The 113,650-nt window shown below is 52.0% G+C and overlaps 3 protein-coding genes across 5 annotated transcripts in view; 1 reads left to right on the forward strand and 2 right to left on the reverse strand.

Annotated features, from left to right (window-relative positions):
- Window positions 1-16,527, reverse strand: part of SYDE1 (synapse defective Rho GTPase activating protein 1) — an 18,721-nt gene extending 2,194 nt beyond the window's left edge. The window contains exons 1-6 of the mRNA XM_077838478.1: window positions 16,380-16,527; window positions 4,981-5,913; window positions 3,780-4,553; window positions 3,192-3,415; window positions 2,788-2,914; window positions 993-1,159 (exon numbers count right to left, since the gene is read on the reverse strand). Of these exons, the coding sequence (XP_077694604.1) occupies window positions 993-1,159; window positions 2,788-2,914; window positions 3,192-3,415; window positions 3,780-4,553; window positions 4,981-5,913; window positions 16,380-16,467 (2,313 nt within the window). The 5' untranslated portion in view covers window positions 16,468-16,527. The remainder of the gene's footprint in view (window positions 1-992; window positions 1,160-2,787; window positions 2,915-3,191; window positions 3,416-3,779; window positions 4,554-4,980; window positions 5,914-16,379) is intronic.
- Window positions 16,528-43,365: 26,838 nt separating this feature from the next.
- LOC144277587 (macrophage mannose receptor 1-like) lies at window positions 43,366-64,894 on the reverse strand. Of its 3 annotated transcripts, none has more exons than XR_013348465.1 (10): window positions 64,760-64,894; window positions 64,326-64,430; window positions 63,821-63,925; window positions 62,767-62,829; window positions 61,560-61,961; window positions 59,844-59,989; window positions 57,958-58,070; window positions 55,541-56,276; window positions 53,774-53,869; window positions 43,366-46,325 (listed from the first exon to the last, which is right to left on the reverse strand). XR_013348465.1 is itself a non-coding variant. In XM_077838479.1 (8 exons), the coding sequence occupies exons 1-8, from the start codon at window positions 64,845-64,847 to the stop codon at window positions 56,150-56,152; spliced, it is 1,149 nt and encodes a 382-aa protein (XP_077694605.1). In that variant the 5' UTR covers window positions 64,848-64,894; the 3' UTR covers window positions 53,873-56,149. The 3 variants fall into 3 exon arrangements, 1 of the variants encoding a protein (XP_077694605.1); XR_013348464.1 differs by lacking the exon at window positions 43,366-46,325 and adding an exon at window positions 47,989-50,788; XM_077838479.1 differs by lacking the exons at window positions 43,366-46,325; window positions 53,774-53,869 and having other exon boundaries at window positions 53,873-56,276.
- Window positions 64,895-77,157: 12,263 nt separating this feature from the next.
- Window positions 77,158-108,547, forward strand: LOC144277435 (mucolipin-1-like). The gene is made up of 14 exons (XM_077838181.1): window positions 77,158-77,196; window positions 79,743-79,960; window positions 85,971-86,138; window positions 86,439-86,598; window positions 87,452-87,563; window positions 91,427-91,523; window positions 92,342-92,441; window positions 93,032-93,138; window positions 93,811-93,960; window positions 95,580-95,681; window positions 96,659-96,781; window positions 97,845-98,051; window positions 99,327-99,457; window positions 101,959-108,547. The coding sequence occupies exons 1-14, from the start codon at window positions 77,169-77,171 to the stop codon at window positions 101,993-101,995; spliced, it is 1,740 nt and encodes a 579-aa protein (XP_077694307.1). The 5' UTR covers window positions 77,158-77,168; the 3' UTR covers window positions 101,996-108,547.
- The last annotated feature ends 5,103 nt before the right edge of the window (window positions 108,548-113,650 follow it).

A 113,650-nucleotide genomic window follows, 5' to 3' on the forward strand; every position in this document is an offset into this window, starting at 1 on the left:
CTGGGTGATCTAATGGTCCTTCCTGGCTGTAGAATCTGCGAATCTTGCTATTTTCTCTGATCTCACTGCGGTGAAATCCCTTGATCCCAAGGGGCAGCCAACCTGGAAAGCTGCCCAGGATCTTAGGTCCCTGCAGTGAGCAGCACTGGCTACATGCCTGGGGCTGTGCCAGGGGAGTACCCAGCCCCCATGTATCCAGCGCTGTCACAGACATGTGCAGCCCACGCGCACGGCAGGGGCAGCGCCGGCTCCGTGCCAGCGGCAGCGCCAGGCGTGCCCAGCCCCCACGCGCGCGGCAGGGGCAGGGGCAGCGCCGGCTCCGTGCCGGCGGCAGCGCCAGGCGTGCCCAGCCCCCACGCGCGCAGCAGGGGCAGCGCCGGCTCCGTGCCGGCGGCAGCGCCAGGCGTGCCCAGCCCCCACGCGCGCAGCAGGGGCAGCGCCGGCTCCGTGCCGGCGGCAGCGCCAGGCGTGCCCAGCCCCCACGCGCGCAGCAGGGGCAGCGCCGGCTCCGTGCCGGCGGCAGCGCCAGGCGTGCCCAGCCCCCACGCGCGCGGCAGGGGCAGCGCCGGCTCCGTGCCGGTGGCAGCACCCGGGGTGTCCAGCCCCCACGCGCGCGGCAGGGGCAGCGCCGGCTCCGTGCCGGCGGCAGCGCCAGGCGTGCCCAGCCCCCACGCGCGCGGCAGGGGCAGCGCCGGCTCCGTGCCGGCGGCAGCGCCAGGCGTGCCCAGCCCCCACGCGCACGGCAGGGGCAGCGCCGGCTCCATGCCGGTGGCAGCACCCGGGGTGTCCAGCCCCCACGCACGCGGCAGGGGCAGAGCTGACCACAGCCTCCCATCTAGGAGATGGGGATGTGCCAGTCTATGGGGACATTGTTGCAGCAGCATCAACCAGCCCCCCGGACAGCTCCAAGGGCACTGTGGCTTGGCTCCACAGCCAGGTCTCCTTTCCTACCTGCCCACACTCCCCTGCTCCGCCCACTGGCAGGCGCTCACCTTCTCAATCTCTGGCAGGCAGTCCAGCAGAGCGACCGTCTCCTCCGCATTCTGCCTGCTGAGCATGTCCTGGGGCGGGCGCTGGGCCATGGCCTCCAACACCACCTCATAAAGGGTCTTGGTGATGAGGGGCGTGGGCAGCTCCCGCAGATAGTCCTTCAGGATCCCTGCAGGAAAAGGCCAAATTCCTGTCAGCTCCTTGGCAGGCTCCTCTCCCAAACTGGTCTCTGCTGGGTCCCACGGCGGGGAGGGCACAGGACTCATGGCACTGAGCAGCCTATAGAAACTACAGGGAGTGCACAGAGAGCCCCGACTTCTGGGTTCTATCTCTGGGAGGCGAGTGGGGTCTAGTGGCTAGAGCAGAGGGACTAGGAGTCAGGACTCCTGGTTCTACCCCTAGCTCCAGGAGGGGAGTGAAGTCTAGTGGGTTCAGAGAGCCTAAGACCAGAAGGGACCATTATGATCATCTAGTCGGACCTCCTGTATAACAGGCCAGAGAACTTCCCAAAATAATTCTAAGAGCAGAGCTTTTAGAAAACCATCCAATCTGATTTAAAAAATCAGTGATGGAGAATCCACCACGACCCTTTTTCAAATGGTTAATTACTCTCACCACTAAAATATATGCCTTATTTCCAGTCTGAATTAGTCTGCTTCAACTCCCAGCCATTGGATGGGTGTTACAGTTTTCTCTGCTAGATTGAAGATCCCCTTATTAAATATTTCTTTCAAATGCAGGTATTTATAGACTGTGTAAGTCACCCTTTAACCTTCTCTTTGTTAAGCTAAATAAACTGAGCTCCTAAAGTCTATCTCTGTAAGACATATTTTCTAATCCTTCAGTCATTCTCATGGCTCTTCTCTGACCCCTCTCCAATTAATCAACATCCTTCTTGAATTGTGGGCCCCAGAACTGGACACAAGATTCCAGCAGGTTCGCAGTGCCGAATACGGAGGTAAAATAACCTCCCTACTCCGGCTCAAGATTCCCCTCTTTATGCATCCAAGGACTTTTTTGGCCACTGTTCAGCTGATTATCCACCAAGACAACTACCAGATCTTTTTTCAGAGTCCCTGCTTCCCAGGACAGCATCCCTCCATCCTGTGAGTGTGGCCTACAGTCCTTGTTCCTGATGTACACATTTACATTTAGCTAAATTAATACATACATTGTTTGCTTGTGCTGTTTGCCAAGCGATCCAGATCACTCTGTATCAGTGACCTGCCCTCTTCAGTATTTGCCACTCCCCCAACTTTTGTGTCATCTGCAAACTTTATTAGTGATGATTTTATGTTTTCTTTCACCAGGCCATTAATAAAAACATTAAATATCATAGAGCCAAGAACAAGTCCCTGTGGGACACCACTGGAACCACACCTGCTCGATGACAATTCCCCCTTTACAATTACATTTTGAAACTTATCTATCAGTGAGCCACTTTTTAATCCATTTAATGTGTGCTGTTATATTTATACTGTTCTAGCTTTTTAATCAAAATGTCAGGGGGTACCAAGTCAAATGCCTTGCAGAACTCTAAGTATATGACATGTACACTATTACCTTTATCAGCCAAACTTGTATCCTCATCACAAAAAGGTATCAAGTTAGTTGGACCGGATTAGAGTGGGGGGTCAGGAGACAGGACTCCTGGGTGCTTTACCTTGCTCTGGGAGACGAATGGGATCTAGTGGGTTGCGGTGAGCCTCCTACTGACTTGCCTGAGCACGTGTGTCGGGGGGCAATCCAGGAGCTGTGCTGGTGCTGCATGGGGGTGAGGAGTGGCTGGGCACTGACCTGTGATGACGTTGATGTCTGGGTACAGCTGTTCAGAGAGCATCACGGCTGCACTGTCCCTCTCGAAGGCATCACGCAGCTCCTTCTTCACGGCCGCCGAGCCACACAGCCGGTAAAGCCCTACAATCTGGGCACAGGAGGTGCTGTCAGTGGAAGAGCCCATTCCCCCCCGCCCCCCGCACTTGTCCCAGGACCCAAGGGGCTGCATGGGGAGGGGACAGGGACACAAAGAGGGAAGACAGCACGGAGCCCATGGCCTGCTGGGATCCGGCCTGCTCAGGAGCCGCGCTCCCCGGCTCCTCGCCATGTACCTGCTGTGCGTGTGTTAGCTGTGTGGCATGGGGCTGGAGTGCCAGGTGTCCTGCAGAGCCCACTCCCCCAGTATCGCCTCCCCCACCACTCACCTTCAGTCCCCGCTTCTCGATCTGGGAGACGCATTTCTGGATCAGCAGCGGCACCTTGGTGGCAGTGTTCTCCCTTTCGACCAAGTGACGCAGCTCCACGCCAAAGACCCGTGGCTCCCGGTCACTGGGGCTGCTGGGCATGTCCCACTGCTCCACCAATGTCAGCTTGCAGTAGAGCAGCCCGCGTGGCTCCAGCCGCACTGCCAGCTGCTGGGCCCTGCACCCTGAAGAGCAGAGGGCACCGGCATGTGTCAGACTGGAGCAAGATGTGGACGGTCAGCAAGGGCCAGCTGGGAAACCACAGCATCTGCCCCCTCTTTGTTCTGCCCTATGCCCCCCCCACACACACACACAGCTCTGTCCATCTGAGCACCATTGGACCCTGCCTTCTGCCCATTTGTATGTGTCCCCCAGAGTCCTGCCCAGCTAAACCCCATGGGGCACTGATCCCTGCCCATCTGTATGTGCCCCCCAGAGCCCTGTACATCTGAGCCCCATTGGACACTGCCCCCTGCCTGGGTGTCACTGCCCCCTCTCAGGCCCTCTCCCCATCACCAGGGCCCCCGTCTCACTGGCTGCTCCCGTTACCTCTGAAGACGTGGGGCAAGACAATGGTGCCATGGCAGCACACACGGTTCCGGCAGGTAGCCAGGTCCCAGGAGAAGACAATGACCTTGAGGTGTCGGGTGCCCTCCAATTCCAAGTTGAAGGTGTGGTTGAGGCTGAGGAAGGTGGCTGTCCAGGGCAGCAGGGCCGTGCGCGCCTTGGGGGCTGCATCCACCTGCAGGACGCAGAACACCTCCCTGGACTCAGCCTTTGGGGGCTTAAGGTCCCCCACACCGTACAGGTGGACACTGACTAGGCCCGAGATGGGCTGCACACAGCGCGGCTGTTCCAAGGAGCTGTAGGGCTGGAAGGCATCCACGTCCAGCCTGGCCCCAGGCTCATGCCCCTCTGGCCCGGGACAGGCACGCTTGTCCGCCTTGGCCAGCAGCTCAGGGGAGTCACCATCACTCAGGTAGCCGCCCTTGCTGGCTGCCTTGGCACGGTGCGGGCCCTGTTGGGATGCCACACTGCTGTCCAGGTGGTAGCGGCTGATTACATTCCCCGGCTCCTTGCGGGCATCCCTGGGTGAGGTGCTGCCACTGCCCTCAGGCTCCTGCCCCCGGGGCTGGGCACTACGCAGGCTCAGCTTTCTCCTCAGCTCCGGCAGCTTCTTCATCTTCAGGGACAGGCGGCGCACGGTGCCCGGGGACTTCACCCTGCCCAGGGAGCGCCCCTTCTTGGAGACGCTGGGGCTCAGCGGGGGGGATGGGCCAGCCAACCCCACAGCCGCGCTCAAACATGAAATCGGCAACTTCCCTGGGGGGAGAGACCTGATGAGACGCGCACCTCAGCCACAGTGGACACTGGCATGCATGGGGAAAGGGAGCCCCTTAATCTGGGGCATGGAAGGGAAGGGCCATTACAGGGAGGAGGGCCTGTGGGACCCAAAGCAGCCAAGACTGACTTGCTGGGGATGGAGAGAGTGGTTGATCCCACACAGGGAACCAGGCTGCAGTGGGGATGCGGACGCAGGGACAGGGACCTGGGGGGGGGGCTCTATGGAAAGAGGGGGACCCCACGGGATCAGGTGTCCCATGGGGGGGGGCATGAGAGGGGAGGGGCTCATGAGATCAGGGTGGGGCCGCCACCAGAAGATGGTGGGGCCACGTGGAAGCAGCTCTGTCTCATGTTTCTGCCATGCTGTTCAACCCAGAACACACCCTGTTAGCACCACACCCCTCACCATAGGCCAGTGTCCTGCCGGCACCCATCTCCTCGCCTCGGCCCACTGGCCCAGCTGGGGTAGGTGCATTCTGTGAGCTGGGGCTCTCCACTTGCCTGGCGATGCTCCTGGGGGGCCCTTCATCACCTGGCTCCGCCCTGCTGGGCCTGCCCTTGTCCCTGTCAGATTCCCGGCTCCCTGTGCCACTGCCCCACTTCCTCCAGGAGCTGCCAGGCTCGGTGCCTTGCCTGACACCTACAACGTCCTCATCTTCAGGGATGGGGTTGTACCAGATCTCCCCTTCGCTGCCCGCGGCGCCCACCTCCTTCAACTCTGTGCTGGTGCTGGGGGCCAACTCCTCCGGGCCCTGGGCCTTGCCAGAGGAGAGGATCCAGTGGCGGCTGCTCCTCTCCAGGTTCTGCAAGTAGGCGCCGTGACTGGCACACCTCACACCACTTCCAGAGGCGCAGAGCTCCACATAACTGCACATCGACTCAGCCTCCTCATCACCAGGGGCCAGGCTGGGCTGAGGGGCTGGGGTCGCCAGGGCCAGGCTGGGCAGAGGGGTGGGGGGCACTGGGGCTGGGGGGCTCTCCACAAGCCATGCCTCATCCTCAATGGCTGGCCCCCCTGTGTGGGTGGGTGAGAACAGCTCCTGGGGCCGCAGAGGGCACTGGGGGTCCTCATCAGTCTCTCGACCACAGGCAACTGGCCCTACGCCTTCACCCTCATCCTGCAGCTCTGCAGAGGCCGTGGGGCTGGCAGGCACCTTCCTGCTGTAAGAGCTACATGGCACATCCCGGATGCCACATGAGAACCTGGCCCAGCTCTGCTTCCTGGACACGGTAATGGCTGCCCCTCTCCGACAGCTCCCATCATGGTCATGAGATGCTGGCTCTGGCCCAAGGACTGGCTCCAGCTCCATGGGAGAGTCCAGCATCCTTGAGGGGCGCTCTGTGGGGAACAGGAAATGTGAGCTGAGGGTTAATATCAGAACATGCCCAGTGCACACACACGCCATACCTAGTGCACACCTAGTGCATACATCAAGTGTCCACCCAGCATATACACACACACACCATACGCAGTGCACACACAGCCAGTATGTACCCAACATATACACGCACCATAGCCAGCAAACACCCAGTGGTGCACACCTAGTACACCACACCACAAACCTCTTAATGCCAACGGACAAGGGGGTGCAGAGGGGTCACTGGACTCTCCTGATTCTGGTGTATACATTCTGGTTCACCAAAGCATATTGTGGGAGGTCTCAAATAAAAGCTGGTGTCACACTGGTCAGTAATATTGTTGTGAAATGTACCTACAGATACTATGTAAAGAGTTATGTAGATATACTGAAAATATACTCAAGACTGTGTCTAGAGACTTGGCACCAGCAAAGGAGAAGAACAGGTTTCTCTCCAACAAGAAATGTTTCTCTATCTGGAACTTTGCACATAAATTAAGTATTGTATGCTTCACAGCGGGTGCCTTATCACCAGTCTGGACTGAAAGCAAATGAAGGATTGTAAGAATTTCAAAAGAAACTAAATAGGAAGAACAAAGCAGCTGGGGGGTGAGAGACACCTTATCGGCAGGTAAACATCAAAGGGTTGAGCCACTGTGTTTTGGAGGCAAAGATACCAGGCAACCTTCACTGAGGAAGAAAAAGGACAACACTTTTGTTTCATGGAAAAGGGATAGGAGTGTGGTTGAGGCTGGTATGGGTTGGTGAGGGGGTAAGGCCATGCAGGCTGATGCTTGTGTGGGTTGTGTGGGATGGGAACATGGCAATGCGTTGTTGGGACTGGTGTGGGTTGTATGGGAACAAGCATGGGGCATGGCCTATGGGACCGGAGTGTGGCCACGCGGGCTGAGGCTGCTGTGGGCTGTAGAGGAGGAGGTGTGGCCTGTGGGATAGGGGCTCAGGCTGGCACAGGTGGTATGAGAGAGGGCATGACCCATGGGATAGGGTTGTGGCCATGCATTGCTGCGGGAGACAGTGTCTAAATTAGCTGTTACCACTTAAGAAAGAAATATTGGAGTCATCATTTATAGTTCTCTGAAAACATCTGCCCAAAGTGCAGAAGCAGTCAAAAAAGCGAACAGAGTATTTTGAACCATTAGGAAAGGGATAGATAATAAGACAGTAAATATCATAATGCCATTGGATAAATCCATTGTACGCCCACACCTTGTCACCACATCCCAAAAACATATATTAGAATTGGAAAAGGTACAGAGAAGGACAACAGATGACACAAATTTGTGGGAGTGGTAAGTAATGAAAAGGTCACTGATTCAGATCACTTGGTAAACTGGGCACAAACAAGCAAACAATACGTGTTTTAATACAATTAAGTGTAAATGGGTACAACTGGGAGCAAATACTGTAATACTCACAGGACAGGGGCTCTATCCTGGGAAGTAGTGACTCTGAAAAAGATGTGGGAGTCATGGTGGATAATCAGCAGAACATGCGCTCCCAGTGTGAGACTGGGGTCAAAAGAGCTAATGTGATCCTGGGCTGCATAAACTGGGGAATCTCACGTAGGAGCAGAGAGGTTGTTTAACCTCTGTATTTGGCACTGGTGCAACCACTGCTGGAATCCTGTGTCCAGTTCTGGTGCCCACAATTCATGAAGGATGTTTATAAACTGGAGCAGGTTCAGAGAAGATCCATGACCATGATTAAAGGATTAGAAGTATGCCTAATAGTGATAGACTCAAGGAGCTCAATCTATTTATCTTAACAAAGAGAAGATTAAGGGGTGACTTGATCACAGTCTATGAGCACCTACATGGGAAAGAAATATTTAATAATGGGATCTTCAATGTAGCAGAGAAATGTCTAACATGATCCAATGGCTGGAGGTTGAAGCGAGACAAATTCAGACTGGAAAATAAGGTGTAGATTTTTAACAGTGAGAGTTATTAACCATTGGAACAATTTTACCAAGGGTGGTGGGTTCTCCATCACTGACAATTTTTAAATCAGACTGAATGTTTTTCTAAAAGATCTGCTCTGGGAATTGTTTTGGGGAAGTCCTCTGGCCTGTGTCATACAGGAGGTGAGGCTAGATGATCACACTGGTCCCTTCTAGCCTTAGAATCTATGAAAAAACAAAATGATGAGGGGAATGGAACAGCTTCCAGACAAGGAGAGATTAAGAAGACTTGGACTGCTCAGCTTAGAAAAGAGACGACTAAGGGGGGATGTGACAGAGGTCTATAAAATCATGACTGGTGTGGAGAAAGCGAGTAAAGAAATATTATTGACCCCTTCACATAAGAGAAGAACCAGGGATCATCCAATGAAATTAATAGGCAGCAGGATTAAGACTAACGTAAGGCAGTACTTCACACCATGCACAGTCAATGTGTGGAACTCATTGCTATGGGTGTTGTGAAGGCCAAAAGTATAACTGGGTTCAAAAAAGAATGAGATAAATTCATGGAGGATACGTCTATCAATGGCTATTAGCCAAGATGGGCAGGGATGCAACCCCTTGTCCTGTGTCTCTAACCTTCTGTATGTCAGAAGCTGGGACTGGATGACAGGAATGGATCATTCGATAGTTGTCCTGTTCTGTTCATTTTCCACTGAAGCATCTGGCACCAACCGCTCAGACCAGACACTGAGCTGGATGGACCATTGGTCCGATCCAACATGGACGTTTTTATGTTATGGGGGAGGCAGCTCTGGACATTCCTTGCTCAGGATGTGCATTGCTGAGGGGAGGGATGGGCTGTCTGCGACCTCTGCTCGAGGGGGGCTGTTTCCTGCAGGGGCCTGAGCCCAACCCTTGCAAAGTGGAGTCCTCCCCCAAGTCCTTTGCCACAGCCTCAGCACTGGCCCTCAGCCTCCTGGGCCTGGCTGCCCCAGCATGTGCAGCAGGGCTGACAGAGGCGTCATTGTGGGAGCGCTGGCTGGGCAGGCGGGGAGCTCCCAGCACACACAGCTGCTCACAGCCCCTGCCAAGTTGGATTTCCTGTTGTTTACTGCCTGGCTGTCAGGGCAGCGCTCCCTCCTCCCAGCCTGGCCTAGCCTGGCCCCGCAGCGTAGGGACACAGGGCCCTTTGCAGAACGGGGCCCACCCGCTATGTACAGCCCCCGCCTCCCACAGCCTCCTCCTGGGAACGAGCCCATAGACCAGCATCACATGGGCACACCAAACGTGGGACTGCAGAGAAGTGGAGACCTCCACTGTTTCCCTCCCTACAAATGCACATACCCTGCTCCTCTCCCCCGCACACTCCATTGCCCCATACCTCCTTCCCACTCCTCGCTCCCTCCCACACACATTGCCCCCCCAACCCCCTGCTCCCCACACACACACCCTGCTCCCCTCACATGCACCCCGCTCCCGCCTCACACGCACCCCGCTCCCACCTCACACGCACATCCTCCCCGCTCCCCCCCACACGCACCCTGCTCCCCCCACACATGCACCCTACTCCCCATCTACACGCCACCCTGCTCCTCCCACACACGCACCCCTCTCTCCACTCACAGACACCCTGCTCCCCACTCACAGTCACCCTGCTCCTTCCACACACGCACCCCTCTCTCCACTCAGAGACACCCTGCTCCTCACTTCCTCCCACACATCCCCTACTCTACCCCACACTCCCTACTCCCCGTTTCCAACACACACACACCCTGTTGCTTGCTGGCCTCACACTGTGGCTTCTCCACACACCCCCACACTGACCCCGTTCCCCTACACACACACACCCAGCTCCTTGCTCCCCACCCACACCCTGCTCCCCCTACACATGCCAACGCTCCCCACTCCCCTGACACACAGACCCCACTGCCCCCTCACATCTTCCCCACTCCCCCACGCAGACACCCTCATCATAGAATATCAGGGTTGGAAGGGACCTCAGGAGGTCATCTAGTCCAACCCCCTGCTCAAAGCAGGACCAATCCCCAATTTTTGCCCCAGATCCCTAAATGGCCCCCTCAAGGATTGAGCTCACAACCCTGGGTTTAGCAGGCCAATGCTCAAACCACTGAGCTCTCCCCCCCTTGTTACCCTCCCCAACACACACCTCATTGCTCCCTTACACCATGTCTGCTCCTCGCTCACCACCACACCCCACTCCCCCCACAGACCACTGCCTCTCACATCTTCTCCGCTCCTTGCTCCCCCCGCCCCACTCCTTGCTACCCTCCCCTCCCACACACATGTGCACCACATTATTGTCCCCCCCACATCCTCCCTGCTCCTCACACACATGCACACCTGCCTCCCCCTCCCACACACACGTGTGCACCCCACTCCCGACACCCACACACCCCCATTCCTTGGCACACCTGCTGGAGCTGGGCGAGATCTCTACCCACAGATGCTGGGGAGCTGAGGGGCAGGATGAAGCTGGTTGAATCACAGGGGACCAGAGAGGGGGGAGTGGAGAACAAGAAGGAGCCAAGGGTGGGTTTACAGGGGGGCAGTGGAGACTGGCCAATTGCTGTGGCAGGAGGACGGCTTAACGGCCATTGGCTGGAGGGGTTGATGTGGGTGTCAAAATCCGACCCAGAATCCCCCCATTTGAGAGGTGGGAGATTTCCCCAGACTCCTAGAGCCCAGGACCCTACAAAAAGGGCAGTATGTGTGCCACACCCAGCATGGACCCCGCAGAAGGGCGGACCCATGCCAGTCAGGTTCAATCCCCCAGAGCTCCTGGGCAATGGGGCTGCTGGATCTGAGCGGGGGGACAGGTGGGGCGGGGGAAACGGGTTCTGGGGCTGCATGGGGGGAAGGGAGACCAGAGCTGGGTCTGCACAGAGGGGACAGGCGAGCCTGGAGCCACTGCATCTGTATGGGGAGATGGGAGGAGCTGGGGCCACTGGGATGGGGGGAGGCATGGGGTGATGGGTGGGGATGGAGCCATTGGGACCACACAGGAGACGGCTGAGGGCGGGGGCAGCTGGGTCTGCACGGGGGGATGGGCGGGACTGTGGCCGTTGGGTCTGAATGGGTGAGGAGCAGGTAGGACTGGGACGATGGGGTTGACGCCACTGGAGAGTACTGTGTAGTGTCAGGGGGATCGGAGCTGGGGCCTCTCATGGGAATGGGAGGGGCTCGGAAGCGGGGCTGGGGCCGCTCAGTGGGGTAGGTAAGTCTGGGACCATTGGGTCAGCGTGGAGTGGGGGGTGGACCTGGAGCAGGGCTACGGTCACTGGAGTGGGGGAAGCGGGTCTGGGACCATGGGGGATGAGTGGGGCTGGGGAAGGGGCTGCTGTGTCTTTACAGGGGGAGTGGGGCTGGGGCTGCTAGGTCTTTGCAGAGGGAGCAGGGCTGAGGCTGCTGAGAGGCCGGGGGGAGCAGGGCTGGGCCCACTGGGTGGCACCCCAGTGAGTTGACTCCACTAGCCCTGCAGAGGCACAAGGACCAACAGTCAATCAGGGAAAAGAATCATCACCATGTGACTGGGGTGACAGCACAGGAAATAATGCCCCGAATCTCCCGCTCACAGGGTTGACCCAGTGACTTGATCCTGAGAACGGCAGGGCTCCAGGATCAGGTTGGGCCAGAGGGCGTTGGCTAAGGGACACTCCCCAATGGCAGGGAGAGTGACCTGCCTTGAGGCAGCTCCTTGCCTCCTGACCTCACTGTGCCAGCGCCCCAAACCTGCCAACAGCAGGACACCCCCAGATCTCCAGAGTCCCAGCCCAGCACCTCATCCCCAAGGCCAGCCAGCCTCTCACATCAGCGCTTCTGAGCAGCCACCCTCCACTACTAACCCAATTCCATCCTTCCCGGTGCAAGAGCTACCTCCTCTGCAGCATTGTACCCTTGCCTACCAGGGCCCAGTCTGACCTTCCCTCCCTGGCCCACGGCCCTTCGTCCGTTCCCTTTGTGGCTGGACATGGTCATTGATTCACCCCAGTGGCCTCTCCCTGCTCTTCTCCAGGCTTGCCCTGCATCCTGCTGCCCTCTCTCCTGAGAGCTAATCTGTAGGAACACAGAGAGGAGTCCGGAGGAGGGGGCGTGGAGTCACTGGTGAGTGCCCCCTCACCTGTGCTGAGAGTGCAGGGACACAGGGACAGGCAAAAGACTGGCCCTTTGCCCCAGCCCCTGTTGCCTCACATGGGCCAGGATCACTGGAGGTGATACCCCGATGCACAACTGCAGGGCTGCCTGTGCACCAGGATGGCATCCAAGGGTACGTGTGGCCAAGCACCAGCAGCAAGGACGGGACACAGTCTCAGCCCATGGGAGGCGGCAGGAGACCTGGCTTGTGGATGCTGCTAGGTCAGAGATGAGAGCCAGCGTGGAGCCCTGAAGGCCTAGACCGTGGCTGTTCTGTGCCTCAGAGATGCTTGTCCTCAGGCCAGGCAAACCATGCCATGGCCACAAGCTCTCCTCCAGGTGAGGGAGCCCCACATACTGCTTTGCAACCCCTCCTCAGCCATGCACTGCTCACGGCCACACAGGGGGCTGGTGGGGACCGTACTGCTCCTGTGAGCTGTGGTGGGAGGAAAGAGCTGAGGACTCTCTGCATCATGCAGGACAGGCAGTCCAGGGAGCATCTTCCTTCTCCCAGTGGCTGCATGCAGAGAGTGAATGGAACCAGTGGACAACTGGACCTGGGTGGACTCTGCAGGAGATTTGCAATTTCCCATCACCACCCACAGAAGGCAGCCTGCTAAGGACCAATCAGCCCACATGGATGCATTTCCTTGGCCCTTGGCTGTCAGCATGGCCTTTTCTGCTGAACCACAAGGCTGCATAGCAAGGGCAGGACAATTCCGGGAGCTGATCTAGCAAAGGGAATTGCCAAATCATTGATTGCAGGCTGTTCTCCATCACAAACTCACCAGGAACCTACACCTGCTCTGACTGCAGGAAGCCACTCGTCCTGGACTCCTGTCAGAGGCTTCTTGCTGGGTCACTCTCTCACCCCTTTGCCGTCTCCTCACAGTCTTGGTGGGGGCTGGCTCTGGCATGAACAATTCCTGCCTCTGAATATTAAAGAAACTGGATCCTTGTGGGTGGAGGGGAAGAATTCTTTCTAGCATCTCCAGCCTCCTTGGTCACTAAGAACACATCACACTGGCTCTGTGCACACTATGGGCTGGAACACCTGGAACACACTATGGGCTGGTCCCTCTGGAACATCCTGCAGGTGCTCCCGGTAGCAGCGACAGCTCATCATGCAGCATACACTCTGTGCCACCCAGATCCTCTCAGATCAAGGGTGCAAAGTTTCAGTCCATCTGTCAGGTGCCGGGGCAATCCCCTGGGGCAGCCTCAGCCACAGAGCTACCAAATGGGGAGTGGAGGGGACGGAGTTTTGCCTTTCCCCTACTGAGCCAGACTGGCCCAAACTCACAGGGGATTGGTTTTGTTGCAGTGACCCAACTGCATGCCCAGGTGTCTGGGGTCAGAACTGGCTCCAGCCGAGCTCAGCTCTGGCTATGGCCCTTGGGGGCCTCAGGTGCTGTTTGTGCTCTGGCGGCACTGGGCCCCATTGCCATGTGACATATCCTGGTCCAGCACAACCCCGTCAGCTACAGCTGCTATGTCTAGGGCCCGACCAAATTCACGGCCGTGAAAAACACATCACAGACTGTGAAATCTGGTCTCCCCCATGAAATCTGGTCTTTTGTGCACTTTCACCCTACACTATACAGATTTCACAGGGGAAGACCAGCGTTTCTCAAAATGGGGGTCCTGACTCAAAAGTGGGTTATGGGGGGCAGGGGTCGCAAGGTTATTGTAGGGGGGTCATGGTATTGCCACCCTTACTTCTATGCTGTCTTCAGAGCGGGGTGGCCAGAGAGCAGCAGCTCCTGGCCAGGCACCCAGCTCTGAAGTCAGCGCCCTGCCAGGAGCGGCGCCGAAGTAAGAGTGGCAATCCCATACCACGCCACCCTCGCTTCTGTGCAGCTGCCTTCAGACCTGGGTCAGGACCCCTACAGATACAACTCTGCTACATTTCAGATTTAAATATCTGAAATCATATTTATGATTTTTAAAATCCTATGACTGTGAAATTGACCAAAATGGACGGTGAATTTGGTAGGGCCCTAGCTATGACTATCTGATTCCTGTCTGTCAGGCTGGTGTGGCTCTGTGGTCTCCTGGCTCCCCCTTCCTCTCTGATAGATCCTCAGGGAACTCTCCTCCTCCCCTTGAGGTGGGGATCCCTCCCAGCTCCATTCTTAGTCCCATCTCTCGGGGGGCTTCAGCTGCTTTGACTTTCTTCTCTGCTGGTGACTCACAGATTTGCCTCCCTCCAACTGCACTCCCCTCCCAGCCCTCCTGGATCCCTTTGGCAGGGTGCTGCCATGAGCTGAGACTCACTGTGGCCCAAACCCACCTCCTAAACCACTCCCACACTTTCCTCTGTCTGGGGGTGCCGCTCAAGCCCATCATCTAGTCCCTGTCTCTGAGCCGGCCACTCCCCTGACCCATCCATCCGGCCACTGCTTCTTCCTTCGCAGCCTCTCCCAGTCCCTGGCCTGTGCTTCCTGCCGGCACGGCCAGTGCTCCCATCCAGCCCTAATCATCACAACTCTGGCCACAAGGCTGGCACCCCAACCCCACCCCATTCAGAGAGTCTGTGACCAGAAGGGACCAGTGTGATCACCTAGTCTGACTTCCTGTAGAACACAGGCCGGAGACCCACAATAGTTCCTAGAGCAGATCTATTACAAAAACATCCAATCTGGATTCACAACAAGCTCATCGTCCCACAGCATCCCAAACCCCAGCGCTCAAAGTTTAGTGAGTTTGGCCCCAAAACTACGAGATCGGCTCCAAACTGATGGCAGCATCTCAGCCAGCCAGTGCAGGGGTGGAACATTTGCCTCCTGGACTTGGGTCCATTTGGGGTCATGGTTCCAGCCTTTCTCCCCCACCACCAGGGCCAGAAACTCCCTGTTTTTGTAATGAAAGCTGCCAATTTTCCCAAATCCCAGGACTCCAGGAGCTGAGGCTTTGGGACACTCAGCATAGTACAAGTGTAACCCACACACCTTCTGGGTGTGGTGTTCTGTCCCATCTAGTGGCACCAAGACCACTCAGAGAGAGGTCCCCAATTCAATCCTGCCTGCCGATGACAGGGGTCTGTTGGCGTTACAAGCGGGGGCTCATCCAGGATTCCAGCTGGGAAGCCTCTGAAGTTTGGGATGTGCTTCCTCAGCTAGGGGAAGTATGTAACCCACACACCTCCTGGGTGTGGTGTTCTGTCCCATCCAGTGGCACTGAGACCACTTAGCGAGAGAGATTAATGAGTCTGCTCTACAGCCTTAGCTAACATCCAGTTGGCTTTTAGCTCACACAGTAGAGGTTCATGCACTAAGCTCCAGAGGTCCTGGGTTACACAAGACTTCTGTCACACTGGGAGATTTGGCCTGGCTATTTGCCTCCCCATCCCTCCACTAGGTCCCCTCCTCCACCCATCCGCTCAGCCCCCACCACCCAACCTTTGCTCAGTGCCTCCAGCACTGCTGGGCCACGTCCCCCAGAACCCCCTTGGCACTCACACCCAGACCCCCCCCCGCCCCCAACAGCTCCCAGACAAAACCCACTCATCCCCCTCCTTACCCACTCACTTCCCAGGCCACAGCGCACAGAGACCTGCCAGCCCATAGCAGCCCAGACACACACACTGGGATCCTGACTCCTGATGGGCCACGGTCGGTGCTGGAGTCTGTGCTAAAACAAACCACAACCAAACCCCGGCGCAGCTGGGAGGAGGCAGCTCGCACTGCCCCGTGCTGGGGATTGCAGGGCAGCTGCGTGGCGGGGAGCGGCTGGGTCTGAGCCCTCCCCGCTGGGGTGGGAAGGGTCTGGGTTTGCCCAGGGAAGCCGGAGTCCCCGGGCAGTCTAGTCCTCTTGCCCCGGCGGGCGGCTGTGGGGGCGCTGGTTGGCTCCTGCCCCTTCCCCTCCCAGCCCTCCCCCCGCATTCTTTCCTTCCCTCCTTCTGCCTTTTTAGGAGCGAGGCGACTGGTGGGGCTCAGCGCCGCCCCCCTGCCCCTCCGATCCCAGCTCCCCTGGCGCCCCCAATGGCGGGGGGGCCCTGCAGCCCCAGCTCCGGGCGGCCCGACGAGGACTGGCCAGGACGGGACTGGACGCGCGAAGGGCGCTAGCCCCCCTCGGAGCCCCGCTGGCTCAGCCCCTGCTCGACGGGGCGCTCCGCTCCCCCCGAGCATCCTCGGGCTGGGCCCTTCTGCGCTGAGAGCCAAGACCCCGGCTGCAGCGGCGCCCCAACCCGCCCTGCCCGGGAGCCCCTCCTCGCCCCGGGGCTCCTGCAGCCCGGATCCGCGGCGGGCAGCCCCGGCCGCGACGCCGGACCAGCCGCCCCGCGCTCCTCAGCCTCAGGACGGTTCCACTTGGGCGCTCCCCCGGCGCTCTGAGCCGCGCATCCCTGCCCCGCCCGCGCCCCGAGCGTACCTCGCTCCTTCGCATCCGACTTCTTCCCGGGAAGCTTCTCTTTGCCCCGCAGCCTGGAGAACGTCCTCCGCAGCAGGAGCTCGGCCATGGCCCGGCCGGGGCGCACAGGACCGGCGGGAGGGGTTGGCTCCTCACGCTGCCAGGCGGCCCCCGCTGCCCAGGGGTCGCCCGCCGACGTCCGCCCGCTGCTGCCCCGCCATCCCGCGGCTCGGCCTCGGGCAGGAAGCCACAGGAAACGAATTCCAGGAATGCTTTCCCCAAACTCGGCCGGGCTCGGCCCCCAGCCGGAGCCAGAGCAGGAGCTGCTGGGAGCTGTAGTTTCCTGGCCCCGGAGCTCGCGCGAGCTCGCCACTTGGCTTCGTTCCCCGGGGTCCGAGCTGGGAAGAGCCCGCCAGAGTGATGCGTCCGCCCCCGGCCGAGCAACGGGCCATTCCCGAGGCAAAACACCACACGAGGATGGGGAGGGGGGCAGTGAGCGCCAGGCTACTGCCCTTCCGTGGGAGTGGGGGCTCTAGAATATGGGGTGGGGGCTCTGGAGGGGGCGGGCTTTGGGGAGCGCTGGGGGTGGAGCTCTGGAATACACGTGGGGGCTCTAGGGAGCGCACGAGGGGACTCTGGAATGTGGGTGGGGCTCCGGGGAGCATAGACGGGGTGGGGGCTCTGGAATATGAGGTGGGGGCTCTGGAATACAGAGATGGAGGCTCTGGGGAGCGCTGAAGGGGATGGGGGCTGTGCAATGCAGGTGTGGGTACTGGAGCACAGAGGGAGTGGGGGGCTCTCGAATATAGAGGTGGGGGCTCTGGGGATCTCTGCCACATAGGGGGCTGCTTTTGGTTGTTGTTGGGGGTTATTTTTTTACTCTTTTCTGCTTGTTTTAACTCAGCCATACACAGGACACCCAGCCCTCTGGGCACTAGCGAGCTCCTTGGAGGGCTCCAAGCTGCAGGCTCCCTCAGCCTGCCATTGCAGGGGGAAGGGGGATCTTTCCCGAGGAGAGTTCTGCTCCCAAGCGCAGAATTTTCTTTGAAGTAAATAGAAGTTGGCAAAAACAAACCCACACCAAAGTGTTTTAAACTGTAATGAAATAAATCTTTCCCCCACCATCCCAGGTCACCAACTCTCCCTCCAATGCAATCTGCCCACAGAGCCACATTCCTGCAGAGCATCCATCCCCCAGACAGGCCCTAGTGCCCAAAGGAGCCCTGTTCCTGCAGGGCACTCCCTGGCCAGGCCCCAGTACCCCACGGAGCCCTGTTCCTGAAGAGCATCCCCCAGTCAGGCCCAAGTTTATTGCCAGTTTGAATGACTCATTTCAGCTTCCAGCCATTGGATCTCATTATGCCTGATTAAAGACCCTCTAAAATCAGAGACTTTTTCCTCACATAGGTACTTCTAGATCTTGATTCAGTCATCCTTAACGTTCTCTTCGAGCAACTAAACAGACTGAGCTCCATTAATCTCACTGTACAGGCAGTTTTCCTGACCTCAGATTTTTCTGGTGCATTTTCCTAGAGCCCTTTCCCCCATTTCAAATCCCATGTTGCGATGGGGACTCCAGAACTGGGTGCACTATTCAGTAACGGCCTCTCTAGTGTTGTGTACGTCTAATGTTCCCAACTCCATGAGTGTGTGAGCCACTAGCGGGCACTAGTCCTACCATATTTCACCTGTTCACCCTGCTGACCTGATGCCAGATCTTTGCAAAAATCCCACTAATTTTGGAATTTCAGGATCCAGACCCCTGCCTGTTTTCGATAGGGAGGGATTGACCCAGATACTGCCTGCCTTGCTCCAGTGAGATCAGGACAGCAAACCCTACTGCTGCCTCAAGGGTCATCACTCTAAAGAGCAGAAATAACTGTCCACGCAGAGAAGGAGGTATTCTCTGTAGCTGAAGGGCGCCTGGACCTGGTGAGCTTCCTGACATAAGATGAGCCCTCCCCACAGTCTCTCTGACCAGCGTCCAGAACCACTGGCCAGCATGGGGGTTCATCACCTATTGATGCCCCAGCTGCCACCACTGCTCCGGCTCTGTACGAGGTGAGTGCACGCTCCTTAGCAAAGCACGTACGGCTTTCTCACAGCAACAGGCTGCTGCCAACATGTGCCCCACCACCTCCTGTGGCCTGCACCAGCCTCTTCTAGCCAAAATGAGAGTTACCTGAAAGGGCTGACAAGGGAGGGGGACAATTGTACTGGGAACCCGAGTTCAGGGACCCTCCAAAATGTCTGTACCTGGGGAGAAATGGGAGAGAGGCGCCACAGCAAAGATGATGTACTGGAGTCCCAAATTTCTCTCAACGGACCTCTGCACTAAGGACTGTGTTTGACACAGGTCCTGTTCTGTGTTGGATCCATGCCTCACCACTGGTTGGAAGAAAGGCTGTGCACTGAAATCTGGAGTATGCCGCACCAGAACCAATTCATTTGCCTGAATTCATTTGCTGAGCTAACACCACTGGTGGGCGGGGGGGCCAGAAAGGAGAGCCGAGCTCTCCCGCAGTGTTCACAGAGCGACTCTGCTTACTGCGGCAGTAGGACCCATGAGATGTGCTCCCAGATGTCTGCACAATACGCGTGGCAGCAGCGCAGGTGCCAGGTGTTATGGCAACTGGATGGTCTGCAGCATGGCCCCTCTCCCTCATGATTGGCTCATCCCAGGGATGTAATTGGGTGGGGCAGGGGTCACTCGAGTTAACACACCCCTAGAGTCACAAAGTCAGCATTCCCATCTGGGTCATACATTCATACATTCAGAGAGTCCAACGCCAGCAGGGACCATTGTGATCATCCAGCCTGACATCCTGTGTAACACAGGCCAGAGAACATCCCCAAATTAATTCCTAGAGCAGAGCTTTTAGAAAACCATCCAATCTTGATTTTAAAATTGCCAGTAATGGAGAATCCACCACAGTCCTTAGTAAACTGTTCCACTGGTTAATTACCCTCCTGGTTAAAAATTTACATCTTATTTCCAGTCTGAATTTGTCTAGTTTTAATTTCCAGCCATTGGGCCATATTATGCATTTCTCTGCAAGACTGAAGTGACCATTATTAAATATTTGTTCCCCACTTAGGTACTTATAGGCTGTGATCAAGTCACCCCTTAACCTTCTCTTTGTTAAACCATATAGGTTGAGCTCTTTGAGTCTATCACTATAAGGCATGTTTTCTAATCCTTTAATTATTCTCATGGCTCTTCTCTGAACCCTCCAATTTATCATCAAGGCTACGTTTTAGTCATGGGTATTTTTAGTAAAAGTCATGGACAGGTCATGGGCAGTAAAGAAAAATTCACAACTTCTGCTCTATACCCCTGTCTAAATCTTGGGAGGGGGCAGCCTGGGGCCAACATGGGCGCTGGGGGGATGGCCCAGGGGGTGATGTAGATGCTGGGGGGTGGTGGCCCGGGATCCCCGCTGCTGCTGGGGGGGGGGAGTGGGCAGCACCGCATGGCCCAGGACTCCCAGTGGTGCTGAGTCAGGACAGTTGGCGGGGCTGGCAGGCTCCCTATCTTGCGCCACACTTCCCTGAAAGCGGAGACATTCCCCTCCCTCAGATCCAAGGTGGAGTCGTGGCCAGGCAGTGCACAGGCCAGAGCTCTGTGCACTGCCTCCACCCCGAGCACCATGTCTGCAGCTCCCATTGGCCAGGCCACGCCTCCACCTAGGAGCTCAGAGATGTTGCCGCTTCCAGGGAGTCCCCCCCCTCCCCAAAGTAAGCACCTTCCAGAGCCTTCATCCCCTCCCGTGCCCCATTCCCCATCCCTGAGCCCCCTCCTAAACCCAAACTCCTCCTGCTGCTGGGGGGGTGGGGGCGCGGCAGTGGACTGAGACTGCCCCAGTAGTGGCCAGTGCGGCTGGCCCAGGGGGCCACCCAAGCTGCTTAGGTGGGCCCCGAGCCTGCCACACCAGCCGCAGGAGAAGTCATGGAGGTCCCGAAAAGTCACAACATCTGAGATTTCTATGATCAATGCCATCCACAGCCTCAGAAACAACTCTGACATCTTAATCAAAAAGGCTGACAAAGGAGGTGCTGTCGTCATCATGAATAGGTCGGAATATGAACAAGAGGCTGCTAGGCAGCTCTCCAACACCACTTTCCACAAGCCATTCCCCTCTGATCCCACTGAGGGTTACCAAAAGAAACTACAGCATTTGCTCAAGAAACTCCGTGAAAAAGCACAAGAACAAATCCACACAGACACACCCCTGGAACCCCGACCTGGGGTATTCTATCTGCTACCCAAGATCCATAAACCTGGAAATCCGGGACGCCCCATCATCTCAGGCATCGACAACCTGACAGCAAGATTGTTTGGCTATGTAGACTCCCTCCTCAGGCCCTACGCTACCAGCACTCCCAGCTATCTTCAAGACACCACTGACTTCCTGAGGAAACTACAATCCATCGGTGATCTTCCTGAAAACACCAGCCTGGCCACTATGGATGTAGAAGCCCTCTACACCAACATTCCACACAAAGATGGACTACAAGCCATCAAGAACACTATCCCCGATAATGTCACGGCAAACCTGGTGGCTGAACTTTGTGACTTTGTCCTCACCCATAACTATTTCACATTTGGAGGCAATGTATACCTTCAAATCAGCAGCACTGCTATGGGTACCCGCATGGCCCCACACTATGCCAACATTTTTATGGCTGACTTAGAACAACGCTTCCTCAGCTCTCGTCCCCTAATGCCCCTACTCTACTTGCGCTACATTGATGACATCTTCATCATCTGGACCCGTGGAAAAGAAGCCCTTGAGGAATTCCACCAGGATTTCAACAATTTCCATCCTAACAACAACCTCAGCCTGGACCAGTCCACACAAGAGATCCACTTCCTGGACACTACGGTGCTAATAAACGATGGTCACATAAACACCACCCTATACCAGAAACCTACTGACCGCTATTCCTACCTACATGCCTCCAAGCTTTCATCCAGACCACACCACACGATCCATTGTCTACAGCCAAGCTCTACGATACGACCGCATTTACTCCAACCCCTCAGACAGAGACAAATACCTACAAGATCTCTATCAAGCATTCTTACAACTACAATACCCACCTGGGGAAGTGAAGAAACAGATTGACAGAGCCAGAAGAGTACCCAGAAGTCACCTACTACAGGACAGGCCCAACAAAGAAAATAACAGAACGCCACTAGCCATCATCTTCAGCCTCCAACTAAAACCTCTCCAACGCATCATCAAGGATCTGCAGCCTATCCTGAAGGACGACCCATCACTCTCACAGATCTTGGGAGACAGGCCAGTCCTTGCTTACAGACAGCCCCCCAACCTGAAGCAAATACTCGCCAGCAACCACACACCACACAACAGAACCACTAACCCAGGAACCAACCCCTGCAACAAAGCCCGTTGCCAACTGTGTCCACATATCTATTCAGGGGACACCATCATAGGGCCTAATCACATCAGCCACACTATCAGAGGCTCGTTCACCTGCACATCTACCAATGTGATATATGCCATCATGTGCCAGCAATGCCCCTCTGCCATGTACATTGGTCAAACTGTAAGTCTCTACGTAAAAAAATAAATGAACACAAATCAGATATCAAGAATTATAACATTCAAAAACCAGTTGGAGAACACTTCAATCTCTTTGGTCACTCGATTACAGATCTAAAAGTTGCAATTCTTCAACAACAAAAACTTCAAAAACAGACTCCAACGAGAGACTGCTGAATTGGAATTAATTTGCAAACTGGATACAATTAACTTAGGCTTGAATAGAGACTGGGAGTGGATGGGTCATTAGACAAAGTAAAAAGAAAGGGAGTACTTGTGGCACCTTAGAGACTAACAAATTTATTTGAAAATAAGCTTTCGTGAGCTATAGCTCATTTCATCAGATGCATTCAGTGGAAAAACACAAAGTAAAACTATTTCCCCATGTTTTCTCCCCCCCCTCCAGCCCCCACTGTTCCTCAGACGTTCTTGTCCACTGCTGGAAATGGCAGTGATCACTCTCTTGTTACAGTGTGTATTGTAACACCCATTGTTTCATGTTCTCTATGTATATAAATCTCCCCACTGTATTTTCCACTGAATGCATCCGATGAAGTGAGCTGTAGCTCATGAAAGCTTATCCTCAAATAAATTTGTTAGTCTCTAAGGTGCCACAAGTACTCCTTTTCTTTTTCCCCTCTCCTAGTGCAGCTAGAGGAGCCGGACTTCCATCCTAGGTTGGTGACTGACACACACCCCCGCCCAAGTCCTTGATAGCCCCCATATCTTCCCCCCCCCCATTTTGGCACCCTCCTCCTCTGCCTGCAGCCTAGCGGGGAGGAGCGGTTGACCTGCTTCCCCTCTCACCCCTTTCTCCAGAGTTTTTCCCCTCCTTCCCCTCCCTCACAGCTCATCATGGCGGGAGAAATGACAGGTGGGATCCCTGGGGCGGACCCTGCCCCTCTCCTCCCCCTGCCCTCCTGATGCCCCCCATAGCCTCTACTTCAACCGCCGCTGCCGAACCACCGGCTATTTCCCCCGCTGGGGCACCGGCAGCGGCGGGCACCGGGGTGACCTCCGCTGCTGCCACGTCTCACCCCCTCCGATTCTGGGGGAGCTCCCCCAGCCAGCGGGAAGGGCCGGGGCAAAAGGAAAGGAAAGAGCCCCGCTAAAAAGACAAGGCCCTCTATGGCAGGGGCTGCCCTCACTGCCGCAGCCCTGCCATCAGCAGGGGGATGAACGTGGATGAACATCAGCCGTGGCGTCCCTCCCCTCTGTTCCCTCCACCAGCACCATGGGCACCTCCCCACCAGACTCCAAAGCATATGCCCAGGTGGCGGCAGCCCCCCCGCCACCTACTACGTCATCTCTCCCATCGCTGACCATCCCATCGTCATCGCTGCTGTTACCATCCCTAGTGGCCAGGGCCCCTTCCCCACCTTGACCAGGAAGCACAGCATCCGTTGCGTCCTGGTGCCCGCCTCGCCGCACATGGAGACCTACATGCGGGCGTTGGCAAGGGTGGTGGGGCCCACGGCCATTGTGGCTTCCTCCAGAATGTATGGCAAGGTCGTCGTCTTCTTCCTTGCCTCAGAGGCCGCCGCCCAGGTGGCGATGGAGAAGGGCCTGGTGGTGGGGGGCGTGTTCATCCCCCTGGAGCGGCTGGAGGACCTGGGTGCCTCCTGGTCCTGACGTCCGTCCCGCCTTTCCTCCCCAGTGCTGCCCTGTTACCCGCCCTCACTACCCTGGGGAAACCCATCTCCATTATCAGCCCTCTCCCACTGGGCAGTAAAGACCCCGCCCTCCGTCACATCCTTTCGTTCCCCCGGCAAGTGCAGATACAAGTGCCGCCGGCAGCGCAGGACGGAGAGGCGCTCAAGGGGTCTTTTCTGGTCCCCTACCAGGGGGCCCATTACCAGGTGCATTATTCCATGGAGGAGGCCCAGTGCTACCTCTGCCGGGCAATGGGGCACGTCCGGAGGATGGGGTGGGGTGCCGGCCCCGTCATCACCAGCGCCCTTGGCTGCCCAGCACCCGGAGTCGTCCCTCCTCCTTCTCAGCCCATCTCTGCTCCCGCTCGGGCCCAAGAGGTACTTCCCCCCAGTGCGCCCAGACGAGCGGGAGCAGTGCGGCTGCCTGCATGCTGACGGGGCCCGCAGAGCAGGGTGCGGTGGGGGCATCGCCGGGCGTGGGAGAGGGCCCGCCCCAGGGGCAATCTGCCTCCCTTCGTGCTACCCCACCGCTGCCTTCCCGAGTCATCCTCCCTGCCCCCAGATCCAACCCCTGTTACTCAGCCCGCAGACAATGCCATGGAGGGCTGGACCCTTGTACAGGGAAAGCGGGGCAAGCGGAAGGCTCGAGGTCCGCACCTGCCATCCAATGCGGAGGCCCCCTGGAAAAGCAGGAAGGGGGGCACCGCTGCCAAGCCTTCCGCCCTGCCCACGGCCACGTTCCATCCACTGGTGCCGGCCGGGGAAGACGTGGCAGCACGAAGGGGAACAGTGCCCCTCCGTCGGGGTCCCTCCCCACGGAGGCCTCCGATAGAGCCCCTCCCACCCCCTTAACATCCGAAGCCCCTGCGAGCCCCGAAGCGGGTGTCGCTCCGGGCACTGGCGGGGAGAGCCCCGGGGTGGTGGGAGGTGATCTCCCCTCCATCTATGAGGAGATCAAAGCCCTGGGTCTGACCCCGGTCACCCAGGGGGAGGATGACCCTCTGCCAGCGGGCCTCGACCTGAGCTACCTCACCCTGGCCCCCCCTTCCCTGTGCCCCCTCCCCATGACCACTGCTTCTGCTCCCGCCTCCGAGGGTCCCCTGGACTCTTCGACCTGCCCGGCCGCAGGTGGTACTCCGCTGACGGCCGCCAAGCCAGTTGAGGCGACAGCCAGTGCCTCGCAGCTGGGACCCAAGTCACCAGGGGTATCCCCCGTTGGCGTGGGGCAACCAACTTCCTTTCCGGGCGGGGGCCCCACTGAAAATTGCCCACCTCCTGATGCCATGGCTGTCACATCTGCCGTTGAGCCTGAGCCCGGCATCACTGGGGACCCCCTCCCCATCCCTCAGATCCCTGAGCCAGACCGAGGGGAATCACTTCCAGGCAGCCCTGTTACTGGGGCCCAGGATCCTGCCTCTGCCCCTCTCCCCGACCCTACTCCTGACCCCTGCCCTGCCCCTACTTTTGACCCTGTCCCTATCCTCTCCGCCTCCCACAATGCCATTGCGCCCCTGGGGCCATCCCCTTCCCTTTCCCGGAGGGTGACCCCCAGGGAGCGGCCTTTGTGTTTCCCCGTCCTGACCCATTAGGGGCTGCTATCTTCCCTTCGCCGCTCCCCATTGAGCCGGGGTCTGAGGCAGGCTGCGTGACGCCAGCCCATCGGACGCAACGTCAAGGGTCCGCCCCTTGCCTGCCTGTCTCGGTGGGCAGTGGGGCTGTGCCAGGGGCCCCACCGAGGACGACTGGGGGCCAGTGACCCCACCCCCCCATCGGCTGCGAGAGGAGCTGCGGGAGTTTCTAGAAGGCATCTGTGGCTCCTGCAATAAGGTGCAGCTCGCTCTGCAGCGATGGGGGGATTTTCATCAAGTCCTCCAGGCCGTGAGGGCCCTCATGGGGGAGGGTAAGAGGACTGGGAAGCAGGGCGCCACGGCTTACCAACAGACCTGCGGCTTCCGTGACTCCTTGCTCACCTTCGAGGTAGGTCACGGTTTGCTGCGTGTCCCACTGGGGGCCGTGAGCGTCCCTGCCTGCGAGGATCCCCCCCATCCCTCCTCATGGCACCTATCACCTTTGCAACACTGAATACCCGGGGCTGTAGGATGGGTCTCCGCAGGTGCCAGGTGCTCTCCTTCCTTCGGGAGGGGGCATACTCTGTGGTTTTTCTGCAGGAGACCCGTACGGATCCAGCCGCCGAAGACACCTCCATCTGCCCCTGGGGGAGGGAGGGCAGGGTATAAAGTACCTATGCACTCAGGTCCATGTCTTCCGCCTCCAGGCCCTGCAGAGGCTCCTTTATGGTGCAGGTAGTCCGACGTGGAGCGTACTGGTGCACGCCTTCCTGTGCCGCCTCCGAGGGCTCCGCTATGACCTGCAGCTCCTTTATCTTGATCCGAGAGGTCTTCAGCGAGACCTCTCCGGGCTGCCGGTCTTCTACCAGGACCTCCTCTTGACCTGGAAACTGTTCTCAGTGACCAGGTCCGTGGCGGCCACCGAGGGGGCAGATCTCCTCGCGGAGCCCCTGCTACACAATCCCCAGCTCTGTGTGCAGGTGGCTGAGTCCCCCTAGGTGCGCCAGAGGTTGGTTCTGGCAGAAGTCACCAGGGTCGGAGACCTCCTGGATTACGACCGGGGAGACTGGCTGGATCCCCTGACGCTTGCTCAGGAGGTGAAGGCCGCTCTGCTGCCTGCTGCTCGGGTTTACCTTGACCGGCTCCTGCTCGAGGGCACGCCCCGTCCACCCACTACCCCAGGCCTCTGGACCTTTTTATCAGGCCTCTGCCCCATGGACCTAACAGGTCCCCCCACCCCTTCTCCGTGAGCTGGCTGCACGACTTGCAGCCAGTTCGTTTCCAGATCGCACCAAGGAAACACCTAGACATGCTTGTGCTCCACACTCTTAACTTGCTCACCCTCGCGTCCTGCCCCGACACAAAGTGGTGGGACCTCCTGCCACCTTTACAGGGTGAGGAGCTCCGATGGGCCAGCCTCTATTCCACCCTGGTCCTGAGGCCCACTGGGGATATCAGCTGGCGTCTCCTTCAGGGGGCCGTGAGCACGGGCGTGTATTTGGTGCCTTTTACCCCTATCCCGGACACCTGTCCCTTCTGCGGCGTGAGGGAGACTCTGGCACACATTTACTTGGAGTGCGCCAGGTTGCAGCCCCTATTCCGGCTCCTCTCAAATATTCTGTTATGTTTCTGGCTGCACTTTTCCCCTCACCTCCTTCTCTATGCACTCTCTATCCGTGGCCCCACAAAGTCACGGGACCACCTGGTCAACCTCCTCCTGGCCCTGGCTAAAACGGCCATCTATAAAACCAGGGAAAGGAGGTTGGCCAGTGGAAATTCCTGTGACTGTGGGGCCTGTTTCCAAAACCAAAACCAAATCTAAAATGGCATGCCCTCTTGTCGGTTTAGCAACTACTTTGTAAAGGAATCCATCAGCTATCGCATCTAGGAAAATCTGAGCCCTATTATTATTACTAGCACTCGTCCTCCAGTCTATATCTGGGAAGTTAAAGTCTCCCATGATCACATAATTCCCATTAGTATTTACTTCCTTAAAAACATTAAAGAGGTCTCTATCCATATCCAAATTGGATCCCGGCGGTCTATAGCACACCCCAAGCACTATCCCAGGGGAGGCTCTAGTAGCTTTCTTCCCCAATGTGATTTTTGCCCAGACAGACTCAGTCTTATCCATTCCATCACTTCTTATTTCTTTACAGTCTACCTCATCATTGATATACAATGCTACTCCACCACCTTTGCCTTTATTTCTGTCTTTCCTAAACAGCACATACCCTTCAATACCTGTACTCCAGTCATGACTGCTATTCCACCAAGTTTCTGTTATCCCTAAAATATCTGGTTTCACTTCCTGCACCTGTAGCTCTAGTTCCTCCATTTTATTACCTAGGATCCTCGCATTAGTCTACAAACATCTTAATTTTTGCCGTTTGGCTTCGCTGACATTCTTTACCCAATTGGGCACAGACATTCTACCACCAATATTACCTATTAGACTGGTATGTACACTGCCCTTCCGCCTTACGTCCATTCTCCTACCCACAGCTGTATCCTTTCTTACTTCGTTTTCTTCCCTCTCAAAGAGAATAACTGGCATGGAGATTACCTGAACATCTCCCAACCGTCTCCCCTGAATTCCTGGTTTAAAGCTCTCTTGATCAGTTGTGCCATCCTCCATCCTAGAAGTCTATTTCCCTCCTTAGGCCTTCCTGCCAGGCCTCAGCCTAGGAGGTAGCCAGGCCGAGCTCCCCCACTCAGCCTGCATCTTCACCAGCACTGCTCTGTCGAAGGTACCCTATCTCTCCCGGACAGCTAGCTCCTTCTCACTCCAAGGCTGGAGTCCCACTCACAGCCCTCTTATCAGAGCCACCTGTGCCATGATTGAGCTGGCCACACCTGTGACCCACTACTCAGCCATTCTCCCTCAGCTGCTCTCACTCCTTTTATCCCAGGAGCAGGGTAACCACCCCACTACAGAGGGTAAACCCAAAATTATGCTGTCTTGCGCTGCACAGAGAATTGTTCACCATAAGCTAATGAAATTCACCCCCTCCCTCAATGTGGAGGAAGATATGCAATAGCTTTTTGCCCCCAGTTATGAATTCCACACACTGGGTTTTAGACAAAATAAACACAAGTTTATTAACTACCAAAGATAGATTTTAAGTGATTATAAGGGATAGCAAACAGATCAAAGCAGATTACCCAGAAAATAAAACAAAATGCAATCTAAGCTTAATACACTAAAGAAATTGGTTACACACAGCAAATTCTAACCCTAAATGATGTTTTAGGCAGATTGCAGAGACTTGCTTGCAGCTTAAAACTTCAGATATTCCATTCACAGGCTAGACAACCTTCTAGCCTGGGCTCAGTCCTTCTCTCCTGGTCCAATCTTTTTGTCAGATGTTTCCAGCTGTCCTCTTTCTTGGGCAGGGAGTCAATGAAGAACCAGCCACAATGATGTCACTCCCCTGTCTTAAATAGTTTTTGCATATGGCAGGAATCCTTTGTCTCCCAGTATAGTTCCCACCCCTGATTAGTGGAAAAATATTAGTATTATCAGGGAGTCCAGTACCAGGTGACTTGGTCACATGACCCTGCAGCCATAACTCAGAGACTGTTTGCAGCATCCCCAGGAAGACTTCTCAGTGGGTGATTAGCATCTTCTAAGACCTATTGTTTTCCCTAATGGCTCTTTCCAGCAAGACATCTAGACTGATTGCCTTCTGCCTAGTGGGCACATTTGTATTACACATTTGTAACAGATGCATAGTCAATATTCCTAACTTCAGATACCAAAATGATTCATGCATATAAATAGGATAATTATATGACCCTGAGGGGAGTGTTTGGGCCCCCCATCAAGGTGCCTGTAGCGAGGATACACCTGAAATGGGGGGCTAAGAAGGGACCCAAAGAGGTTGGGGTGCACGATCACCTGCCTACCAAGGTGCTAATGGTGCCCCTCGACTTGATGAGGGACGAGTGGGAGGGGAAGGCCTCCCCCAATGGGGTATGTACTGACCTTCCGGGAGAAGCTCGTGGAGCTCATCGGCTTGGCCAGGGGAAACCTAGCCAGGGCAAAGAGGAAGCAGAAGATCTGGTATGACCACTCAGCACATGCCTGCTCCTGTGCTACCAGGGACCAGGGAATGCTTCTCATTCCCGTGAGGAAGAAGAAGCTGCAAGCTGCCTGGGACAGCCCCTTCAAGGTCATCAGACAGGTAAATGAGGTGAAATATGTAGTGGAATTGTCCATCCGGGCACACCGCCACTGGGTGCACCATGTCAACATGATGAAGCCATATTGGGACAGGGAGAAGTTGGTGCTGGCTGTGTGTGGACAGTGGGAGGAGAAGGGAGAGGATCCCCTGGTGGGTCTCCTCCCTGAGGCTGGGGCTGACCCCTCGCTGGAATCAATTCCCCTCTCAGACCAGCTAACCCCTGCCCAGCAGGCAGAGATCAGAGAGGTCCTGCATTCATACCGGCAGCTGTTCTCCAACCGGCCTGGGCTTACAACCCTTCCATCAGGTGTTCCCCATTCAGGGTAACTGGAAAAACAGCCCAGGACCTGGAGAGAGAGGTTGGAGACATGTTGGCTTTAGGAGTGATCCAGCCATCCTCCAGCCCCTGAGTCTGTCCCGTGGTGCTGGTCCCCAAGAAGGATGGGTCAATCCGGTTCTGTGTGGACTATCAGAAGCTCAATGCCATCACCATGTCCGATGGGTACCCCGTGCCTAGGACCGATGAGATCCTAGACAAGTTGGGGGGTGCCCGATACCTCACTACCATGGATCTTACCAAAGGCTACTGGCAGGTGCCTTTGGACCCAGAGGCCAGGGCGAAGTCTGTCTTCACCACCCCAAAACGGCTCTTCAAGTTCCTGGTCCTGCCTTTTGGCCTCAAGGGGACACCTGCCACCTTCCAGCACCTGGTGGGCCAGTTACTGAGGGGGATGGAGGACTTTGCTCTAGCATATATTTATGATATCTGTGTCTTTAGCCAGACCTGGGAAGAACATGTGTCCCAGGTGAGGAGGGTGCTGGGTCACCTCCAGGATGCAGGACTAACCATAAAAGCTGGAAAGTGCAAAGTGGGGATGGCAGAGGTGTCATACCTGGGCCACAAGGTGCGGAGCGGCCACCTGAAGCTGGAGCCGGTCAAACTGGTGGCAGTCAAGGACTGGCCCGCTCCTCAGACTAAGAAGCAGGTCCAGGATTTCATTGGGATGGCAGGGTACTACCGGAGGTTTGTGCCCCACTTTAGCTCCCTGGCAGCTCCCTCACGGTGCTCTGTAGGAAGGGAAAGCCAGACAAGGTGGTCTGGCCCAAGAAGGGCCAGAGGGCCCTCTGTGCACTGAAGGGGGCACTTATTCAAAGCCCGGTGTTGGTAAACCTGGATTTTAACAAACCCTTCCGGGTGTTCACTGATGCCTCAGACACGGGGCTGGGTGCAGAGCTGTTGCAAACTGATACTAAGGGGGAGAGACACTATGCGGCCATAGAGAAGGAATGCCTGGCCATGGTGTGGGCCCTTAAAAAACTGCTTTATCATGGGGCGGGGGCCCTGAAGTTCCCCAGGTCACTGGCTAAGTGACCCCGCTCAGTTCAGACTCAAAGGGGGGAGAGATGTGACAAAGTGGGGGATTTACTTCATTTTTCCTTGTTTTTTCCAATGGTTTGCATGCAGAGGGGGTGGGACCCAGTTTCCCTGGGTGTTACAGGTTTAACAAGGTGATGGGAGAGGGAGTTTGTTGTCACAGAGGATCAGGAACAGAACTGCGGACCATGGCCAATGGCCTGGAGAATGGATACCCCAGTGACTGATGACCTGATGACCTGGTGACCAGGAGGCCCAGATCAGGAGTTACAGCCGGTTCTGGCCAATGGGAGGACAGTGGGGGTGACCCTGTTTACCAGGATAGAAGACAATGGACAGAGGCGGGACTTGGGGGAGGTGATAGCAGATGCCCAGATGGGAAGCAGTGGGGCTTGGGACTGGAGAGAGAGAGCAGGCAGAGCCCACCTGAATGCAGGGGAGACTTGGATGTGCTGTGCTGAGGGAGGCCAGACCTGAGGGCCCTGATAGTTTCCTATGCTGTGTTCAGACGCTCAATAAACCCTCCTATTTTACGCTGGCTGAGAGTTGCTCTGGTCTAGAGAACAAGGTTGCGTTATTCCCTCTGGGAGTGGAGGCCCCGGGGGTCCAGAGCGAGTGGACTCCCTGAGGGGGCCCACCACGAGAGACAGGTGTGCTAAGGCTCAGAGAGGTGCAGTTCCAGGAGGTGGAGGGGCTTAACCTCTGAGAGAGAGGGTGGACCCCCAAGAAGGGCTGTCACACTGAAGGGGGTTCCCCCCGGGGCCAAGAGCGGGCACGACCTGTGAGTCCGTGATAGGGAGACTCAGAGGATCCCACTCCCGGAGAGGCAGAGGCCCGAGGCCTGGCACCTAAGCTAGTGCACTGCGAGAAACCAGAGGGGGCAGTGGGGCAGCCGGCCCAGCACCCATGTCACAGCAGTGCCACAGACACACAGTCACAATGATGGAGGCAGGGATCGATGAGGTCTGGGCTCGATCCGTGACTTCTGACTATGCAAAGCTAAATCTTATCCTCCAAGTTTCTTAAAATCAAACCTCTCATCATTCCCCATGGGTGAGGAGGAAACCTTCGAACTGCCCCAAGTGTAGACACCCTGCCCTGTGTCCCACAGAAGACAGATGCCAACACCAATATCCCAATCATCAACATTGCTACCCAAAGCCAGAATGAGCAGAGAGTGGGGTCTGCACTAGGCAGACACTTGTCCGGTTTTAAATCGGACAGTCCTGCTTTTCTAGCGGTTGTCCCCATCTGGTTCCCAGAAAAAACTGGGCATGGTTTTGTCCAGTATCAGGAGGGGACAGGATGGCCCTTTTGAAGAGCATGCTGCTCCTCACACATAAGGTCACAACAGTGGGGGTAGAGAGGTGCATTCTTCAAAAGGGCATCCCCTGGGTGGCATGACCTCAGAAGCCCCATGTGTCCAAGGTCATGTCAGCGGGGGCGGAGTCACACCAGCTGGGGCAGGCCCATGCCCTTTCTGGAAGTATCAAAATGTCTGGAATTCTGGGATTGTGTGAGTGGCTATCCTAGGTCATCAGAGGAGTGAAGTTCTGGAACAGCCTCCCAAGGGAAGCAATGGGGCCAAAAAACCTAACTGGCTTTGTCAAGGCTGAATGTCAAGGAGTCGGTCTTGGGACCAGTTTTGTTCAATATCTTCATTAATGATCTGGAGGATGGGATGAATTGCAGCCTCAGCAAGTTCGCAGGTGACACTAAGCTGTGGGGAGAGGTAGATAAGCTCGAGGGTAGGGATAAGGTCCAGAGTGACCTTGACAAATTGGAGGATTGGGCCAAAATAAATCTGATGAGGTTCAACAGAGTCCTGCACTTAGGAAGGAAGAATCCCATGCACTGCTACAGGCTGGGGACCGACTGGCTAAGCAGCAGTTCTGCAGAAAAGGACCTGGGGATTACAGTGGATGAGAAGCTGGATATGAGTCAACAGTGTGCCCTTGTTGCCAAGAAGGCTAACGGCATATTGGGCTGTATTAGTAGGAGCATTGCCAGCAGATCGAGGGAAGTGATTATTCCCCTCTATTCAGCACTGGTGAGGCCACAGCTGGAGTATTGTGTCCAGTTTTGGGCCCCCCACTACAGAAGGGATGTGGACAAATTGGAGAGAGTCCAGCAGAGGGCAACGAAAATGACCAGGGGGCTGGGTCACATGACTTACAAGGAGAGGCTGAGGGAACAGGGGTTGTTTAGTCTGCAGAAGAGAAGAGTGAGGGGGGATTTGATAGCAGCTTTCAACTACCTGAAGAGGGGTTCCAAAGAAGATGGAGCTCGGCTGTTCTCAGTGGTGGCAGATGACAGAACAAGAAGCAGAGGTCTCAAGTTGCAGTGGAGGAGGTCTAGGTTAGATATTAGGAAACACTATTTCACTAGAAGGGTGGTGAAGCACTGGAATGGGTTACCTGGGAAGGTGGTGGAAACTCTATCCTTAGAGGTTTTTAAGGCCCAACTTGACAAAGCCCTGGCTGGGATGATTTAGTTGGTGTTGGTCCTGCTTTGAGCAGGGGGTTGGACTAGATGACCTCCTGAGGTCTCTTCCAACCCTGATATTCTATGATTCTATGATCATTTGGGCAAGCAATCCCATCATGCTGAGCACCTAGGCAGCATGGGTGTGTCCATGCAAACAAGATCAGCTCCTGAAGTCCTTTTCCACAGCTCACCACTAGATGTCAGGGGAGAGCTCATTCAAACACTACTTACACCGTAGATACCTCGGAGAAATGTGATTTATTAAATTGCATGTTTCCACCAAAGAATTCAAGGACCAGGGGAAAATGTTCAATGGTTTGTAAGAACTCTGCATACATTGGAAAACTGTGATTCTGGGAATGCAAAACATGAAAATATCAGAGGCTATTGGGTTAATAGATAACAATCTTTCATAGCAGCTACAGTTGAAGAGAGCTTTAACCCTAGCCACAGCTATACGGAGGGCAACGCTGTCTGAGCTGGTGAGACAGCAAAACCAAGAGCAACTTGACAAACCTGAAACTAGCTTAGAAACTTTAAGCAGACACTTGAGTGTTAAAAGTCTTTATAATAAATCCCTTGAGACAAGGAGATGTTGTGGATGCATACAGACCAGTGTCAGAAAAGAGAGGCTACTCCAGCTACACAAAGCAACCTCAACAGACAAGCAACTTCAGGAAGTTCTATGTTACATTAGGAGTGGCTGGAAAGTGACAAGACTCTACTTCCTAGTTTGTGGAGAATTAAGCAAGTCAAATGGACTCATGTCATCAAGGATTAACTAAATGCTGTGAACAGGCCAACCAGACACTGTGGTGATCAGACATCAGCAAGGACATAAAGAATAAAGTATCTGCATTCTACACTGCAGAACTAACAGACCAACACAACACAAAGAACCTTTAATAACACCTGTACCAGACAGACACTGGAAGAGACTAGCTACAGATTTATGCAGATTCAGGGGACATTGTTATCAGGTTGTCATAGACTATTTTTACAGGTATATGAAATAATGTACTTGAAATATATAAATATCATAGTGTTATTGAGAAAATGAAGTGCACTTTTACTCATTTTGTCATTCCAGAACAGCTAGTGATGGACAACAGACCACAATTCACTGCAGCACAATCTAAGTAATTGCAAAACACAATATGATTGTAGCCAAGAAAATCCTACTGCAGGAAGATCCATTCCTCTCTCTTCTGAGTTACAGATCAACACCAATACCAGCTACTGGATATAGTCTAGCACAGCTCCTGATGGAAAGACAACTCTGAATGTCTGTTTCAACTTTGGAAAAGAACCAATCGCCAAAGTGGCCAGACATGAAGAGAGTAGCCAAATCAGATAAAAAGGCTAAAAGAGCCTACAAACACTTTTACAACAGACATCAATCCGTTACAGAAATGTTGGGCCTAGAACCTGGTGACTATGTTCATGTCAAATTGGATGGAGAAAAAAGATACCCAATTCCAACTGTTGTAAAGAAAAGGAGTTCAGTGCCCAGATCACATGTGAGTGAGACCGACAGTGGAGAGTTCAACAGAAAGGGTCAACATCTACAGTTTGTTCCTCAGAAAGAACAATCAACAGAGAAAATTCTACAGAGGGCAGATGCAGAAGAAGAAGAAGAACTCAAGGATTCCATACTGATCACAGCCAGTCATTGCAACAAATGGACAACCAGATGACCAAGTTGTTACGCATTCAGGTCATGTATTTAGAAAACCAGTACGATTCAGAAACATGTAACAGACCAACACAGACTGAACTTCAAAGATAGCGTGATAGTGTAAACTTTGTAAATGGCAGGAATGTAGAACTTAAAGGGGGAGTTGCAATGTAACCTTATGTAAAACTAGCCATCTGGCAGAGCAATAAAGGATCTTATGAGGAACACATCAGGCACGTGTAAGCGAGCTCTGTCACCAGTCCACATCTGATACAGGAACATGACGCTTGGAGTGCAGGGGCAGAGGCCTGCCCTAGCAGGTTCCATGCCATCCATGGGGAGGGGGCCCACAATAGGGGGTTGACCCTGTCCCAGGGCAGCCTGTCCATATAGGCGAACTAGGCGGTCACCTAGTGTGCCAAGTTAAATGGAGTGCCAAATTTGAGGGGGAAAAATCAAATTTAAAAAGAAAAAAAGGAAAAAAATACAAACAAAATAATGAAGATGTCATTATTTCAATTCTCGTGCGTGTATGGAGGGAATATGAATTATAAGTCATTTCTCTACAATTCTGAGAATTTATTAATATGTCAAATCTTTTATTTAATGCAAAAATAAATATTTTAGCGAATTTTTTTTTCAATTTGTGACGTAGGGTCAAGATGACCCACTCCGCAATTTTGATAAGCAATAACTCAGCCACAATGAAACACTTCTGCCAGCCGCAAGAGCTGCAATGCTAGTGACACCTAACTCGAATATACATCAAGGTCGCATAGCTGGAAATTCATGTAGAGCGGAGATCTCGCGAGTTAATATATATCAAATGGTCATTTTAACACATGTTGCAGGAAGATGGTTAAGAATCGAACGAATACTGTGGAAAATTGTGTTTCCTGGTGCCGAAGAATAAAGAATAACATCTTTCAGCATTATAAATCCAAAATATGAGTATCTTTAAGAGTTATTAAACCTCAGCGTTATTATCGGGCTGTATAATTATGAACTTTTCTTTGTTATAACTGGTTCACATGTGATAAATAAGATCCATAAAAGAAAAGTAACAGCGTTAACACTTAATAGACTACGAAAGTGATGACGTCACACTCCAAGCGGCTAACCCTGAGGAAGGGGATTACTTTCCAAACAACCGGTGTCGGGTTATAACGTTGATAAAGATCATTTTGTTTCTGTGTAAACGCTGTAACTAACTGTTTTAACAGGTAAGTGAATTTATGTTACTAATCATTGAACCAGTGAAAAGTCATGTTGGGATGGTTGCAATGTAGTTAAATGGTCAACCATGTGTGGGGGTGTCAGCCATCCTTAACGCTATAATGCTTGCAGTCGGGAGCATTCAAATGCTCCATGGCAGAAAAAGGAAAAAGAAAACCCTCAGGAGCTGAGTATTGTAAACCAAAGGCTGAGAGGGAAAAGGACCAAGCAAAACAGCAGAGATCCTTTCAATTTCAATCAATTTCAGCAGGGATCCTTCCTGAAATATCTTCTCTTTAAGCCAAATAAAGATGGAAGCAGTTCAAAGCATCCAGATGAGGGAATTTTACTTGGAGAGGAGGTTAGCTCACAACTGCATGGAAGCAGTATGGAATATCAAGATGAAGGTATCAGAGTAACAGCCATGTTAGTCTGTATTCGCAAAAAGAAAAGGAGTACTTGTGGCACCTTGAGACTAACCAATTTATTTGAGCATAAGCTTTTGTGAGCTACAGCTCACTCATAAGCTCACAAAAGCTTATGCTCAAATAAATTGGTTAGTCTCTAAGGTGCCACAAGTACTCCTTTTCTTTTTAAGATGAAGGTATATTACTTTGAGATGAGGGTAGCTCACATCCACAAAAAAGCAGCTTGGAAACTCAAGATGATGGAAACTTACTTCTAGATGAAGGCAGCTCACAGCATCAGACTGATATGGAAGTGGAGAAAATGTATTCATCTTCAGAGACACATGCAGAAATTGAAGTGAGTGAAGTAGAAGGAAGAAAGAATGAGGAAGTTACAAACAAGTTACAGTATGGGGACCCAGCTTCATGGCCCAGAAGTGATGACAGTGTGAGACAAATTCTCGTGGAACACAGACCCGAACAAGTTCATGAATTTTCCTTCTTTAGGGATAGAAATAAAAGAAAATTCTCTGCTCAGCATTACAAGAGGAAACTCATTAATGGGGAAGGAATTCATTGAAACTGGTTACAATATTCAGTGTCGAAGGATTTTCACTTGCTTTTGCTGCAAGTTGTTTAGAAATCAAGCCAACTAGTACATCACTTACTGAAAATGGTTTGAAGAACTGGAAAAACATATCTTCAATTCTCTCTTCACATAAAAGAAGTACAGAACATTTGGAATATTTTCAAAATTGGAAAGAACTTGAATTACGATTGAAAAAAGGAAAAACTATCGATGAAGAAAATTTACGTGTGATCAAGGAAAAAGAAGAATATTGGCAACAAATATTAGAACGTCTGATTGCTTTAGTGAGAGTTCTCAGTGGGCGAAATTTAGCATTCCATGGCTGCAGTAGAAATGAAAAATTATACACGCCAGGTAATGGAAACCTTTTAAAATTTGTTGAATACCTCGCTTTGTTTGATACAGTGATGAAGGAGTATCTATGTAAAATAACTGATCATGAAACACAGGTTCATTACTTTGGAATAAATATGCAGAATGAACTGATTCAAATCCTAGCAAATGGCATTAAAAAGAAAATTGTAGAAGCTACCCATTCTGCAAAATACTTTTCAATAATACTGGACTGTATACCCGATGTGAGTCATGTTGAACAAATGACGATGATCATTCATTTTGTGGCTATGGAAAAGTCTACAGATGAAGAAAATCTTGAAGTGATCATAAAGGAACATGTTTTGGGTTTCATACCACTGAAGGAGACGACTGGAGCATTTATGACTGAAACTATTCTACAAGAGCTTGAAACAATGTCATTATCTGTTGAAAACTTATGCAGCCAAGGCTATGATAATGGGAGAAATATGAAGGGTAAAGACAATGGTGTGCAAAGGAGAATGATGGAAATCAATCCTAGGGCCTTTTTCGTTCCTTGCAGTGCGCATTCTCTGAATTTGGTTGTCAATGATGCTGTTAGATACTGTTTGGAGGCAAGCTGTTTCTTTGACCTGGTGCAAAGTGTCTGTTTGTTTTTCTCAGGCTCAACACGCCGTTGGGCAATTCTGACTCGCTATGTGAATTCTCTAACTGTGAAACCACTTAGACAGGATGGGAGAGTCGCACTGATGCTTTGAAGCCTCTTTGCTATGAACTTGGAAACATTTATGAGGCCCTAATTGAAACTTCTGATGATACTACCTTTACTGGATCATCTGGCAATACGGCACGTTCAGATGCAGAAGCTCTTTCCAAGTTCAAATTTGTGACTTCACTCATTTTGTGGTATAATATCCTTTTCAAGATTAACCTCACTAGTAAGCAGCTTCAGGAAAAGAACTTGAACGTACATTTGGTATTCAAAAACTGCAGCAAACTAAAAATATTCCTGAGGAATTCAGAAGTGATGAAGGGTTTGAAAGAACACTAGTAGATTCTCTCTAGCTTGCTGAAGAAATAGACTTTCCGACAGAATTTGAACCAGAGCCAGTTCGCATTCGGCAAAAGAAACAGCAGTTTTTGTATGAAGGACGAGGCACACCATTCAGAACCCAAAACAAAGGTTCAAAGTGAATTTCTACTTCACAGTCCTTGACACTGCTATTCACTCGGTTGATGAAAAATTTGAACAGATGCAGCAGCTAGAGTCAGTATTTGTCTTTCTATATGATATCCATAGCTTGCAAAAGAAAACAGCAAAACAGAAAAGAGAACTTTGTCTAAAACTGGAGTCAGCATTGACTGTGGGAGTGGGCTACAGGTTGAGGCAGGGGGTTGGAGTGTGGCAGGGGTGAGAGCTCTGGGCTGGAGATGTTGCCTCTGGGGTGAGGCCAGGAATGACGGGTTTGGGGTGCTGGGGTGGAGCTCCTGGCTGAGGGGTGGTGCCGAGGGATTCGGAATGCGGCAGGGGACTCTGGGCTGGGGTAGGGGTTTGAGGTGCAGGCGGGGTGAGGGCTCTGGGCTGGGGGTGTGGGTTCTGGGGTGCAGGAGGGGGCTCCAGGTTTGGGGGGGCTCAGGGCTGGGGCAGGAGGTAGGGGTGCAGGAGGATATACGGGCTCTGGGCTGGGGATGCAGGCTCTGGGGTGGGGCTGGGGATGAGGGGTTTGAGGTGTGGGAGAGGGATCCGGGTTAGGGGAGCCTCAGGGCTGGGGCAATGTGTTGGGGCTTGGGGTTGGGGGAAGCAGCAGGTCCGGCTCCTTGGCGGGGTCAGTCAGGAGGCTCCACAGCGCGCGCTGCTCTTGCCTGCAGGCATTGCCCCACCTAGCTCCCATTGGCCGTGCAGAGCCGGTGCTCAGGGCAGGGGCACTGCGCAGAGCCCCATGGCCCTCCCTCCTAGGAGCAGCACCTTCTGGCCACTTCCAGGGTTCAGCATGGAGCCAGGACAGGTAGGGACTAGCCTGCCTTAGGTCCGCAGCAGCGCCGCCCGGATTTTAATGGCCCGGTTGGCAGAGCTCACCAGGGCTGCCAGAGACCCTTTTCGACCGGGTGTTCCAGTCGAAAGCTGGACATCTGGTCACCCTAGAGTGGGGAGAGGGGCCTGCACTAAGAGGAAACACTCTGTTGATGGGGAGGAAGGACTGCACTATGGGGATCCACCCCATACATTTGGACTGGGGAAAGGGGCCCGCAGTAGGGGGAATCCACAGGGAAAGGGGCCCCTGCACTAGGGGGATCCATGCCATCCATTGGGAACAGGGTCCATGCTACAGGGATCTGTGCTGACCATGCGATGATGGGGACGCACTAGGGGATCCATGCCATTTGTGGTCACCCCATCTCAAAAAAGATATATGATGTCGGCACCATTTAGCACAGGGGCCGCTGAACTTAATTGGAAGTGTTCCAGCTGGGAAGATCCCGAGTTCTGCACCAACTCCCATGATGCCTTAGGGGAAAAGAGAGAGAGAGAGAGGGAGAGAGACTTCCTCTCCCAGGGAGTGCAGGGAGAGCATGCTCTGGGCTCCATTTTGGAGCAGCGCTGAGATTGTTTTGATGGAGCTCTGTCCATACCAGGAGCCATAGCCACTGACTCCGTGACTGCTCTAGGGCGGGAGCACCCATGGAAAAAAATAGCGGGTGCTCGGCACCCCCAGCCACCCCTGTTTGGCTGCCCTGCTGATCAGCTGTTGGGCAGCGCCCCCAATCAGTTAAGCTGGGCACCAGGTGGGGCAGAGTAAGGGTGGGGCTTTGGGGGAGGGGCGGAGCAAGGGCAGAGCCTTGGGGGTGGGAAGGAGCGGAGCAAAGGTGGGGTCTTGGAGGAAGGGGCCGAGTGGGGGCGGGTCCTCGGGGTGGAGCGGGGGGGGAGCAAAGTCAAAGTCGGTACCTATGGCAGGAGCTTCTGCTAAGCTGCTGCTAGGAATCCAGAAGCTGCTGCTGAGACCTGCTGGTGCTTTGATCGAGCAGGGAGCCTCAGAGGTGGTTGCAGGCTTCACTGGAGCCAGGGCAGAAACTGTGGTGGTGCCCAGAGCTGACTGAGGTGGGCCTGCAGCGACGGTAGTGGGAGTAACCACCACCCATATTTGGGAAAGTGCTAGCAAAGGAAGGGGGACAGCAAAGAGCCTCTAAGGGGTTATCTGAGAAGAGGCAGAGCGGGCTTGTCATCGAACCAAAACCCAGGGTTGCTGACATCTGGTCAGAACCACTCCAGTCTTCAGAGGGGGTATGCAGCTTGGCCTGATCCCAAATTAGAATTAGAAGGCTGGACTGATTCGCTGGACCAACAGAGTGCTGTCCCCAGCTTCAAGATCTCCAAGCGCTCCCGTGCAAGACAGTATTGAGAACTCTGCAATCCAGAGGAGTGCACACTCAGGGGTCAGGTAAAGGGTGGCACGTTAGATAAGTTTTCTTTATTACCGTAAACTGTATTTATGTATTTATTGAACTGCCCTCTGCTGATTTAAATTAGTAGTGACATTCAGTCTCAGTCTGTTGGGCCATGTTTCCTTAAATTGTTAACTAAAGGTGTGTTAACTCCAGTCTAAGTGTCTATGGGGTGTGTATTTATAGTTGATATTTTTGAGTTAGACCCATTGCACAGATTAAGTTAAGTTTATTCCTGGAGGCTCCCAAGGCACACCATTGAGTGTGTACATACAGGGCCCAGCCAGGAGGAGATACTGCCTATTTTAAATTTCCTTTACAAGTAAAAGGACTGCAGCAGAGGGGTGGAGAGAGGATTCCCACCTATCCAACATCACCACTGGGATACTCAGGCTCTCCTTTATTGTCAACAACATCAGGCACCCAGGCAAACAGTGAGTGTTGCCTTCTCCTGAGTAACCCAGGAGGGAAAGGGGAGTTACAATTAGAACTGGAAAAGGAAGAACGGCAACAAAAATGACTCGGAGTATTAAATAGCTTCAGTATGAGGAGAGATTAATAAGACTGGGACTTTTCAGTTTGGAAAAGAGACGACTAAGGGGGGATATGCCTGAGATCTATACAATCTTGACTGGCATGGAGAAAGTGAATAAGGAAGTGTTATTTACTCCTTCACATAACAAAGAACTAGGGGTCACCTAATGAAATTAATAAGCAGCAGGTTTGAAACAAACAAAAGGAAGTATTTCTTCACACAGCGTGCAGTCAACCTGTGGAACTCATTGCCAGAGGATGTTGTGAAGGCCAAAACTACAACAGAGTTTAAAAAAAGAACTAGATAATTTCCTGGAGGATAGGTCCATTAATGGCTATTAGCCAGGATGGACAGGGATGCAACCCCATGCACTGGGTGTCCCTAAGCCTGTGTTTGCCAGAAGCTGGGAGTGGATGACAGGGGATGGATCACTCAATGATTGTCTGGTCTGTTCATTCACTCTGAGGCACCTGGCACTGGCCACTGTCAGAAGACAGGACACTGGGCTAGATGGACCATTTGTCTGACCCAGTATGGGCGTTCTTATAGGGAGAGGGAGGCCAGCCCCTGGGGAATCTGTGCTGTCCATGGGGAGAGGAGCTCACACTAGGGAGATCTGCACCATCCATGGAGAATGGGGGCTGGCCCCAGGGGATCCACACCATCCATGGGAAGTGGGGGCAGCCCCAGGGGGATCTGGACTATCCCATGGGGAGACGGGGGCTGTCCCCAGGTGGAAATGCACCATGCATGGGGAAAGGGGGCTCCATTAGTGGGATCTGTGCCATCCATGGGGAGCAGCATCTCATTCTGGGGTAACTGGGAGAAGGCACCACTTTGTTCCGTTAGTCTGACCCCTGCTGCCAGTAGGCTAGAGAGGAAGAGCCAAAGCCAGTGGGCCACTGTACCTCCTGGTCTTTTCTGACGTTGGGGTCAGAGAGCTTCCCCCTGCCCAGCTCTAGCGGATGCTGCCCAGTCCCAGCTAGGTCTCTCTGCAGACTCAGGCAGCATCGCTGTGTCAGCTACACTCTGGCCAGCTCCCCCATTCACGGCAATGGACTCAGGCTCTGCAAATACAGGCAGCATTGCTGCATCGGCTACACTCAGGCCAGCTCCCCCACCTCAAAGCAATGGGCTCAGGCTCTCTGCAAACACAGGCAGCATTGCTGCATCGGCTACACTCAGGCCAGCTCCCTCCTCTCACAGCTGTGGGTTCTGGCTCTCTGCAGACTCAGGCAGCATTGCTGCATTGGTTACACCCACATCACTATTTCAACCTTTTGGTCACAACCCTGATTATTGTTTGTTTGTGTCACGACAGCAGCTGGAGGCACTAACTGATATTGGGGCCCAATCGTGCCACTCATTTCACAGACAGAGCGAGAGACGGTCCCTACCCCAATGAGCTCACAATCTTGCACAACAGACCAAAGTTGCGAGGGTAAACAGAGGCACAGACAGGGCCAGGGACTTGCCCAAGGCTCACCCAGCAGGTTGGCAACAGAGCTGGGACCAGAACCCAGCTCTGCTGGGTCCCAGGCTGTTGCTCTGCCCACCAGCCCCACCGCCTCTGGAAGATTTTGGGGTTCAATCCAGACCAGTAAGGGGTTGTGTCACTGCCAGCCCTGCACCTCTGGATGCCCTAAATGCTCTGCTGCTGTAGCTCATAGCCTGGACACCAACAGACAAGCATTCAGGTCAGACCCTGGCTTCCATGGCCCAGTGACTGTTTGCAGAGTGGCCCCAATGCCCTCCAAGTCCCGAATTCCCCCCCACCCTGTCTTCCACTCCAGGAACAATTCACAGAAGTTATTAAATTAATTGCTTCTTTATAGAGACAGAAACAGCCGCTTGTTAGCTCGCCTGGAGTTAACAAACACTTCAATTCCATCAAAGCACTGGGCTGGTTTAGATAAAAAGTAAAAAAGTTTATTAAATCAAAGAGAGAGAGAGCTGAAGTGTGTTCAAGTCTAAGGAATAAAGACAGGACACATTATGAACAACCAAAGTACAAATACGCTTTGTAATGGCTAAGACTTAACTTAGCAAGGCAGGTTCCTCACCGATCTTCCTTTCCCACCAAATGTTCTTTTCTTTGTCTTTGGTCCCACCTTGCTCCATTTACACAGGAGACACATTCAAGCAGGCGGAGCTGCAGCCCTTTGTCTGGAACAACCCTGTTAACTCCTGACATGCCTGCTTTCAACCCATTTTAGTCATGACTCCAGCACATCTGTATAATCCTTTGTGGGTTGACCGTACATACATCATGCATGAATATTAATGATCAGTAAGTTATTCATATGCCAGTGACGTGTTACATGACAGCTTTTAGATACAGACAATAACCCTAGTGTGTGGGGTGTTTGACGCTACGCCCCATATTCTTCATAGAGATATGCTTATGATATGAATATGGCATAACTAAAATATGTTCTATGCAAGATTGGTCATGTGAGGTATCATTGGAAACTTTATGATTTACTGAATGTGATTATCCAATTTGTATACCTGTATCATTTCTATATCTGAAGTTAGGAATATTGACTATGTAACAATTACAACTGTGTTTTCACCTGGGGAATGCTCACCAGACAGTATGCAAACAGCTTGGATGGGCCATTGGGGGAACAATAGGTATTTGAAGATGCTAATCTCCCTCCTTCCTGAGAAGTTTCCTGGGATGCTGCTTTGACACTGCAGGGTCTGGTGATCATGTCACCTGGTACTGGACACCATCTTGGACTTCTAGTGTTTTTCCATCAAGAGGGGGTGGGAGTCAAACTGGGAAACAAAGGATTCCTGCTATATGTAAATTCTATTTAAGGCAGGGTAGTGAGGTAATTCTTCTCCACTGCCTCCCTGCCCCAGAAGGAAGACTGCTGAAAACACCTGAAGAAACAAAGGAACTAAACTGGATGGGAGGGGCTGAGCCAAGGTGAGAAAGATCTAGCCTATGAAAGGAATACGTGGAGATTTAAGCTGCAAACTGTGCAGTTTACGTTCAAGAAACTCTGCAACCTGCTTGAAACAACACTTGGAGTGAGAATTTTCTACTATTAACCAGTTAATTTTGTGTATTAAGCTTAGTTTGTGTGTTTTGTTTTATTTGCTCAGGAATCTGCTTTGATCTGTTTGCTGTCCCCTATAATCACTTAAAATCTACCTTTTGTAGTTAATAAACTTGTTTTTGTTTATTCCAAAACTAGTTTGTGTAATTCAAACTGGGGGGGGGGGGCAAAAAGCTGTACGTATTTTCCTCCACACTGAGGGAGGGGGCAGATTTCATGAGCTGATGACGTATAGATTTCTGTGCAGTGCAAGACAATATAATTTTGGGTTTACACTCCAGAGAGAGTGTGCACTTGAGTGCTGGGCAATTCTCTAGCTGAAAGCCTTCCTATGCAGCACTGATTTCAGTATTGGTGTCATTCTGCAGCTGGGTGTGTCCCTACCTGTGTGTGTGTGCAGCAGGACAGGGTGAGGGAGCCCAGTCTGGTGGAACAGGTGGGCTCAGTGGAACCCCAGTACATAAAGTGGCACTGCGGAAGGGGGGACAACCCGTCACAGGGTACACTGAGCATGGCAGGCCTGACAAGAGTGGCTGACCCAGAGTAGTGAACCACAAGGCTGGACACATGTTTTTAAAGGATAGCTGAGATCCTGCTGTCACTGCAAGACCCTGGGGCCTGTGCAGAGCCCTGCAAGGCCTAATGTCAGCCCGGCCACAGGGAGCCCCAACTGAACATGACATGACAGAACCAATATCGGCACAACCTGCTGGGAGCAGCATCTCATGTAGGCAGAGCTTGGCAGAGGCGGAGTGTGGGATATACCAAACTCTGGATTTTTAAATGGGTGTTGGTGGCTCTCGTGGAGTCTGTGACATGCAACAGAAAAGTGAGCACCCCACCCCTATTCTGCATGGCGCATTAACCGCCCATCTTCCTCCACACTGCAGCCAGGAATAGCACTGAGCTCCAGCTGCCCCAACCAGGGGTAGGGTGCTCATGTTTGCTGAATTGCAGCCCAGTTGCATCCCCCGGCTCCCTCCACAGGAAAGTCACAACAGCTTTAGCAGGAGAACTGGGGGAGGGATAGACAGAGGATGGCCATGGGGTGGTGGAGCTGGGGCTGGGGATAGGTGTGAGACTCTGTGTGATTAGATTATAGGACTATGTGGTTCTGGGCTGCTGATGCTTCTGCACCACTGGAAGCTTCAACTGGGTTTCTGCTGGAGGACCCTATGAAACTAGGCTCTGCAGGAAGTAATGCCCAGCAGGGCCTGAGTGGCGGCCCCTCACAGCCCAAGCATTGGCTGATGCTAGTATTTAAACCAGGAAACCATCATGGGGAGCTGTCTAAGCAACCATACAGGCTGTGCTTGCTGTAGGCCCTAGACTCCAACTTCTGACCCTGCTTTGTCCCTGACTTTGTTATTTGCTTGCTGTCTATAGCCTAGCACCTGACCCCGACTTTCTGACCTGGCTTAATCCTGGCTCTGCTATTCATCTGCCGCCTGCAACTTGGGGCCTGACCCTGACTTCCTGGCGTTTTGACCCAGCTGGCTCCTGACCCCACTACTCATCTCCTCACTGCAACTTAACAGCTGACCCCTGTTGTGATGTTGCATTTCATATTTTTTGGGGAAATATGCTTATGAGTGTAAATATAATGTAACAGGAATATGCTTTATGCAAAAGGTCTCTTGTAAGATATCATTACAAAGCTTATAATCTACTGATTGTTTTCATCCTATGTGTATGAATGTATCATTCTTGTATCTGAAGCTAGAAATAGAAGTATTACTCTGAAGTCCCATTGTAACTATGCAAAGTGTAGGCCATTAATGGTGGCTTGGAATCTTGATGGCTGCCATCAACTGGAACAACTGGTTGTGAATGGCTCTGTTTACTTGCAAAGCTTCCTGGGTACGTGCAGGCCACCCCTGAAAGAATGGAGAATGAGGTCTTACAGTGATGTGATCATGTCACCTGTACTGGAATTCATCTGAAACCTGATGCTTTTCCATTTAGCAGGAAGGGTGGAAACCCAGAGAGACAAAAGATTCCTGCCTTGTGCCAAAGCTATAAAAGGGAGTGGAACAGAACAAAAGGGGCTGCCAGTCATGAGAAATCCCCTAATCCTGAGCTGGAACTAACAAGGTCTGCACCAGGGGGAAGGATTGGGCCTAGACTAGGAAGGAGTCCAGTCTGTAAAAGAAGCTTATTGGAACATCTCTGAGGGTGAGATTTACCTGTATTCAGTTTCTTAATGTATTAGGCTAAGACTTGCGTGTTTTGTTTTATTTTTCTTGATAACTTACTTTGTTCTGTCTGTTATTACTTGAAATCACTTAAATCCTACTTCTTATACTGAATAAAATCACTTGTTTATTAGTAAACCCAGAGTAAGTGATTAATACCGGGGGGAGCAAACAGCTATGCATATCTCTCTATCAGTGTTATAGAGGGCAGACTATTTATAAATTTACCCTGTATAAGCTTTATACGGAGTAAAACGGATTTATTTGGGATTTGGATCCCATTGGGAACTGGGTGTCTGGGTGCTGGAGATAAGTGACCTGCTGAGCAGTTTTTGGTGAAAGTCTGCAGCTTTGGGAATGTGGACCAGACCTGGGTCTGTGTTGCAGCAGGCTAGCATGTCTGGCTCAACAAGGCAGGGTTCTGGAGTCCCAAGCTGGCAGGGAAAACGGGCTCAGAGGTAATCTCAGCATATCAGGTGACAGTGCCAAGGTGGTCTCTGTGACGGAACCCATCACACCTGTACACAGGCTGCCCATGGCTCAGCCCTGACTGCTTGCTCAGACCAACCCTGGCCCCTCCCAAACATATCCAACCCCTCCACAGACGATGGAGTGGGCGGGCTGTCCTATATGACCAGTGGCTCCTCTGGGGCCCAGAACCTGCAAGACCAAGTCATCTGTTTGCAGGCAGAGTGCCTGGCACTACAGACCCAAGCCATCCTGGGTGCACTCAAAGCACAGACACAGCACGAGCGGTTAACCTGGTCGTAGACCCAGGTGGCGCAGCTCACTGCCGAAGGACAGACCCTGCGAGAGCACCGAGCATGCTCATGGGGAGAAGCAGCAACACTACATGCCAGAACAGAGCACCATCACCTGCACCAGCTCCTGCAGTGTCACTGCCCAAATGCTTCGAGGGGCAGCGAAGGAAATTTCAAGCGTTCCTGAACCAATGCAGGCTGCTGTTCCTGCTCCACCCCCGAACGTACCCCACACACAGGACTAAGGTGGGGCTAGTAGTCAGCCTACCCTCCAGAAAAGGGCTTGATTGGGCCTCCCCCATTGGAGCAGAACAATCCAGTGCTCTCTGACTGGGACACCTTCCTCCAAGCCTTTGTGACCATCTTTGATACCCACATCACATCCACTCTACAGAGGCTGCACTCTGGAAGTTTCGCCTCCTACACCACTCACTTCCAATGGCCTGTGGCTGATATTGAATGGAATGAGGCAGCCCAACTGTATCAGTTCCGGTAGGGACTCAATGAGGAGGTGAAAGATGATCTAAACCGCATTGAAAACCCCATACACCTAGACACCTTTATTGATCTCCCCCTGTGCATTGACTCTTGGCTGTGTGAGCAGGGGGAAATGCCCAATGTCCCCACACCTGCCCTCTATGCCAAAGTCTGTAGCAGGGCCACCCTTTGACATTGTGGTGCCCTATGCAACCCCCCCCACCCCGTGGGAAAGGGGGGCCTGACCCCAGGCCTCCATGGGAGGGGGCTGGGGGGTATAGCCTGGACACCATCAGAGCTCCAAGCTCCAGAACCTCTCCCTTACCCTCAAGTAGAACCCAACCTGGGAAGCAGGTGTCTCTCCACATTTCCAGTTACTGCTGGGGTTGCGGGTCTTGGGGCAGGCATAGCAGATCCCCCACACAGCTAGCTATGATAGAGTCTAGGTCTGCTGCCAACTTTATAGATGCTAAGGCAGCCCAAACCCTCCAGATCCCTCTCTGGCCAAAACTCACACTGGACCTGGTGGAGGCGACTGATGGGTCACTCCTATCTTCGTGATCGGTGACTCGAGACCATCCCATTAGAGACCATAGTGGAAGGGCAATAATATGCATTGATATGATCCACTCTCCATTCTTCCTGATCATTCCTGGCATTTCTTGGTTGGGGCAACGTGACTCCTGGTAGCAGAGAAGCATTAGCTTCTGCTCTGAATTCTATCAGAAAGCATGCCTTCAACAACATGACCAAGCCCCAAGTGGCCTACATCCAGGACCCCAGGATTGGAAAAGACCCTGGGAAGTGAAACCCCAGATGGTAGGGGCTAACCAGTCAGGAGGGGCTCCAGGCCAGAACTTCAGTCCTCCTGACAAGTACTGAGACTACCTGGATGTATTTGGAAAGAAAAACACGGATTCATTACCCCCACACAGGGACTAAAGTTGTCCAATAGACCTACAACCCAGAGCAAAGGTGTCCTATGGATGGATATACACCATGTCTGAACCAGAACTGGAGGCATTACATGTGTATATCCAGGAAAACCTCACCAAGGGCTTCATTCAGCAATACACCTCGCCTATTTATAGTGCAATCAAATGTGTCCAATGTGGCCCTTGGGGTAGCAACTGAGACATCAGTCAGTTCTGCATCCCTGTGCATTCTACTCTCCAAGTTACCCCAACCAAAATGAACTATGAAATAGCTGCTCACATTAAAAAGTGCATTTGAAGAATGGCATCACCACCTTGAGGGAGCTTGGCACCTGGTACAGGTGTTCACCAATCATAAGAACTTTGAGTACCTCTGTAAGGCCTGAGCATTGAACCTGAGGCAGTTAAGGTGGGCCTTGTTCTTTTCATGGTTCAAGTTGCAATCACCTACTGCCCAGAAAAATGAAACGGGGAAGCTGATGCTCTATTGCGGAAGGGGGAATACTACCGGGGAAACAAGGAACCAGCTTAGGAGCCCCCCCTTCCGTCTCAAGCCTAATAATTTTGCCAATGCCACAATTCATCCTGAGCTGCTCTTCCTAATCGGTCTGCTTCTAAAGAAGACCTGCTTGCCCAAGGAACACAGTCTATGCCATTGGGGGATAAGATGCACTGTTTTGTGTGGGATCGGATAACACAGTCTCTGGCCACCCAGCTCTGAAGGCAGCTCAGAAGTAAGGGTGGCAATACCACGACCCTCCTACAACTGGCTGGCAACCCCTTTTTGGGTCAGGACCCCCAGTTTGAGAAACGCTGCTCTAAGTGGTGCTATGCATTTTGACGGATTTCTGTTAAGCTTGCATAGCAGCATACAAAGTCACTGTCATCTGTATGTTAATCTGTCTGCTATGACACAGTGTGCACATGTAATTGTAAGCATCGACCACAATCGCAATTTTGCTTTCGCTCATCTTACAATTGCTCATTGGCTCATTCATGCACCTCAGGTGAAAAACAAAGAAGCCAAAACTGATTCAAGTGAAGCACCGCTGTGCCAGCTGAGATCTTGAGAAGTAAGCCACACAAACAGCGAAGTGTAGTACCGATAAGGCCGTGACACAGCATAAAGTCAAATGGAGGAAATATCAAGAGGAATACATACAATACAGATTCACCTACTTGATGATTGAAAAAGTGGAGCACCCACAGTGTGTTTTATGCTCAGAAGGGCTTGCACAAGATAGCTTAAAACCCGTAAAACTGAAGAGGCATCTGCAGCCGAAACATGCCATGCATGCTGATAAGCCAGCAGAGTGTTTTCAGGGGAAAGAACAAAAATTTAAAGGTGAAAGGGATATTATGAACAAACAAACAGTAACCCCATCAAAAGCACTAATGGCTTCCTACAAAGTTCCCTACCTAATTGCTAAATATAAAAAGCCATACACAATGGGCAAAATGCTCATTCTTCCTGCCACAGTCACAATGTGTTGCATTATGCATGGTGAAAAATTTGCAGCTCCACTTGTCCAATGAAACAGTTGCACAGCACATCGATGAAATTGCCAGCGACATAAAGGTTCAGCTGATCAAACGTGCTAAATATAGTCCCAAATACACCTTGCAACACAATGAGTCTAGAGACATATCTAATTCAGCTCAGCTACTTGTGTATGTGAGATACTGCTACGACAGGAAGCTACAAGAAGATTTATTGTTTTGCAATTCACTTCAAGGAAAGACAACAGGACAAGAAATATTTTGCAGTCTTGACAACTTCATGCAGGAAGAAGGGTTGGAGTGGTCATGCTGTGTATGTAAAGATTGGGCCAGTCCTATGATGGAGAAAAAAATTGGACTGAAAGCAAAAGTTCTTGAAGTGGTGCCAAATGTTGTTTTCATACAGTGTGTTATCACAGAGCAGCTCTGGCTTCCAAGACAGTCGAACAGGAATTTAACTGTGTCCTGCTAACTGCAATAAAAATAATGAACAGTGTTAAGTCTCATCCCCTGAATTCCAGATTGTTTTTGAGGTTATGTAGAGAGATGGAATCACAACAGGAATAGCTGCTTTCACATACAGAAGTCTGGTGGCTATCTCGAGGAAAAATCCTGATGCGTTTATTTGAGCTGAAAGATGAACTGCGCTTGTTCTTTCTTGACACCAGATCACCTTATGCAGAACATCTGTCAGATGAAAAATGGCTTTCAAAGCTACCGTATTTAGAAGACATTTTTGAGAAACTGAATGAGCTGTGTTTCACTTCAAGGTCCCAATACTAACATTCTGCTATTAAATTATAAAATTGATGGCTTCTTGAAGAAATTTAATTGCTGGAAGGAATGACTGGAAGGTGGGATTGTAAAAATATTTCCAGTGTTGGCAGAGTTTTTGGAGGATAATGAACTTGAAATGGTAAAACCAATGATTGCTCATCATCTCACTGGCCTCAATAGCTACTTAAAAAAATATTTTGAGGATTTGTCTCTTGATAAGTATGACTAGATTCAACAACCACTTGCGACCACCTCTGCCAGCAATCTGGTTGAGGCAAATGAAGCCCTCTTGGACTTTTCAAGTGACTGATCACTGAAAACAAAATTTGCTTCCACTCCACTGAGTTCTAGCTGTCAATTGCTATGAATTAATTACCCAGTGTTATCAATAGTTGCAATGAATATCTTAATTCCTTTTGCATCTGCCTACTTATGTGAAACAGCTTTGTCTGCCCTAGTTTACATCAAAAACAAACAATGATCTCATTGTCACACAAAACGGGATTTCTCGATAGCTGTCTCAAACCCTGGATAAAATTGCTCATCTTCAAAAAACAGGCACACCCATAACGCTAGTAACAGCCAATAAGCAGCATCTCACTTAAACTTTACATTGGTATATACTTAAATGGCCCTGTTTGAATCAATGCCTTACTGTTTTTAATATTTTGTGAGAGTTGCGTGTTGATTATTTTTCTATTGGTATATGTACTTGTGTGACAGGCAGGAGGGGGGACTAAACTACTACAAACATAAAGAAGTGCGGGGCATGATCAAATAAGTTTGAGATCCCCTATGCTAGATAGACCATTAGTCTGACCCAATATGGCCATTCTTATGATTAAACCCCTCGGCACCTTAGTACCACTGGAGTCTCCACGTAGGCCTTGATCTGCCATCAGCCTAGAATTCATTGTGGAACTCCCAGTGTCTGATGGCCACACAGTAGCCTTAATGGCCGTGGACTGCTTGACTTAAATGACCCACTTCATCCCCTGCAACCACCCGCCCTCTGCCAAGACTACCACCCAACTCCTGCTGCGCAACATGGTTCAGCTCCACGGACACCCAGACCATATAGTTTCCAGCCAAGGCCCACAGATCACCTCTCGCTTCTGGCATAAAGCATTCTGGCTACTGAACGTCTGCATATCCATCTCCACCACATACCACCCCCAAACAGATGGACAAACTGAATAGGTGAACCAAGTGCTGGAGCAGTAGTTGAGTGTTTCATAAATGATCACCAGGATAACTGGCTCATGCTCTGGCCATACGCAGCATTTTCATATAACAACACTGACCATGCCTCTACAGGTCAGAGCCCCTCCTTTGCTAATTACTGGTTCCACCCCCATTTTCACCTGATCTCCCCAAACCCTGCCACCACCAACAGGGGCCAACAGATCCACCTTATTCAGGAGGAACTCAGTAACCACCTAGAAAAGGTAAAGAAAGCTTACAAGAGGCACGTGGATCATGGGCAAAAAGAACGCTCAGTGTTAACATCTCCACAGCCAAACATCTCCAGACCAGTTGACCCTCCCGGAAATTGGACCACGAGTTCCTGGGACCCTTCCCAATATATCATCAGATCGGCCCAGTTATCTTTAAACTACAGCTTCCCCAGTCTCTCAAAATATACCCAGTTTTTCATGTTTCCCTTCTGAAGCCCTTCACCGACGAAACCACACCACTGCCCCAACCAGTGGAAAGCCAGGATCATGAGGAATATCAAGCGCATGCCATCCTAGATTCCCATTGGAGGCATGGCCACCTGTACTATCTGTTGGACAGGGAAGGCTACAGTCCCAAAGAGCACACTTGGCAGCCTGCCTCCCAGGTCCACACCCCTGACCTGGTGGGGAATTCCACAAGGCTCACCTGGACAAGCACCACCCTGAAGGGGGGCCAATGTAAGAACTTGCAGGACTAGAACCTGGGGGGTTCTGGGTCACTGACGCTTCTGCATCACCACTGGAAGCTTAGACTGGGTTTCCGGTGGAGGACCCTCTGAAGCTAGGCTCTGCAGGAAGTAACACCCAGCAGGGCCTGAGTAGCGGCGGCCCCTCACAGCCCAAGTATTGGCTGATGCTAGTATTTAAACCAGGAAGCCATCATGGGGAGCTGTCTGAGCAACCACACAGGCTGCTTCTGCTCCAGACCCTGCTTGCTGTAGGCCTTGGACTCCAACTTCTGACCCTGGTTTTTCCTTGACTTTGCTGTTTGCTTGATATCTATAACCTGGAGCGAGACCCCGACTTCCTGAACTCCTGACCTGACTCGACCCAGACTCTGCTAGCCGCCTGCCACCTGCAACTTGGTGTCTGACATTTTGACCCAGCTCACTCCTGACCCTGCTACTCACCTCCTGACTGAAACCTAACAGCTGACAAGTGCACACAGGTTTCCCACAGCCTGGTCCTAACAATAGGCTTGGGAGAGGGGTGAGGTGGGTGTGATGGTTCCCAAGGTCGTGAGGCACCTCACCACCACCTGCCCTTAGTGTGAGGAAGTGCCTGCCGAGGGTCAGCTCCCTGAATTCCCCAGCCTCTGGCAGCACAAGCACTGCCTTCCTGGTTGCCACAGACCTCCGTACAGGGAGTGATAGGCATACACCTACCCCCAACCCATCGGAGTGTCCCTGTGGAGTGACCAGCCCCAATCACCAAACACTCACAGAATTCTCAGGCCTGCTGCTTCCAAAGGAACAGGGTCCCCCAACTTCCTCGTTCAACCTTGGAACCCGCTCTGCTGAACACATAGCACTTTAGGTCTATTTATAGTAAACAGAAAAATAAGTTTATTAACAAAGCAAAGAGATTGGAGTGCTAAATCATAAGAATACTGGAAAACAAATGGCTAAGTGTAAACCAAAATCATAACACACTCTCTAGGGCCTTGTGACATTCTGTACTCCAAAGTAACACCATGGCATCCCCATATTCACCAGTGTTATATAATTGCAACAAATCTTGAACAAAATATGCCATGTAAGGTGTCAATGGAAAAGTTATGGTTTGCTGAATATAATTATCCTATTTGTATGCATGTATCATTTTTGTACCAGGAGTTTTGAATATTGACTATGCATCTGTATTTCAAATGTGCTTCTTCCTGGGTAACTCCCACAAGTTAGTTTACATCCAGTCTAGCCAGCACATTGTGAATGAACTATTTAAGGTAATAGCCCATCAACTCTAACAATGGGCCATGGGAAAAACTTATCCTCACCTGATGAGCTTTCCTGTGGATGCTTCAGCCAATGCATGGGTATTGCCTGCTGTGACTCATGGAAGCATTCAAGGGCATGTGACTAGATAATGTGATATTGGACTCCATCTTGTGCCTGTATTTTTCCACAAACTGTACTGGGGACTTTGTTTGGGACAATGAAGTTCCCTGCATGTGGAAGAAGCTATAAAAGGGGGAAGTGACATCATCATGGGGACTCACTCCCCTTACAACTCAACACCTGGAAACACCTTAGTTAAAAAGACTGAACTGGGAAAGGGGGTCCCAGGTGGGAAAGGAGAAAGCCCTGCCTATGTATAGAAGATTGGTGGACTGTTTGTACCATCAGGGTGAGACACTGCTTATTTCAAATCCTGTCTATAGAATTTAGATTACGATTTTGTTTATTTCTTAGGTAACCAATTTTGATCTGTACGCTATTACTTATAATCATTTAAAATCTATCTTTCTGTAGTTAATAAATCTGTTTTATATTTTTTACCTAAAACAGTGTGTTTTGCTTGAGTGCTTGGGGAATCTGCTCAGAAACAAAACTTGTGCATTGTCCTCTCCGACCTGGACTGGGTGATAAACTTACACTACTCAGACTTTTGACTAGGGCAAGACGGTACAGCTCTGGGGTGCTAGGCTGCACAGGCGCCAAATTTCCATTGTGCCAGGGAGTGCTTGACCAGCACTCCTGGGAAGTCCATCTGAGGCCTAAACTTAATTCTCAAGGCATTCTCCTGTCTCTTACAAGCTTACCCCAAGTTCTTTGTGTTTTCAACCAGTTTGGTTGAGACCCCTTCCCCTGCCCTGCCCTGCCCCCTGCTGACAGCTAGTCCTCACAGAGTGAAGGATACCAGGGGCTAATCCACACCCCTGATATAGTTTCAAAAGTTCCTTGTCTTACCCCTAAACAGGATAATGAGGAGAACCAAGGACTGGAGGTCACACAATGAAATTAATAGGCAGCAGATTTTAAACAGACAAAATGCATAGTCAACCTGTGGAACTCTTTGCCAGGGGATGTTGTGAAAGCCAAAACTATAACACAGTTCAAAAAAGAACTAGATACTTTCATGGAGGATAGGTCCATCAATGGCTATTAGCCAGGATGGGCAGGGACATAACCCCATGCTCTGAGTGTCCCTAGCCTCTGTTTGCCAGAAGCTGGTTGTGGAAGACAGCGGATGGATCATTTGATGATTACCTGTTCTGTTTATTCCCTCTGAAGCACCTGGCATAGACCACAGTCGGAAGACGGGATACTAGGCTAGATACACCATTGATCTGATCCAGTATGGTTGGTCTTATGTTCTTATCACTCCTGCTGTGTAACTCTTCCTGTTAATTTCCTCTCTTTGAAGATTTCACAATTCTTCATTAGCATTCAGCTCAGACTTCTGAGTGGATACCCATCGTGAACCATACAGTAGTTGATTTACATGCAAACAGGCAGAGAGATCAACATTTCTTGCATGAAAGAAAACCTGCTTTTTCCCTTTGCTAATGGCCAGTACCTAGACAGACACAGACCTTGAGAACATAATATTTGTGCAGATACACAACTCCTTAAATATCACTAGTCCATATAGCTTGCAATGATTAACTGTACTGGAATGACACAGGGTTTCATTACAGACATCACATGACCTCTTTTAGTGAACTCAGAGGAGATCTGTACCCCTAGTACCACTGTGCCCTCTGCTAGTTGGCATCAAGAGGTCCTTAGGTCACAGTGAGGGGGCAGAGGGGTGGGGCAGGGGCAAAGGGAGGGCCAGGGCCTCGCCAGGTTGCTCGGTGGCTAGTCTAAGCAGGCTCAGGGCTCCCCTTCACACACCCAGTGGTGCTGCTCCGTGCATGGGGCGTCATACCAGTGCCCATCCTGCCATACCAGGGCACAGTTCTCCTTCTGTCTGCCATTGGGCTCCCCTGTCTGCCAATAGCTGGAAACCAAAACAGGGAGAACAGGGTAGAGCAGAGCTGGTAATGCTGCAGCCCCTGTGACCCCACAGCCCCATGATCCCCACATCCATCAGACTGTGCAGTCCCCAGCCCATCACCCCCTGCAGTCACAAGCCCCCGTGACTCCCAGTCCCCATGTTCCCTGCAGCCCCTGTTGCCTCATGGCAGCCACCATCCCCTGCAAGTCCCAGTCCCCATGACACCTGTGGCCCCCTTCAATCCCCATGACCACCTGTGGCCCCCTGCAACTGCCTACCCTGCCCAATACCCCCACAGCGGGCGGGGAGTGCTGGGGGCCAAAGGTGTCAAAGGGACCGGGGCTCGTGGGGACTGGGGCTTGCAGGGACTGGTGGTTAGAGCAGGAGTGTGCAGAACTGAGGAGGGATCTTATGCTGGATTGAGCCCAGGCCACAGAGAAAATCCCCATCTCAGTCCTCCCCCAGAGCATGTCTCTGCATAGCCAGGTGCGGGTGCCAGAACTCCCCATGGCCTTGGCTCCTCCCCCACAAACATTGTCCCATACAACCAGTTTCCTGGAAGTCACTTCCTAACATCCCGCCCCAGGGACCAGGAACCAGAGGGACAATCGGGGGTGGGGGGGGTGTCAGTACCCAAAGTGGGACAGCAGAGAGGTGGGAGATATTGGGATCAACTACACTGGGCAAGTTAAAGCCTGGAGATGAGGGTTTGGACAGCAGGGAGCTGCAGGTCAAGACTGAGTGGCACTGGGAGATTTGGGGGAGGGAGGGAATCCCAGGTCTGGAATGAGAGGGGCTGTGGCTTGTGGTGGAGAGTGCAGATCCCAGGTCTGCGAGTTGGGACAGAGGGGCACTAGCAGAACGGAGGGTGTGGTGGGAGACCAGGGCTGGAACAGCAGTGGGCTGTGGGTTGGGACTGAGGGGTACCAGCAGACCATGGAGGGGGGTGGAAATCCCAGGTCTGGAATGGGGAAGGGGTTGTGTGTAGGGATTAAGGGGACAGATCAGGGAGGGGGGCAGAAATCCCAGGTGAGAATGTGGGAGGGGTTGTGGGTGGGGACTGAGAGGGCAGATTGGGAGGAGAACTAGAGCCATCCCTAGGGTAAAACAAATGGGGGCAACTGCCCCATGCCCCATGCTTTGGGGGGCCCCGCGGTTTGTGAGGCAGCAGGCAGGGAGGTGAGGCGGGAGGTGGGCAGGCGGGGGGGAGTGAGGAGGAGCCCCCCTACCAACCTATCCTCCCCCCAGTGCCTCCTGCCCGCTGGCGGGCCCCACCAATCAGCGCCTCCACCTCCCTCCCAGCGCCTACTGCCGATCAGCTGTTTCGCGGTGTCTGGAGACGCGGGGAGGGAGGAGCAAGGGTGCAGTGCGCTCAGGGGAGGGGCGGAACTGGATGAGGAAAAGGTGGGGTGGGGGTGGGAAGAGACAGGGTGGGGTGGGGCATTGGATGAAGGGGTGGAGTGGGGGCGGGGCCTGGAGGAGCCAGGGGGAGCACCCCCTGGCAGGTAGAAACTCGGCACCTATGTCCCGGGCCCTGCACACCGCTAGGAATGGGCCTGGGGAGGATCCAGGTCCAGAACAGCAGGGTGCTGCATGTCAGGATTGAGGGACATTTTCCCACTCTATGGCTTCAGCTATTCTGGGCTATTTCGGGGCCTCTCAGCCTAGACCCGGTCTCCAGTACCTGGCATTGGCTGCTGAGTGAGTCCCGTCCATCCACATCCAAGTCCCCTCGAGTGCCTGGTCAGTGAGGCCCATCCAGGAGGATGGTGCTTTCATGGACGCCATGATGTGAGCCTGAGGTCAGAGAGAATAGCGTTACTCTGGGGTTGGCATCCAATCCTCCAGTCACCCACGCAGCATGGGGGCTGCTGGACATGGACAGGCTCTGGTGCAGTCTGTGGGGTTTCAGCAGGAATAAATGGTGAAACAGGAGCTCAATATGACATGGTGCCACGGTTACACTAGCTCCCAGGAGCACTGAGCTGGGAGGGACCTACTGCTACTCATGACCATGCTAGGCATCTCTTTCCTTTACTTGTGGCAGCCCCACAATCCTCCCCACAGTGTAATAGCCTTCCCCTCCACAGCTCCTGCTGCCCAATGAGGTGAACTGGAGAGGGGCTGAGGGAGGGGGCACAGTGAGGGGGGATGGGCTGTGTGACGCTGGAAGACCAGGTGCCAGCTCTTGCCAAGGATACAGGCATCAGCTGAGCACGGACAAATACATAGCTGGAAATCAGACCAGCTCACCTGTATGTCAGTATTGTTCAAGACAGCTGTTAGACTTGTAAAGCTGTGTTTAGACTCTATGGAATGCTTGTAAGACCCTAACCTGCATTAATTTCACTTGTACTGTTTGTATCCCATGCTATAAGGTGATACGTAAGGGTTACTTAATAATTGTAAAAGTGGCAGCCCTGAACCTATGAACTCAGTCAGGCAGAATGGTTCCCTGCCCATCGAGAAGGACTGTCAAAATGAAATGGGCCATTGTGGAACATCATGATCCAAAGAGATGGCCATCTCACACCTATGAAGGTGCTATGTGTAAGAAAGCCAATCCCATCAGCTTGAATGCTGGAAGAGGGGAATAAAACAGGGACACAAGAAAATTTTTTATCTTTGCTGTTTGGACTCTCACAGGCCTGGAGCTAGGAAAAAGGAGCAGAGATCCCCAAGTCAAGCTGGGGTGGCCCTAAAAGACATTCAGTGGACAGATTACTACAGTTCTGCCACCTTTCGGAACCATAGACGGTAACTTATTTGTGTATATATGTATCCTGCTTTAACCTGTAAATATCTCTCATTTCCTTTTCCTAGTTAATAAATCCTTAGTTTACTATTGGATTGGCTAAAAGCATTGTCTTTGGTGTGAGATCTGATGTACAAATTGGTCTCTTGGAACTAAAAGCAACCTGAATCTTTTGTGATCTTTGGTGTATGGCCGCCAGCTATCACGAGCCCAGCTCAGCCGGCTGGCAATATAGATGGGAGCCCCAGGGGACTGTCTATGGTTCTGTGGTAAGGCTGGGGTAGTGCTTCAGGAGTTCACATTTGTTGCTGGGTTGATGATATCTAATTACAGAACCTACAGCTAGTTTGGGGGTGTATGCCCTGCATACTGACAGTCTGCCCTGAGCTTGGCACTCATGGTCGTGAGCCACTCCAGACAGTGTGACAGGAGGGACCCAGTGAGGGGGAAGGGCTGTTGCACTGGTGGGGGCAGGGATCATTGAAGCCAGTTGTTTCTCTGATCCGTGTCACTGATTGGGTGGCAATTTGGTCTCACACCTTGGCTGGGTCTCCAGTGAGAATGAGGGGCTCTCCTCCCTGGCCCAGTCTGGCTCTCTTCCCTTCTGGCCCCTCTAATTATTGCCTCCAACCCAGGCTCCCCTCCTTGTTGCTGAGTCACTTTGCAGGTTGCACTCATCCTGGCTACCCACTCCGCTCCTGGATCCCTTCCCCAGCTCCTCCCATCCGCCTTCCTCCCCCACATGCTTCCCCCTACACTCCAGTGCCTGCTAGCCCCCAGGACACCCTGTTGCCCCATGCATGGTCATCTCTCACCTGCTCAGCAAGACTGGTCACCTGGAGGAGCAGGGCACCTAGAGAGGCACAGGAGCGGTTGGCAACATCCCAGGTGCCCAGGGAGCGGGAGTGGAAGTAGCAACTGTCCTGGAAGAAAGTCCAACCCCTGCGACATGGGGTGCAGACTGGGGGGGAAGGGGAGGAGAGATCATGTTAGTCACTGGGGCAGGGGAATATCTGGGCAGCCTCAGGATCGAGGGCAGTCTGCAGCGACTAGCAGGGAAGCCCGGCAGTTAGAGGACTGGGAGCCTGAATTCCTGGGTCTGCCTCTGCTGCCCACCTCCTGGTGCTCGCCAGCAAGTCTCTGCTCCTCTTGGCACCTAAGACCAGAGCAAAGACCCTGCAAAGCCTTAATGTGGAGGTGCAGCCTAAAGAGACTAGAGGTCCCAGCATGCACGGCTCTCTGCCCCCTTCCTCTTGGGTTAAGATGGAGTCGCACAAGCTGGTACAGTCACAGAAGGCTGCAGCACCCCCAGCTCAGTGTTTCATGCCAACCAGATGCAGATCCCCGGACCTAAGGTAAGTCACTGGCATGGTCTTCAGTAGCTCTGGGGCCTGTTAGCCCTGTGCCAATACCCAGGTGAGACACCCATGCTCTGGATACAGACCCCCACCTCCAAACACCACCAAGTGCTGCCCGAGGGAGTTAACCCCAATGGGCTGAGCCACAGAAAGAAGCCGGATAGCTGGCAAATTCACCACAGGGGCCAGTGGCAGGGCCAACGTGAGCAGAGATCCTGTAGGCTGCTCAGCCAACGTGCAGCCACATGATTAATCGCAGCAGAGGGCTGGGAATTAGAGGGTAAGCAGCATGTGGGACTGGATGGGGTGGGGGTTTGGGCTACCCCCGTGGCTGCCCCCTGTGCTGCGTTTGACCCAAGTGGGGGGCCTGTCGGTTGGTGGCTCAGCTAGCACAACCCGCAGTCAGGATGGCAATGGGCACCAGGACGGAGCCCTGTGAGGGTGAACCAATTAAGGGCAATGTGGAAGGGTTGGCTTCAGCCAGTGAGCTCCACAGAAAGGCTCCCATGGACTTCAGCAAAGTCAGACCAGGCCTTACATGGCCTTAGATTTCAGAGTCATCTCCCCACTGAGATGCTGCAGGGGCAGCTCCCCCTGCCTCAGAGGCAACATCTCAGGCTCTCTGCAGACTCAGGCAGACATCTGTAACATCCGGATCACACTTACAATGAAGAATCGCTCTGTGGGGAGGATCCACAGCCCCAACTATTGGACATGAAGGCCCTGCCCATGGAAAAGGAGCTCCTGAGACAAGGCAACCATTAACGGAGACCGGACAGTCCTTGTCCTCATTTTCAGCAAAAGGAATCCCAGAACTCCATGGGGTGGGATGATCCCAGATGGGACTCCTGGGTTCTATTCCCAGCTTTGGGATGGGAGTGGGGGTCTGGTGGTTAGAATGCGGGTGGGACAGGTTCATAGCTGGTGGAACTAGGGATGCTGGGGATACGGCCGCACCCCTTGGGTTGAAGTGGTGTCTATTATATACAGGGCTTACAGTTTGCGTCAATGGCAGTCAGCACTCCCACTATACAAATTGATCTAGCACCGCTGGGCAGGTTTCAGCAGGTGCATGGGCAGCGCCATCATGGCTTGGAGCTAGGGCAGGGAGGGACACTGGCTGGAGTGTTTGAGGTGAAGGCCACAGAGCCAGGTGGGTCCTGCGGAACTCACCATGACAGGAGCAGGAGCAGAGGTCCTCATGGCTCCCATAGATGACCCAACGGCTCCAGGGCCCAACCCCTGAGTACAGCATCACCACGTGATTCTGATTGTTGCCATAGTTGAAGTAGAGGTTCTCCCTGGCGAGGGCCAGCAGTCCGTTTGCCCGGCACTCCCAGTGCTGCAGCTCTCTGTGCGCCTTGCAGGGCTCCAGGCGCACGGCCACCCGGCTGAGCCGCTTTGGCACAGCTACGCACTGCTGGTGGGCCACGCTCAGCAGCTGGCCCTGAGACAGCCACTGGAAGTGCTGGCTGAGGGCGCCAGGGGTGCAGGGCGTGGCTGTCAGGGAGCCACCAGCTGTCACATCCACGCACAGCTGGTGTGACTCACTGTAGATCAGGAAGGAACCGGAGGCTGGAGAGCATGGGTAGAAAGAGGGGGTAAGTGCTGGGGGCGGGGCAACACAAGCAATGGGAGCCTTGCTGCGAGGACAGAGCCCAGCCCCAAACCAACTCTCAAATTGCTGAAGACTGGATACCCCTGCCCCGCCTCTTCCCCCCAGGCCTTATCTCCTGCTCTGCATCCTCTCTCCCTCCAGTTGCTTGCCCTCTCCCTGCCCAGGACTTACCTGCTGCCTGCAGAGCAGGGATGGGAGGAGCTGCCAGGAAGCCTGCCCAATCTGGACACAGCAGTTGGGCTCTGGCTCAGAGAAAATCAGTCCTTGGAGCAAGGGGCCAGGGCAATCGTGCAACAGTGGGCATGGGGGGGTGCTGGTCCCCAAAGCGAGGGGCTGGGGGCAATTAGGGCACAGAAGGGTGGAGAGGGGGTGTTGAAAGAAATAGGGGCACAGTGGGATGGACTGTCCCCAGAGCCAGAGGCTGGAGCCGAGGATCTGGGAGCCAGTTCTCTCTGTCAGCAGCTGAGCAGCTGCTGTTCTTCCTGCCCTTTCAGCAGGGTGGTTGATTGCGGTTACTCTGGTAGGCAGACTTTTAGTGTCTGGTCAGCAGTACTGACCAGACAGTGACGGGTCCCCTTTTCGACAGGATACTCTACCCAGCAAAGGGAGTGAGGGGAGGGAGGAAGGGCCAGTCCACCCAACTCCGGAGCCTCAAGGTTTCAGGAAGGGTTGGGAGGCAGGGGCCACTGGGAGTGCAGCGGGTGGAGCCAGCAGGGCACAGACGTGGCCAAAGGTCTGGGATTTGCCACCACGGAAACTCACCCACATCCCGGAGCAGCTGGTTCTCCACTTGCATTCTCTCAAGGGCACTGGCCATGTCCATGTCTGCAGGAGATGGGAAACATCATCAGTGGCATCGGCCATGTCACAGCAGCTGTGTTGAGAAACACTGGGGAGACACGAGCCACCAGGCACCGGATCACCTTACCTCTGCCCTTGCCCTGGGCACACGGCCCAGCACTCTTTGCAGTGCCCATAGCCACTGTCTACTGGGAGCAGGCTGGACCTTTTGACTGTCCTTAGCTCATCCCCAGGGGCAGGGCCAGCTCATCCATAGCAGTCCCCTGCTCCTGAGCCTGTGACACAGCCCCTCCTGGCTGGCTGAAACACTCACCCTTCAGCAACCAGGAAAGCTCCCTCTAGCCCCATCCTGGAGGGATGAGGGGTCTAGTCAGATGAGACACAGGCCATTCTCAGCCTGGTCAGCCTTGGGGCCCAGCCTGGTGGGAAGCAGCACCATCCCCAGCGGGGGGAGGGGGAAGATGGTACTTTCATTGTATTCCAGTAGTGCCTCAGAGCCCATCATAGCCCAGGACCCCACTGTGCTGGGCATCAGGCCTTATTTATTAGGTGTATTATGGTGTCCCAGGCTCTAGCCCAGGACCCCATGGTGTTAGGTACTGTACAAACATAGAGCAGACAGATGGTCCCTGTTGCACAGAATTCACAATCTATATAAGACAAGGTCAAGGGATGGGAACAGACAGACACAGATGGGGACATACAAGGAAATAGTGAGACGATATTGGTCAGCCTAACGGGCAGTGGGCTCAGCGCATCAGCGGCCTGACTGTTGTCATGCTTTTGGTAGGCATTTTGGGAGAGGAGCGTTCTGCAGAGGGATGCAAAGGAGGATAATGGGTAGGTCCTCCCAGGCGTGGGGGGCAGCAAAGGAGAAAGCATGGAGGGCCTTGTTTGCCAGTGTACCAAGTGGGTGATAGAAGGTGCGTCCTGGGCAATCAGGGGCAGAGATGCCCTCTGGACAGTGGATAGGAAATGTCCATGCAAATGCAGGTGAAGGGAGGGAGGTACTTACATCGGACAACACCAAGTGTGAGGAGCAGCAGGTTCAGCAGCACAGAGACTCCCAGGACAGTCGCGCAGGCCAAAATCCACCTCTGGCCCCGTCTCCACTCCCACTCTAGGGAGATGGGAAATCAACATTGAAACAGCACATTGCCCTGACAGCCAGAGCATCCATTGGAGGGCATAGCCCTCTCCAGTAATGAATCCCCCACTCCTGGGAGCACAATCTTCACTCTATGGATGGGAAACTGAGGCACAGAGTGGCAAACAGATGGATCACATGGCAAGCCAGTGGCAGAAGTAGGAACCCAGGAGTCCTGACTCCCAGCTCCCCTGTCCCCATTTCTAGCCTCTCTAACCACTAGACCCCACTTCCCTCCCAGTGCTGGGGATGGAACCCCAGTAGTCCCGACTCCCAATCCCGCCCCCACCCACTAGATCACAGTCTCCTCCCAGAGCCAGGAACAGAACCCAGCACATCTGACTCTCCTGCCAGCGAGTCCCAAACTCATTACCTGGAGCCCGAGCATCCTGCTGCTCCATCTGCCTCCTCCTTGCTCCAACAGCCGGGTCGACAGCCTCATATTGGCTCTCCTCTTCGGTGTACACATCGCTGACAGCTAGAGAGGGAAGTACAGGGTGACAGCTCCCCCACCGGCTCAGTCAGCACCCACAGCCCCCGCCCGTGGCTCTGTGAGTGTCCCTGGCACCGACTTACAGACTGCAAGGGGACAGAGCCCCGTACTGAACCTCACCCTCTTCCTCCAGCACAGCACCCTCTAGCACTGCACAGGGGCCAGCACTGATTGTGAAGGGAAAGCACCCCCTTTTGAGTGCTGTCCCACTCCCTGCAGCACCCTAGGTGTTCCTGTGAGGGCTCCTTGCAGGTACTGGCCAGGCCAGGAGCTCCTTAGTCAGAGACATGTGGAGAGTGCCGGCTCCTCCATACCTGCCTTCGCCTTTGGCTCAGAACCCCATGGGTCCTCCTGTCCTGGTTCAACAATGTCGACGTTGCTGTATGTTGCCTTGCAGGCCATGGGGCCAGACTGTGCAGCTGGGAGTCCCGTGCAGTCACAGCCCTGCCAATTGTCTGGGCTGCTCACATGTGTTTGCCAACTGATAAGTCCCCCAAGAGGAAGGGAGAAAAGCAGCAGGGAGCCTAAAGAGGCAGTCCCTTGATGGGAATGCTGCAGAGCTCAGGCACTCCTCCCAGCTGGGGCTGGAGGACCAGTCTGTGCAGCCTCCGCCTGCTCCCAGATTCATCGAGGCCAAGGCCAGAGGGACCACTGTGATCATCCGTATAACACTGGCCAAGACCAGCCCCAAAATAATCCCGAGAACAGAGCTTTTAGAAAAACCTCATACTTGCTTTGAAACTTGTCAGTGATGGAGAATCCACCCTCACTCTTGGTAAATTGTTCCGATGGTTAATTATTCTCACTGCCAAAAATGTACCCCTTATTTCCAGTCTGAATTTGTGTAGCTTCAACTTCCAGCCATTGGATGGTGTTATGCCTTTCTTTGTTAGACTGAAGAGCCCGTTATTAAATATGTGTTCCTCAAGTAGGTACTTATAGACTGCAATCAAGACACCCCTTAACCTTCTGTTTTTTCAGGTAAATAGATTGAGTTCTTTGAGTCTATAAGGCGGGTTTTCTAATTCTTTAATCATTCTTGTGGCTCTTCTCTGACCCTCTCCAATATATACATATCCTTCCTGAATTGGGAACACCAGAACTGGACACAGCACTCTAGCAGCAGTCACACCAGTGGCAGATACAGAGGTAAAATAACCTCTCTACTCCTACTTAAGAGTCCCCTGTGTATGCATTAGCCCTTTTGGCCACAGCATCACACTGGAAGCACATGCTCAGCTGATTATCCACCACAACCCACAAATATTTTTCAAAGTCACTACTTCCCAGAGTAGAGTCCCCCATCCTATGAGTATGGCTGACATTCTTTGTTCCTATCTGCATACTGTGATACTACATCTCATATTCTTCATAGTGGTGTTGTTATGATATGATTATGGCATAACGATGATATATTTTAAACAAGATAGGTCATGTGAGATATCACTGAATAAGTTATGATTTACTAAATATGATTATCCTATTCATATGAATGTATCATTTTTGTGTCTGAAGTTAGGAATATTGTCTATGCATCTATACAGCTGGCTGTATTTCAAAGAATCCTTATTGAGGTTACAGGGACAAACCATCCCGATGTGTAGAAAGAAGAGTAAATATGGCAGCCGACCAGCTTGGCTTCACAGTGAAATCCTTGCTGACCTTAAACACAAAAAAGAAGCTTACAAGAAGTGGAAGATTGGACAAATGACCAGGGAAGAGTATAAACATATTGCTTGGGCATGCAGGAGTGAAATCAGGAAGGCCAAATCACACCTGGAGTTGCAGCTAGCAAGAGATGTTAAGAATAACAAGAAGGGTTTCTTCAGGTATGTTAGCAACAAGAAGAAAGTCAAGGAAAGCGTGGGCCCCTTACTGAATGAGGGAGGCAACCTAGTGACAGAGGATGTGGAAAAAGATAATGTACTCAATGCTTTTTTTGCCTCTGTCTTCACGAACAAGGTCAGCTCCCAGACTACTGCACTGGGCAGTACAGCATGGGAGGAGGTGACCAGCCCTCTGTGGAGAAAGAAGTGGTTCGGGACTATTTAGAAAAGCTGGACGAGCACAAGTCCATGGGGCCGGATGCGCTGCATCCGAGAGTGCTAAAGGAGTTGGCGGATGTGATTGCAGAGCCATTGGCCGTTATCTTTGAAAACTCATGGCGATCGGGGGAGGTCCTGGACAACTGGAAAAAAGCTAATGTCGTGCCCATCTTTAAAAAAGGGAAGAAGGAGGATCCGGGGAACTACAGGCCAGTCAGCTTCACCTCAGTCCCTGGAAAAATCATGGAGCAGGTCCTCCAGGAATCAATTCTGAAGCACTTAGAGGAGAGGAAAGTGATCAGAAACAGACAGCATGGATTCACCAAGGGCAAGTCATGCCTGACTAATCTAATTGCCTTCTATGATGAGATAATTGGCTCTGTGGATGAGGGGAAAGCAGTGGACGTGTTATTCCTTGACTTTAGCAAAGCTTTTGACAGGGTCTCCCACAGTATTTCTGCCAGCAAGTTAAAGAAGTATGGGCTGGATGAATGGACTATAAGGTGGATAGAAAGCTGGCTAGATTGTCGGGCTCAATGGGTAGTGATCAATGGCGCCATATCTAGTTGGCAGCCAGTATCAAGCGGAGTGCCCCAATGGTCGGTCCTAGGGCCAGTTTTGTTCAATATCTTCATTAATGGTGTGGATTGCACCCTCAGCAAGTTTGCAGATGACACTAAACTGGGAGGAGATATCGATACACTGGAGGGTAGGGATAGGATACAGAGGGACCTAGACAAATGAGAGGATTGGGCCAAAAGAAATCTGATGAGGTTCAACAAAGACAAGTGCAGAGCACTTAGGATGGAAGAATCTCATGCACCGCTACAGACTAGGGACCGAATGGCTAGGCAGCAGTTCTGCAGAAAAGGACTTAGGGATTCCAGTGGACGAGAAGCTGGATATGAGTCAACAGTGTGCCGTTGTTGCCAAGAAGGCCAATGGCATTTTGGGATGTATAAGTAGGGACATTGACAGCAGATCGAGGGATGTGATCGTTCCCCTCTGTTCGACATTGGTGAGGCCTCATCTGGAGTACTGTGTCCAGTTTTGGGCCCCTCACTACAAGAAGGATGTGGAAAAATTGGAAAGCATCCAGCGGAGGGCAACAAAAATGATTAGGGGACTGGAACACATGAGTTATGAGGAGAGGCTGAGGGAACTGGGATTGTTTAGTCTGCGGAAGAGAAGAATGAGGGGGGGATTTGCTAGCTGATTTCAACTACCTGAAAGGGAGTTCCAAAGAGGATGGATCTAGACTGTTCTCAGTGGTAGCAGATGACAGAACAAGGAGTAATGGTCTCAAGTTGGCAGTGGGGAAGGTTTAGGTTGGATATTAGGAAAAGTTTTTTCACTAGGAGGGTGGTGAAGCACTGGAATGCGTTACCTAGGGAGGTGGTGGAAACTCCATCCTTAGAGGTTTTTAAGGCCCAGTGTGACTAAGCCCTGGCTGGGATGATTTAGTTGGCTATTAGTCCTGCTTTGAGCAGGGAGTTGGACTAGATGACCTCCTGAGGTCCCTTCCAACCCTGATATTCTATGATTTTATGATCTATTACAAATGTGTTTGCACCTGCAGAACACCCACTGGGCAGAATGCAATCTGTCTAGATGGCTGGCTGAGAAGAGCCATTAGGGAGAACAATAGGTCTTAGAAGATGATTATCTCCCATCGGGGAACCTTCCTGAGGATGCTACAGCCTCTGAGTCATGGCCGCTATGGCCCTACAGAGACATGTGACCAAGTCACCTGGTACTAGACTCCATCATAGGATACTAGTGTTTTTTCACTGACCAGGTGTGGGAATCAAACTGGGAGACGAAAGGTTCCCACCATATGCTAATGCTATTTAAGGCAGGGGAGTGACATTATTATGGTTTGTTCTTCACTGACTCCCCACCCAAGAAAGAAGACTGCTGGAAACACCTGAGAAACAAAAAACTGAACATGAGAAGAAGGTGTGAACCCAGGCAAGAGGGTTTTCTAGCCTGTGAAAGGAATACCTGGATTTTAAGCTGCGAATGTAGCTTGCCCTCAAGAATCTCTGCAAACTGCCTAAAACAACATTTAGGATGAGAATTTGCTACTTATGTCTAATTTCCTTAGTATATTAAGCTTCGATTGCATTTTGTTTTATTTGCTAGGTAATCTGCTTTGATCTGTGGTCTATCCATTATAATCACTTAAAATCTATCTTTTGTAGTTAATAAACTTGTTTTTGTTGTGTCTAAAGCCAGTGTGTGGAAATTTTAACTGGGGAGCAGAAAGCTGTTGCGTATCTTCCTCCACATTGAGGAAGGGGGCGAATTTAATGAACTTACACTGTACAGTTCCCTGTGCAGTGCAAGACGGTATAATGTTGGGTTTACACTCCAAAGGGGGGTGCCATTCCTATTCTCCTAGAAAGAACCTAGAATTCAAGCCTTCTCCATGGGAACAGAGGGATGATCCCCCAGCAAGCATGGCCAGTCCCCACACTCTCTGTGGCAGAAGTGGGCAAACTACGGCCCACAGGCCACATCCGGCCTGCAGGACCATCCTGCCTAGCCCCTGAGCTCCTGGCCAGGGAGGCTAGCCCCCAGCCCCTCGCCTGCTGTCCCCACTCCCCTGCAGCCTTGCGGCCACGCGCGCAGCACAACTTGCACCCGCCCACCTCCCAGGCTTTCTAATAAGCCAGTCCTGCCACTCTGAGTAGCATGGTAAGGGGGTGGGGAGGTTAGATAAGGGGCAGGGAGTCCCGGGGGACAGACAGGGGACGGGGAGCAGTTGGATGGGGCGGAGGTTCGGGGGGGGCAGTCAGGGGATGGGGAGCAGGGGGCAGTTGGATATGGGGTGGGGTCCTGGGTGGCGGTTATGGGCGGAGGGTCCTGGGACGGGACGGTCAGGGGACAAGGAGCAGGATGGGTTGGGAGTTCTGGGGGGGGCGGTCAGGGGATGGGGAACCGGGGGACTTTGATAAGCATGGGAGTACCAGGGGGCCTGTCAGGGGGCGGGGGTGTGGATAGTGATCGGGGCAGTCAGGGGATAGGGAGCAGTGGGGGTTGGTTAGAGGGTAGGGTCCCGGGGGGTGCGGTTAGGGGCGCAGGGTCCCAGGAGGGGGCGGTCAGGGGTCAAGGAGCGGGGAGGGAGGGTTGGATGGGTTGGGAGTTTTGAGGGGGGCAGTTAGGGGGCGGGAAGTGGGAGGGGACGGATGGGGCGGGGGGCCAGGCTGTTTGGGGAGGCACAGCCTTCCCTACCCGGTCCTCCATACAGTTTCGCACCCTGATGCGGCCCTTGGGCCAAAAAGTTTGCCTACCCCTGCTCTGTGGGGGTGCCTGGGAATCTATTCCCTGCACTCGGCCAGCTAGGAGGGTGGTGGCTGGGATCTGCCCTCCATGCCCCAGTCTGAACTCGTTCATATTGCAGGAAGTCCAGAGGCAGCACCAGAGATGAACTGGGAACAAGAGGAAGGAGCCCAGGGGTGGTCTGGTGTAGCAGAGAGCCTGGAAAACCGCTACACGCTTTGGAGTGAGAGGAGAATTTGAAAGCATCTGGGGGTGCCAGGTGCAGAGGGCAAGTCAGGATGGCGGAGTGCATGGGAGCCGGGATGGAACATAGGTTGTGAGTGGAGCACTGTAGGGAACCACATACCTCACAGGTGAGCCCCCAGGCCACAGGGAGCATGTGGGACACACATGGCAGTTGGAGTGTTCAGGGCAAGAAGAGCACCCAGGGAGGCAGGATGGGTGTTCGAGACAGGCCGGGCATCAGAGGAGTGGCATGCATGCAGAGGACCTGGCTTTCAATCACACGTGCCCAGCCTTGCCCGTGCACTGAGCTGCTGCCGTCTCCTGTACAGAGGGGTATGGACCGTAAGCTGCTAAGTCATTGCACCCAGAGTAAGCTGTGCTGCTGGGCCAGGGCACACAGCCCCGCGTGAGACACCATGCTGGCCCATCCATGTGCCATGCAGGCGTGAAGATCGGAGAGGCACTTACCCAGGAGGACAACAGCCGGGGGCAGGCCCAGACGGGGCTGCTCCCGGTTGGGGCTAGGATTGTCACCTGGCCAGGTTTCTCAGGATCATTCCCTTTTTTGAGGTAGCTGTCCCAGAAAATGTGCCAGGGTGCTCATTACACAAGGCCAGCTGGCCAGTGCTGTGAAATCAGAACCATCCCTGATGTCCTCGCATTTGTACCTCAGAGCTGGCAACGCTAATGGGGCAGCGCAGGGCAAGGCACAAAGCAGTGAGGGTGGTGGAGCCGGTAACACCAAGGCTGGGGAGGGGCACGTGCCTACGTGTGGTGTTGTTTCTGGGCCTGCACAGGAAGGCCCCACAAGCTATCGCTGGCCTGTCGCTCCACACAGCTGGGCCAGGAGCCCCAGTGTCACCACAGCTCTATCAAGCCAGGGCAGCGGAAACAGCTGTGCCCAGCTCATGTCCTGCCCCTTATCTCAGCCTCAGACCCTTGCTGTGCTCCCGCCGAGGAGAGGCCCAGGCTCAGCCCTGAGCCGTTGGGCCCCACGGCTGGGATGGGTCTGGTGCTAAGGGCTCTGTCTGCCCTGCTCCAGGGGTGCTGGGCCCCATGGCTGGGATGGGGCTTATGCTAAGGGCTCTGCCCACCTGCTCCCGGGGTGCTGGGCCCCACAGCTGGGATGGGAGTGGCGCTAAGGGCTCTGCCTGCCCTGCTCCCAGGATGCTGGGTTATTTGATCCATTTTACTGGAAAAAGAAAGGCCTGAATGTTTTTTAACTTAGAGAATATAGAGCCTCGCCTGGCTGATAGGTGGGTCAGCCCCATAAGCAACAGAGCACTAGATCAGGAGCTCATAGCCCACAGGGGACAGGCACTGAATCTTCAAAGATAATTCGTCTTCTAACTGTTTATCAGGCCTTGTAGTTCAATAGGTTTCACCAAGGTCAGAGAGCAGAGTGTTATGCAGCCTAGTGAAACCTCCCAGCCAGCTCTGCAGCTCTGGTTTCACATTTTGGTGCTTCTGTTGGCATAATCCTGCTGCTTCCCTGCTCATCCAGGGGCCCTGCTGGGCAAAGGAAGACATCTCATTCTGTGATGTGAAAAGAAACAAGATAATATAATTGCAATATAACCCTTTGTTTTCCCATTTTAAAGAACCCTGTTCCTTTTCCTTCAGAGCTGCTCCTGGCACACATTGGAGCTATGAGGCATGTACAGAACGAGATCCAACAACCTTCAAATCCCTTGAATGATCTCAGTCATATTTACTGAGAAGTTGCACTGTCCCCAAAGCCAACGCAGCCCAGGCTGGGACCCCTTCTCCCTACTACTCCATTCCTGGCGTCGTCCCAGTCCAGATTTGGATCCCCCCAATCATCACCATCCCTGCCCTCTACACCATTCCTGGAGCCACTCCAGCCCAGGTGATGATTCCCCGTTCCCCCTCCCCCACATGATCCCTAGAGCCATCCCATTTAGAAACTGTGGACTAGATCTTTAGATGGTATAAATCAACATAGCTCCATTGAAATCACTTATACTTGCTGAGAATCTGACCCATATTTGTAAAGATACCAAACAATCTCTATGGAATACAAATGTACTTAGTACCAGTCCAAAAATAAAGAGACTGGTTCCTGCAAAAAAGGAACAATTGAAGGATATGTTTAAGCTTCAAGCTCCCATCCTTGAAGTGTCAGAACACTCATAATGTTCTCTCCACTTATCAGGTTTTCTTTAAAAAGATGTGAATACTTAGGTAAAACGTGCAATGGTGCAATCCATCCCATCATCCAGATCATTAATAAAGATGTTGAACAAAACCAGCCCCAGGACCAACCCCTGGGGTATTCTGCTTGATACCGGCTGCCAACTAGACATCGAGCCGTTGATCAATACCCATTGAGCCCGACAATCTAGCCTGTTTTCTATCCACCTTATAGTCCATTCATCCAGCCCATACTTCTTTAACTTGCTGGCAAGAATACTGTGGGAGACCGTGTCAAAAGCTTTGCTAAAGTCAAGGAACAACACGTCCACTGCTTTCCCCTCATCCACAGAGCCAGTTATCTCGTCATAGAAGGCTATTAGATTAGTCAGGCATGACTTGCCCTTGGTGAATCCATGCTGACTGTTCCTGACCACTTTCCTCTCCTCTAAGTGCTTCAGAATTGATTCCTGGAGGACCTGCTCCATGATTTTTCCAGGGACTGAGGTGAGGCTGACTGGCTGTAGTTCCCCGGATCCTCCTTCTTCCCTTTTTTAAAGACGGGCACTACATTAGCTTTTTTCCAGTTGTCCGGGACCTCCCCTTCCAATCTTGTAAGCTTCTTTTTTGTGTTTAAGATCAGTAAGGATTTCACTGTTAAGCCAAGCTGGTTGCCTGTCATATTTACTATTCTTTCTACACATCGGAATGGACCTGTAACCTCAATAAGAATTCTTTAAAATACAGCCAGCAATCCTGGACTCCTTTCCCCCTCATGTTATTCTCCCAGGGGATCCTGCCCATCAGTTCCCTGAGGTTGTCAAAGTCTGCTTTTCTGAAGTTCAGGGTCCGTATTCTGCTGCTCTCCTTTCTTCCCTGTGTCAGGATCCTGAACTCAACCATCTCATGGTCACTGCCATCTAGGTTCCCATCCACTTTTGCTTCCCCTACTAATTCTTCCCAGTTCATGAGCAGCAGGTCAAGAAGAGCTCTGCCCCAGTTGGTTCCTCCAGCACTTGCACCAGGAAATTGTCCCCTATACTTTCCAAAAACTTCCTGGGTTGTCTGTGCACTGCTGTATTGCTCTCCCAGCAGATATCAGGGTGATTGAAGTCTCCCATGAGAACCAGGGCCTGCGATCTAGTAACTTCCGTTAGTTGCCGTAAGAAAGCCTTGTCCACCTCATCCCCCTGGTCCAGCGGTCTATAGCAAACTTCCACCACGACATCACCCTTGTTGCTCACACTTCTACATTTAATCCAGAGACACTCAGGTTTTTCTGCAGTTTCATACCGGAGCTCTGAGCAGTTATACTGCTCCCTTGCATACAATGCAACTCCCCCACCTTTTCTGCCCTGCCTGTCCTTCCTGAACAGTTTATATCCATCCATGACAGTACTCCAGTCATGTGAGTTATCCCACCAAGTCTCTGTTATTCCAATCACATCATAATTCCTTGACTGTGCCAGGACTTCCAGTTCTCCCTGCTTGGTTCCCAGGCTTCTTGCATTTGTGCATAGGCACTTGAGATAACTTGCTGTTTGTCTGCTTTCTTAGTATGAGGCAGGAGCCCTCCCGTCTTGCGCTCTCCTGCTCGTGCTTCCTCCTGGTATCCCACGTCCCCACTTACCTCAGGGCTTTGGTCTCCTTCCCCTGGTGAACATAGTTTAAAGCCCTCCTCATTAGGTTAGCCAGCCTGCTTGCGAAGATGCTCTTCCCTCTCTTCGTTAGGTGGAGCCCGTCTCTGCCTAGCACTCCTCCTTCTTGGAAGAGCAGATCCTCCTAAGACTGAGGGGTAACACTGACATTTAAACTCCCCAACCAGTCACAAACTGTGCTTCTGATCCCCCACACTGGTTATCAAGAAGCAAAAAAAAGAAATCACACAGCCCCCTTTGCATTCCAGTCTCTGGCTCCCAATCAGCACCTAGGTCCAGTACACTGAGAAGTTATTTAAACAACTCTGCTCACATATACAAAATGTTCTTCTGACCCCACAGTGTCAGCCACTCTGAAATCTGTTACCAGGTCATTTACACTAGCACATATATAGTTACACTAGCCATGTTATCAGGTCAGAATAGGTTTGGATAATACCCAAAATACCACACTGCCAGCCAACACTTTAGTGTCTAAAACTAAAGGTTTATTAAAAAGAAAAAAGAAAAAAGAAGAGAGTTGTTAAATGGTAAAGCAGTCACATACATACAAAGACTTCAAAGTCCATATATCAGGTTCCCAGCAGTATTGGTGAGTTTTCCAGCTTGAATGTCCCTCTGGAACACATCCACAGCTTGGAAGGGTCATTCAGTCCTTTGTTCAGAGCTTCAGTTTGTAGCAAAGTTCCTCCGGAGGTAAGAAGCAGGACTGAAGAGAAAATGGAGAAGATGCAGCTGCCACATGCAGCCTGTGCTTCCTTTTGTTCCAAACACAAACTGCCCAGCACATGGCCTGGAAGCCTTAGGGCATGGCTACACTTGCAGATGTCGAGCGCTTTGAGTTAAACCAGCCTTCAGAGAGCGCAGTAGGGAAAGTGCTGCAGTCTGTCCACACTGACAGCTGCAAGCGCACTGGCATGGCCACATTTGCGGCACTTGCAGCGGCTTTGGGAGCAGTGCATTATGGGCAGCTATCCCAGTGTTCAAGTGGCTGCAACTTGCTTTTCAAATGTGGGGGGGGGGTGTAAGGTGGAGTGTGACAGGGAGTGTGTTGTGTGTATGTGGGGGGAGAGAGAGTGGGTTTTTGGAGTGCTGAGAGTGTGTCAGCATGCTGTCTTGTAAGTTCAGACCCCCCTCTCCCCCACCTCTCTCTCACTCACTCAAAGCAAGCAGCATTCCTCAGTAATGTTTGCTTTGTCTCAGGGCAGATAAGCATGCCGGCTGTCAGAAACGAAGCTTTGAAAGGGCATAGCCGCATTCCTACAGCCAATTCCTAAACAACGACAAGAGTGGCCACTTGACTTAAGGGGATTATGGGACGTTTCCAGAGGTCAATCAGAGTGCAGTAATACAACACCCTGTTCACACTGACGCCAAGACGCATCAAACGTTATTCCTCTCGCCGAGGTGGATTACCAGGAGCGCTCTAGCCATGGAGTCAGAGCGCTCGCTCTACATGCCTTGCCAGTGTGGACGGGGAGTGAGTGGCTTTAGTGCGCTTTAACCTGCAAGTGTAGCCAAGCCCATAGAGTTCTGTCCATAGGCATGCCCCTGCCTGCCTTGCTGAGTCATAAGGTGTATCTGCCTTCTCTCAATGGGTCAGCTGTATAGCTGATGGTCCTTAATGGGCCATCAAGCAGGCTAGGCAGTGCTGATGTCAAACTGTCTGGGGGTGTCACCCAGAAGCATAGCACAAGTTTTGTAATACAGACATACATACATATCTATAACCTTAAATACAAAAGTGATACAAACAGATAAATGAGATTATCATATTTGGCAAATTATAACATTTTGGCAGATATCTTATATAGCATATCTGGCATAACTCATTGTAATTTTACAATATTGATATTCATAATATCCTAAAGTGTTTCCCAGATTCCATACAGCATCACATCTGGTCCCACCCCAGTGCCCACACCCCCAGCTGGAGCCCTCACCCCCTCCTACACCCCAAGCCCCTACCCAAGTCCAGTGAAAATCAGCGAGTGAGGATGGGGAAGAATGAACAATGGAGGGAGGGGGGATGGAGTGAGTGGGAGGTATGGCCTCGGAGAAGGGGAAGGGCAGGGGCCGGGGAAGGGGTGTTTGGTTTTGTGCGATTAGAATGTTGGTCACCCTATGTGTGCATGCTATGGATATAACACTGTTTATGCTCCAATTTGAGTTCTGGGTTTAAGCACTGGCCCTTGAACTGAAATCTGGCTAATGGACAACAACTGAATAATAAATAGGGATGTATCTCACCAGGGGAGCTGTTTGGTGGGGTGCCACAATAAGCTATGTTTCAGAGTAGCAGCTGTGTCAGTCTGTATCCGCAAAAAGAAAAGGAGAACTTGTGGCACCTTAGAGACTAACAAATTTATTTGAGCATAAGCTTTCGTGCTTATACAGCTCACTTCGTCGGATGCATTTTCCATTTCACGAAAGCTTATGCTCAAATAAATTTGTTAGTCTCTAAGGTGCCACAAGTCCTCCTTTTCTTTTTACAATAAGCTATGTTACATCTAGTCTTATTCAACAACTTCAGTAATGGCTGGAAAGAATCAAGGAGACACTTGGACAGCAGTGGTGCTGAAAGAGAGCTAGAGGAGAGTGAATTATGAACAGATGTGTCAATCTCCATAGTTAAGTTTGAAGCTTGGCTGCCCACCCAACAGCTGATTTTCACACATGCCAGCATCACCAGGGCCCAGCCCAACAAGGTGCCAACAGAGTTACAAATATCAGGAAAGAGGTTTACAAGAGCTGCAGGTACTGTATGTGGTCAGGAGGTCACAGAGACCTTTAGGATCACGGGAGGAGGGCAGAGCCCATTGCCAAGGACCACTTTGTGCTGGGGGCAGGGTCTAGTGCCGGTGGGATCAGAGTGTCACAAGAGGCCCAGAGGCCCACCACACCGGCAGGAGCAGGGTGGGGCGCAGAGCCCATAGCCCCTGAGGGTCAGGGGTCATGGCCGTGGAGGTCATAGGATATCAGGGTTGGAAGGGACCTCAGGAGGTCATCTAGTCCCACCCCCTGCTCAAAGCCTGCTCAAAGCAGGACCAATCCCCAATTTTTGCCCCAGATCCCTAAATGGCCCCCTCAAGGATTGAACTCACAACGCTGGCTTCCGCAGGCCAATGCTCAAACCACTGAGCTATCTGCGCCCTGGGGAGAGAGGTGGATGTGCCCGAGGAGCCGGGGTCAGAGGCCGCCCAAGGCGCGCGAAGCCGCGCGGGAGCGGGAGCTCTGCCAGAGCGCGTGGGGCGAGACGGGTCACGTGAAGGGGAGGCGGGGCGGGGCCCTGCACGTGATGGGGGCGGGCCGCGCGCGCCGCGTCAACCCCGGCCGGACAGCTGACCGCGCGCGCCATGTCGGCTGCCTGCCGCCCTTCCGCAGGTGAGGCCGCCCGGGGTTCGATTCCCCCGCTCGCCTCTCTGGGCCGCTCCGCTCAGCTCCCCGGCGGGCGAGAGTCCGCGGCTGCAGAGCCCGCCCCGTTCCTTGGCTCAGCCGGCCGGGCACCCGCGGCACCGGCGGCCCGGGCGGCCCCGAAGGGACGGGAGAGGCCGGCCGCAGCCCGGCTTTGCTGCGCGCTCCCCGGGGAGCGGGCGCCGCCGCCGCCCAGCTCGGCTTCTCACCCTGCTTGGAGCCCCTTCGCGCCGCTGGGGGAGGCGAGGCCCTTCCCCGCCCTTTGCGGGGCTGCCAGGGGGAGAACGGAGCGGGCGCTGGGGGCTCGTCCCGTCCCCTGGCCCCGGCAGGAGTTCGGCAGCGCGGGCTGGCTGAGGGGCCCGCTCCTCTCTCGCGGGGCCAGGCACGGCTGGACCGGCTTAGGCCCGCTCTCCACCTTGGAGAATTTCTCGTCTTCCATCGTGGCCTGAAAGAGTTTTCAGAGGCGCAGCCGTGTCAGTCTGTGTCTGCAAAAAGGACGGGAGGACTTGGGGCACCTTAGAGAGGAACCCGCTCATTTGAGCATCAGCTTTCCTGGGCTGCTGCTCGCTTGGCATAAAGTGGAGATCGTCGTTTGGACAGTGGCGTAGAGGACCTGTCCCCACCGCTCTTCTGTCTTGCTGCAGGGTGGCCCGTCTCGGGGTTTGCAGGGTGCTGTGTCTCCCGGTTTCCATGTCAGGTTTATTGTCCGTGGTTCTGAGGGCCTGGTGGGCCTCTGCACGTCCTGCGGCTGTGGTGGTTTTACCCAGAGATCTGTAACAGTTCTCCTTAACCTTCCCAGACGCCTGGGTGTTTTATGTTTTGGTCCAGTTAGTGACTTGTAGCTCTAACACTCTTCCTCAGAGTCCTGGTGGCCAGGGTGTATGTGCCCAGGGTGTGTGTCTCACCTGCTCCCTCATTTTCCTGATCGCTGGGGGGAGGGCTTCAACTACTCTACCCCTTCCCCACCCTTAAGGCTTTTGTGTTCCTTTTTTAATTTTTTTTTTTCCTCTGGTGGTGGGGAAGGACCCTTTGGATTGCACTTGCTCCAGCGCTTGGGGTGCCAGGACTTTTTCTCGAGCAGCAGGTCTCATATAACTTCCTCTGCTCCCCGAGGGTTCTGAATCGTGGAACTGGTCCTCTTCAACCTCTTGTTACTCTTGTTGTGATTGCTAGGGAAAGCTCTGAGCTGTGGTGGTGCTGGAGCTGCCTGCCAACATGGCTTCAGTACGGAAAAGTTTCTTCACAACCCTAAGTATTGGACTTTTTTTTTTTTTAAACCGAAAAGTCTGTAGAAATGGATGACTTGAGTCTGTCTCCATTCCTATACCCCACACTCCTCCTCAGGCCTCTGAGAGAGCTTCCTACTTGCCACGAGTGAGTCAAGGCCTGGCAGGAGAATTTCACTGGAAACTAAGGTCAGGACTCAGTCTCCATGGCTGGAGGGAGTCTGGGCTCTTATCCTAGTGTACGTGCTGGGGTGACACTGCAGTTATGCCCGTTTCCCCTGCCAGGACTGATACAGAAAGCTCCTCTGACAAGGGACCATATCACAGAACAAAACACACATGCACTTGGACCTTTGGGGTAACAATGGCCTGATCCTACAGGGTCTCTTACTCCTTGGTTCTAGAGCTGTACTGACTTGGAATGAATTGATGGAGCTCCTCTTCTTGATGTCTCATGAAATGCTGTGTGGCCTGATCGAACTATAATGAAGATGTTACCTTGCTTAACCATGAGATCTTCCTGCTATAACCCTAATCCCTCCCATCCTTGTTTGTTACACTCCTGTCTAAAGCTAGGCTATAGGCTCCTTAGGGCAGGGCCCTGTGTTGTTTGGTGCTCTACAGAGCTACAAACAACTGTCTGGGTGGTGTTTAAATGATCTTGGATTGCTTCTTCTGAGTCCTATGAAGACATGAAATCATCTGGCCAAACCCTAGGGAGTTGGTATCTAGGTCATTGCTGAAGTGAGTGCCAGGCAGTAAATAAACCACCTTCCTGATGAGAAATCCTTATGGCCTGTTGATTATCATGTCTGACTAATCTGAGGAGCTAAAGTGGCTGGATCCATGAGGCTCCTGTCAGAGGACACACCAGATGGATCAAGGGGGAAGAAGTGATTTTGTTTCATGTACAGATGGTGAAGGGTTCAGTCGTAAGGATTATTGAGCCTGGGGGTTTAGGCTGCTTGAGAAACACCTGTTTCCTCGAAGGCCGTGGAAGGGTGGGTGAGTGTCTTGCCCTCCCCCTCCAATCACCCACTATTCAGATCTTTCTTTAGTGGAGTTAAGTTAGGCTGATGTGACAAACCATTTTGCTGGAGCTTGAGAGAGCGGGGAGGGAGGCAGGCGAAGAGAGCAAGCTAGCTAAACCTGGCTAAATCTGGCCAAGATCTGAAATCCCTTCTAGGGTTTGGTGCAGGTGAGTGGCTCTGGAGCATCTCTTACATCAGTGAGGTGAGGACCATGGTGACTATATTTATATTCCTGTCTCTTCCACTCTCCCCCTCCCAGAGACACAGAGGCTGCTGACCCCTGTGAATAGCTATGGGTCTCAGGATGGGGGGGCCGGGCCAGGCGTGGGCTCTGCCTCCCTCCTGCCTGAGGAGGAAGACTTGCGCAGGCGCCTCAAGTACTTCTTCATGAGCCCGTGTGACAAGTTCCGCGCCAAGGGCCGCAAACCCTTCAAGCTGGTGCTGCAGATCATCAAGATCATCATTGTCACCATCCAGGTGTGTGTGGGGGGCTGGCTGGGGGGCATGGAGATGAAAAGCACTGTACTCTGGGCTGTGGCAACCTGGAGCCTGTGTCTTTCTGGTTCCATTGTTCAGGGTAACTCTTGTCTCCTGTGATATATCGGGCAGCCTGGGGCACTGCTTGCTCTTGGGTAGTAATGCTAGGTTGGGGTACTCAGGCAGGCTCTGTATGCAGGCTGAGCCCGCTGAAAGGAAAGTCAGTACTTTGAAACCGCATGGTCTATAGTCAGCCTCATGATGGGAACATGAGGAAGTGGCCTGGCTATCTGACTGCTTTCCTTGCTGAAAACTGGCTTGGAACACTATGTTCAGCAGAGCGGGATCTACCCTGTAAGTGTGTGCTCCGTACAGCCCCTTGATTAGTGCATTGAATGCACAGAGCTCCATCAGTGCAGCATGAAGGCTGCCTCCTTTTGCTCGGGCTTGCAAAAATGGAAGGGGCCCAGCTGGCTCAGTTCAGGTTTTGTAAAAACACAAAATCAGTAGAAATATCTCCTCCTAAAACTGTCGTCCTCCTGTGGCGCTTGCAGCTTAGCCATGCCATTGCAGCACTGTGCTAGCACGTGAGAGGCTGGAAACACAAATCAAAATGAGCCCTGTCGGGAACTCTTGCTCTTCTGCAAAATGTTTTTGATAAACTGATGAGCTGGTCTCTTCATTTTGCAAGTGGAGAGCAATGCAAAAGGGAGAACTATCACACTTCTGCTGAAAAGTAAATTGGATTTAGTCAATTTGAATAATTAAGCAAAGATGGTTGTAATAATATTGGGAAGGTAACTTTTTTGTAATTATTTTAAACCTGAGTTTCCCCTAAGACAGGTATTCCCAAACTTTTGTTATTGCATGCCCCCTTCCAGATCTATCAGCTGCCCGTCTCATCATTGATACTTCTTAACACTACCTCTTTTTAGCCATCTGTCCATATTTCACTTATAATGTGACTTATACAACCAAAAAAAAACCCCTGACTAAGTTCTGAGCTCAGTTAGATTGGATAGTGGCTGGGCAACTGAACCCACGCTGTACAATGATTGGAGGTGAGGGCTCTGTATGTCAGCGTCTCTGTGTATCTGTGTTTTCATTGGAACATCGTGATGTAAATTAACGAATTTTATATAACAATTTCCCTCAGTTTTAAAGCTTTGTCTGAGTAGCCTATTATGAAAATGCAATAAATGAAATCCACCATTACACACTTTCTCCTGCATTCCCCCCGAAGATGTCTAGTGTACTTCCAAGGGTATGCATACCACAGTTTGGGACCTCCTGCTTTAAGACTGTCAGCGAGGTTAATGTGGACACGCTGCACATCTAATGCTCTGACCAGCATTTGCAAATGAGATGGGCTAAATCCTACCTTCCCATTGACTCTGAGTTCTGGGTGCTCTAGATATGTAACAAAAAGGGCAACAAAAATGTTTAGGGGTATGGAACAGCTTCCATATGAGGAGAGATTAATAAGACTTGGACTTTTCAGCTTGGAAAAGAGATGATGAAGAGGGGATATGGTAAATGTCTATAAAATCATGACTGGTGTGGAGAAAGTAAATAAGGAAGTGTTATTTACTCCCTCTCATAACAGAAGAACTAGGGGTCACCAAATTAAATTAATAGGCAGCAGGTTTACTTCCTTTTTTTGGTTTTATTTCTTCACACAACAATTCTTTGCCAGAAGATGTTGTGAAGGCCAAGACTATAACAAAAAGAAAAGGAGTACTTGTGGCACCTTAGAGACTAACCAATTTATTTGAGCATGAGCTTTCGTGAGCTACAGCTCACTTCATCGGATGCATACCGTGGAAACTAACACGGCTGTTACTCTGAAGACTATAACAGGGTTCAAAAAAGAACTAGATAAATTCATGGAGGATAGGTCCATCAATGGCTATTAGCCAGGATGAGCAGGGATGGTGTCCCTAGTTCTTTGCCAGAAGCTGGGAATGGGCGACTTGGGATGGATCACTTGATGATTACCTGTTCTGTTCATTCCCTCTGAAGCACCTGGCACTGGCCACTGTTGGAAGACAAAATACTGGGCTAGAGGGACCTTTGGTCTGACCCAGTATGGCCATTCTTATGAAAGATTGGGACATGTGCAGTGTGACATGATTAACGCTGCTATTGGAAGCTCAGTGTGTACATTTCCTGCCTTGTGTTTGAAGCTTCCATGTTGTGTTGATGGGGGATTTAACTCTTCCCCTTTCTGCCTTAAGTGGCTATTAGGAGCTGGCGTTAAAGGGGGCTGAAGCTCCATGTAGTTGCACAATACAGTTTTGCAATTCAATAGGCTTGAAACTACACCAGGCTCTCAATAAACAGGGACTTGGCTGCCCCCTGTGTAACTCCTCAGGATGCAGGGGGTGATGTGATTAAAAACCTCCCTGAACTGTTCTGTTCTGCACTCCTCTAAATGTTGGAATTGCTTCTAAAGCAGCTGTTCAAATCCCTTCCCAAGCTTGCCCATCAGTAGCCCTCGCTGAGGGTGAGCTATGTGAATTATTCATTATGATGATCTCGTCTGACACCTAGGCCAGAGAATCTTCACCCAGTGAGTTCTGCATCTAGCTTGTTCAGTGGGAGCATGTCTCTGTATCAATCAATGTGTCAATGTCAAGGGGCAAAGCCAAAGCACTTAAGAGCAGGGAGAAGAACAGTTGGTGGAAGGTGAATAATATTCACATAGCCGCTAGCCAAGCAACTTGTGAAAACCCTCATGTCTAGGAAGGCCTCCCTCTGCAAGCAGCTCATCTCCTAGATGTAAAATACTGGAGTCTAGATCTCTGAGCTGTGACTAAAACTTCCTTCCTTAAATCCACTGACAGAGGGAGCTTTAAATACCTCAGCTGCTACAGTATCTTCTTCTGGGGCCTCCCAGGATCTCCTCTTCCCCCTTCCCTCCAGCATATCCAAATGTAGTGGCAAAGGTCATCTTCCTCTCCTGTCTCCTCCTGTTTCCAGTCCCCTCACTGGTCTTGTTTGGTTCAAGGTTATTTACTTCCATCCTGCCTAGGTGTCTCCTTGCATCTCTGTTTCCCACCTGGGCTCCCTCTGCCATCTCACTTTGTCATCTCTCCTCCTTTCAGCAGCTAACAGGCAGTCTGAAATAACTTTGCGTGGGAAGCTTTCCTTGGACAGTGGCACCAGGGAGGGTGTGAAAGGAGGGTTGGGACTCCAGATTTGGGTAAGGGATGCAGCTCCTCTTTAACTACCTGTGTGGGTGGGAGTGACTGTTCTCGGAGGCGCAAGAGGGAGCACAAACTGTTCTAGGCTTGGTCTGGACTTAAAACTTGTACCAGCATAGCCACATCTGACAGGTGTGGGGAAAAGCCACCTCCCCCAGCCACAGACCAATGCTCACAAAACCCCCAGTGTAGAGGTAGCAATGCTTACAGAAGAAGGCTTCTCTTACATAGCTAATATTCGACGAGTTGGCGTTCCTGTACCAGTAGAAAGACTCCCGTGGATGTTTATGCTAAGGGGCTATGCTGGCATAGCTATGATAGCGTGAGCTCTGTAGTGTACACACAGCCCTAGTTTCTCACTCTGGCATTCTGTAAAAAGCAAACTTTGTGTTCTCTGAAGCCATCAGATCTGGTTGACTTCCTCCCCCACATCTGCTGAGTACAGAAACCCATTTGTCACTTGGGCAAAACTGCACTTTTAACTTTAAAAATATCACTAGCTGGTAAGATTTCATCGATAGCGGTAATGAATAAAGACAGTTCGTAAAGACACACTTAAAAGAAAGCAATAGCTGGAGTAAAATCCTTGTCAAGAGGAAGGCCTTACCTCACTGAGTAGCTGTCTGATTTAGGGTAGGGCATTTGGCCCCGTCAAGAAATAATTGGTCAGTTGAGCTGTCAGGCATTGGTCAAATATTCTAAAACTCTAACGTATTGTAACACTTTTTTTTTTTTTGGTTAGTAAGACTTTATGGTGTCCAGTAGACTCAGTTCTAGATACTTATGCCTAATTACAAAAAAAACCAAGTTACTTGAGATATTTTAACTCAGAAAAATGCAAATTATAATGAAGTTTTAAAACATGAAAGAATGGTACCATGATGCAATCAGAAGGGTAGGGTGGGCTGCCACCTGTTCTTGCTGGAATATTTGACAGTATTTGACTGTGGTCAGTCATGTTGCCAAGCCTAGTCTGATTCTAATCTAAGATCCAAAGTATTACTAGATTATAAAGGAAATACATTTCAGTGTAGAGAGACTGTGAGGCACAGTAGTATATCAGGATCTTTTGTGGAAAACTGCAAGGCACAGGATGTCATAAGACCATCCTGTGAGCCGTCTGCAAATTCCCCATTCTGTCCTTTGTTCACATTAGTGAGCTGTGATCCAAGAAGAGTTTGACCAAAAGACCAAACGTCTTCCCCTGTACAGTCAGTCTGAGCTCTGCAGAAGAAAGTTCCAGGGCCATTATACCAACAGATTTAAGCACCAATAACTTTCCTGTGCATCTCTCTGAAGTTCCTTACGGACAATCCTCTCTATGCTTGATGAGGTTGATGAGAACCGGAGAAGACTATAGGGAGATTCAGAGAGACCTGACCAGCCTGGATGAATAGGCAGCATGGTGGCATAACATTTCATATTCATAAATGCAAAGCCTGTTGAATGAAAAAATCTGAACTGCTTCACCTGGTGGGTGTAAATTAGCTCTCCCCAGGAAAGGGACTTGAGTGTCATTGTAGACCGTGTAGTGGAGAGTTCTGTTCAAAGTGCAGCTGCAGTCAGAAAAGCAAATAATGTGCAGATGCATAAAGAGTAGGATAGTGAATAGTCAGCGAATATTCTAATACCTTTATCTAGCCAGTGGTGCAGCCTCATCTGGACTCTATATGGTGCTGAGAACCTCATAACGGATAGGGTACTGAAGAACTAGAGGGGGTTCAGAGAAGGGTACTGAAAATGATTGATGGCCTGGAAAGTTCTCCTATGAAGAGAGACTGAAAAGACTGGGCTTGTTACCTAAAATAATGACTGAGTGAAAAGATATATCCTCTTTTCAGCTTTGAATTTCCCACCTGTCAATTTGCAATCAGATTGTGAAGCTCTGTGCCACAGTTCTGCCTTGAGTTGTTGAAGCCAAGAACTCAGCAAGATTTGAAAAGGGACTAGACATTTATACAGCTAACGATAATATCCGGAGTTGTAATTGATAACAAGTGTTGTGAAAGGGATATTGAACCTCCTGCTTCAGGTCTTTAGACAATCTGCAGCTACCAGTGACGTGTGTGAGCCCTAGGTAGAGACCGATATCCCTCACCTGCTACTGCGGGATTCTCACCTGCTCCTCTGCAGCATCTGGTGCTTGGCAAGATGCATCTTGGTTCTGATCCAGTCTGGCTGTCCTGTGTTCCAGTCTGAGTAGCTCTAGTTAGACAAGGGGAAATGTGACATCTTTGATGTTTAATAATGATATATGTCCTTATTTCTCCTTACTCCCACTTTCCCAGTAATTGATGGAAGGTAGCTATGTTGAAGCAGAAGGCATAGTGTGGAGGGGAGCATGGCTTTCTCCTCAAAGATGACTCCAACTTAGTTCCTAACACTATCAATAACAAGGAAGTTTATTGCAGAGAAAGGGGCCATCACCATGCTCAGAGACCCCAATAGCCTAATGTAACACCACTTACTACTGCTGTCGCAAACCATATGTCCTCTGTGGAATTGTACTGTTCAGTGGAAGCTCGTAGAGTGCTCTGCTGCTGCCAGTGATGATTGTCAGTCATTGCTCCTCTCCTCCAGCTCTTAATGTTCGAGCCAAGGAGGTAGTTCTAGTGATTCAAGAAACCAGCTTCTGGGTTGGGTTGACTGAGATGAGATTGTAACACTCAAAAGGCTGATGCAGCTGTGTAACAGAGGCTGTGCGAGTGAGTGAAACTTGTGGTTCTACAGAATGCCACACTCCATTGGTAAGCTGTTGCCAGGGGCAGCGTTCTCAGGTAGTTTCATTCTCTTCTCTTCTGCAGCTCATCCTCTTTGGGCTCAGCAATCAGATGGTGGTGACGTTCAAGGAGGAGAACACCATTGCTTTCAAACACCTGTTCCTGAAGGACTATGTGGACGGGTCGGAGGACACATATGCTGTCTATACGCAGAGGGACCTCTACGATCACATGTTCTATGCCGTGGAGAAGGTGAGAGGAGGAGCGCGCTGGGGTCCTGGGAGATCTAAGCGGGCTGGGCAGGGATCCATCAGCAGACCCCTGTGTGGATACAAAATTTGTATCCACATCGGATCCGCAAACATGGTATGCAGATATCTGTGGATACAAAGTGGCTATCCGCATATTTGCAGGGCATTAGCCTTTGCGATGAGTGGAGTGAGGGAGGAGTGGTGTGGGGCTGGGACAGAGGGCTCTCCATGGCTCATAGCAGAGCATTGCTGACATGGAGGCTTTGGGGCAGGATGGTAAAGTCTCCTCCTCCTTCCCCAGTACTTGGCCATTCCTAACGAGACCATCGGGCGCTACGCCTACGTGCGTGGGGAGTGCAGCAGGAACCAGTCGGCCCTCACGCTGTGCCAGCAGTACTATCGCAAGGGGCAGATCGACCCTGCCAATGACACTTTCAACATCGACCCCAAGATCATCACAGGTAAGCGAGCCCCAGGCTGCTCTGTGCTTCTGGGTCCCTGGAGTGTTGTCAGGCTCCCTGATGGATCTCTCTGCTGGGCCCCATGGGCTGGTGCTTACTACTGCCCAGTCAGCTGTGTGCTCACCCTGGCCTTGTGAGTATCAGGTGGTGCCCAAGCTGCATGACAGCTGAAGAGGTGGCAACAGGCATTGACTGGCTGGCAGAGTTGAGGGCTTAGTTGGGTAAGGTGGCAATGCCCTGCAAAGTGTGGGCTTGCTGTCTGTGCCCCTGTCTCTACCTAGGCTCTTGTCCTGTGCCTCTCCGTGGGGTCTTCTCACACCTTGGTGGGGAAAAAATGAGTCCCTGTGGCTTATAGCCCCAGCGGTGCCTGGGAAGGGGAGTGCACCCAAGGCCTTGCTCACACTAAACTCAAGGTGGGGTGGGTGAGCACTCTTTTGGCATGTGAGCTCCCTGGAGCCTTGCTTGGTGACCTTGGGAGAGTCATGTGAGCTCCTCGGGGCCGGGGGAGGGGATTGCTGGGAATGTCTGTTGCACCCGGCCTGCGATGGCTGCCCATGGCATAGCGGGACAGATGCCATGCTAAAGTGCTCTGTAAACATGCGAGGGGTGGGTTGGCTTAGACTAGCTCCTGCCTCTTGTTTGAAAAGCAGGCTTAGGTCCTTGTTCTGTTCCTCTCTTGCTCCATCCTGGCGGCAGGGCTGGTCTCTGATGTGGCAAATGGTGCCATTGTGTGTGTCGGGGGGGTGGGAGGTGGGAGCTTTCCTTGCTGCTGGAAGGTGGGGAGGGGACAGTAAGCCCTGTGTGGGTGCTGGCTGGGCTGCTTCTCTGAGGACAGTCTCCCCTTCCTCTGCAGACTGCCTGGGTGTGGACCCCATGGAGAGGATGCCCGGGCCCCTGCAGCCTGTGGAGGCACTCTCCCTGCAGCCCCACCCCAGCTACCGGAACTTCACGCTCAAGTTTCACAAGTAAGTGTCTTATCTCTCCAGGCATGTCGTGAGTGACGTGGGGTCTCTTCTGTTACCAAGGGCAGGGCACGGCTAACTGCTGAAAACAGGAGATGCGGTCAAAGCTAGGGTTGCTGGCAGTATTACCTGAGGGAGCCCGGTTCTCTGTCTCTGGCTCAGTCCCCTGTGGGCTATAATCCTTTGGTCTGATTTGGATTGCTGGGTTTATGGTACGGATGCTGGTGGCCTGTGATACATGGGAGGTCAGAGTAGGTGATCTGGTGGTCCCTGCTGTCTTCTAACTCTGTGGAGCTGTCCACACCAGCCAGAGGCAAAAGCTGGGCAGGAGCAACACCGGGGAGGGGAATGGGGGGCCCTGGGAAGGTGTGTCTAGGAGCAGTTTGGCTGAGACAGTGTGGGGTTGAAGAATATTGGCTCTGGCACTTTCTGTGGGGTCTAGGCTGGGATTCCCAGTGTGGCTGGGAGGGAGTCCCTGTGTATTGCCCCGAACCAAAAGGGCGAACAAGTTGCTGAGCATGGGAAGGGGGCTAGACTTGTTGCTGGGAAACTATTAGGGAGCCGAAGGGGGTGAAACTGAGGCAGTGGCTGGGTCTGATGCTGGTGAAGGGGAGACCCTGTTAGTTCCCTGGCAGCATTACCCGGGGGCAGCACATGCAGCATCATGTGTGGCTTCAGCTCTTCAGAGTTTCCTGCTCTGATGATTCCAAATTTAGGGCCTTTGTAGTGGAAACAGCCTTATTCATGAAAAGTGTTGCTGGACAGAGATGAATCAACTTCCTCAGCCAGAGGGGGAGAGTCTCTTGCCTGAGCTCAATTCCTCAAGTACATACAGGTCTGATTTGCTTCTGTGGGCTCTGCTAAGCAGGCACCATCTCCCACCACAGCGTCACTCAGTTCCCGTCGCAGAACTGTGCAGGGTGCTGCACAGACGCCTAGTGAGGCACAGCCCTGCCCCCAAAAGCCTTATCTGAGTAGACATGACAGACACAGGATAAGAGGGGAACAGGCATGGGGAGGCAAGTGACTCTCCCAAGGTCACCAAGCAGGCCAGTGGCAGAGTCCCAGGCCGGTGCTCTATCCACTAGACCCCACTGCATGCAGAATTATTACTAAGGGTTTGTCTACACTAACGGGGTGGGGGGGGAGGAGGTTTGATGCGCAGCGATCGATGCATCGACAGTCGATTTAGCAGGTCTAGTGAAGACCCGCTAAATCGACTGCCGATCGCTGTCCACGCCTGTGCTCCACCTGAAAAAGAAGCGCCGGGAGAGCGTCTCCAGTCGACATTGCGCAGTGCGAACCCCGCGGGGAGTAGATCTAAGCACGGCGACTTCAGCTACAGTATTCACATAACTTATATCAATCTCCCCCCGTAGTGTAGACGAGGCCTGATGAGTGTAAGAGACAGAAGCCCCCCCAGCTGAGGGGTGAAACTGTAGGGTGCAGCAGGGACCGTCTTCATATTTCTCAGTGGGGCAACCTGGGCCTGTGAGTGATGGAGAGTGAGTGAGGGACTAAAAGTGGCTAAAATCTGTGGCAAGGTAAGGGCATGGGTGGGAAGGGGGACGCAGGTGGGCTGGCTGGCAGGGTCGAGTTGGTGGACAGGAAGGGGGACATAGGTGGGCTGGCTGGCAGGGTTGAGTTGGTGGGTGTGAGCGGGGGAGACAGGTGGGTGGGCTGGTTGTTGGCACTGGGTCCTGATGGGGAGACAGATGTGCTGGCCCACTGGCTGACGGTAAGTTGGTGGGAGGGGAGACCGGTGTAGGGGCTGGCAGAGCCAAGTTGGTATGTGTGTTGGGGGAACAACAGGTGTGAGAGCTGGCTGGCAGGGCTGAGTTTGGGGGACACTGGTGGGCAGGCTGACAGGCAGAGCAGAAGCCTTAGTTGAGCAGAACAGTTCAGTATCCTGAGAAGCTCCTGATCTTGTTCAGTGGCTCCTAGGGACTCTTGCATGTGAGGCAGGGTGCTCCGCTGGGCTCTGAAATGCTGAACCAGCTATTCTCATTGTTCCTGTGCCCTGGGTCCCTCTTTTCCCTTCTCCTTCTTACGTGGGCTCTGGGGCCTGCTTCAGCCTGTGCTAGCACAGTGGCATTGTTGCTGCATTGTCTACAAGAACTTCTGCTTTCCCTGTGGTTACTCAACATGCTGCTAAATCTGGGACTCAGCAATTGAGAGAGCACAGTTGCTAAGGTCTGGCCGAGCTCTGGAGGACTGTGTGATAGGGCCCTAGGAGCTCTGTGGTGTTGAGGATGTGTGCGGTGACCACTGTATAACGTGAATGAGCGCAGGGTTGGGGAAGATACCACTAGCTTGAGCTGAAAGACATACATCCTAGTTCTAGCAGGATGAGTCTGAAGGCGATGGCTCCTGTTGAATTGAACTATGGGATGGGGGAAAATGCTTCTGTCATAAATATAAAGGGAAGGGTAAACCCCTTTAAAATCCCTCCTGGCCAGAGGAAAAATCCTCTCACCTGTAAAGGGTTAAGAAGCTAAAGGTAACCTCGCTGGCACCTGACCAAAATGACCAATGAGGAGACAAGATACTTTCAAAAGCTGGGAGGAGGGAGAGAAACAAAGGGTCTGTGTCTGTCTGTATGCTGCTTTTGCCAGGGACAGAACAGGAATGGAGTCTTAGAACTTTTAGTAAGTAATCTAGCTAGGTATGTGTTAGATTATGATTTCTTTAAATGGCTGAGAAAAGAACTGTGCTGAATAGAATGACTATCCCTGTCTGTGTCTTTTTTTGTAACTTAAGGTTTTGCCTAGAGGGATTCTCTGTTTTAAATCTAATTACCCTGTAAGGTATCTACCATCCTGATTTTACAGAGGTGTTTCCTTTACTTCTATTAAAAGTCTTCTTGTAAGACAACTGAATGCTTTTTCATTGTTCTAAGATCCAAGGGTTTGGGTCTGTGGTCACCTATGCAAATTGGTGAGGATTTTTACCAAACCTTCCCCAGGAAGTGGGGTGCAAGGGTTGGGAGGATTTTTTGGGGGAAAGACATGTCCAAACTACGTTTCCCAGTAAACCCGGTTAAAGTTTGGTGGTGGCAGTGGAAATCCAGGGGCAAAGGATAAAATTAATTTGTACCTTGGGGAAGTTTTAACCTAAGCTGGTGAAAATAAGCTTAGGAGGTTTTCATGCAGGTCCCCACATCTGTACCCTAGAGTTCAGAGTGGGGGAGGAACCTTGACAGCTTCCCATGCACTAACAAGCAGGAGGCGGTGTTGGTGCGGGGAGGCAGCTCAGAAAGTGCCCACCGGTTATGTTCATGGCGTTATTGTTAAGAATACAGCCGCTCTGCAGCGGGGAGGTGTGACACATGCACTACTCAAGCTAACACAATAAAAACAGCAGTGTGGCCACCATGGCCTGGATGGCGGCTTAGGCTAGTTGTTTGAGCCGTACCTAGGATTTTGGTTGTGGTTGTACTAGGATGACTAGCCTAAGCCACAGTGGCCAGGCTGCCTTTTTAGGCACTAGCTCGAGCAGAACTAGTGCATGTACATCTACCTGAGCTGGAAATTATACCTCCCAGCTGCAGTGTAAAGACATTACCTTGGTTTCCCTTTAGGCTGTGTTATCAAGTGGTTGGGATGGAGCAGTGAGTCAGAATTCTGGGTTCTGCTCCTGGCTCTGCCACTGCTCCCGTGATTTCAGCTAAGTTGCTATTTCCCCATCTGTAAATTGGGCCAACACCAGCTTCTTAAGGGGGGATGGCCTGTGTAGCTTTGGGCCGAAAGGGGCAGTATGGTGCTGAGTTTCTTGCTGTGAAGAGCAGCTCCCTCGTGGAGTGATTGAATGGTATGGTCCATTCCATTCCGAAGACGTCCTGTTAGTCTGATCACTGTCTCCTGCAGGCTCATTAACGTCACCATCCAGTTTAAACTGAAGGCCATCAACATCCAGACGATCATTAACAATGAGATCCCGGACTGCTACACCTTCACCATCACTGTGAGTAACCCTGGCCCAGCTCTGAGCTGCACCTGCCTGCGCCAGAGAAATACATAGGCAGCACTCCCCCAGGGCTGCAGCTGCCTGAGGGAAGCATGGGAATTTGGGATGAGTTAGAGATGGACAAGCCGTTAGCCTGTACTACCTTCTTCCTGGGAGACCACCCCACAGCCTGGTCGCTCTCGCTGTCAGGGAACGCTCGCTCTTGAGCAAAGGAATTCAGGCTGAATTCCTCCGAGCGATGTGCCCCTGGGCCAGCGAGCGAGGGCAGGTAGCTCTTTGGGCTGAGTCCCTGAGGTGGTGAGCAGCCATGACATAGGAGGACGAAGCCAGGGAGGAGGCCAAGGTTTCTGGCCGTGGTGCAGTTCTAGTGGGGCTCTCAGCTGGAAAGACACTGTGAAATTGCCCTTGTTCCACAGTGCCACCTGCTGACTCAAGCGACGAAGAAGTCTGCTGCTGCTCATTCCTCTTGGCCCTGCAGAACCAGCTCAGGAGCTGGATTCCAACTGGCTCATGCGTCTGAGCCAAGAACTCTTCCCAGAGAGTCAGGAGGAGCCCAGCTGGGCTCCCTGAGCCTGCGGGGCTGCCAGGTGCACCCTCTCTGCATGGCCGCTCGCTGAGCAGGTTCTCCGTCAGAGGGTCAGTGTGAGACCCAGCTGTGCTGCTGGCACATGCTGCCCGGCAGAGCAGGACTACAATAAGGGAGTGAGAGTCCTGCAGCAGGAGCAGGGCTGGTGAGGACTATCCAGCCAGAGAGGTTCCTGGCCATCCCATTTCCTCCTTGCTGTGCAGTAGCAGTCTTCCTCTTCCTTCACCAGATCACGTTTGACAACAAGGCTCACAGTGGCCGGGTGAAGATCAGCCTGGACAACAAAGCTGACATCAAAGAGTGCAAGGACCCCAGCGTGTATGGCCGAGGTAGGGGGTGGGAAGGGCAGACACTGCTAACTGGAAGGGCCATTGGTTTGGCTATGCTAGCGTTGCTGTGAACCATTCAGGCCTGTCCATTCTAGACGCCCCCTTTCACAGCAAATGTGACCTCGCCTCCGGGCTGAGCCTTCCTCAGCTAGATCTGTGCCGGGGGATGATTTGGGCAGGTGGAGGGATCTGTTCAGCAGCGTTGGAGTGATCTCTGGGTGATGTGACTCAGGGCAGGTGTCCATGGAAGACCATGCACCGCTCCTGTGATCGGAGCAGACACGCCTACTCCTTACTTCCTCACTCCCACATAACTAAAATCCTGGTTTCAGGATGGGCACTGGGTGTCACCCCTGCTGTCTAGCAGGCTGATGGTGGTGGCTGCTCTCTGCTGGGCGTTCTAGGCCGGTGTGGCATGTGGGCTCCAGGCGCTGCTGTCTCCATTCTCAGACCCCTGAGCACTCCGTTCTTGTGGAGGAGCCTGTCTCCTTCGCTGCTTCTCCTCCACCGGGGCTGTCCTACACTGTACTCTGGGCTCCGCTTGGCCACCCTGGTGTTCCCTTGCTGAGGAGATCCACTGCCTCTTCCAGGAGACAACACCTTCCGCGTGTTCTTTGACGTGGCTGTGATCCTTGTTTGTGTGCTGTCCTTCATCCTGTGTGCCCGCTCCATCATCCGGGGCTTGATGCTGCAGCATGTGAGTACTGGCCTGGCCTGCTGGGCTGACCAGCATGAACCCTTCGAGTGCCACTGGGCAAACATCAGGCTCTGACAGCACAGCCCCTTGCACTCCTGCAGCCTCTCAGGAATGATGGGCCTCCACTTGGGTGTAAGGCTGTGCCTGCTGCAGCGATCCCCTTTGAGGCTGGGTCTCTCTGGCAGGAGGGAGGGTTCCCAGGGCATCTCCTATGAATCCCTTGAGGCACACATCTACTGAATAAGGCTGAGGGCCGTGGGCATCTCTGGGGATGGAATGGCTCAGTCAGTCTGAGATGGAGCTGTCAGAGGCTGGAACCTGCTGCTCCCAGCTGAGTTGCCCTGGAGGTGAGCAGAGCATCAGACCAGTGAAGTGAGAGAAAGTGACCTGGTGAAAAGGGCAAATATGAATTTTATTTTGAGCTAGGTGAAAACCAGCTCTGCCCAGTGCTCCAGGAGAGAGAGAGAGAGTTTTGCTTTGTCTATTTCTCCCTCTGCAAGGGTGAGGATTCTGGGACATGGGGCCTGCTACTCCCACTGGGGCCTTCTCCGCCCAGCAGCCATGTTCCAAACCAAACATCCCCAAGGGACTCTTGGGAGTCCACATCAGCCCCCTGCTTGGGAAGCGTTGTCCCTGCTGTGGGTCCATCACCGCTCTCCATCCTGCTTGCAGGAGCTGGGCCATTTCTTTCAGAGACGCTACAACCAGGATGTCTCCCTGTCAGACCGCATGGAGTTTGTGAATGGCTGGTACATCCTGCTGGTGGTGAGTGATGTCCTGACAGTGTCTGGGACCATCATGAAGATCGGAATTGAGTCAAAGGTGAGGGGATGGCCAGGCATCCATTCCTGTGTGTGCTCTTCCCCCTCTCTCCAATGGGGCTGTGCCGGGGAACCCTCCCAGAGAATCTCTCTGGTAAAACATCTCCTCTGCACCCTGGGAATGCTGCCAGGGCAGGGGCACTGGCAGGGTGTGCAGAGCCACTGGAAGGCCACACCTTCGCTCCCAGCGGGTGGCGGCTGCTCTCTTGTGGCTGGGGCACTGGGATTCCTCCTTGCACCTCCCTGATAGGGTTAGGGGCAAGGACCCTGCTCAGTCAGGCCAGAGGAGAAGAGGAAGATGCTGGTCCTCTGGGAATGCACCATTTGCCCCCTGCCAGAGCAGTTAATAGCTGTAGCCTGAGGGGATTTTCCGGAGGAACTAGAGGAACCAGCTCCCTAGCGGCCCCAGGCCAGGGCACTCAATGGGAGTGAGTCACAAAACAGAGAGGCAGCCAATAGCCTCACTGACAAGTGACTTTGGCTGTAGAGCTGGCAGCTTGCTGGGCATGGAGATCCCAGCCTAGGTGCAGATGTGGGCACTGCCAAACCTCCTGCCTTGGGGTCATGTTCCCTCCTAGTTCAGGGCTGTTTGTAAGATCAGTGCAGTAATCCTGTGGCTCTGTAGGCTCCTGTAGAGCTTGAGGCACCATTTGCCTGTTCTGTTCCCAGCAGGGAGAGAGGGACAGGGAAGGACCCACTCTGAGACTGCATGGCCCAATAGCTGCATATGGGTGTCGGATTGCTGCTGTCCCCATGCTCTGGAGTGAGGGAACGATCATGGCTACTGAGCACGTCTGAGTGTTTAGTGAAATCCTGGTCTGCGCAAGTCCATGCAGGGCCCTGAGTGATGATCCCCCTCCAGTGTACAGCCCTTCCCCGCCACAGACCGTAATGTAGGGGACCCAAGGCACTAGGTACTCGTGCCAGGTCTTTGCCTAGTTTAAAAGGGCCCGAGTGGCTTCCTCCCTTCCCTTGGGAAACCATGCCAGGTACCAAGCCAACCCTGTCCTGAGCCCAACCTGTTCTGGCCCTTGGCCCATCCCAAAGGGGACCCCTGGCCAGGTTAGGACAGACAGACTGTGCTGTTGTCCTGGAGCCAGGCTTGGGAGTGATCAGTCTCCTCCTCTCCCCTCTGATTGGTCCTGTTGCTTTTCGCTGACCTGCCCTCCCCTCGCTTGCCTCCCCACTCCAGAGGCTGCAAGGCCTTTCCTGATGCAGATCTTTTCCAATCAATCATGTTCCAAATGCATAACGGGCTGAGGGCTGCCCTCGGTGTCTTGTATTGCTGCTCCTCGGGCTCTCCTGTCCACCTGCCGGTAGCTGTCAGCTGGGTTCTGCTCCCCTGGCTGTAATGGATTCATAGATTCCAAGGGCAGAAGGGACCACTGGGATCATGTGGTTTGGCACAGGCCAGAGAACTTCCCCAGAGCAGAGCTCTTAGAAAAACATCCAATCTTGAATTAAAAATTGCCAGTGATGGAGAACCCACCACAGCCCTTGGCGGAATGGTAGTGAGTGCTGGGTAGTCCAGGATACTAAGCACCTCAGCTCCTGTTAATGATGGGAGGCACGTTTGCTGTGAAGGGCGGGGCCGCCTGACGTGTCTGTGTCTGTCTGCAGAACTTGGCCAGCTACGACGTGTGCAGCATCCTTCTGGGCACCTCCACACTCCTGGTCTGGGTCGGGGTCATCCGCTACCTCAGCTTCTTCCAGAAATACAATGTGAGTGATGCCTGCGTGCAGACGCACACAGCATGTAGTGAGAGAGCTCTGTCCCAGTAAGTGGCAACGCTGCTCGAGGTGCTGTATTCTGCTCGAAGCGAAGGCCTGGGCAGACTTTGCCCCCTCAATCCTGACCTGCAGCATGCCACTGCATCTCCCTATCCCTGGCTCTTCTCTCACAGCTCTGCCGATCCCCCTCAATCCTGACTTGCAGCCACGCCCCTGTGATTACAGATGGGGTTCACCCTCCCCAGCTCTGCCAGTGCCCCTCAGAGCTGACTTGCAACCCCCCAGCTATTCCAGCCCTGCTTTCTCAGCAAACAAAAGTGGAACAATTCAATGTAAACCTGTTGTGCTGGCTAATGCTCTTTCTACTCCACATCAGTGCTCTGAAAGGATGGGGCTTCCAACGCTCCCTTTAAGAATCATTTTGCAGCCTGATAGTTCGCCCTGATACTCAGCTCCATTGCCCTGTGATATCATGCCATTGCACTTGCTCCTCTTCCTGGGCCACCTCTTCCTGCTCCTCCCCTAGGTTGACATGTCCCTCCTATTCCTAGGAGCAGCCTCTGCCACAGGAGACATGGGTCTCCCCAGCTATGCACACTCAGCTGCCTTTCCTCTGGAGGATCGCTGCTGGCCTGGGGACAGGACTCGGTCCCAGGTGCTGTTTCTGCAGGGCTCTGGCAAGACTTGATGCCTCTGCACGTTCAGTGTAGAGTAGCTGGGGCCTTGCTGGCTGCCATGCAATGCAGCAGGCCTCTGTTGCATCTGCTGCCTCCTCTCCCAGACCTTTGTGCTGCCCCCGCAATTATTATTGTTCCCATCTGATCTCCGTGTGGTGACTGATCCCATTATCCCTTGGGGATACCCAGCTCTATCATAGTATCCCCTTTGGCGTCTCCTGCTGACTCTGGGCTCCCTGATGGAGAGTTCCTGCACTATTCATGTTTCACAATCGCATCTGTCTCCCCCAGATTCTCATAGTGACCATGAGGGTCGCCCTCCCCAACATGATCCGCTTCTGCTGCTGTGTGGCTGTCATCTACCTGGGCTACTGCTTCTGCGGGTGGATCGTACTGGGCCCGTACCATGTCAAGGTATCATGGGGCACTGTACCATGTCGGGGTTGGTTGGGGAGACCAGGTCTGCAGCTGGGAGTGTTGGGGGCACTATACCATCTGGGGGGTCAGTCTGTGTAGCTAGGAGCATGGAGGGACTGTGCCATGTTGTGAGGGTCCGGGGAGGAACTAGGTTTGGCTAGGGGCATTGGGGGTGGGGGGACCAGTTTGTGTGGCTAGTAGCATAAGGGGGCAGATCAGTGTGTCTAGGGGCATTGAGAAGGGGACTGTACCATGTTGGGGGGGGGGGGAGGTCTGTGTGGCATGGGGCACTGGAGTCCTGCCTTTGCTTGGGTGGAATTCCAAATCCCCAGCCCAAGCCAGAGATCCCAGAGCCTTGAAGTCTCCTGCTGTGCTGGTGGTAGCTCTGCCCTGTAACATAGCAATAACCCTCCAAGCACTGCTCAGCATTAGGGGAGAACACAGCCAGTCTTGATCCCCATCCCAGTCCCCTCAGTGGGGGAAGATCCATAAGGAACCTCCCAGTGGAAACAAAATGATGGGGATACAGCAGCCCTTCCCCCAACACGCAGCTGGCATCAGCCTCTCCTTGCAGAGTGGGTAGCAGCAGCGAGGAATCACCCTCTCTGTCCTATTGCACTGTTTAGTGCAGCATAGGGTCTGGAGCAGGTGAGGCTGCTACAACAGAACCTCTGGCCCATGGCTTGGCTCGGCCTGGCTTGGCTGTGCCAGAGCCTCTGCTCCTGGTCAGGCAGCGCTAAGCAGCGGGTGGCGAGAGAGGCAGGAGGAAGTGAGGCAAGCAGGAAATGGGAGCCCTCAGGGGCCTGTTCCTGTTGCTACCCTGCTGGGGGATGTTGGCTAGTCCCTTCCCCTCTCTGCACCCATTTGGGGAAGGGGGCTAATGGCCGGATAGAGCTTATAGCAAAAGGCCCTGAAGAGGGAAGATCTGTGTTGCTGGTAGCTCTGCTGCCATTGAGCCTAGATGGTCACGCAGCGCTGCTCCAGCTCCCCATGTGGCTTAGCTCCAGGGTCTGCCTGGCCATACTGTACTCGGGGGCTTGGCTCTCTGTCCCATGTGCAGTTCCGCTCCCTCTCCATGGTGTCCGAATGCCTCTTCTCCCTCATCAATGGGGATGATATGTTCGTGACCTTCGCTGAGATGCAACAGAACAGCTACCTGGTGTGGCTCTTCAGCCAGCTCTACCTCTACACCTTCATCAGTCTCTTCATCTACATGGTGCTCAGCCTCTTCATTGCACTCATCACCGGCTCCTATGAGACCATCAAGGTCAGTCTGGGGAGTGCTGCCTTCCCTGGGCTGCAAGCTTGTCCGAGCCCGAGAGCCATGTCCAACCTGCATGAAATGGACCTTGTCTCAGGTTCCCTCAGCCACCTCCGTCTTGGGGTGGAGCACAGCATGTTGGGACATGAAGCCCTTCCAGCAGGGAGTATTGTGAACTCCATGGGCTGCCCTCTTAGAGTGGTGCCAACGGTGGGCTTAGTTACCCAATGACAGGTGTGTGGGCTAGGACACGTCCCCTCCCCCGGGCCTAGCTGCAGCTGGCAGTCATCGCCTGGGGACGTGGTTTGGAGACAGCTTTGCTTGAGACCATAAGCACTTGTGTGCCTGAGCCAGCCCGTTCCCAGTACGACCCAGGGGCTCCACCAATTCAAATCCAAAGTGGCGCCACCTATGGTCCCTCCGGCCCTAGCATGTCTGGCAGTGCTGCCATTGCCCTGTTGCTGCCAGCCCTCCAAGGGCTGTGGGGAAGGGGAGTGAGGGCCCTGGAGTCTGCCCTCATGTGTATTGAGTAGGGAAGTCCTTTGGGGAGGCTTTAGCTTTCTCTTCAGTTCTGTGGAACTTTTTCTTCTAGGCCTGGACAGAGCTGTCCCTAGGGTATGGCGAATAGGGGTGACTGCCACGGGCCCCATGCTTTGGGGGGGCCCTGTGCTCCATAGGCTCCAAACCCTGCTCCCCAGTGCCTCTTACCTGCTGGCAGCCCCACTGATCACTCCTCCCCCTCCCTCCCAGGGCCTCCTGTCTGCTGCCAGCAGCTGTTCTGCTGGGAGGGAGAGGGAGAAGTGGGGACTGGGCATGCTCGCGGGAAGAGGTGGGGTGGGGTTTGGGGGACGGGGTGGAGTGGGGGCAGGGCCTGGAGTGAATGGGGTGAGGCTGATTTGTCCCAGGCCCTGCACCTCCCATCCCCAGGATGGCCCTGGGCCTGGAACTTGAGCAGTGCAGGCAGCATAGGGTAAGCTTTCCCTATGCTGCACCAGGCCCTGGCATGGCTGCCTGTGAGGTGAGGGGATTGTCTCTGGCCCATCAGATCCTTGGCCTCTGCTAAGACCATCAAGGCTCAGCTAGGCCATGGTCAAGACTCCAGCATGTCCACACAGGCCCTGACCAGCCCTCAGATTAGTTAGTGCCCTGGATTGGCTCCCCCTCCCGTGTCCCCAAGAGCTCCCCTGCTGCTGAGAGGAGGCTGTAGGAGGCCTCTGGAGAGGGTTATCAGGCCAGGCTTAGTGGGCAGGCAGCCTGACTCCTCTCTGTCCATTTCTGCAGCACCAGTGTGAGGGTGATGTGCCCATCACACAGCTCCACATGTATATTGCCGAGTGCAAAGACAGCCCAAGGTCTGGCAAGTTCCGCTGTGATAGCAGCTCCTCCTGCTCGGTCTTCTGCTGCTGCGAGCGGTATGTATGCAGGGCAGGAGCCAGCAGGCTCTGGGGACAGGATGGGCTGAACCACTCTGCTCTAACCCATTCCAGTAACTCTCTAGGGGCAGACCTGGGTGTGGCTGTTAGGAGTTGGGGTGGGGGGGAGGGATGGTCCCCATGTACTAAGCGGAGAAGCGAACTGCACATTGTACACTGGTCAATAGAAAGGGCTTAAGAACATGCTTATAGATTAAACAGTAGTAAGTTACCGGGACCAGCTGGTGTTCCCCCAAGATTTTTGAAGGAACTCAAAAGTAAAATTCAATTCGATGTTACTAATGGTGATATGTAATCTATCACTGAAAGAAGCCTCTGTACCAGATGATTGGAAGGTAGCTAATGTAACGCCAATTTCTGAAAAAAGTTTACTGGCCAGGATCACTTCTGGAGCTTAACTTCAGCACTGGGCAAGTTGGTAGAAACCGTGGTAAAGAACAGAATTATCTGAGACACAGAAACATGATGTGTTGAGAGAGCACCAACATGGCGTTTGTAAATAGTGAGGCGTGATTATGAGGGGTCAGCAAGCATGTGAGTAAAGGCAAGCCAGTGGATAGTGTACTTGGATTTTCAGAAAGTTTGACATGGTCCCACCAATGGCTCTTAAGGGACTAAGTTGCTACGGGATAACAGGTAGGCACCCTCATAGATCAGTCACTGGTTAGACGATAGGAAGCCAAGTGTGGGAATAAATGGTCTGTTTTCAAAATGGAGAGAGTTAAACAACAGGGTCCCCCAAGGATCTGTACTGGGACCTGTGGTGGTCAACATATTCATTAACGATCTGGGAAAGACATTGAACAGTGAAGTGGCAAAGTTTGCAGATGATACAACATTATTCAAGATAAATAAATCTAAAGTAATATGCTGGAAAAAATAATCCCAACTACATCTGTATAATGATGGGTTCTAAATTAGTTGTTACCACTCAAGAAAGAGAGAACCATGGATAGGTCTGAAAACTTCTGCTCAATGCACAGCAGCAGGCAAAAGTGCTAACAATGTTAGGAATTATTAGGAAAGGAATAGAAAATAAGACCAAAAATATCATAATCAACTATATAAATCCAAGGTGTGCCCACACCTTGAATACTGTGTCCAGTTCTGGTTGCCTGATCTGAAAAAGGGTATACTGAAACTGGAAAAGGTTCAGAGAAGGGCAAGAGAGATGATGAAGGCTATGGAATGGCTTGCGTGCAAGGAGAGTCTAGAAAGATTAGGGTTATTCAGTTTATAAAAGAGATGATCACGGGGAGATATGATAAAGATTTATAAAACCATGAATGGTGTGGAAAAAGTGAATAGGGAAATATTATTTACACTTTCCCACAATACAAAAACCAGGGGTCATCCAATGAAATTAATAGGCAGCAGGTTTAGCATGAACAAGAGTGAGTATACTTTTTTCTCACATAACACAATTAACCTTTGGAACTCATTGCCATGGGATGCTGTGATGACCAAAACTATAACTGGATTCAAAAAAGAACTAGATGAGTTTGTGGAAGATAGATCCATCAATGACTATTAGCCAAGATGGTCAGGGCTAGAACCCATGCTTGGGGCAATCCTAAACCTCTGACTGGTAGAAACCAAGAGGGGAAGACTGAGTAGATCACTCCAACTGTCCCATTCTGTACACTTCCCCCTGGGGCTCTGGTACTGGCCACTGTCCAAGACAGGATGCTGAGCTAGATGGATCAGTGGTCTGACCCAGTATGGCTGTTCTTATGTTCTTTTGTCTCCTCACTGACCTCTCCTTTGATAGCAGGGGACTGCAGGTTGGGACTGAAGCCCACTGGCAGAAGTGGGAGCATAAGATTGGGATAGCAAGGGGCTGGTTGGGACTGAGGGGAACTGGCAGGGCTGGGATAGCCGGGGGCTATAAGGACTGTGGGGCACCAGGAAGCCTGTAACCTTAACAAACGTATTAGTCCTTCGCTTTCATGAGCTCCATATCAAACTACTGGCAGGAGCATACTTACAGCCTAGAGATGGGAGGCAGCTCTTGAGTCCTTCCCCAGCTGGTCCCTAGGACTTGGGGTGGAAAGGGACATTTGGACAGATTGTTCTGTCTGGGTATAAAAGGGCCTCAAACATCAGGCTAAACAGCAGCCAGGTCAGTAACTAGCAACCTGCTCAAGAACCTCCTGGCCCGGCCCTTTCTCTGCAGCAGGCATCACTGCGTAGGGAAGTCCTCAGTGCAACGCGCTGTGCAGATCAGCTCCTGCTTGAGCTGTGCAGCTGGCAACAGGCTGGTGGGAGGGACATGATGCTCCCAGGTGTTGCAACTGTTTCTTTATGGTGCAGGCCAGTCCTCGTGCAGCCTGAGCTCCACTGAACTGCATGGCAGCCTCACAGCCGGCTCTGCTCTGGGGCTGGATTCCCCCTGTCCTCAGAGTGCCCAGTGGTGCGTGTGCCAGAGGCCAGCATCTAGCTGGGGCTATACCACTCTGTTTCCTCTGCTCACCCTGCAGGGCTCCACTGCAGGACAACACGCTGGTGGTGAATTGACAATGCAGCTGTGGGAGAGCCTGATCTGTGTACCTGTCACCCTGCTGTACTGCTGGGGAACTGAGCCTGTACATGGAACTGCATGGAGGGCATTGGTCATGGGGACAATCCCAGCCCTGCGACCGCACCCAATGGCAGCTGCCTCCCTGGCTGGACTCCAAGGACCGGTAGCAGGAGTGGGGCTATGTGGCCCCCAAGCAGAGACGTGGGTGAGCTCTGTCCACCAAGATGAACCCTGGATCTGCTGAGTCAGCCCTTAGCCTGTAACACTGGCTCGGCTCAGTACGTGCTGGCCACGTGGGCTGGAACCTTGGGCCACAGCTTTTATGTAGCACCTTTATTTACCTTCTGGCTTTTACCGGGCTGTGTGATCCTGGGGGGGGGCAAAGCGGGGAGGAAAAGGGCTGAGGGACCCCCTTTGTCACTGCCACGGCAGTGCTAACCCTCAGCAGCATCCTCCCCTTTTCCTCCCAGCCTGGGGCCCAGCAGAGACTGCTGAGTTTATGTAGCGGAAGGAGTTCCCCTGATGGAGCCCTTCCTCCCTTAGGCAGGGAAAGCCCAGCGTTGCAGGGGGCTAGGAGAGTTTGGGAAAGATGCTGCTCTCCAGACCTTGTTTCTGCTCTTAACACCCCCCTCTCCCAGTTGGGAACTGGTCCCATCCCCAGAGCCTGTGTCCTGGGTACTCTGTCATTCTGCATCTTGCTTTTTCCAGTCTCGGCTCTCTTCTCTGACTGCTGCAGAGATGCCCCACTGAGGGCATCACTGAGTTACGCTGTGCTGTCTGCTGTCTGCTGGACTCTTGATAGGTTGGCTTTAGTTTTGAAGGTGTTTTTAAAAATGTTTTCAAGCTGCCTCCCCCTCCCGCAACACGCAGTGCCAGGGAGGGGAGGGAACGACGGGGCCCTTCCTGCTGCCTCAAGGTGTTTAAAAAAGTCTTTGGGGCCTTTATTTTTTTGTCTACATTTGTTACTTTTAGAAACAGTCTGCTCTCCCCTGTTCCTACTGGAAAACCCTGTGGGAAAGGACAGGTTCTTTCCATGCCAGCAGCAGCATAGCCCCAGGGCCCTTTTCCAGTCACCTTGCCGTTTTAATACTTTTAAAACCATGTGTTTTTAGGAATCGCTGCAGTGAAGACGCCAGCCTGTCCTGTGCATTGTTTGCAGCCGGGCACTAGTGTGTGCGCTGAGAGTGGCTGCTGGCTAGCCTCTGTGGACCAAGACCAGTCAGATCCTTTCCCCTAGGCCTAACTCTAACTCCAGGGAATAACTCTGAATCCTCCAGGTCCAGGGCCTGCTGGTTGTTCTAAATTCCTCTCACATTGCCAGGGTCTCTAGCATCCCCATGAACAAGCGATGGCAGCAGAACCTGCCTCCCCTGCACACAGCCTCTGCACTCTGTTTGGTTTGTGCTGTTACTGGTGAGCACCTGAGCCAGGCAGTGTAACTGCACTTCCCCAGAGGGCTGGCAAACAAAGGAAAGTGGACCAGGAGACCTCCCCTTCCCCACCCATTCTCTGGAGTGGACTCCTAACAGCTGCAGGTACAAAAACAGGCAGATGGAAAGGCGCAATCTGAAGGAGTGTTGTGTGATGCGCACATAGTTACATGCTACAGTGAAAAGTGGGCTGTGTCTACACTGGGTGTATCTACACATCAGTGAAAGGCTTGTGATGGGAGAGGCAGAGCCTTTCTCTGCAGCTGGAAACTTTTCCTGTAGTGGAGGAAGGGCACCAGCTGCAGGGCACTACCCTGCTAAAAATAGCAGTGTAGACAGGGAAGCACAGCTTGGGCAAGTAAAGCTGTGTGGGGTATGAACTCAGTACAAGTATCTTTACCCACCCAAGCCACACCTCATGGTCAACACTATTTATAGCCATGTGAAGGGGGCTACATGCTCCTGAGAGAGGGGGGCAATGTAGACATGCCTTTAATGGTTTTAAGCAGCCTCTGTTCCTTTAAGGCCATGTAGCTAAAAGCACAGTGGGGGAAGATTATGCGGGCTCCCGCTGGGTACCAGAGACACAATCTGTAACTGGGCACAGGGACCAGATCTCCTTAGGCTCCCCATCTCCCTTGCAGCATTGAGCCCCAGGCCCTGGCTGCCTGTTATCGGTGAAGAAAGCCTTGTGCACTGGGCACTCACTGACCCACTGTGTGGAGAATGAGCTATGGGCTGCCCTCCACTCCCAACACCAAATAGAGCTTGTGTCCTATGCAGACTGGGAAGGCCCCCAGGGCTGGGCGTTCTGGAGCCCAGCTGGAGTCCCTGTGAAACGGGGTGTGGACAAATTGGCAGCAGCTGGGGACAGACTTGGCAGCATCCTGCCTCCACCTCCTGTGAAATCACAAGCCTGTCCACTCTGAATTCACTTACAGCCTGGAACTCTGCAGGAAAGGGTCTCCAGCAGGGTCAGGGCTGCGGGCTGGCAGCAGCATGAGGAGCATTTAAATCTTCCTCTGGCAGAGCCCCCAACTCAGGAAGCTGGCACCTCTTTGGGTTTTGGAGAGTGTTCACTTTGCGGTGTTGGGGTCAGCATAACCAGCTTTGGAGCTTGCCTGCAGCCCCTCTCCCTGGTCAGGGCTGTCAGTACTGGTGATGTCAGTAGTACCTGCTCATCTGTTGAGGGAGATCCAGGTTCGGGCAGGTCCTTGGGCCGCTGAATGCCACTGAGATGAATCCCCATGAAGATGAGTGTGGCTGTGAGCCAGCCCTGGTGATGCTAGTTCAGACTGCGGCTCTCAATGAATTGTGCTTCAATCAGATTGTTGCCCAAACCCTGGTCAATGCACACTGCAGCAGGCAGCTGGGTTCCTAGAGGCCCCCCTGCCTGATGGCTTCTCCCAGCAGTGCCATTGGTGCATCATCTCAAGTGAGTTCCTCCCCCCTTGCTTAATGTGTGGCACTCTTCCTATTGACTGGCAGGAGGCTGAGTGGCTTGTACATGTTTTGTTTGGCTTGGAGCGTTGCCACCTGTGCTCAACTCCTGTGTCCCAGGACCGCAGCGGCTCTGTGAAAACCCCGCGCTCTGGACCATGGGCGCTAGATTCAGGCTGCACGGTAAGAGGTTCTCAAGTCTGGGGCTCCTTTCCCATGTGCATGCTCTGACCATTGCTGCTCTGTTGAGAGCAGAGTTAAGCTGACAGGAGCACTTTTGAACAGCTCCGCTGGCCCTTCCACTGTAATGTCTGTTCCCTCTGCTGAAGGGCCTGGTGCACAGCTGGCCTAGGCCCTAGTGACTGCTCCCATGATCTGTCTCCTCTGTGGCTGGCAGAGGCCTGTGCTGCTGGAGCTGGCTGAAGGGGCTGTTGATGTTGCTCTGGGTGTGTTGTCTCGTGGGCTGTTGGACAGGATGGGTCAAGGGCATGTTTCATAACACAAGCAGCTGTTCCCCTCTGGAAGCTGGCACGGCGGCAGCTCAACATTATTAGTGTCCCCTCTCCCTCTTGGAAAACTCCACTGACGACTGGCCTCCTGCAGCTTGTGCTGTCCCTCTGCTGTCTGTCTGCATGGGCCACTGCTGTCAAGGGAGGAAGGGGGCCCTGTCTCTTCTAACAAGCCCCTTGCATTCAGCCCTCTCAGTAGCTCCACGTTGCTGTCTGTCCCTCTCAGTGCAATGGGCTCATGCCAAACCCCTTCACCCCACTCTGTGTGGCTAGCACGTGGCCCTGCTAATAGTGCCAGCAGCTGAGCCTGGGTCTGTGTTCCAGACTGTACAGGATGCATCTGTAATAGCCCTGCTCTGGTGCCAGGACTGCTGTGCTGGGGACCAACTGTTGCCACAAGTATCTGCCCTACGCTCCCCAGGCACAGGGGCTGTCACTCTGTCTGCATTGCTGCTGGGGTGAGGAGCTTATTACAAGCGTCTTGGCACTGATGAGTTGGTGCTGGGGAAAAGGAGGCATCTTTCAGTGATCCAGCTACGGAAAATGATCCTGGCTGCTGCCTGCCTCTGTCTGCTCATGCAGCCCTTTCCTCTAGGGGTTATCAGTGCTGCTGAATTGTGACTTTCGCGGAAGCCTTGCAATATTGGGTGTGACATTCTCCCCCCTAACCCCCCCTTGAAACTCCCTGCATCATGTGCTGTCAGGGGACTCTCAGCTTTTGTTTTAAAGAAAGTTTCTAGCCTTCCTGGTTGTGGAGAAAAAGCCTAAAGGCTCAGAGACCAGCATGTTTGTGGAAAAACCCTAAGTCAGAGCCCTCTTGATGTGGGGGGACAGACTGATGATTTTTGAAGGCGGGTGGGTGTGTGTGGTGAGGGAGGAGGCCACACTGGGCTGGGAATGGACCTTTTCATTAGTACATCACTACAAACTATATGAAGCTCCATCATGCACCTGTTGCTTGGAGTGTCACCTACCACTGACCTTTCACCTGCTTTCCTGGTGATGTGGGACCGGAATGCCGCCTGTGTCACGGGCACGCACAGTCTGAGCAGGCATGCTGGGGGCTGTAGAGCTGCCAGCAGACTATGCCCTAGAGCCAGAGAGGGCTATTTGGCCACTATGGTAATGCGACTCCTACACCAACTGCGCCCAGTGGCTGAAGCCTTCAGGTGTGCCAAGGTTGCAGTTGCCCATGGACCTCTCTCACTTTTGTTTGTTTGGATTGGGCTGTGAAAGCTAAAGCAGCCCTTGCACTTCTGTTCGTGGCAGTGGGCAGCACTAAGGCTGTGGGATTGGTGTAAATAGTGTGGGATTGTCAGTGGCAGTTGATAAAGGCAATCTTGGAGAAGTGGCTGTGTTCTCTGGTGGGTGTGTGCAGCTGCCTTGCTTCTTAAGGGCAAACTGCACCAACTTCGGTGTGTCTGTGTTTTAACCTATAGCACTTTTCCCTTTTCTTCCTCTTCCCCTCCCCTTACATAATATAAAAACGTGGGTGTAGCTAGGTAAGTTCTGTGGTGCCCTGAAGCGCTGTGCAGAGGCCAATGGCAGTAACAAAGGATCTGCTGTCCAGGAGATGTTTACAGGCAGCCTTCATCACTGTCTAACTACAGTAAACTGCCCTGTGCAACCCAGCACATGATCACCTATGACTTGCACCCAGTGCAGGCTGTGTCTGAGGCATGAAAAAAGCATCTGTCACCAAAGTGACTTTTGTTTGTGTCCCTCAAACAATAAGAGCCTATTTTAAAAATATCAACTTCTGGATCCCACAAAGCTTGTCTGATAAGGTCCCCTGTCCCTGAGCATGTCAGCTTAGGTGAGTGGAAGCTTGAGGGTTTGTTGAGGGTGCTGGCTCTGGGGGCAGGTCATGACCCCTTTATGGAGGAAGCCATGGGGCCAAAGCAGCTCAGGACAAGACACTTCCTTGGCAACAAAGTAACATCTACAGCCTGAGGGCCTCTTACTTTCATGGTAGTAACTAAAGAAGAGTTGCGGGTCAGCGGATAATCAGCTGAATATGAGCTCCGTGTGTGCTACTCTGGCCAAAAGGACTACTGTAATCCTGAGATGCATAAATAGGGACCTTTTTAAGTAGGAGTAGGCAGGATATGGCACTGGAATTGTGTGTCCAGTTGTGGTGTCTACAGTTTAAGAAGGATGCTGATAAATTGGAGAAGGGAGGAGAAGAACCATGAGAATGATTAAAGGATTCGAGAACATGCTACTGATAGACTCAGGGAGCTCAATCTTAACGGATCAATAAGGGGTGATTTGATTCCAGTCTAAAGTACCTACATAGGGAACAACTATTTAATAAGGAGCTCTTAAGCCTAGCAAACAAAGGTATACCATGCTAAAATGGCTGGAAATTGAAGTTAAATTCAGGCAGCTTATAAAGTAATTTTTTTTACAGTGACAGTAATTAATCATTGGAACAACTTACCAAGGGTTGTGGCGGAGTCTCCGTCACTGGCAGTTGTTAAATCAAGGTTGGATGTTTTTCTTAAAGAGTTGCTGTAGGAATTTTTTTTGGACATGTTCTTGGCTACTGCTCAGGACCTGCTACTGCCTGGTCCAGGGGTTGCAAATTAGGAGGGGTGGGGTTTTGGGTTGAAAACACTCACGATTTCCTTATTCCTTGCTTGGGGGTACAGAGCACAGACATGAGCCCCAGGTGATACCAGAGTGGCCCTTTTGATTTTTTCATTGGCTTCTTCCTTGCTTATTTGCAATGACTTGGCTGCCCATGCACCTGTCACCAGTCCAGGGATGGTTGCGAATTAGGAGGGGTGTGGCTTTCGGCTGAAAACACTCACTATTTGCTTCTTCCTTGCTAATGTGCAATTGATTTATTTGATGATTGAGGGGTGCTGTTTCATTTTGTGGGCGAGTATGTGAAAAGGGAGGAGAGAGTTGGGGGTACAGAGCACAGACATGTGTCCAAGGTGATACTCGAATGGCGAATTAGGAGGGATGCGGCTTTCTGAAAAATCAATATAGCGCTATGAAATGTTGATTGTTATGACCACCACTCAAAATGTACATTTTTATTTATTACTTAATGTCAATATTTTAATCCAGTCACTGGTTTGAACATTTTTTGCTTTTGTGAGTCATATTTTCTCAAATTTTTACTGTAGCTGTATATAAAAATACATATTTCATTTAACTGGTCTATCAATAGCAACCATTCACCCCATTCTAATTTTTTGGTGCTTAAAGATATTTTTGATATATAGTCACCATTACAGAACCAAACCTGTGAGATGTCCCACTTTAGGGGTATTAAGAGAAGTCTGCTACGTAACATAATTCCACTCTTCCTGTTATTTTCACATGCACCTTATGAGTCCATAGTATATGGGAGAAAGTTATTACCTGACTCCTTCATTAGAATAATTGCTGTTTGTCTTCTAAACATCGTATTAGCCTCTTGTGTTGTTTCTACCTTACCGATGTCTTTCTGCTGCAAATACATTTCTGCAAACTAATAACGCTCCTATTTAGGAAAAAAACATCATAATTACCAGAGGTGAAAGTGGGCTGGTCCAGCATACCGGTAAGAACTGGCCACCAGTCCAGCCCGTACACAGCTGATGTTACAGTGCTGCTGTGGCAGCGCTTTATGCTTTAATGTCACTGCCCCCTTTACCTCCCCCTGCATCAGTGGCCCTGCCATAGGGTCTGGCAGCACTTTTGGATGCTATCAGCAGGGCCGCCGACAGTGGGGGAGCAAAGGGGGCTGCCCTGGGTTCCGGCGACTTACAAGGGCCTGGTGCTCCTAGCCGCCGCAGCAGCAGCAGCTGTCAGGAAGGGCTGGTGGGGGGAATCTGGCCCCCACACCTTCTGCCAGAGACCCCACCCCACACACCTTGGCAAGGACACCGGTGCAGTGCAGTGTAATCTCCGGTGTTTACTTTCAACCCAGATAATTACACATAAATAACAAATGGTTATGGCAATTTGGTATTCAATACCTTTAATCTGAGTGGTCCGCAGTTGTGGCCATCACTTTGTCTGGTATGCTGAACAATTTTACTCTTCCAGTCAGATGAGGATTTGCTAGTTAATAGTTTTGATGAAGTATCTGAAATTTTTAGAATACATTAGCGGATTGCATAAATGAGCTTTTCTTCCCCCACCCCCTGGTTTCTAGACATAAATACAAATCCACTCTATTTAATTAATTATTGCAGTGACTTACTGCTCGTGTGTGTATGTATATGTGTGTGTGTATATGTGTAAGGTAGAATCATAGAATATCAAGGTTGGAAGGGACCTCAGGAGGTCATCTAGTCCCACCCCCTGCTCAAAGCAGGACCAATCCCCAATTTTTTCCCCAGATCCTAAATGGCCCCCTTACGAATTGAACTCACAACCCTGGGTTTAGCAGGCTAATGCTCAAACCACTGAGCTATCCCCCTAGCTTTTATATTATTGTCTCACTCTTACACCGTGTATCACCTGATTTGCTTTGCTGGCTAGATTGTCGGGCTCAACGGGTAGTGATCAATGGCTCCATGTCTAGTTGGCAGCCGGTATCAAGTGGAGTGCACCAAGGGTCGGTCCTGTGGCCGGTTTTGTTCAATATCTTCATTAATGATCTGGAGGATGGTGTGGATTGCACCCTCAGCAAGTTTGCAGATGACACTAAACTGGGAGGAGAGGTAGATACGCTGGAGGGTAGGGATAGGATACAGAGGGGCCTAGACAAATTAGAGGATTGGGCCAAAAGAAATCTGATGAGGTTCAACAAGGACAAGTGCAGAGTCCTGCACTTAGGATGGAAGAATCCCATGCACTGCAAGAGACAAGGGACCGAATGGCTAGGCAGCAGTTCTTCAGAAAAGGACCTAGGGGTTACAGTGGACAAGAAGTTGGATACGAGTCAACAGTGTGCTGCTGTTGCCAAGAAGGCCAATGGCATTTTGGGATGTATAAGTAGGGCTCTTGCCAGCAGATCGAAGGACGTGATCGTTCCCCTCTATTCGACATTGGTGAGGCCTCATCTGGAGTACTGTGTCCAGATTTGTGCCCCACACTACAAGAACAATGTGAAAAAATTGGAAAGCGTCCAGCAGAAGGCAACAAAAATGGTTGGGGGACTGGAACACATGACTTAGGAGAGGCTGAGGGAACTGGGATTGTTTAGTCTGCAGACAAGAAGAATGAGGGGGGATTTGATAGCTGCTTTCAACTAACTGAAAGGGAGTTCCAAAGAGGATGGATCTAGACTGCTCTCAGTGGTAGCAGATGACAGAACAAGGAGTAATGGTCTCAAGTTGCAGTGGGGAAGGTTTAAGGCTGGATATTAGGAAAAACTTTTTCACTAGGAGGGTGGTGAAGCACTGGAATGCGTTACCTAGGGAGGTGGTGGAATCTCCTTCCTTAGAAGTTTTTAAGGTCAGGCTTGACAAAGCCCTGGCTGGGATGATTTAGTTGGGTATTGGTCCTGCTTTGAGCATGGTGTTGGATTAGATGACCTCCTGAGGTCCCTTCCAACCCTGATATTCTATTCTATGATTCTATGAACACCGTCCCCAACATCAAAGGATATTTCCCCATATTTAGAAGTCTTTCTTTTAGCATAATGTCTTTGTTGTTCTTGTGCTTTGGAAATGTTACTTAGAGCCAGTGCACTGTCAGCATCATGTCTCAATTTCATATTTATGCTGTACTCTTTGCAGAAATCTTCCCCAAATGTATTCATATCTGGGATCTTTGTAAACAAATGGAGAAGGGGTTGTATTTGTAAAATGAAGACACACTGAATGCCATGTGTACATGAAAGGTGCCGGTAATAACATGCTTATTATGTATGTATTATGTGTAATTCTCTGAGACTTCTTCTGGAAACACTGGGTCATCACAAAACATTAGTCGAAAGGGTGACATTTTTGTTGTGGCATGTACTTTAGTTCGCAAAGAAAACACAGTGGGCTCAGGTAATTCATCCCAATTACTCCCATTGTCATCAACCATCTTCCGCAATGCTCTGTAACAAATGCTTATTGATTTGTTTGTTTAAAAAAAAAAGTACGGTCTTCACTGAAACAGATTTTCATTAAGTATTATACCTTTTTGAATTATGTATAAAGACCTCCAGCGTAACACATTGCTTTTGAAGATTTTTTTTAGTGAATTGCATCTTCTGGCATAGCACACTCTATGTGCCATTAGTACTCTAATATTCCTGAAAAAGAAAAGGAGTACTTGTGGCACCTTAGAGACTAACCAATTTATTTGAGCATGAGCTTTCGTGAGCTACAGCTCACTTCATCGGATGCATACCGTGGAAACTGCAGCAGACTTTATATACACACAGAGATCATAAAACAGTGTCGTCTACAGCCAAGCTTTGCGATACAACCGCATTTGCTCCAACCCCTCAGACAGAGACAAACACCTGCAAGATCTGTCAGGCTTCTTTACGGGACCAGGAGTGAGGTGCTGTGGATTATCCTGCCCCACCTGGCACTTCTGCTGGAGAAGGGGTTGGGCATCGGGGCTTCCCCTGCTACCCCATGGCTTCTGCCAGGACTGGGGTGGGGGCGGTGTGGGAGGCCCTCCCTTGCCCCACTCACCGGGTGGAAGCTGGGGACCCCCCTTGACCTTGGCCCCTCAGCCTGGGCTCTGTAGTCACAGTGACTAATCCGCCACTGAGGGAGACATGATGATGAAATCAAGTGTTGCACTTAAGCTATGATCAGCTATTTGCAAAGCCATTCATTAATTATAAGGCATATGCATATTAAAGACATCTATATACACTATGGTTCGTAATGCTTTGAGTACAAGGGAGGAATTTCACTGTGTGGTTAGAACTAGCTGTTTTGCTTTGTTTTTTTAATTTATAAATGATTGCTTAGTAAATATATAGTGATTGTTGTTGGTGCTTGCAGCAGAATGGATAACATACTTAAGAAATGAAGCAAAGTCATAGGGCTTTTTGATAAAATTATACTCATTTCTCATGTAACTGCACAATGTGTTTGTTGCACCACCCGCATAGATAACAGAGGAGATTTTCTGGAATATTTGAATAAAACTCGAGAGACCGGTCCCATTGAAGGTAAGGTTAACACTCCAAATAATCCCAGCGTTGGGACACCAGGACCATCATTTATAGTCTGGTTTCCAGTATAATGTGTCAGTATTATCTGAAAAAAAGTATTCCTTGCCTTCCAAAAAAAAGTTGACAGCAAATCGATGCAGGTTCAGTCTGCTTGCTTTATTGATTCCTTCAGGATGTGGGCTGCTCCTTAGATATGCCAAAACATTTGCAATTTTTTCCTAAAAAGATTTCCCTGAGAATTGTTTACAAGAGAAAACAGTTACTTAAGTGGAAATAAGGAATCATCAATCCATGTAAGACTCAAAGTTCAATTAGAAGGTATGAGATGTACGTTGCAGACATATAAGCAGGGTAAACCTAAATCAACAATGTATCATTCATAGGCCAGTCACAAGACAGACATAAATAAATTGCAGGCATGTATATTTTGCAGGTATAATTTTGAAGTATTTGTGGCTTGAAAAATATGGCTGTATTCGATCAATGCAGATCGAATGTTATTAGAGATAAGGATATCACCTACAAGACTGTAACCACGTATAGACATAGTAACTCAGAATATTTAACAGCACAAACATGTCAATATAAAAAGATAACACAAGCAGAGTTGCTTGAAGATAATGGGTTCCAAAAACAAATGAATACACACGGAAACGTTCTACTTACCTGCCATTATGGGTGTAGTACAGGTAATTTTTTGCTTGGTGCAACTTTCTCGGAGAAAATAGTTTTCTGAAATTCTGAAGAATCTGAAATAAAGAAACCCATATAACCAATGTTCCCTCCAATTTTTGACAGGCCATATGCACAAAAAATTTCTTCTGTGCAAATTTTTGTGCGTGCGGGGTTTTGCCATGTGCGCTGAGTTTAGGATCTGTGTGCACGCGCACAGCTTAGGGGGAACAGTGCCTATAACATACACTTATCCGTATCACCTCATTTTCAGCTATGCCTTTCAGCGGTCATGTTACTGTAATTTAACTAACCAATCGTAACATGATGTAACTTGATTATCTAACAAAACTAGATCCCACCACCTTAATTGGTTTTCACCCAGCAAAATTACTTATACATCAGCCAAAAAAAATCAAAGACCCATACAGAGACCATACAGATAAACAATAGAGAAATGGGGACCATAAAGACCAGACAATAAGTAAATCACCATGATTACAGGCAAACCATTTAAGAAGTGAC

The sequence above is a fragment of the Eretmochelys imbricata genome, chromosome 20, assembly GCF_965152235.1.
Source record: "Eretmochelys imbricata isolate rEreImb1 chromosome 20, rEreImb1.hap1, whole genome shotgun sequence".
Lineage (NCBI taxonomy): Eukaryota > Metazoa > Chordata > Testudines > Cheloniidae > Eretmochelys > Eretmochelys imbricata.

Excerpts from the sequence above, each read along its gene's own strand:
- LOC144277435 (XM_077838181.1), top strand. The coding sequence starts at position 77,169 with ATGTCGGCTGCCTGCCGCCCTTCCGCAG. Across the intron at positions 95,682-96,658 it reads GCTTCTTCCAGAAATACAAT|ATTCTCATAGTGACCATGAG; the intron begins GTGAGTGATGCC and ends TGTCTCCCCCAG. Across the intron at positions 99,458-101,958 it reads GTCTTCTGCTGCTGCGAGCG|GGCTCCACTGCAGGACAACA; the intron begins GTATGTATGCAG and ends CTCACCCTGCAG.
- LOC144277587 (XM_077838479.1), bottom strand. The coding sequence starts at position 64,847 with ATGGCCTGCAAGGCAACATACAGCAACGTCGACATTGTTGAACCAGGA. Across the intron at positions 64,431-64,759 it reads TGAGCCAAAGGCGAAGGCAG|CTGTCAGCGATGTGTACACC; the intron begins GTATGGAGGAGC and ends TTCCCTCTCTAG. Across the intron at positions 56,277-57,957 it reads CACTCAGCAGCCAATGCCAG|CTATTGGCAGACAGGGGAGC; the intron begins GTACTGGAGACC and ends TTTGGTTTCCAG.